Source organism: Oratosquilla oratoria, chromosome 23, assembly GCF_046742065.1.
Source record: "Oratosquilla oratoria isolate Oo_2021 chromosome 23, ASM4674206v1, whole genome shotgun sequence".
Lineage (NCBI taxonomy): Eukaryota > Metazoa > Arthropoda > Malacostraca > Stomatopoda > Squillidae > Oratosquilla > Oratosquilla oratoria.
Window position 1 is genome coordinate 20,303,410 of NC_134799.1, and position 144,179 is coordinate 20,447,588.

General features: G+C 39.4%; 5 protein-coding genes across 5 annotated transcripts in view; 2 read left to right on the forward strand and 3 right to left on the reverse strand.

The window, feature by feature from the left end:
- Positions 1–3,570, forward strand: part of LOC143038008 (uncharacterized) — a 13,555-nt gene extending 9,985 nt beyond the window's left edge. The window contains exon 3 of the mRNA XM_076206837.1: positions 2,584–3,570. Within this exon, the coding sequence (XP_076062952.1) occupies positions 2,584–3,120 (537 nt within the window). The 3' untranslated portion in view covers positions 3,121–3,570. The remainder of the gene's footprint in view (positions 1–2,583) is intronic.
- A 14,698-nt stretch (positions 3,571–18,268) lies between these two features.
- LOC143037729 (general transcription factor II-I repeat domain-containing protein 2-like) lies at positions 18,269–18,589 on the reverse strand. The gene has a single exon (XM_076206275.1). It carries the CDS (start codon positions 18,587–18,589, stop codon positions 18,269–18,271), a length of 321 nt encoding a protein of 106 aa, XP_076062390.1.
- A 6-nt stretch (positions 18,590–18,595) lies between these two features.
- Positions 18,596–19,087, reverse strand: LOC143037730 (general transcription factor II-I repeat domain-containing protein 2-like). The gene has a single exon (XM_076206276.1). It carries the CDS (start codon positions 19,085–19,087, stop codon positions 18,596–18,598), a length of 492 nt encoding a protein of 163 aa, XP_076062391.1.
- An 11,928-nt stretch (positions 19,088–31,015) lies between these two features.
- Positions 31,016–117,117, forward strand: LOC143037731 (uncharacterized). Its single transcript, XM_076206278.1, has 10 exons — positions 31,016–31,413; positions 39,084–39,138; positions 66,081–66,215; positions 72,990–73,220; positions 80,713–80,923; positions 81,943–82,091; positions 85,621–85,731; positions 97,894–98,051; positions 109,389–109,598; positions 116,626–117,117. Exons 1-10 carry the CDS (start codon positions 31,225–31,227, stop codon positions 117,115–117,117), a joined length of 1,941 nt encoding a protein of 646 aa, XP_076062393.1. The 5' UTR covers positions 31,016–31,224.
- Positions 92,481–94,071, reverse strand: LOC143037680 (uncharacterized). Its single transcript, XM_076206212.1, has 2 exons — positions 93,588–94,071; positions 92,481–93,346 (listed from the first exon to the last, which is right to left on the reverse strand). The coding sequence occupies exons 1-2, from the start codon at positions 93,989–93,991 to the stop codon at positions 93,037–93,039; spliced, it is 714 nt and encodes a 237-aa protein (XP_076062327.1). The 5' UTR covers positions 93,992–94,071; the 3' UTR covers positions 92,481–93,036.
- Positions 117,118–144,179: the final 27,062 nt, after the last annotated feature.

Here is a 144,179-nt window from a genome sequence, read left to right on the forward strand (position 1 = left end):
TTGCCAGACTTGTTTGCCACCACGACCATCCTGGCACACCATTCTGTGGCCTCTCCCGCGGGGACAGGACGGATCACGCCTCTCTGGACGTCCTCATCCAACTGTTGCTTGACCTCCGCTTCCCAATGTTTCGGGACGGGGCGGGAGTGTGGCAGGCATAAGGGACAGCGTCGGGTGATATGTGGATATGATGAGGGGGCCCCGCCATGATCAGTAGTGGGTACCTGTCGGTGTCGAAGGACGATGTCGAGAAGTGGCCGAGCAGCCATTCCTGTAGCCTCGGCACGTTTTCCTCGAGAGGAGGGAAAGGCATGGTTGCTGGTCTGGGTGGCGGACCCCGGCTGTCGCTGCTCCCCCCGCCCACGCTCGCTATGGTCGGTAGTGGCGGATGTGGAAAGCCTTCGTGTACCAGGCCCAGATCCTTGCAGGCGGCGAGGGACAGATAGACCTGCCGCACAGACCGTACGAAATACACCTGTTGGGTGGAGCGGCCAGGGATGCTAAAGTGGCAGGTTATGGTCCCCAATGTTGGCGAGGTCGCGCAGGCCAGTGCGTCCCTTAAGTTGCCTGGGCGAGAGGCCCAGAGCTTTCAACAGCTTGGGTCCCGCTACACATACCTGCGCGCCTGTATCTGCGATGGCTGTGTTGGAGTGCTGTGTGTTGCCATCCGGCCCGGAGACGATGACTTGAAGGCGTGGCTGGCTCATCACCCCGGCAGTCGCTACCACAGCACTGGCCACCGCGTCCTTCTTCGTAGGCTTCTTACCCCCTTTACACGCTTTCTGGAAGTGGCCCAGCTTTCCACAAGCAAGACACGTGGCGTTTGCTGCGGGCTGGTGTCGGTCACCGCAGTGCCAACAAGGGCGGTGGCGGACTTTCCCGGGACCAGCAGCAGCGATGACGTTGTCGTCACTCGCAGCGTCGTGCATGACGTCACCAGCGGCAGCCTCGGGATGGCGGTTTGGCGGGAAATCATGCGCGTCCCTCTGAGCCGCTTCAAATGCCACACAGTAAGATCTGAGGCTGTCGACCTCTTTGAATTGAGCGTAGCACTGTAATACCTCGCGTCTTAGGGTTGGTTCACGCAACCCAGCAATGAGCTTCCGCACTAACATATATTCACTTAAACTCGCGTCACAGCTTGGGCACTGAAAAGCACAGTCTAACACCATCTGGGAACACTTCGTGAAGTAATCGCCCACTGACTCCCCCGAGGCCTGCTTGACACTAAAGAAGTCCGACCACTGTACTGCCTGGTTCGCCGCACGCAACACTAACTTGCTGACGTTCTCCAGGGCCTCGGCAGCGGAAAGGGTGTCCCAACGAGCCTTGGGGAACCTGTCGTCGAGCGCCTTTTGCAGCCTTGGGGCACATAAAAGCCGGATGTAGCGCGCGGCTTCACCGTCGCCTACAGCGTTGAGCTCGATCCAATCATCTAAGGACCGACGCCATGACCTGAAGTCTGGTGCAGTCATGTCCAGGTCGCACTTCTCCAACCCAGCTGTGCTAAGGGCCTTGCGGCTTGGTGTCCCCATCGCCACCATGTCTCGATGCAAAGCCGCTATGGCTCCCTGCTGGGACAGTAAGAGAGTCTGAGCCTGTGCTAGGAGGCTTCCTCCTTCCCTCCGTCTACCTGATGCGGGAAGGAGCCTAGGGCGTCTTGGGGTGGTCATCGTAGATGCGTAGTAAGGATCACTACTGTGCCATGTTAGATTTTTATTTAAGCCTGCTTACAATAGGGCTCTTGGCGGGTAACTGACTACCCGTGCTTGGGGTAGTCTGTGAGTGTGACTCACAGTTTCCAGCTCTCACAATAAAAACTCCTACAGATATGAATGAACTAATATAGTTTGTTAATGACAGATGGACTTTTAAAATCAAAAGATTGCATAATCATTCCTAGAATCTTATTTGCCTTCTCTGAGGCAGAAATACACTGCTTAGATGATATGAGATACTGATAAATTTATGCTGAGATCCTTTTCATTATCCACTTTTGTTAATGAATTTTCAAATAACTTGTAATCATATTTATTGTTATTTTTACCTATGTGCATAACCTTACATTTACTTGTGTTAAATGTCATTAGCAATTTTTCAGACCATTGCTGTAGTTTATCTAAATCTTTTTGAATATATATTTTGTTTAAGTGATCATTTGCCATTCTGCAGTTTTATATCATCAACAAGTTTGGAGACAGTAGATTTCATAACCTTCTTACCATGAATACTCCATCTCTGCACACATATTCTCTCTAAATCATTCTTTTTCCTCATGTGATCCTCTCAGTTAACATTCCCATACATCTTACTGACCTCTTTCATTAGACTGAGCCCTCAAAGACTAGTACATTCATACTTGTCTCCCAACCTCTTGTATAATGGAGCTGTAGATGCACTCCTCCAATCCACCTGGATACTTCCTTCTGTTAAACACACTTTGAACTGTCTCAGAAGCCATTCTACACCATTTCTATTTTGAATATGATAATTCTTGTTTAGAAGTTATTCCTGATATATACCAAATGTCACCTTAACATGTGGATATGATTTTAATCTAAATTTTATCATTATGACATCCAGATTGGTCACTTGAAGAGATTCCAGTTAATGGGTGATTTCTACTCACTTGTAACATGGATACACAATGGAACCATTCTTGACAACTACATGATATGGAAACCTATCCTGACCATCCCTGGACCAATAAAAAATGGACGGGAGAGGCTCAAGTCTATTATGAAAGCTACACAGAAGGAGATGGAAGCCTTGTCATCTGCTCCCATCAGTGACAGTTCACCTTTAATTGCACCTACCATCCAGAAGTGCCATTGTCAGAATGGAAAGTGCTGTCATGGCACTGGTGTGTCATCTTGTGATTTAGTGGACAAAAGTAAACCTTTTAATACTATTTCAGAAGTTGAAAATCCAGTGGACATGGGTGAACTCTTTGATACCAGTTCAGAGATTGAAAATAAAGCATCTAGAGAAAATGCTTTTGATGCATCAATACCAAGGCCAAGTACTCTCCCAATATTTGGTGAAGAACCACATGTGCAGTGCACCATGAAAAATACTAATATGGATTCTAGCTTAGTTAATGCTTTTTTTGGCCTATGAGAAAGAATGTACTTTGTGCACATGGAATTATGTACAGATATGCTTGAATTCAGCACTTGATCTAAGTTAAGGACATTTTCATTGTACATTTACTTCAGCTTTATTCTATGCTCACATGTCACTAAGTTTATAGTAATAAACTGTCACCCAGTTTGTTAAGAACATAATATTTCTTATTTTTTTGTAAAGGGTAGTTATGCCTTGGTTGGGTCACTCCCTTTATAAGGGAAAAGGGCCTTTTGGTATGTGTATGTATCAAGTTTTTAGCTACTATCCAGCTCAATAAGAAGTTGCAGTCACTAGGTGTAATCCAACTTCTTTGAAAAGGTTTGTATCATCCATTTATTTTAGCAGAAAAAAATAACCATAGTTAATATTTTTCTATATTAAAGATAGAATAGAATTAATGTATACATGACAAGCTCTACAAATTTGTAAGGAAGAGAGAATTGATGTTTTATATGTATATATGTATATATATATATGTATATATATATATATATATATATATATATGCAATAAAAACACTAGGAGCGTGTGTTCACAAATGCGTAAATAACCACTAGGAAAAAGTAAACTAACGAAGCAGAGCGCTTTCGTGTAATTACATCTTCAGTGCAGATACAAAGAAGGAATTATAAGATGAAGAAACAAGGTACAGAATATATGACATAGTGAAGAGGGCATTCGGAGAGGTAGTGGAAGAAGTACACGTGACGGACGTATGGGCCGTCCTGGTAGCCAACAAGTATGGGACGTTTGGGCCGTCCTGGTAACCAACAAGTATGGGACAACTGCTCATAATTTATATTACAATTTAAACAATTTTGAAATTTCATGAGAAAACGCTGTAGTAATTATGAACAAAAATGATTATTTAAACAAAATGGATGTACTACTTAAAGATCAAGTTACTTACGTCCAACTTTTAAAGAATCCTACTGAATCAGTGAATAGCCATTTCAATAAGAAGATAAAAGAATTGTTAAGTGGAAATAGTGAACTAATCAAAAAGTTTATTTCTATCAGCCCTCCTTTGCCTTACATGTATGGTCTAATTAAGACACATAAACCAAATAACCCGGTAAGACCAATCGTTTCTTCAATAGGTTCAGCTTCATACAAACTTTCGAAATGGTTGGTAACAATTCTTAGTCCACTAGTTGGAACTATTTCCACTTCACATGTTAAGAACAGTTTGGACCTCATTAACAAACTAAGTGAGGTAAAACCAGACTATGAATTTAAATTGGTAAGTTATGATATTGTTAGTCTGTTTACGAAAGTTCCCTTGGATGACCTTTTAATCTATCTTAAAGAAGAGTTAAATAAGCACGATTTACCATTACCTTCAGGCACCTTAATTGAACTGATCAAATTGTGTGTTAAAGATTGCAAATTCCAATTTAATGATAAATTTTATTCTCAGAAATTTGGAATGAGCATGGGTAATCCTCTCTCCCCCGTATTGAGTAATCTATATATGGAGTTTTTTGAAACCAAAATTTTAAGTAAGATCATTCCCCCCAACATTACATGGATGCGGTACATTGATGACATCCTATGTCTGTGGCCCATTCAAGATAATGTAAATGATTTTTTATGTAAGCTTAATAATTTGGTCAGTTCCATTAAGTTCACGGTGGAGATAGAGAAAGAAGGCGTTTTGCCTTTCCTTGATTGTAATATCTACCGCCGTGAAAGTGAGTTGAAGTTTAGTGTATATCGCAAACCAACCAACGTTTGTTCATATATACACTATTATTCCTCACACCCTGATGGCGTGAAGGTATCTGTTTTCGCGTCGATGTATCTCAGGGCCCTACGCATTTGCAGCCCAGAGTACATCGATGATGAAATAGGATGTATTTACGACATTGGTACTAAGCTACAATACCCCACACATGTTCTTGATAAAGCTTACTATCGTGCTAAAAGGACATTTTACAACCTTAGGTCAACTCAAACTTTCAATATGAATAACTTGCTAATTTTACCGTACCAAGAGAACCTGCAAAATATTCCAAATATGTTACGTAAATTTAACATTAATGTAGTTTTCAATAACAAGAACACTGTAAGACAAATGCTCATAAATAATTCTGTCAATAGTAATAAAGGGTGTGTGTACAAAATACCTTGCAAATCATGTAATCAGTTTTATGTTGGTCAGACTGCTAAAGCACTCACAACACGAATTAATCAACATAAGAAATACGTTAGAGAGGGAAACCAATCTAGCGGTATATTCAACCACATGAACCATTTTAACCACCCAGTTGACTGGGATAACGCTAAAGTCATCACATACAACAACAACATAACAGAAAGAAATTTAATTGAATGCAGTTTGATCAAATCTAGTAAGGGGATAAATGTTAATCTTCATCAAGGTTTGTACAAATTAGATAGTTTTATTTCTCATGAAATTTCAAAATTGTTTGAATTGTAATATAAATTATGAGCAGTTGTCCCATACTTGTTGGTTACCAGGACGGCCCAAACGTCCCATACTTGTTGGCTACCAGGACGGCCCATACGTCCGTCACGTGTACTTCTTCCACTACCTCTCCGAATGCCCTCTTCACTATGTCATATATTCTGTACCTTGTTTCTTCATCTTATAATTCCTTCTTTGTATCTGCACTGAAGATGTAATTACACGAAAGCGCTCTGCTTCGTTAGTTTACTTTTTCCTAGTGGTTATTTACGCATATATATATATATATATATATATATATATATATATATATATGTATATATATATATATATATATATATAAAGACCCTCAGTAGACATTTGTATGAAATGGTTTTTCACCATAGATTTTAGAAAGGATTATTTTCCCAATGTCCATTTCTTAAGCTCATTAGCACTATCTCCTCTTTGATTTGCAGCCCCTATACAAGGCCCAAGATATCTTGGAGAAAAAAAAAAAAAAAGTAAAATCTTCACATTTTCACTAAAGATAGCCGACAACTGGCAGGTATCTACTACCTAGTGACAAAGAATCAATCCTAAATTTATGCAAGGTGTTATAATATTTTTTCATTGGACTTTTTCATACTCTGAGCTGTTTGTGTGGCTGCATGTCATACTCTGTAAACAATTGATGAAATTGTTTGACTATGTTGTCACAGTCTGTTTGGGACTGGTTGGAGTAATAGTTATGACTCTCTATGTAAGTTAATTTCTTTCCTCTACTTATTCAACCAAGATATCTGAAGAAAAAAAAATCACTTAAGATTGCTGACAACTGGCAGGTGTCTACTACCCAGTGACAAAGAATCAATCCTAAATTTATGCAAGGTGTTATAACATTTTTTCATTGGACTTTTTCATACTCTGAGCTTTTTATGTGGCTGCATGTTTTTAACAATTGACGAAACTGTCTGACTACATTGTCATAGTCTGTTTGGGACCAATTGGAGTAATAGTCATGACTCTCTATGTAAGGTAATTCCTTTCCTCTACTTATTCAACCATTGTGTAGATATTATATACTATGTCATATATTATGTTGTGTCTACCCATATGATGATTTCTGTATGTTAAGTAAATGATATGTAGAAAATATTGTATAAACTGCAGCATTTTCTGGCTTCACTTATATTCTGTTATATAAGTTACATTCTATAATGTATTTTCAGGTCTACTTGTGTTTGAGTTGAATAAAGCTTGGGAGCAGCAGCCAAGTCTCTTATTGTTATTTTAATTTATTCAACTCAATAATGGAAAAACTACTAAAGCTGGCCCATTTGGATTTGGACCCCAGCTCCCCTATTAACACGGGAGTGGAAACTATATGATTGGAGATAAAGAAGTCAAAAACATGAAATCAGAGAGAGACCTGGGAGTAATCGTCTCAAGTGACTTGACTCCTGACAAACATGTAAACAAGATATTTGGAGAGATTTACAATTTGTTAAGATCTATGAAAGTGGCCTTCGACTACATGGATGAAGAGATGGTTAAGAAACTAATTGTTGCACTAATAAGATCAAAACTAGAATATGCTGCATCATTGTGGGCACCTAGCACAAAGAAAAACATAAGAAAATTAGAAAGAATCCAGAGAGCGGTGACCAAGATGGCACCTACACTATCAAATTTAACATATGAACAAAGATTGGAGAAATTACAACTGATAACACTACAACAGAGAAGGAAGAGAGGCGATTTGTTGACCATCTTTAGGATTATGAAAGGAATGGAAGTTCTTGATAGGGATGACCTATTAAAATGGGACAAAAGAGAAACAAGAGGACATGCAAAGAACAGCTTCCCTTACAGAGTGATTGACGTCTGGAACAAATTGAACAGTGAAACAGTTAATGCCAGAAATATACACGAATTCAAAAGCAAACTAGATGTAGAGAGATACAAAAATGGGTCATAACGAGCATAGCTCCAGGCCCGTAAAATACAACTAGGTGAATACAACTAGGTAGATACTGGACTGGTCCAATTTCATACTAGAGTGTGGAGAAAATGCACCTGACAAGCTAAGAACTCTTGTGAACTGTGTTAGTCATAATGTTTATAAGTATATTGAAGAAGGCACTGAATATGATTCTGCCATTTCTGTTTTGCAAAAGTTGTATGTAAAGACACCTAATGAAATATTCACTAGGCACTTGCTCACAACTCGTCAACAGAAGTCTGGTGAATCTTTAGATGAGTTTTTGAGAGAACTATATAAGTTAGGTAAAGATTGTAACCTAAAAGCAGTTAGTGTAGTACACTACAAGGAAGAGTTAATCAGGGATGTCTTTATTAATGGTCTAACCTCACTTTTGATTTGCCAGCATCTCTAAGAAAATAAAACTTAAAATTTACAGGCACCTTATGATCAAGCATATTCTTTAGACTTAGCTCAATGCAATGCCAGCTCTTACAGTCCCATAACTCCTCAGTTTGTCCACACCGCCACTGTGGTGACCCCTGATCATGCCATCATGTGCAGACACCCTGGGATGATACTGTGAAGAATAAACCTATGCCTGAGGATTGTGTGATGACTGCTGAAGATAGGTATTTGCAGCCACTCTATCCATGAAAAGTAGATGTTTCTGTGGAGGACTATGTCTTAGGCATACTATTTGCCCAGCTCAAAATTCTACCTGTAATGAGTGTGGAAAGAAAGGCCATTTCACTCATGTGTGTATGTCAAAAGCACTGGCTTCTACAGGTAAGACCCCTACAGCTACTATGTTTGACTTCTCCCAGCTATCAGTCCATGCCACTATCTCTGGCACCACTTTCCCTTAGAGCCTCCATCTAGTGGCCACCTCAACAACAATCAACTGGCAAAAGTTAACAACACTTGTCGATTCCTGCAGTGATGACAGTTACATAGATGAGGAAGTTGCATGGGACTTGAAACTTCTAATACATCGAACTGATAAAAATGTCACTCTAGGTCAGAAATCGGTGTACACTAACTTTCATGATTATGTCGAAGTTGACTTAACACGACATCTTAATGGACAGACTTACCCATCCACTCGTCTTGCACTAATGAAGGATTTGTGCTGTGGGATACTACTTGGCCAGGACTTCCAAAAACAGCATCAATGTGTAGCCATTGAACGTGGTGGACCAAAACCTACACTCAAATTACCTGATACTAACTCGTATTGTTCTCTGGCAGCAGCCGCTGTAGATAAGCCTTCTCTTTTCCAACATTTATCGCCTAACTGTAAGCCCATAGTCATTAAGTTGAGATGTTATGGTAAAGATTACAAGGAATTCATTGAAATGGAAACAAACTGTCTGCTTGCTGATGGTATTATTGAAAATAGTTTATCCCCATGGAGGGCCCAAGTTGTAGTAGTGAAGGATCCAATGAATTGACATAAGAAGAGGATGTGTGTTGATTACTCACAAACTGTGAATCTATATACAGAGCTAGATGGTTATCCATTGCCAAGAATCAACATTATGGTGAATGAACTCTCAACATACCATGTGTTCTCAACTTTTGACTTGAAAAGTGCACATCACCAAAGTACACTGAAAGAATTGGACAAGAAATACACTGTTTTTGAGGCCAATGGACACCTATATAAATTTTGTAGGGTTCCCTTTAAAGTGACAAATGGAGTAGCAGTCTTTCAATGAACCATGGATAAGCTTGTGAAAGAAGAAAATTTACAGTGTGCATTTCCATATCTTGACAATATTACTATCACTGGCCGTACTCAAGAAGAACACAATCGTAATGGACAACACTTTCTTAAAGTCATCAATAATAGAAACTTAACCCTCAATGCTTCTAAGACTATTAAGTCTGTACACTCCATTAATATCCTTGGTTACTGTGTAGGAAATGGGGTTATAAAGCCTGATCCTGAGAGGCTTTGTCCGCTACAGGAACTCCCACCCCCATGAGTCAGGGATCTTTGAAGAGAGTCATGGGTATGTTTGCTTACTATGCTAAATGGATACACAATTTTTCAACCAAGTGCAAAGAAATTTCCTTTAGATAAAGAAGCTTTACAGGCTTTCAATCTGCTCAAGCTAGAACTTGAAAGAACAATGTCATACTTGGTGGATGAAAACTTGCCTTTTGAAGTCGAATGTGATACTTCTGAAGTAGCTATCTCAGCTGTACTTATCCAGGGTGGGAGACCAGTGGCTTTCATTTCTAGAACTTTACAAGGAAGTGAAATATATTATCACATTGAAGAAAAGGTGCCAAGATAAGAGGGAGGGTAGAGGGTGGAGGGGAGGAGAGTGTATTAGGGATGGAATGGGTGGGAATTATCTTTATGCCTTGTTTTTTTTTTTTTTTTTGGCTACCTCCCTTGTAAGGGGGAAAAAGCCTTTAGTATATGTATGTATGTAGAAAAGGAGGCCATGGCCATAATTGAAGCTGTCCATAAATGGGGTCACTTTCTTACTAGACAACATTTTGATCTTATTACGGACCAGTATTCTGTAGCCTTCATGTTTGACACCCAGAAATGCACCAAGATCAAGAATATCAAGATCCAGGAGTGGCGGATGGAACTCGCTGCCTTCAGTTATACAGTACATTATCACCCTGGTAAAGAGAATGTGGTTCCTGATGCCTTCTCTCAAGCCTTCTGTTGTTCTACTGTCTTTGTGTCATCTACTCTTACTGAAATGCATGAGGGTTTATGTAACCCAGGAGTGACTCGCCTGCTGCACTTCGCGAGATCTAAGAACCTTCCCTTTTCTACTGAGGATGTCAGGAAGGTTTGTGCTTCCTGTAAAGTTTGTGTAGAGATAAACTCGAGGTTCTATAGACCTCAAGAAGGAAAACTTATTAAGGCAACTCGACCAGTGGAGAGGCTAAGCATCGACTTCAAAGGAACTTTTCCAACCACCTCACGTAATCCCTATATACTTACTATTGTAGATAAATATTCCCATTTTCTATGTCCCAATATAAATGCAACAACTGTAATCAAATGCCTGGAACAAATATTTAGTCTAGATGTGGGATGCCTAATTTTATTCATTCTGGTCTAGGAACATCATTCATGTCTAAGGATCTCAAAACCTACCTCACACAAAAAGGGGTTGCTACGATTCAAACTACTCCATATTATCCAATTGGCAATGGACAAGTGGAATGGCTCAACATTATTATATGGAAGGCAATCCAGCTGGCCCTCAAGTTGCGGAATCTTCCAGAGCAGCATTGGGAATTAGTACTTACCGATGTATTACACTCTTATAGATCCCTTCTGTCTACATCTACAAATGTCACACCACATGAATGTTTCTTTGGTTTTCCACATCACTGTTCTTCTGGAAGCTCTCTACCCTCATGGTTCATGACACCAGGTCCAGTATTATTGAGAAGATTTGTTAGAACAAACAAAAATGAACCTCTGGTTGATCAAGTTAAACTATTGGATGTTGATCCAACTTATGCTAATATTAGACATCAGGATGTGTGGGAGTCAACAGTTTCTGTTCATGACTTGGTTCTTTATACCAAGAACCAGGTCAACTACTCCCCTGCTGGAAATCAGGAATCATCCTCTTCTATATTGTCACCAGAGGCTGTAAAGTTCAAGAGAACGATGAACCTCGCCAAGAGGCTGACATAGAGGCGAGTGCAACAACACCTCTAGTACAGAGGTCAACCCGTGTGTTGAAGGCTCAGGACAGATGTGGATGGGATCAATAACCTATGGAGTGCAGTACTTTGTTTTCTTTTTTAGGGGGAAAGAATGTTATCATATTTTGTCATTGGACTTTTTCATACTCTGAGCCGTTTGTTTGGCTGCGTGTCATACTCTGTAAACAATTGACGAAACTGTCTGGCTATGTCGTCATAGTCTGTTTGGGACCGGTTGGAGTAACAGTCATGACTCTCTATGTAAGTTAATTCCTTTCCCCTATTTATTCAATCGCTGTGTATATATTATATACTATATCTTATATATTATGTAGTGTCTACCCATATGATGAGTTCTGTGTGTTCAATAAATGATATGTAAGAAATATTGTATAAACTATAGCATTTTCTAACTTCACTTATATTCTGTTACATTATATAAGTTACATTCTGTAATGTATTTTCAGGTCTATTTGTGTTTGAGTTTATTAAAGTTTGGGAGCAGCAGCCAAGTCTCTTGTTATTTTTGGGGGTCATAGCATCATTTACCATCTATTGTTGTTGTTGTTGTTGTTGTCGTTCCCTAGACTGTCTGTCCGAGCAGTCCCGTCTCCCCAAGGAATGCTACAGCCGAAACTGGGTTTTCCCACAAAGCCTTTATAGAGTGTATGTTGTGTTGTTTTCGTGCATGATTGTGTATAATGCAGTCTTCCATTATGTGTTGTATGGTATGGGGTGAAGTGTTACATCCTGGGCAGCTGTTCACAATGCGGTCATCCAGCCTCTTCTGGTAGCTTAGAAGTGCTGGGTGGTGGCCGCACCGCAGCCTGGCCAAGTGGTTCAACAAGTGGTTCAACAATAGATGGTTACCTCCAGTAACCATCTATTGTTGAACCCTTTGGCTTCAAAGAAATTTAGGGGAACAATTAACTGATGTAGGCAAGGGGTGGGCAACCTTTTAAGTATGGGTGCCAAAATCAGCCAAATCTTTGATACCAAATTTTCTTCTGTGCCAATGGAGTAAAATTATAGACCTACATATAAATATAGGGTCCCTCCCTTCACCCCCTAGGGTCCCAGTGTGCCACCCACTTCAGCATGTGGTTACCAATGATCATACAAAAGAAGTTGGAGATTTATTAGTTATTTTTCTAAGGTGACCTATGACTTTCACAAACGAAAAAATTTGTCAGAGTGCCAGGTTTTGCACATATATCAAACTCTGCCCACTCCTGCTGTAGGATATTGCAAAAAGATCTAGACACTATTTTTGCATGGAGCCAAGAATGGGAAATATTTGGGAGCGTTGATAAAAGACAACCTGTTACCTGACAGACAAATCAGCAGAATTGTGTGAGAGACATATGGACTGCTGCAGAAGTTTTTCATTGTATAGATAAAGAGATGATGAAAAAACTTATTTAAACCCTGATCCATCTAAGACTGGAATATGTGTTAGTGATATGGTCCCCACATAGAGTGAAGGATATAAGCAAGATTGAGAGAATACAAAAGGCAGCATCCAAACTGGTCCCCAGCCTGGCAGATAAGCCATATGAGGAAAGACTAAAAAACACTGAATCTGGCAACCTTTAAAGATCATAGAGAAAGAAGTGATATGATTATAGTATTCAGGTCACTAAAGGGGATAAATTACATTGACAGAAGAAATCTCTTGATTAAGGATGGGAGGGCTTTAAGAGGTCATGGGAACAAATTAAGTTAGAGAACACTTTTAAAAGATATGAAGAAATACAGTTTTTCATATAGATGTATAAATACTTGGAATAATTTAGGAGATATAACCCAAGCTGGAACAATACATGAATTTTAAATCTACATACATACATATACCAAGGCTTTTTCCCCCTTACAAGGGAGGTAGCCAAAAAGGAAAAGGCATAAAACCATTCCCACCCATTCCATCCCTGAATACACTCCACACCCCTCCACCCTCCCTCTTATCTTAGCACCTCCTGGATGACAGGTCATCCCTGCACCTTGTCCACTGCCCTGGGTCAGAAGCAGTGTCGCAAGACACAGCACATCCACAGCAAGGCCGCTTCATTAAATTGGCGACCACCCCTCTCCATCCCCCCATGCATAAAAGGAGAAGACGGGGAGAAATCCCTTTGGGCTGCATCAAATTTTGCTCACACATACTACCTCACCCTCCATCCCCCCATCCATTCCACCTCATGCATCACATCATCCATATACAACCATTCTCCATTCACCCCTGTCTTCTGTCCTCTCCCGTCCTTCCTCAACAGACATTCCCCTCTTCCCCAAAGCCCCCTTCACCCCATCCATCCACCTCATCCTAGGACGTTCCCTCATGTTCACTCCCTCCACATCTGCCTTCCATACCTCTTTTACTAGTCTTTCTTCACTCATTCTTTCCATGTGTCCAAACCATCCCAATACTCTTTCATCAACCCTATCTCCCAACTCCCTTTCCACCCCAGTTCTCCTTCTCACCTCCTCATTTCTCACGCTATCTAGCCTAGTAACCCCCATCATACTTGTCAGACATCTCATCTCAAACACATTCAAACTCCTTAAGATGAGGGTTGGAGATGGGACCCAATGAGCATTGCTCTTTTCGTGTATACTACAATTAGGTAAATACAAGGTGTTTGGGATAAATATAACACTTTTTCAGAAAGAAAAAAAAAAACATCATATCTTGGCCAAAAACTGATGTATTCTCAAAATTCAAAGTGCATCTCTTAGGGGATCTTTTCCCAAATACAGGTCACTCAAAGAAGCCACCCTGAGCCTCCATCACGGCCTCTGGCGGGACCTGAATCTACAGCACACGACCTTCATGGTGTCCTTTGAGAGATGCCTGAACACCAGCTTGATCCTGGCAATCAGCTCATCCTTGGTGTTGCAAGCAGTATGATTGGTGTCTTTTTCAACTGCACCCCACACATAATAGTCCATGGAGTTACAATCAGGTGAATTGTGGGCTAGATGTTGGGACTGGTGAAGTCGTAGAAGTCCTCAGACAGCCACTTCTAGGTTTTCCCGGAGGTGTGACATGGAGCTGAGTCCTGCTGCCACATGTATGGTCTTCCTACAGTCATCCTCTCCACCCAGCACTTGACAACAGTGGACAGCAACTCAATATAGCCATCTCAAATGAGTCTGACTCCTTCAAAGATGTGGGGTGGCCTTTGCTGGAAACACACCCAAAGACCAATAATGTTTGCTATATATATTAAAGATATGGATAAAGGAATTGAAAGTTATATGAACTTCTTTGTGGATGATGCAAAACTGTTGAAAAAAGTGAACGCTGTAGAAGATTGTGAGTCACTGCAGAGTGATCTCAATAAAATATGGGAATGGAGTAAGAAGTGGGAGATGGAATTCAATATTAAGAAGTGTAGTATAATGGAATTTGGAAGAATAAAAAAAAGAATAGTGGGATCATATAAATTGGGAGAGGAAGAAATTAAAAAAAGTGGAAAATGAGAAGGACTTGGGAGTCATTATTATGAATATGTCCCCTGAGAAACATATAAACAAGATTTTTGGAGAAACTTACAATTTAATGAGAACAATCAAAGTGGCATTTACATACCTGGACAAAGAAATGGTAAAGAAAATACTAGTCACTTTGATAAGACCAAGATTAGAGTATGCAGCGATGACGTGGTCACCAAGTACAAAAAAATGTATAACAAAACTTGAAAGAATACAAAGAGCAATTATGAAATTGGCACCAACACTCTCAGAACTATCATATGAGGAGAGACTAGCAAAACTTGAGCTACAGACATTGGAGCAAAGAAGAGAGAGAGGAGACTTGATAACTATCTATAGAATCATGAAAGGCATAGAAACTATTGACAGAGAGGATCTAATAAAATGGGATAGTAGAGATACAAGAGGACACAGAAAGAAAATCAAGAAAGACAATTGTAGAAGAGACCTGAAAAAGGACAGTTTTCCCACAGGGTAATAGATGTTTGGAGGAAGTTAGATGAAAATGTGGTGTGTGCGAAAACAATACACAAATTTAAAAACAGTCTAGATAAAATGAGATATGAAGACGGGACACAACGAGCATAGCTCCCCTTCCTGTAAAATACAACTAGGTAAATACAATTTGAGGGAACTTGGTCTTCATGAAGCGCAGAACTTCATGCAGACTGTAGGCTAGCCACCTGCATTGTTCTATTGGTCTTGGCAGAAGTTCTCATCTGAGAAGAACCAGAGCATCCCCGGCTCGACTGGGTGTTTGAACTTGATGAGGAGTTTCTTGGGTTTTGTAAGGCAGTTCTTCTGGATCTTGGCAGTGAGTAGTTGGCCCTTTCGCCTCTTGCATGAAGAGTAGTGAAGATCCTCATTCAGCGCTTTCTTCATAGTTGCCACTCCAACGCCCATCTCTCTCACCAAGGTCCACATTGCTTTGCCTGGATCTTGCCACACCTTTTTTTTTTTTTTTGCAGCTTCTCGACAAATTTTGTTGTGCTGACAGAATCAGAATGCCTGCTATAATCCTTCCTGCTAGCCATTGCTTCCATATCTCCATCACAATTCTCCAGCTCACATCTCATGGCCTTCATGGTATTCAAGGAGCACTGAGCTGCAGCTAAGTTTTCCAACATTTTTAATCTGACGCGAATCATCATGATGTGGGTCACTCTCTTCCATTCCAGTGCTTTCCAGTCATCCATGCTCTCTAGCTCTCACACCCATCAATAGTACACAGAATCAGCTATCTGTTTCACTTTACTGCTATTAAATTCTTCTAATGGTTCTGAAATGACAGAAGATAGAAAAATTTATCAAATTTGTCTTGAACACCCTGTACATGTGTATGTTTATATATATATATATATATATATATATATCTATATATATATAAATATATATGTATATATATATATATATGTATATATATATATATATATATATATATATCCATACATATATATATTCATATATATATATATATATATATATATTATATGAACTAATAGACAGAGTGGTTGGTAAGTGTGGAGTTTCAGGAAAAGATCATAGTGGAGAGTTGATAGTGAGGTGTCTAGAGAGTTGATCATAGCAAATACAGTGTTTAGGAAGAAAGTCAAGCATAAGTACACATGGGAGAGGGTGGTGGATGGAAGGGTGATAGATAGAGCATTAATGGACTATATAGTGGTAACCAGGAGTATAGTAGGAAGAGTTAAGGATGTACATGATCTAAGGGGAGAATATCAGATCATTTTTTGGTGGAAGGTAAGTTGAGAATGGAGGATAGATGGAGAAAGAGGAAAAGGACAAAAGGTAGGGAGATGCTTAAAGTGAACTGCTTAAATGAGAAAGAAAAGAAGGAGTACAAGAAGCTAAGAGAGGAGCAGGAGGGAGTGAAGGATAGAGTAAAACTAGGAGTGGAGGAGGAATGGGGATGGTTGAAGGAGGTGAGTCACAAGGTGTGCAAAGATGGTGTATGGAACAAGAAGGATGAGAGGATATAGAAGGAAGGGTAGTGAGTGGTGGGATGAGGAAACAAAGAAGGTTGTAGAAGAGAAGAAGTGAGCTTTCACAGATTGGTTACAAAATAGGACAAGAGAATCATATGAAAGGTACAAAGAGAAGAGAAGTAAAGCATAAGATAAAGGAGGTAAAGAGGAAGGTAGATGTGAAATAGGGTAAGATTATGACAGAAAATTTTGAAAGTAATAAAAAGATGTTTTGGAAGGAAACTAAGAGAAGAAGAGAAGGCAAATCAAGTAGAGAGGAAAAGGTGGGAGGTACAGATGGAGAGATGATAATGAAAGAGACGGCAGTAAGAGAAAGATGGGCAGCGTATTTTAGGAAGTTGCTAAATGTGAAGGAGGATAGGGAGGGAAGGGTAGTTGCAGTGGGAAGTGAGAGGAAAATGAGCATGATGAGTGAGGAAATTGTAGGACAAATAAAGAAAGATGAGGTGAAGGCAGTTGTTAAGATGATAAGAGCAGATAAGGCACCTGGGTTGGATGGATGCCATGCAGAATGTCTATAAAAAGGAGGTACAGTGATGGTGGACTGGCTGGTGAGGTTATTTAATGTTTGTTTAACAGAGGGTAGAGTGTCGGAGGACTGGAGGAGTGCCTGTATAGTTCCACTATACAATGGAAAAAGGGACAAGTGTGAGTGTAGTAGTTTCAGAGGGATCAGCTTGTTAAGTGTAGTTGGGAAGGCTTATGGGAGGGTCTTGATTGAGAGGATTAGGAAAGGAACAGAGGGAGTAATTGGTGTGGAACAATGTGGGTTTAGGACTGGTAATGGTTGCATGGAACAAATTTTTGTGGTAAGACAGATATGTAAGAAAGCCTTAGGAAAAGGTAAGGATGTTTTTGGGCTTTTAAGGATCTGGAAAAGGCTTAGAACAGGGTAGACAGGAAGACATTGTGGGAGGTATTGCAGATATATGGGATACGAGGAAAGCTTTTTAGAGAAGTCAAGATTTTTTACAAGAATAGTAAAGCTTGTGTTAGAATCAGAAATGGATAGAGTGAGTAGTTTGAGGTAAAGGTGGAACTTCATCAGGAATGTGTGATATCACCTTGGCTGTTCAATTTATACATGGATGGGGTGGTGCAAGAGGTAAATGCAAGGGTAGTGGGTCAGGGATTGGAGGGATTGAGGAAGTTAGTGACAGAGTTTGGGAAGGTGCACAAAAGAAGGAAGTTGAAGATAAATGTGGATAAAAGTAAGGTGATGGTATGTACAAGGGGAGAAAGTGACAGCAGACTGGAAGTGAGCACTAAGGGAGAGAGATGGGAGGAAGTGAATAGTTTTAGATACTTGGGTTCAAATGTGGCAGGAGAGGGAGGAGTGGAGGTGGAGGTAGTATGTAGATTGAAAGAAGCGAGTAAATGCCTTAGGGCAGGGGCGGGCAACCTTTTCAGAGTGAGGGCCAGATGAGACTTTTGGAAGGAGGCCGCGGGCCGGAGTGAAAAACGAAATCCCCAGAAATACTCTATTTTGTACAATATATTGAATACAATTAACAAATTATACAAGAATTGCATTGAACACCCTACAAATCAATGAGACTGCTGGTGCTGATTGCCATGAAGAAGCATTTCCATGCCTGGCTCGATGGTTGAGGTAGACAACAGAAGAATGTCATTGAGATGGCGGTCTGAGAGTTGGGAGCGAAGGTGAGACTTCGTGTACTTCATTTTAGAGAAGAGCTGTTCGCAACAGTAGGTGCTGCCGAACATGGCCACAATGCGTTGAACATGCGCAATGTATTTTTGAAAATTGTTAGAAGGGAGGACGATGTCGCGGAAGAAGGACAACGGGGAAGAGGTGCAGAATTTCGCCTTCATTTCATCGTTGCACTGCAGCTCCACCAACTTCATCTGCAGTCAAAAGTCAAAAGGAGCAGTGAAAAGCTTGAAGTTCGCAGCCAGCACCCTGACTCCTGCAAAACGGGAAGCAAATTCCTCACGCAGAGAAGTGACGACATTAGCGCAAGTGTCCAGGTCCACGTCGTCAGGGGCACAAGCAGCAAGGCGAGGAAAATGCACAAACTGACCAGAAGCCAATTGAGCCTCCCACAAGAGCAGCTTAACCTCGAAGGCAGTGATGTGCGCGTACATATCTATCACGAGAATATCTTTGGCTTGCAGCATCATGTTGAGGGCGTTCAGGTGCGCCGTGATGTCCGTGAGCAGGGCCAGGCGAGCTAGCCACTGCGGATCAGAGAATTGATCAGCGTGGGGAAGGTTCTTCTGACATAGGAAGGTGGCAATCTCCTGCCGTAGGTCGCACAAACGAGACAGCATGGCCCCACGACTCAGCCAGCGTACCTCACAGAAGTAGAGCAGGTCGTTGTAGTGCACGTTCACCTCGTCCATCAGTACTTAGAACTGACGATGGTTAAGGCTGCGGGAGAGGATGGAGTTGACGACCTTCACGACAGACATGACATCAACGAGGTTGGCAGACTTGGCGCACATGGACTCTTGGTGGATGATGTAGTGCATCATGTTAATGGGCTGAGTGTATCCGGCGGCTTCACAGTGGTACACTAGCAGCGAAGCGGCGCCCTTCTTCTCCCCAACCATCGCCGGGGCACCGTCGGTCGTCACGCACACAAGACGGGAGAGGTCCAGGGAGTGCTGATCAACACACTGAAGCACGGCGTCGCAGATGTGGTGGTGCCAGTGGTGGTGCCGCGCAGCGGGACAAGCTGGAGGATTTCCTCACACGCATGGAGGTCAGCGGTGACGGCGCGAATGAAAACGAGGGAAAAGGCGACGAAGTTCAAGTTGCGTGTTTTGAGTGAGTCGTGCACGTTGTCCGACATATCCTCGATGCGACGACGAACGGTGCGGGACGAAAGGCTCACGCTCTCAAAGGCAGAACGCTGCTCTGGACAGACGGAGTCCACTACAGCGAGGAGGCATTCCTTGATGAAGTCCCCATCCGCGAATGGCTTCATTTGGCGAGCAAGGATGCGGGAGACTTCATAACTGGCGCGCGTCACCTTTTCGGCCTCAGCATTCTGCTTGAGGAAGAGCGAAGTTTGTTTCTGCAGGTTGCCTGATAGTCTAACGATGGTGTCCTTTCTCTCGGCGGGAGACATCGACGGAAAGTTTGACGATCGGTGCTCTGTCTCCCAGTGGCGGCGAACGTTGCACTCTTTTAGGACAGCCACACTTTTCAAGCATATGAGGCACTGGGCCTGTCCAAAGCGCTTGATGAAGAAGTACTTCTCCCACTCAGGGTTAAGGTCCGATGCTCGAGGTCCACTTTCCTCTTCTTAACACGCTGGGTCGCAGACATGATGAGCTGAAAAGGAAGAAAATGAGGTATATCAACAATGAATAAGCGAAATAATGGTGCATTGATTGTAAATGTACGTCATCTAATTTAAATATAATTAGTTGCTACATAATTTTAGTGGTCGTAATTGATTTTTTATAAGAAATTACTTTAATTAATTTGTACTGACCAAAAAGCTTACGTACCTTATATCAACGTGAAAGTCTAACGGACACTGACCGCTGGGTAGTGGTGGGCAGGTAGCAGTAAATTTACCGGTAACAACCTTAACGATACTTTACCGGTAAAAATTCTGGTACCGTTGAGGTTCCGTTAACCGATAAGCTATACCATAACACTCAGAGAGCGGTAAGAGCGACTCGGCTTGGTGGTACTGAGTGACGGACTGACGCCTGACGGCCGACAGACCCAGTATCCCGCTAACGTTACCGGTAAGAGAGTGTACCGCTATGGTCTCGGTAAGCGCGTCTCGGTTTGGTGGTACTGACTGGCCCGGAGTCCCGCTAACGTTACCGGTAAACTTTTACCATTAAGCGAGTATGTACCGCTAAGGTCTCGGGAAGCGCGTCTCGGCTTGGTGGTATTGACGGGCCCAGCGTCCCACTAATTTTACCGATAAACTTTTATCATTAAGCGAGTATGGACCGCTAAGGTCTCGGTAATTTTTTACCATTAAAACCGTTTTTTCGGCATTTTCTTTAATTTTCTTTAATTTCTAAAAAACAATAATAATAATAATTTTATGCCTGAGATCAGCATACGAAACTATATCTGTGAAAGTTTCATCGAAAAATTCCGCGTGTCACCAAACGGAAAATACCCATATACAGTATATATATATATATATATATATATATATATATATATATATATATATATATATATATATATATATATAATTTTTTTTTTTTTTTTTTTTTTTTTTTTTTTTTTTTTTTTTTTTTTTTTTTTTTTTTTTTTTTTTTTTTTTTTTTTTTTTTTTACATTTTGCCTAAAGCACCGGCAGGCATGTAGGGTAGGTTGGTGCTTCCATCGCCCGTTCGTGATGCAGGAAGGATTTTTATAGTGACGACGTCACAAAACTTGAGTTGTGACTTCACACCATAATAGGATGAAATTTCTTTAAAGATTTAAGTCATAAAGGCGACTCGAACTTGGGACGTCACTACTACCTCACAAGTCTTTTACCGGTAAAGTACCGGTACTCTCTGTAACGGCACTGTTGTTTACCGGTAATTCCGGTACTGAAATTAGCACTACCGTTGGGGTCTGGCTGCTCTGGCAGTGGCAGGATCATAAACCGTGCTGTGAGGAGCAGAGTTGCCAAGACAGTGTACAGTAGTAGTTTCAGTTCGGAACAACGGCAGGACAATGAAATTCACACGAATTATTTATTCTCTTATATTTTTGTAATTAGCCACAAGGTGCGACACTAGAAGTGTCACACGAGCAATGTATATATATATATATATATATATATATATATATATATATATATACATATATATATACATATATATGTATGTATGTATGTATTTACCTAGATGTATTTTACGGGAAGGGGAGCTATGCTCGTGGTGTCCCGTCTAAGACGAGATATGAAGACGGGCCGTCTTCATATCTCGTCTTCATATCTCATTCTATCCAGACTGTTTTTAAAATCATTAATTGTTTTTTGCACACACCACTTTCTCATCTAACTTGTTCCAAACATCTATTACCCTTCCTCATTTCCTTCAATTGAAAGAAGGGAAAGTTCCAGAAGATTGGAAAAGAGCAAATATAATACCAATAGATAAAGGGGGAAACAAGGAAGACCCTACTATCTATAGACCGGTCTCTCTTAAAGTACGATAGCTAAAATGTATGAATCATCAAAACTAGATGTGTAAGGCATCTGGAAAATAACAAAGTACTAAATCCAAGGGAATTTGGATTTAGACAAGGACGATCATGCGTCACAAACTTAATGTGTTTCTATTCAAGGCTAATACATGTAATACATGAAAGAGATGGATGGGCTGATTGTGCATTTCTAGACTTGAAAAAAACTTCTGATAAGGTGCCACATAAGAAATTACTAAAGAAATTAGAAACTGCAGGAGGAATACAGGACAAACTGCTGAAGTGGATGGAAGACTTCTTGCATGAAAGAAAAATGAGAGTGGTGGTAAGAGACAAACATTCTAATTGGGATGAAGTGATTAGTGGAGTTCCACAAGGAAAGGTTTTGGCCCCAATAATGTTTGCTATATATATTAATGATATGGATGAAGGAATTTAAAGTTATATGAGCTTCTTTGAGGACGATGCAAAATTGTTGAAAAAGGGAACAATGTAGAAGATTGTGAGTCGCTACAGAGTGATCTCAATAAAGTATGGGAATGGAGTAGTAAGTGGGAGATGGAACTCAATATTAAGAAGTGTAGTATAATGGAATTTGGAAAAAGCAAAAGAAAGAATAGTGAGATCATATAAACTGGGAGAAGAAGAAATTAAAAAAGTAGAAAATGAGAAGGACCTGGGAGTCATTATTATGAATAATATGTCCCCTGAGAAACATATAAACAAGATTTTTGGAGAAACTTATGATTTAATAAATAAAACCAGTGTTTACACTTAACCACACTGGTGACCCTGGAATGACACGAGTGCCTAGAGTGATTAATGTGACAGAGTGAGGAATGTGCTTCCAAAACGGTGCAAAACAGTTATGGGTAACGTTATACTAAATACCTTAATGCTATGGCATATAAACATATTTCGGGAGTTTATTACGTAGATCTACACGCAAGCACGGCAAGTTAGAATCTGCCCGAGGCGTTGCCTCGGGGTATGGGGGTACGCGTCTCTCACCTACTTTCCTGGTACTCTGTTGCCAGGTGGAATTTGTAGGTAGAACAATACAGACAAACATATACATGTATACAAAATGACGTAAAGAAACAAGAGGACAATTACATATAATGAGGAATATGCTTGCAAAACAGTTAAGGATAACGTTATACTAAATACCTTAATGCTATGACATATAAACTTGACAAGAGCGCTTACGCTCAGTGCGTATGCCTAGCGACATCTAAAATGACGTATATAGGCGATTATATAGTTGTACATAGGGCACTTATATAATGTAATGACTACATAGGCTTACTTATATAGAACGTTTAATATATATATATATATATATATATATATATATATATATATATATATATATATATATATATATATATATATATATACATATGTGTGTGGTCAGTGCCAAACACGCAGTACTTTTGGTAGGAGTTTATTGCGTAGGTCTACACACAAGTATGGCAGGAAGTAATCTGTCACAAGCGAATGCTAGGAGGCCTAGCCTGGGCATCAAGACGCGCTCGTGTCCTACTTCCTGATACATTGTTGCCAGGCGGGAAAAAGATTAGGTAAAACAATACATACAAACATCTCTAGGTATATATATAAGAATACACAGAAACAAGAGAACAATTACATATAATGAGGAATATGCATGCAAAATGGTTAAGGGTAACATATATTTAATACCTTAATGCTATGACGTGTACAATTGGCATAGACGCATACGCCTGTAGCGTACGCCTAATGACGTATATATAATTGGTTATATAATTGTGTATAGGGCACTTATATAATGCACTGACTACATAGGCTTACTTATACAAAACATTTACAATAAATATATGTTGATATTAAGTACTCATGTATAATAAAGAAGTGTTACTTGTACAATAAAGGAGATACATATATAATAGATATATACAATAATTAAGTAAGGAAGGGCTTGCCACAATACTCCCCTCTTGAGAGAGGCTAGGAGGGAGGGGAAGAGGTGATACGGTGGCCAAGGTCATTGGCATCAGCTGTGGGTGGTATGGAACTCGGTGGGATGACACTGGAAGTGTCAGAAGTGGATGAAGTAGGAACAAGAGGAGTGGAAGGTGTTAATGGTATGTCTGGGGTTACATGGAGACGGGTCTTCGGGCGAGGAGAAACAGGGAGGAAAGCTGATTTCAAACGATCAATGGAAACTAAGGTTTCGCCTTGAGGTAGGTTAAGGATGAAGTACTTAGGTTTACGTCGAATGACATCATAAGGACCAGAGTACGGAGCTTCCAAACTCTTACGAATTCTGTCGACTCGTAACCAAACTTTAGAGCAAGAGTGAAGGTCGTGAGGGAGATAGGGTGGAGGAGGTGTATGGCATTCACCGGATGTGAGGTCTTGGAAATTGATAGACTGCATTTTCTTGATAAGACGAAGGATGGTTGTGTCGTCCGAGGAGGGGGTGTGTTCCTGAGTAATGGCAACAGAAGGGCATAACATATGAGCGCCAGTAACGGCGGTAAATGGGGAAAATTTCGTGACGTGAGGTGTCATGCGATAGCCAAGAAGGACGATAGGTAAGGAGTAAAACCAGTACCTTGCCTAGCGCGAAGAGCTGATTTCAGAGAACGGTGGAAACGTTCAATCATGTCGTTAGCTTGGGGGTGATAACTAGTAGTACGCATATGGTGTAAACCAATAATAGATGAAAGCTTAGAGAAAAGTTCACTCTCGAACTGGGAACCTCTATTCGTGATGACATGAAGTGGAACACCGAAACGGCATATCCAACCATTCACAAAAGAAATTGCTACAGAAGTGGCAGTAGTGTCAATGAGGGGAATTGCTTCAGTCCAACGAGTAGCTCGGTCAATGCAAGTCAACAAGTATTTGTAGGGGAGAGGGTAAGGATAGTTAGGAAGATTAGCAGGGGACAACGGTCCTACAATGTCGATGTGTACTGATTGGAAGTGGTCAGTAGGAGTAGATATAGGGGAAACAGGAGAGGAAGTGTGGCGGGTAGTCTTAGACTGTTGACACCTAAGGCATTGTCTCACAAATGTCTTTACATCTCTGTCAATGTGTGGCCAGAAGTAACGTTGTTTGACCAACTTAGAGGTAGACTGAACACCAGGATGAGAAAGGTTATGCAAAGAAGAGACTACGTCATTACGTAAGGGTAATGGAACAAAAGGTCGAGGAGTCTTGGTAGAGGTATCACACCAGAGTGTCAAATCAGAGGGTAAAGTGAATTTAGAGAGTCTAGGCTTGAAAGTTTCCAGTTCGTCATATGTTGTCTGACTTTGAGCGATGCCACTTAAGTCAAAAGCGTCGAGTGTAACAGCGCACGACGTGCTAGATAAGCAATCAGCGACGACATTGTTGTCGCCGCGGATATACTCGACTGTGGAAACGTATTCTGAGAGAACAGAGAGTTGTCGTTGTTGTCTGTCAGTTTTAGCAAGAGATTTAGAGTAAAAGGCAGCTACGAGGGGTTTGTGGTCAAGAAATAGGGTAACCGTATGTCCACCAATGAGAGTCCTGAAATGCAAAACTGCGAGGTAAGCAGCTAATAACTCGCGGTCGTAGGTGGAATAGGTACATTGTGTGTCAGAGAGTTTCTTCGAATAAAAACCTAGGGGTGTTGGCTCGCCGTCTATAACTTGATAGAGAGCGGCGCCAACGGCTAGGCTTGAACTGTCAGTCACGAGTTGGTAGTTTGTCGGTATTAGGAAAGGGTAAGCTAATGTTGGACAGTCCAGTAAGGCTTGCTTTAAATTATTGAAGGAGTCCTTCGCTGCGTCAGTCCAAGTGAGACACTTTGAAGAAGGATATTGTTTAAGAAGCTCAGTAAGGGAATAGACTACGGTTGCAAAATTAGGTATCATGGGCCGAATTTTTTTTTACCATACCCATGAAACGGCGCAAAGCCTGTGAAGTCTGAGGCAAAGGGAAATCGGAAATGGCCGTGGTACGGTCTTTAGGTGGCTTAATCCCTTGTGAGCTAATCTCGTAACCGAGAAAGGTAAGGTTTGACTTGAAGAATTGACATTTGTCAAGAGAAAGTCGCATGTTATGCTGAGCCAAAATGGAAAGAACAGTTTGAACATCTGAAATATGTTCTTCAAGGGTCTCACTAGCAATCAGTACATCATCAAGGTACGTAAACGTGTTGTTTACGTTAGCTAAGAGAGTATCTATAAAGCGCTGAAATGTGGCTCCGGCATTTTTCAATCCAAAGGGCATGTACAAGAATTCAAATAAACCAAAGGGCGTGCATATCGCAGTCTTAGGAATGTCTTGTTCAGCTACAGGAATCTGCAGATATGCACGTTGTAAGTCTAACTTAGTGAATATAACCTTATTCTTAAGTGACATGGTGAGAGAGCGCAAGTGTGGTATGGGATATTTGTCATTTACAGTTACATTGTTTAGACCTCGGTAATCTCCGCAAGGTCTCCAGGAATGTGGTTCTTTCTTGGGAACCAAATGAAGTGGGGACGCCCAAGGTGAGTTGGAGCGTCGTATGATCCCTGCATTAAGCAAAAATTGAAACTCATCCTTTGCCGCTTTGAGCTTCTCACCTGTCAATGGCCTTACTTTAAAGGATATAGGGGAAGAATCACCTGTATCAATATGATGATAGGTTGTAGTTTCTACTGGTGGAGGATCAGACAGTTGTCGGGGCGCGGTAAGTACGGGGAATTTGGAAAGAAGAGCAATGGCTCTTGAATCGATATCCCCATAATGTACCGCGTGTGAAGAGATAGGGAGAAGAGAAGCCTTAAGGGGAATGGTGCATGCAGTGGAGGGATCAGAGAGGATGCGATTTCTACAATGAACTACTAGTGAGTGGGTTAAAAAGTCGGTACCGAGAATTGGGCGGACGACATCAGCAACGACGAAGGACCATGGAAAAGAACGTCTGATACGTTGAATCCCAAGTTCCACGTCGACTTCGCCGTACGTACGAATACGGGTACCGGAAGCAGTAGTAAGTTGTACTACCGTGGAACGGAGCAGTGGAGTTAAACTTGGGTCGTAGGGAATGAGAGAGACTTGAGAACCGGTATCTATAAGGAATTCATAGTTCTTGCAACCTATAGTGGCACTAATGACGAGAGGCAGTCCTGCGGTTGCAAGGGATACTTCTACAGACTGCCCATCGAGTTTCCCGACATGTTAAGCTGAGGGCCTGGGGATGAAGGACGTGAGTTAGGGCGTCAGTTGGGGCGCGAGCTAGACAACACGTTAGCACTAGTGTGGGACAATATGCACCACTTTTTGCAAGTTCTAGCACTGTTGCCGTAGAAAAGGTGGTAACGGCACACTCGTGGCCTTTGGCCGTCATTGAATGGAATTAATCCGAGTGGAAAGGTAGTGGATGCTGAAACACGTGTAGTGGGGTTACCACTACGAAACACTGGCACACTATCACTCCGCGAAGCCCTTGGCACAGGATTGTTCACCGATGACGCGCTTATCCCTTTGTTTCCGTGGCCATGGGCCATGAGAGTATCGGCGACGCGGGCCAATTCATCAAGGGAACCGGCGTGTGTCACAAGTAGTGGTCGGATGTCACTTGGCAATGCACGCAAAAACTTCAGGCGGATGAAGTCGTCGTCGACACCGAGTTGCTTCCCTATGGTGCGAAGTTCTCGTAGGAAGGTCGTCGGTTTGTCGTACATTATATTGTTCTGGTGGACCAAGGCATCGAAGAGTTCCGGCGGAGACCTGGTAAGGACGTCGATCAGCGCCTTCTTCAAGCGGTCGTAGTCACCGGAAGTAACGACATCGTCGTCGAGCTGGTTGAACACTGGGATGGTTAGGTTTGCTAGTGCGTGGTTGTACTTCGTTTGGGGGACGGTTATGTTGGCTAGTGCGAATTGCGCCTTTAGCAACGAAAACCATCTTGCTGGCGATGCTTCGTCGAATGGTGGAGGTCGAACAGCGACGGCGGCCGAAGTTGTGGAATGCGCAGAGGAAGAAGTGCTTCCTGCTGCTGCTGCTGTCGTTGAAGTGGCTACATTGGTTGTAGGCGGAGAAGGGGGATTCATGGTGTCGTTGTCGGATGTTCCCCAGTATACGTGTTGTGTGTCGTATACGTGTTGTGTGTAGATCTAAAGGCTGTTAACAATGCCGCACACTCCGATTATTTCTAGCGCACTTTGAAGTTCGTAAATGCGTAGTTCCATGCGCGTGACGAGTCACATTTTATGAATACGCATAGGCACTTAACCACGTAATTTGTATGACCCTAAATCACTTAGGTATGGAGCACTGGGTATTAGGGTCACTTGGGCACTGTCACTCCAGGCACTGTCACTATGGCCACTGTCACAGGAGGTCACCACTGTGGTAAGTGCCAAACACGCAGTACTTTTGGTAGGAGTTTATTGCGTAGGTCTACACACAAGTATGGCAGGAAGTAATCTGTCACCAGATAAGGCTAGGAGGTCTAACCTGGGCATCAAGACGCGCTCGTGTCCTACTTCCTGATGTCACAATTTTTGAAGTCGCGACACCCAGCTCGCTGTCTCCCCTTCCCATTTTCTCTCGTCTGATTTCTACCCGTTTCGGACTCCAATTCCCTATACTCGGGGGAATTACCAGAGTCCTTAAGACTTCTAGTTGCTACATCCTGTCCTTTCTCCTTCTCCTTATCCTCATCAACTGTTGTGCCATTTTGGCGATCAATTTCAGTGCCTTAACGAAGTGAGAGACTTCTAATTATCTAGAACCCCCCCCCCTTTTTGATTCGTGTTCCCATAGCCTAACCCAACGGTTTTTACGCGCCCAGGCCGTCACACCCCCTCCCCCCCCCATGCGCGCTGCCACATATTTGTTTTAAGCTAGGCAATTAGAATAATTAGGATTGTATCTAACCCGCTCGTGAACAGTGTCTACCTCAAGGAACAATTGGAACTGTGTCACCTACCACATGAACATTATTCGTAGTACCCTTCAACACTAGTGGCGGGAACGTAGAACTATTGGCACCGTCGGAAGCCGGCTAGCGGGCATTTTGACCTGACATCCCGCAGGACACAGGTCAGTCTAAACATCGAGTTCATCAAAGGAGGTCGGACCGCTCATTCTCGGAAGTCCAATCGTGTCCTTTCCTCCCTCATGTGACTGTTGGGGATTTTCATCCTTGAGAGCCAATTGAGTGTCGATTATTTGGGTACAAACCCCTCCCGCAAGAACTCTAAGAGTGCAGTGCGATTGACCGGGACTACGTCGGTGAAGTGTATTACTTGCAAGCCCATCTCAGCGCCCGCCCAGGCCGTCACCCCCCCCCCCCCCACCAAAAGCGGAGCAGCGCCGGTCGGAGCTCAGCAGGAGACCGCGCTAATTGAAGACGTCTCCACAAGCAAGACACATATTAAGTACAGATACTTTAACAATAATTTCATTAGCTAGGAAACACGCGCAGGGAATAGATAGGATGTATGGGTGAAAGCCAACTGTTAAAACCCTTATTTAATGTCAAGTAGCATATTTCTGGTGTTTAATTATTTAATTCATTAAAACTCACAATAGGAGTTCTGGGTTTCATTAGCCTAGGACGGTTCACTTAATGAGTTGTCCCATCATACACCCTCCTCTTTGATCTACTCTCACGCTTGCCTTGGAGGGAAGGCGAGTGGTCCCGAGATGTGATACAAAGCTCCTGGACTTCGGTTCCCCAACTACAGCTATCTTCCCCCTCCCTTCATCAATCACTTAAGGTACGTGTTACCCACACCACCTCATCCACCACCTTCTTCCACTGTCCAGGAATTTGCGTCACCTGATACATTGTTGCCAGGCGGGAAAAAGATTAGGTAAAACAATACATACAAACATCTCTAGGTATATACATAAGAATACACAGAAACAAGAGAACAATTACATATAATGAGGAATATGCATGCAAAATGGTTAAGGGTAACATATATTTAATACCTTAATGCTGTGACGTGTACAATTGGCATAGACGCATACGCCTGTAGCGTACACTTAATGACGTATATATAATTGGTTATATAATTGTGTATAGGGCACTTATATAATGTAATGACTGCATAGGCTTACTTATACAAAACATTTACAATAAATATATGTTGATATTAAGTACTCATGTATAATAAAGAAAAGTTACTTAAACAATAAAAGAGATACATATACAATGAGTATATACAATAATGGAAGGGGCTTGCCATATATATATATATATATATATATATATATATATATATATATATATATATATATATATATATATATATATATATATATATATATATATTGCATGTATAATCAAGGGGTATTACATATACAATAAAATAAAGGAGAGTTACGTATACAATAAACATATGCAATAACTAAGTAAAGAAAGGAATTACTACAGTCCGACGTATGTATCTGTAAATCTTTGATCTTGTACTGGTCTCTTACTCATCCCATTGCCCAAAGAGGACATTAACGGTTTGTAGTATTGCTGTGCTTTTCAATCCCCGAGCGAGACTCTTATGTTGGGTTTGACGCGTGGCAGATCTCGGCATCCTAATTTCATACCAGCAAGCCTTGAGTGCGTATTCACTTAATATACAGAAAACGGGTTACTTTCGAGTGTTTTATCCCTTTTTCTCTTCGAGTATGAACTAGTTTTAAATTCGCTTTTGATATTAGCTTGGGTTAAGTCATTTAAGGTATTCCAGGAGTAGCATTACGCAGTTGTGGGCGCATATGTGCACAAAATTTTGTAGCTATCGCCTTATGATTTTATTCAGCAATGGTACTTATAATTCCTCTGTTGAAAAGTTGAAACATTACCACGATGGACTCGTTGACTAAGGGAATAACTGTTTTATTTCTCTATTAAATAGAGAAATAAAACAGAATAAATAAATAAAAATAAATAGAAATCGAATAAAATAAATAAGTAAGTAGACTATTTACTTATTTATTTTATTCTATTTTTCAGATGTTGCTACGCGATTCTGTTCAGGCACAGTAATATCACAGAATAATGTATGTATGGCATTTTTCTGTTAAAGCTAAGTTGACAGTCTTTCACATTCTGGATTACACAATCTAGTTTCTTGATATAATAGGAAAGCCATTTCCTGCCACAACCGATCAGCTCAAGTCACGTACAACGCTCTGGCGGCGAAAAAAAAATTGAAATTGATGAGAAACACCATAATTAGAATTACCTTCCAATTGTCCCTGAGATAACAATATGAAGTGCCTTTTGTTAAGAAAAAATAATGCACTGCAAAGAGTCGGGGTTTAAAGTCGAAACAGTCGATTCGGAGATGCCAATAGCGTACGCCAGTCAGCGTATAGCTGTAAGTTCAAGTGCACGTAGGACATGCACAGGATTCCCTTGGCCATGGTGTGGATGTCGAGTCTTCTACTAATTGTGCAAACGTATGTTGCATTAACAGATGCGGTCGTCAATGATATATGCAAACCAATAATAGATGAAGAAGGATATCATACCAACGCCTCATCTCTATGCAATAGGCATGGCAAAAATAACTTCAGCTGTAATCATCAGGTGAGAAGTTTGAAATCTGTTGCTGAAGTTCAAGTTGTGCATGTTTAGAAATGCAATACAACCCACTCATATTTTTTGTTATACTTATTTTTGTTTATATACAACCATACTATGCGGATGTGTACATAAAAAATCCACATTTACTGTAGGTACAAGAGAAAACGTGTATATCCATATAATACTAACTTTATGTGGACACGAATGTGGGAGTTTGTTGCACCACAACATTAGAAGTTGAATATACACATTAATTGTTTATTTTCAGAATAACACATAAGGTTGGGTGGTGGCAGTAATTTCTGAAAGCGTAGACATAGGAATCTTAGGGATTCCGTTTTAACAACGCCCACTTCAAATGGTCGTTGTTAAAACGAAAACCCTTGTAACATGACGAAACCACGCTTGAGCCCGTATATGGTTTGAAACCAGCACCTAAGATCTATCATAGACTGTATTTACCTAGTTGTATTTTACGGGAAGGGGAGCTATGCTCGTGGTGTCCCGTCTTCATATCTCATTTTATCTAAACTATTTTTAAATTCATGTATTGTTTTTGCACACACCACTCTCTCATCTGACTTGTTCCAACTGTCTATTACTCTGTGAGGAAAGCTGTTCTTTTTCAGATCTCTTCTATAGCTGTCTCTCTTGATTTTCTCTCCGTGTCCTCTTGTATTTCTATCATCCCATTTTATCAGATTCTATCAATAATTTCTATGCCTTTCATGATTCTGTAAATAGCTATCAAATCTCTCTTCTTTGCTCTAGTGTCTGTAGTTCAAGTTTTGCTAGTCTCTCTTCATATGATAGTTTTGAGAGTGTTGGTGCCAATTTTGTAATTGCCCTTTGTATTCTTTCAAGTTTTTAAATTTTTTTATACATTTTTTTGTACTTGGTGACCACATCGTTGCTGCATATTCCAATCTTGGTCTTATGAAAGTGATTAGTATTTTCTTCACCATTTCTTCATCCAGGTATGTAAATGCCACTTTGATTGTTCTTATTAAATTATAAGTTTCACCAGAAATCTTATTTATTTGTTTCTCAGGTGACATATTATTCATATAAATGACTCCCAGGTCCTTCTCATTTTCAACTTTTTTTTATTCTTTCTTCTCCCAATTTATATGATCCTATTATTCTGTTTTTGCTTTTTCCAAATTCCATTATACTATACTTTTTAGTATTCAACTCCATCTCCCATTATCTACTCCATTCCCAGACTTTATTTAGATCACTCTGTAGTGATTCACAATCTTCTTCCATGTTCACTTTTTTTAATAGTTTTGCATCATCTGTAAAGAAGCTCATATAACTTTTAATTTCTTCATCCACGTCATTAATATATATAGCAAACATTATTGGGGCCAAAACTGTTCCTTGTGGAACACCACTTATTACTTCATCTCAATTTGAGTGTTTGTCTCTTATCACTACTCTCATGTTTCTTTCTTGCAAAAAGTCTTCCATCCATTAAAGCAGTTTGCCCTGTATTCCTCCTTCAGTTTCTAATTTCTTAAGCAACTTATGTGGTACTTTGTCAAAAGCTTTTTTTAGGTCTAGAAATGCACAATCAGCCCATCCATCACTTTCTTGTATTATAGCTATTAGCCTTGAATAGAAACATATTAAATTGGTGACGCATGATCGTCCTTGTCTGAATCCAAATTGCCTTGGATTTAGCATGGTTTTTTTTTCTAGATATTTTACCCATCTACTTTGATAATTCTTTCACAAATTTATGCTATTGTACTTGTTAGAGAGACTGGTCTATAGTTTGTAGGGTCTTCTTTATTTCCCCCTTTATATATAGGTACTATATTTGCTTTTTTCCAATCTTCTGGAACTTTTCCTTCTTTCAAGGAACTGTTTATTATGTTATGTATTTTGTCTGCCAGTTCATTCCTGCATTCTTTCAAAATCCAGTTTGCTATTTCATCTGGTCTATGCGATTTTCTGACATCAAGATTACTCAAGTGTTTCATTATTTCATTCTTTGTTACTTCTATTTCTTTCATAGGGGGGACTTTTTCTTTCCATTCAATCTCTTCAGGTTGTATGTTCTCCCTTGTAAACACGGATTTAAAATGCTTGTTCATAATTTCCGCCATTTCTATTTCCTCTGTGTATTCAACTCCTCCTTGTCTTAATTTCTCCAAATCTTGTTTGTTTTTCAGTTTGTTGTTTACAAATCTGTAAAATAATTTTGGTTGATCTTTACATTTTTCTATGACATCTTTTTCATATTTTCTCTTTTCCTCTCTGCACACTTGTACATATTCATTTCTATAACAAGCATATATTTTCCATTTTCAGGTCTTCTGTCTTTTTTCCATTTGGTCCAAGCTTTATCTCTTTTGTCTTTTAACTCCCTACAACTTTTGTTGTACCAGCACTTTACATATTCTTTTTCTTGTTTTTGTCTTGGAACATACTTTTCCACTCCTTTTTTTATAAATTTTTGTCAAAATATTCCATTTCTCTTCCACTGTTGTTTCTTCTTTGTATATTCCCTCCCATTTTTCTTTTTGAAAGAATTATTTTATCAAAGTTTGTTTTTTCATACATCATTCTTCCTTTTCTATATTGTTCATTTCTTTTCATGTATTTTTCCTCATTTATTTCCAGTTCAATCAATATTTGGTCACTTTTACTTATTGGTGTCTTATATTCAATCTTTTCCACTATTCTAGGTTCAGATGTGATTATTAGATCGAGTCTCGATGGTTCTTTTCTATACTTAGTGTTCTCCTGTATCCACTGTGTCATTGTATGGTCAATAATCATCTTGAGTAGAACATTTCCCCATGAGCCGTCTCCACCCTTTACTGTCATCTCTTCCCAGCAGACTTCTTTGCAATTAAAGTCGCCCATCATAACTATTCTTCCTCCATCTTCCCTTATCTTATTTAATGTTATCCTCGTGTCCTCTAACATACTTTTATGTTCACTCTCTTCCCACGAGGCTGTTTTTGGAGGCACATAATTGATCACAAACTTTCTGCTCTTCTTATCTCTGTCTTCCACTTTGATCATAATCATCTCTACTGTATTCTTTCGATATGTGACACACCTCACATTTATATCCTTCTTAGTCAGGAACATAACTCCACCCCCTTGTTTTGTCTCTCTGTTTCTAATCCAATAATTATATGCATCATGTCCTACACTGTTGGGTGGTAGTGGACCTTTTAATTTCGTTTCTACAATTCCCATTATGTCCGGATCTTTTTCTTTCAAATAATCATTCAGCTCATTCAATCCTGTTATTAATCCATCTATATTTGTGTAAGACACTTTTAGTTTTCTGCTACTTCCATTGCATCCTCTGTTTCCCTTTTGTTTTTCTCTAGTATGTCGTATTTCCTTACTTTCATATTCACTACTCTCCAAAAGAATTTCTCTTTTTCTGACTGTTCTATTCTCGTTTTTTTCCTTAGCTTCATGTCTGCAATTTTTTCCTCCTCTCTTTCCTCTTTATTCATTTCTCTTTTTATCCATACCTTTTTATATTGTTCACTGTCTGCTCATTTCCCTGTTTTTGCTAAGATATTCTCTGCTGTCGTTTGTGACCTGAATTTAATCTTAATTGGTCTGGTCTTATCTGTACTATACTTTCCGAATCTATACATCTCTTCAATTTGTTTCATGGTTTCAGGTTCATCTTCTTGAACTAATTCTAGTAAACTGCTTACTTTTTCTTTTTCCTCATTGATTCTTGTGGTTCTATTTAGGTTATATTTCTCTTCCATTCCTAATATAATTATACATTTCTTTTTATCTGCTAAGTCCCTTACTATATTCTCCTTCTGTCTCATCACTTTAATAACTGAGTCTTCAGTTTGTTCTTTCATTTGCTGTTTAATTATGTCAGTAAATGGATTTTTTCCAACCCTGTGCTTCTTTCGCTTTGGCCACTTTATTGTCTTTATTATTCATCTTTAATTCCTCATTCTCTTCTTTTACTTCTTTTAACTGTCTTTTTAATTCTTCTATTTCTTTCGTTAAGTTTTTGTTCACCTTCTCTAGTTCTTCCAATTTTTTCAACTTTCTGCACAATCTTTGCTATGTTACCAAGCCTACTTTCCCAATGTTCGGTCATTTTTTCAGATTTTTCTCTAGTCTTGCTAATTGGGGGAGGTTGCTATCCCCCCCCCTTCATTAAATCCCTGAAAATTATTATCTTCACCTTCCATTGTGCTACTCTTATCTATATTTCTAGTCTTTACATTTTTGTTAGTCCCTTTGTCTCCAAAATCATCCCCGGTCCTTCTCTTGTTTACAAGACGCCTGGCCTCCTGGACCAAGTCCTCCCCTTCCTCATTTCCTTCCATTTCCCTCAGTAATCCCTCCCCTTCTCCTTTTTTTATCACCTTCCCACTACACCATGAGCTTTCCCCTTCCCTATAAGTACAATAAGGTACTTCCTTGACATTGAGATCCAAATAGATTTCGCTTTTTCTTCGGAACTCCAATTCTCGCTGTCCATCTGACGAAAGTGTGTGTGCGTGTGTGTATTTACCTAGTTGTATTGTACGGGAAGGGGAGCTACGCTCGTGGTGTCCCGCCTTTGTATCTCGCAGTGGATAGTTTGCTCTTAAATTAATGAATGGTTTTGCACACACTGTGACTATTTATTTGTCCAGTTTGTTCCAAGTGTCCACCACTCTATGTGGAAAATAGTTCTTCAGATCTCTCCTACAACTATGTTTTTTGAGTTTCTTTCCATGTCCTCTTGTGTTTCTCTTGTCACAATTTAACAAGTCCTCTCTATTGAATATTTCTAAGCCCTTCGTGACCTCAGCTCAGTCCGCTCGTGACCTCAGCTCAGTCCGCTAGTGACCTCAGCTCAGTCCGCTCGTGACCTCAGCTCAGTCCACTCGTGACCTCAGCTAGAGACCTCGTTTTTCTGCACAGACACCAGCTAGCGAATACCTGTGAAATTTATATCTCCGAATAGTGTTAAGTGATTGTATTGTGTTTTTGTAATTGTATATGTATAGCGCTATAGAGTTACAGATATAAGATAAAGTGTAGTGTTCTATTTAAATTCAAAACAGTTTTCTGTTACTGTACTCCAGTGAAATATTAAAGACCTGTCTTGACGAAGATGTTCAGTGAGTGCTGAATTGACATTACTGCACTGCGTGACTCTGGCATTGTCTCGGGAGTCGAGGAATTTGGACAAAAATAACTCCTAACTCATAGTAAAGTTTGTATTGAGCATGACTTGAATTCCGTCAAAGATTTCAATTGTAGCAATATTTTTTAATCAATTCTCTCATTACTCAACAGTAGCAGGGGAGTTAAGAGTTCGATCAAAAATCCCAAAGGTGACACTTTAGGGGTCTGTTGGCACTTTACTCTTGAGGCACTCCACCTGTTCTTTTTCAGTCTCAAAAGCAAGATCGATGGGGGTGGGTACCTAGAGGGTTAAAGGGCGCAGCAACACTTTTTGCACAGAAGTTCGCATTCTCTAGAAACACCCATGGGGTTTACCCTGAAGTGGCAACTCTCTGTATTTCTCAAGTCTTCTTGGAAGTACTTTTTGTAGGAATCATTCCCTTTAGCCTTTTCAGTTCTCTTGAAAATGCCCATTAAATGTTTCACTGAAATGATATATATACTCATATTATTTCAGCTAGATAATTATTCTAATAGTAATTTCTTATTTTGATCATTATTTTCAGCCGAGGTGTAAGTCTTATGATATAGCTAAAGGGATTATCGAAATCGGTTAGAGAGATGGGCTTTTAACTTTTTCACTGGGCCCCCCTTAGCTGCATGAAATCTCTTTGTGACAACTAAAGTAAGCATAGTTGTGTAGTGCAATGAAAATGCAGTAATTGAAAAAAAAAAAATAGAGCAACGGATGAGTGAAGTACTGTAGGTTGGTTGACAGAATAGATTATCGCCATGGCAGATGATTCTGTCGACCACCCAATTTCCTGTGTCTTGGGCAAGCCAAGGCCGTGCACATCATTGCCTTCAATTGAAGCAGAACTAGGGAGGGTGCAGCAAATAGAACCTTTACAGGGTGAACTTTGTCGGTATACGAGGGGCTCACTTTATAGATATTGTTGTTGCGGACAAGGACCCAGTTAAATCTGTTCATTAGGGAATGAGGTGGGGAGGGGGGAAGAGTGTTTCTTTGATCAACTGAATCACATTTTGTTACGAGTTTACCCCCCCCCCCTCCACTTCGCGAAATAAAACCATTTTGGCCTGGCCAGAGCCATAAACAGGGAAGATGCTGCATGTGTTCACTGTGTTGAAGGTGGCAGTGTTGAATCTTAAACTTGACACCTTCACTGCCAAGGGACGGGGGAGAGGTGTTATAGAGGTAAATGAAATCGTCAGGTGACAGCCAATTGAAAAGCAGAAGTGTTATTCGATATGGAAAAAGAAGTTGAATTTCAACTACTCGATGGCGCTCTAAATCCTTACATCATCTAAGTGGTTGCATGGATGAGACTTGAACCCTTGCCAGAGCCCCAGTTGTTTCAAGTCACACATGAATTATTCCTTCAACTCCGAGTCTCTGCCAAGGATTCTGAGTCACAATGGTGCCGACAAAAGACAAGTAACCAGCCTTATCACCGAACACCAGCTGAGACACTACAGTCACCCTGCTAGCTTCCTGGACAGTGACCCTGTTTACAGGATCATCTCTAAGTGAGATGACCCGAAGTAAGCAAGGCCAACGGGGTGCCAAACTACATTTGCCTGAAGATGGAAATGGGATCAGGAGTCTTCTTGGGAGCCTGACAGTGTTGATCTACATTGGAAGAGGAGGGCAACTATGACATGTGGCTTCTCCCGTACCCCTGCCCAGTGGCGGATCCAGGATCAAAATTGGGGCAGGAGGCTAACCTGAATTTTGTAGATGTAGATGATGCTTGGGGGGGGGGGGGGTAACCTAAATTTTGTAAATGTAGATGATGCTTTTAAAGAGATGTACTTTAGCACAAATACAATGATTTTGAATATATATTAAAGTATATGCTCTCACTTTAGTTTCTCTCAAAATACTATGCAAAAGTAATAATTAATCTTGCATTTCTAAACATTTACCCTCAATAATGTGCTGAATATTCCAGTTATTCTCAGTGAAGTGTTTTATTAAATACTGGGAAAGATTCTACCACTGTATTACTGCTTCCTGCCATGTGCCAGTGTACACAACGCAGGTATCTTGATCTCTGCAATGAGGTAATGAAAGAACAAATTTGTGGGGGAAGGCTTTGACCCCACCTCTCTTGATCCGCCACTTAATTTGTCAATGAAACCTTTCACTGTGGTGGTGGACTACGTTTTATATATATATATATATATATATATTTATATATATATATATATATATACATATATATATATACAGTATATATATATATATATATATATGTATATATATATATATATATATACACATATATATATATATATATATTTTTTTTAAGGTTGGGGACACAGAGTACAATTTTTTGAAAGGAAAGCAGAACCTCTTGCCAAAGGGGTTAAGGATGCCAAGCAGTTTCATTTGTTACAATACTTTTCCCTGTATATACACAGTGTATCTGATGACATTTCCTTGTGTGGGAATTTGAAATAAGAAATTGGAGTTTGAATAGGGTTCCTTCACTAAACATTTTTCTAATTTCATTTTCAAGTTACGTGGATTGCCAGAGGCCCGATTATGCACGCTCAGGTACATTGACTCAGAGGGTGAGTATGCTTCTGTTCACATTACAACTGAACAACCCACCGCCCCCGAAAATAACTGCAAGTTTACTACAAACACATCCAGATGCTACAGTAAAATCAATAACCTTGGGAGGTTTACAACAGGAAGATAACTTTCTGTGGGTGAAATACAAATAATGACTGTTTAGTTTTCCAGTGAATAAAGGGTGTATAATGTAAATAAACATGTTTTTTTTTCTTGAATTATATCAACAAGTATGACCCTGGCATATAATTGATGTAAATGAATTAGGGAAGTCAAGTTTGATAAGAAAAGACAACTCTTGGAATTACTTTGATAATCACTGTTATGGTTTTGGGACAATTTTTTAGTAGCTTAATGTAGGGTTACACTAGTTGATGAAAAGCTTGCAGCCCAACTTGCAGCATTCATTCATCCTATAGTAAGTGGTTACCATGAGTGGGCGGTCCAATTTGGAAGTCTGATTATCCGATTAATCGGATCCTCATTTTTGAATCTGATAATCAAATTGGATTAATCCCTGGCAAATGAATCAGATACAGTAAGTCCTTGTTATATGGTACATATGCATTCCTGAAAACCTTACCACAAACTGAAATTACTGTATACCCAACCCATTATAACATGTAATAATAGAACATGGCAGATGTACCTTTTCCTTGCTCTATCCTCTTCAAAATATCTAGTGGATACCATATCTGGGAATTTTTCTTACTGCAAATAGAATCGAGGGTATTAATTACCAAATACCGTAACTGTGAATTTACCGGATAAAGAATTACTGTACAAGGAGGACTCACTATAATCCCAATTGGACTGCCGAAATTTTAAAGCAATTTGCGATTAATCCAGATCGACATCGTTTTTATTTTTACAGTAATCGCTAATTGGACTTCAATTTTTTCGACTCATACCCACCTCTGGTGGTTACACGCAAGTCCAATCTTACCGTGTAGAGAAATTCCCATCAATCACGTAAAAATAGCTACAGCAAGACCCACCCTCTACCCAAAATGAACTCTCATTGGCAGAGCCAATGCCTATGCAACTTTTTCAAATATTTTATCCAAAATAAATTTTAAACTACTTGTGATATCTCTAAAATGTATATTTGACGATCTTTGCATATCTCATACACATACACAGAGTCGGATTGACGGTGAAGATTGGAACTCCGAAAAAAATACAATTTTCATGGATTTCAGCGACAAGGGAGTACCTGTGTTGTATTAGTAGGGAAGGGGAAAGCTCATGGTGTAGTGAGCAGGTGAAGAAAAAGGAGAAAGGGAGGCATTATTGAGGAAAATGGAAGAAAATGAGGAAGGGGAGGAACGGGCCTTGGACGTCAGAAGGGGTGTAAACAAAAGGTGTGCAGATGACACAGACGAGGTCGAACAGGTGAGCAGAGGTATTAGAAGAAGGAATATAGATAAGAGCAGCTCAATGGAAAGAGAAGATAATTACTTCTATGGATTTAACAAGTGAGGAGATGACAACCTCCCCCAACTAGTAAGTCTAGAGAAGAAACTAACAAAAATGAATGATGTATTAGGGTGGCTTAAATGAAACAATGGGTTATTTGATAAAGTAAATATTTCACAACACAAAAGTAAATATTTCACTACATGAAATAGCGTGCGTACACTTAGGAGGCGAGACCATGACTACCCCACGCCAACCCTTGAGTTGGCGCGAAAAGCATACATGAATCGCATTTGCGATTACAAAAAAGAAGAAAAAAAATGCTCACAGATATATACAATAATAAATATATAGCAATAAATAAACAACATTGCAAACATGTATATACAACACACAAGAAGTATGTCACCAATACAATGCTCGGCCACCACCCTCAGTGACCCCACTGAGCAAATGAGAAAAACAATTGACCACAGCAAGACAAAATGGACAACATATACATCTGACTCCACACACACCACAGGGGAATGACAAAAGCGTGGAAAGAAATTGGCTCATCAGCACACCCTATACATAACATAACACATATACACATACATAAAGGAATACATAAACAACATATACAAACACAATCAATTATACATACACATGAAATATATATATATGAACTGGCGCCAGTAAAAAAAATACATAGGACAATTGCCGGACGTCCGGGACATGAAACATGAAACAATACAAAATACACATGAATTAGACAATAGACATAGGACAATGGGAAGAACAAAACACCATTGGCAGAAAAATAAGTTTGCAAATATAACAAAGATTACATCCCCTACCACAGGTACGCTAAACCCAAATGAGTCTGCGCCCAAGAAAATACACAATTTACAAGAGTAAGGGCTAGGGGTACAAAACTTCACAATCCAATTACATACAAATACACAAAAATACATACAAGAGGCTCACTCGACCATCAAGGCCTAGCACTTCGTGAACGTAGATGATACGAGTGGCCCACAATGGGTGATACAATGGGAACATTGAGTGTTGGGGGAGGTTGGGTGAATGCAGGTATGGGCACCTGCGTCTTTTTAAGCCTGTCAGAATGGCAAATCTCACTAAGACCCGTAGATGGGTAAAAAAACCCTGAATTTGTTGGGATGGAGCTGTTCTGTTACTAAAAAGGGACCTGTGAATTTACAATTTAGTTTGGACTGGCGGTCCGGCATGCTCCTAAAGACATGATCCCCAACAATGATGTTCACAGGCTTAGCACGACCATGTTGGTGTTTTAACATGTCAGCCTTGGAAATAACAAGTTTGTCCCTAACAGACGCATAAATATCATGCAGCACATGATCCTGAAGTTTACTATAGTCATCCACATTGTAGAGGGGACGAGCAGGACTGTCAAGCATGTCATAAGGGAGTCGTTTCTCTGATCCAAAGACAACATAGTGGGGCGTTTTTCCCGTGGAAGCGTTTATGGTGCTATTGATACAAGCACTAACATGGGGAAGCCAATCCTCCCAAGACTCATGAAAATGACTAGCAAGGTGACGTAAGATCTCCAAAATTTTCCTGTTCGTCCTCTCTACAAGACCATTGGACGCCGGATGATAAGCAGTAACAAAAGTTTGTTTAATGCCGTAACGTGCACAAATGCCTGCCAAAACCTCGTTCTTAAATTCAGCCCCATTATCACTAAGGAGCACCGAAGGAGTGGTGTATGGACACAACACATGGGAAACTAAAGCATGTGCTACAACTGGTGCAGATTTGTTACGTAAGGGAGCTAGGACCACAAAACGACTAAAATGATCCACACATACAAGGACATACACAGAGCCCTGTGTGCTACGAGGCAGTTGCAAAAGGTCTATAGCTACAGTCTGAAAAGGGGCGAGAAGGAATAGGGTACTCTAAAATGGGAGCAGTGCTCGTAGAACCTTTGTTCTGGGCACAAGAACTACACCGGGCTACATGAGAGGCAATGTCTAGTCGCATTTTAGGCCAATATATAATACTTCTTCCGTGCCATAGCCAGAGTTTTGTCACGACCTGGGTGACCAGCCTGAGGGGCATCATGAGCAAGGGACAAAACAATGGGAACTAGAGACTCAGGGATCACTAGCTGTGCCACATCCTGCTCAAACACTTCCATATTGCGAATGAGAACTTCGTCCTGCAGGGAAAATTGGTACAGAGGTACTGGTAAAGCTGGTAAGGTGGAATCATCACCAGACTCCAAAGCATAAATGACAGCAGACCAGACAGGGTCTTCACGCTGAGCTTTTACCAGATCCTGCAGGGAAAAGTTATCACGGTAACAGCAGCAACAGGGATATTCCGTGAAAGTGCATCAGCAACAGGATTAGCTCGCCCGGGCAAATGTTTTAGGGTTGGATTGAATTCCTCAATCGTGAGGAACCATCTGGCTAGGCGACCTGACAGATTCTTTCCTTGAAAAAGCTGAGTGACAGCAGTGTGGTCCGTGTAGACTGTAATAGGATATCCAAAAATGATATCACGGAAGTGCTTTAAAGCCCACACCACAGCCAGGGCCTCTAAATGAGTAACAGAGTAACGGGACTCAGGCTTGTTAAGAATGCGACTAGCATATGCAATAACATGAGGTCTACATCCTTCTACTTGTTGCATAAGTACAGCTCCAATACCTGTACCAGAAGCATCTGTACAAATAGTAAAGGGGATACTATAATCAGGGAAAGCCAATACAGGTGCTTCAGTAAGAGCAAGCTTCAAAGAATCAAAATTTGTCTGATGGACATCACGCCACTGGAAGGAAGAGTCCTTCTTGAGAAGGCGAGTGAGAGGGGAAGCAATTGAAGCAAAGTCTTTAATAAATGCACGATAGTATCCTGCAAGTCCAAGGAAGGACCGTACATTTTCAACCGACTTCGGTACAGGGAAGTCTCTGACTGCCTTGATCTTTTCACCAGTGGTATGGATACCATGTTTGTCTACAACATGACCTAGAAACTGGATACTAGCCTTGAAAAAGGAACACTTGGGTAAGTTGAGTTTCAACCCAGCTTCAGCAAACCGTTGCAAGACCATGGACAACTTAGAAAAGTGGCTCTCCACATCTTTGGAAACAAGAATCAAATCATCCAGGTAAACAAAAAGTCCATTCCCAATTAAGCCATGAAATATAGAGTTAACTAGACGCTGGCAAGTCAAAGGAGCATTCCGCAAACCCATGGGGCAACGAAGCCATTCATAGTGCCCATTGGGAGTCGAGAAGGCCGTGATCTTACGAGACTTCTCCTCCAGGGGTATCTGCCAAAAACCTGCTTTTAAATCTAAAGTGGTGAACACTGTATTACCATTGCCAATGGACTGAAGAAGCTCGCTTAAGATAGGCAGAGGATAATGACCAGGAAGAATGACCTCATTTACTTTCCTATAATCAACCACAGGACGAAAAGATCCATCCTTCTTAGGCACCAGGAGAAGAGGCGAATTCCACTCGGAGTGGGACTCCTGTACAACACCTTCACTCAACAAATCGTCAACCAAGGACTGGGCTATAAGCCGATGAGAGTGAGGCAACCTGTAAGAAGGGACGTAAAAAGGACGAGTGCCTGGCTGAAGGTCAATTCTATGAACCACACGATCTGTAACCCCTAACGGATCACCTGGTAAAGCCAAAGCCTGACGGTGGGTAACTAGCAGGTCAAGGAGACGAGGCGTCTCTTTAGGACAATCAGTTTCGCCTACAAATGTGGCAAGTTCAGAAGCTACGCGAGCAGGGTCACGTGTTGGAGGAGACTGTAGAACAGAAGCTGCTATAATAGGCGAATCCTGGAAAGCAGCAACGTGTACCACCTCAAAGGAGCCTAAGTGTCTGCCAGGAGAGAGAGAAATAGGAGCACCCGTAACATTGGTTACCATCGCTGTGGTAACGTGATCCTCAGGAATAGTGGAGAGAGTTCCTTTTAGGGCAAGCCGACGAATACGAATAGAATCAGGCAAAGAGAGAACGTCAGACCCAATTGGGGCACCTGAGACGTGCACTGGAACTCGAACCAAACTTGAAGGTTCAATAAGATGCTCTCCTACAACAACAGCAGCACAATGATCAACAGGGGCAGAGCTCTGAGAAATTGGGACAGGCACATGTGCGGACTGATCAAGCACAGAAGAATCACAAACGGAAACTGGCCTATCCGAAGCAGAGATATCAACTTTGCAGAAAGTCACTACACGGCGACTAGGAGAAATATCTATGCTATGAGCTGTAAGAGCATCAATACCCAGGAGGCAATCACACTTAAGGGTAATGCCAGAGACAACAGCAAAAGTGACATTGAATACTGTAGCATGCGAGGAAAAATGTAAAGGAAGACAAACTGATCCTAGAACAAGCAAGGGAGAGCCTTGCACAGAATGCAAATTATTACAAAAGGGAGATAGAGGGAGATTATACAATTCTCGCAAGGCAAAGTAAGCCTTTCTACTTAACAGACTACATTCTGCACCAGTATCTACAGTGACTGACAGAGGCGTATCCCTAGTAAAAAATTGAAAGGTAAGTAATTGAGAAGATTCAACAGCCACAAAAGGAATTATTTGAGACCGAACATTGCTGGTCAACTCTTGGGGTTGGGAAACATGCGCTGGGGAAAATGGGATTGATGATGCTAGTGAGAAGTCTCATCCCCAAGTTTCAAAACCTTGAAACATTGATCAGTCGAATGTTTACACTGACCATGGATATGGCAATAACTGAGTGTACTTGGAGGTTCTACTCTGGAAAGGTCATGTGATTGATTAGAAGAAACAGTAGGTACACTCCTATGAACAGGGGACAGTTTTGACTTGTTTACCTGGCGCCTACGGCGGAAACAAAAATCGCTCGAATGACCAGACCTGTTACAAAAAGTACACAACAGGGGAGGGGGTGTAACTCTAGATTGAGGGAACTAGGAGTAGAAACTGTAGACTGAGAGAGTTGAGGAGAACAAGGGACATGACCCTGTTGATGAGCATTGCTAATACACAAAGAGCTAGATGGGACTTCTCCCAGTTTACGAGAAAGTTGTGATGCAAAGGACAATAGAATGTCATCAGGCTTATACTTGAGAGAAGATGCTGCTCGATAAGGCGAAATCTATCTATGGAAATGTTACCTTTCTCTACCCAGTCCGACTGGGACAATGACTCGAAAGCTTCAACAGCAAGGATACTGGCCTGAGCTTGCGCACGGCGATAATCGAGGGTACCCAGTCGGGATACGAGAGTATCAGCTAGCTTGAAGTACCAATGGAACGCACCACCACCAAGAGTATCTGCGAACAGTTGAAGGAAGTTAGACCTAAAGGTGTCATAATCATAGTTCAGAAGTTTAGGATCTAAACACGAAGCCGAGAGGAGCTCTGCAGCAAAAGAATGTGGCACAATCTGGGACCTCACAAAGGATATCTTCTCAGGCCCCGTTGAAACGTTTGACTGTACAATAGCATCTTCACACTGACGTATGAAGATAGCCGCCCTATAATGAGGGTCTACTCCAGAAAAAGGCACCACAGTTGGATTCTGATGCAGTAATGTTACCCTGTTTCCCATTGGCTCAGATGAGCATGTCGGGCTGAGAAACGAAGGCCTCGATTTAGACATGGTGGGAGATGATAACTTTGTCCCACTTCTTAGAAGCATAAGAAAACACTATCACCAAACTAATACAACACTCTAACGCCAATATGAAATGTAAAAAAAAATAATATAGTGGATCACACAGACAATGACATATAATTTACAGAAACACAAGCATTGACACTACCAATGCCATACATAGACCACTAGGAAGAAAATTATATTACGACCGTAATGAAACACACGTCGCAGGTGACGAAGGTCGTCCGGGGTAACATTAAGGGACGCGAACGTCACCACAAAATTTTATATAATTCATACAAACATAAATTGTGTAATGCATACAAACATAAGCATTGGAAAACAGAACCAATGCAATACATAAATCAATAATGTAATAATACGTAAGTACATATACGTAAATAAACACGCGTCGCCAAGCGACGACAGTTCAACATTCAAAGTAAAGCCACGCCAATGACGTCACGGTTTCGAGCAGGGAAGCGTCACTTAACCGGTCTTCACAGATTTAACTTTGGCTTCTCCTGGAGCAAATAAACTGTCTAATTCACCATCCAGGCGCAATTTCCGCTGAGGGAACCACAGGAACACAAGGATAATCCGGGCAGGCGACGATGATTTCCAAGAACCGTAGGGAAGAAAAAATCACCTGCCGGCAAACGGCCTGCGCCGAAATGCAACTGAAGACACAGTGTCCAGAGCACTATAATGTATATTAATAAAGTCACTGAAAACACCTAGCTGGAACGAAAAAAAATGGGGAGAAAACACAGCACAAGAACACAAAATGTTAATGTGTAAGCCGGCAAATCAAAGTCACTAATTTTTCGTCTTTGTAATACTTTTGAGTCACTAAACGTTTACGCTGCCACCAAAATGTATTAGGGTGGCTTAAATGAAACAATGGGTTATATGATAAAGTAAATATTTCACAACACAAAAGTAAATATTTCACTACACGAGACCAAGACTACCCCACGCCAACCCTTGAGTTGGCGCGAAAAGCATACATGAATCGCATTTGCGATTACAAAAAAGAAGAAAAAAAAATGCTCAGATATATACAATAATAAATATATAGCAATAAATAAACAACATTGCAAACATGTATATACAACACACAAGAAGTATGTCACCAATACAATGAAGCATGGGAGGTTAGGTTGAGTCAACTCGCACTAGTTACTCAAAGAGTTGATTAACTGGAAGAACTAAAGAAGGAGAATCAAAACCTAACTAAAGAAATAGAAGAATTTAAAAGATCGTTAAGAGAAGTAAAGGAAGAGAATGAGGAATAATAAAGAGTCCATAGCAAAAGAGGCAAGTGGTTGGAAAAAAGTCCAAAAGAATAACAAAATTGAATTTAGAGATATAGTGAAACAACAGATGAACGAACAAACTAAGGACACAGTGATGAGAGAGGAGGAGAATATAGTAAGAGACTTAGCAGATAAAAAGAAATGTATAATTATATTAGGAATGGAAGAGAAGCATAATCCAAACAGGACTACAAGAGTAAAGAAGGAAAAAGTAAACAAGGTATTAAAAATAACAAGAAGATGAACAATAAGGAAAGAAATTGAAGAAATATATAGATTGGGGAAATACAATATAGACAAGACCAGACCAATTAAGGTTAAATTCAGGTCACAAACAACAGCAGAGAATATCTTATAAAAAACAGGGAAACTAGCAAAAAGTGATCAGTATAAAAAGGTATGGATAAAAAGAGAGATGAAAAAAGAGGAAGAGAAAACAAAAAGACTAGAAACGAAGAAAAAAAACGAGAACAGAACAGAGTCAAAGAGAGATTCTATTGGAGAGTAGTGGATATGAAAGTGAGGAAATGATTCATAGTAGAGAAAAACAGAAAGGAAACAGAAAACAGGATGGAGGTAACAGAAAATTAAAAGTGTCTTTCACAAATATAGATGGCTTAATAGCGGGTTTGAATGAACTGAATGATTACCTGAAGGAAAAAGAACTGCACATAATGGGAACTGTAGAGACAAAATTGAAAGGTCCATTACCACCCAACAGTGTAGGACATGGTGCATATAATTATTGGATTAGAAACAGAAGTAAAACAAGGTGATGGAGTTATGTTCCTGACTAAGAAGGATATAAATGTGAGGAATGTTACATGTGGAAAGAATAGAGATGATTATGATGGAAATAGAGGACAGGGACAAGAAGAGCAGAAAGTTTGTGGTAAATTATGTGCCTCCTAAAATATCTTCGTGGGAAGAGAGAGAACTCAAGAATATGTTAGAAGTCACAAGGATAACATTAAATAAGATAATGGAAGAATAGTTATAATGGGTGACTTTAATTGTAAAGAAATCTGCTGGGAAGAGATGACAGTGAAGGGTGGAGACCTAATGGAAATGTACTACTTGATATGATTATAGAATATACAATGACACAATAGATACAAGAGAATACTAGGTATAGAAATGAGGAAGAGCCATTGAAACTAGACCTAATGATCACATCAGAACCTGAAATAGTGGAGAAGATTGAATATAAGACCAATAAGTAAAAGTGACCACATGTTGTTTGAACTGGAACTAAATGAGGAAAAATACATGGAAAAAAAATGAAAAAATAAAGAAAGGGAAGATTGATGTATGGATTTTTTTTCATGAATAAAAAAAAAGCAGACTGGGAAAGGATACACAAAGAGGAAAGAACAGTAGAAGAGAAATGAAAAAAAGAAAATATATATATAAAGGAGTGGAAAAGTATGTTTCAAGACAAAAACAGGAAAAAGGATATGTACAGTGTTGGCTTTACAAAAGATGTAGGGAGTTAAAAGGCAAAAGGGATAAAACTTGGATAAAATGGAAGACAAAAGACCTGAAAAATTGAAAATATATACTAGTCATAGAATTCAGTATGTGCAAGTGCGCAGAGAAGAAAAGAGAAAATACGAAAAGGATGTCATAGAAAAATGTAAAGATCAACCAAAATTATTTTATAGATTTGTAAACAAACTGAAAAACAAACAAGAATTAGTGAAACTACGGCAAGGAGGAGTTGAATACATAGAGGAAATATAAATGGCAGAAATTATGAACAAGCATTTTAAATCGGTGTTTACGAGGGAGAACATACAACTTAGAGAAGTCGAGTGGGAGGAGAAAGTCCCCCCCCCTATGAAAGAGATAGAAGTAACAAAGAAAGAAATAATGAATCACTTAAGTAATCTTGATGTCAGAAAATTGCATGGACCAGATGAAATGGCAAACTGGATTTTGAAAGAATGCAGGAATGAACTAACAGACAAAATACATAGTCTAATAAACAGTTCATTCAAAGAAGGAAAAGTTCCAGAAGATTGAAAAAGAGCAAATATAGTACCAATATATAAGGGGGGAAACAAGGAAGACCCTACTATCTATAGACCAGTCTCTCTTCAAGTACAATAGCTAAGATTTGTGAAAGGATCAAAATTAGATGGGTAAGGCATTTGGAAAAAAACAATGTACTAAATCCAAGGCAATTTGGATTTAGACAAGGAAGATCATGCGTCACAAACTTGATGTGTTTCTATTCAAGACTAATGGATATAATACAAGAAAGAGATGGATGGGCTGATTGTGCATTTCTAGACTTGAAAAAAGCTTTTGATAAGGTGCCACATAAAAAATTGCTAAAGAAATTAACTGCAGGAGGAATACTGGACAAACTGCTGAAGTGGATGGAAGACTTCTTGCATGAAAGAAAAATGAGTGGTGATAAGAGATAAACATTCTAATTAGGATGAAGTGATGAGTGGAGTTCCACAAGGAACAGTTCTGGCCCCAGTAATGTTTGCAATATATATTAATGATATGGATAAAGGAATTGAAAGTTATATGAGCTTGTTTGTGGACGATGCAAAACTGTTGAATAAAGTGAACAGTATAGAAGATAGTAAGTCGCTGCAGAGTGATCTCAAAATATGGGAATGGAGTAGGAAGTGGGAGATGGAATTCAATATCAAGAAGTGTAGTATAATGGAATTTGGAAGAAGCAAAAAAAGAATAGTGGGATCATATAAATTGGGAGAGGAAGAAATAAAAAAAAAGTAGAAAATGAGAAGGACCTGGGAGTCATTATTATGAATAATATGTTCCCTGAGAAACATATAAACAAAGTGTTTGGAAAAACTCGTAATTTAATAAGAATAATCAAAGTGGCATTTACATACCTGGATGAAGAAATGGTGAAGAAAATACTAGTCACTTTGATAAGACCAAGATTGGACTATGCAGTGACGATGTGGTTACCAAGTACAAAAAAAATGTATAACAAAACTTGGAAGAATATAAAGAGCAATTACAAAATTGGCACCAACATTCTCAGAACTATCATATGAGGAGAGACTGGCAAAACTTGAGCTACAAACATTAGAGCAAAGAAGAAAGGAGACTTGATAACTATTTATAGAGTCGTGAAAGGCAAAGAAACTATTGATAGAGAGGATTAATAAAATGGGATAGTAGAGATACAAGAGGACATGGAAAGAAGACGAAGAAAGATAATCATAGAGGAGACCTGGAAAAGAACAGCTCTCCCCACAGGATAATAGATGTTTAGAACAAGTTAGATGAAAATGTGGTGTGTGCAAAAACAATACACGAATTTAAAAACAGTCTAGATACAACAAGATATGAAGACGGGACACCACGAGCAGAGCTCCCCTTCCTGTAAAATAGAACTAGGTAAATACAATTGTCAGATTGACAGTGAAGATTGGAACTCCAGGAAAAAAGGCAATTTTCGTGGATTTCAATGATGAGGGAGTACCTATGTTGTATTAGTAGGGAAGTGGAAAGCTTGTGGTGTAGTGGGCATGTGAAGAAAAAGGAGAAGGGGAGGAATTATGGAGGAAAATGGAAGGAAATGAGGAAGGGGAGGAACAGGCCCTGGATGTCAGAAGGGGTGTAAACAAAAGGTGTGCAGATGACACAGCTGAAGTCAAACAAATCAGTAAAGGGATTAAAAGTGTTGGGATGGAGGCAACATCACAGCTCGGCAGTTACCCACATGACTGAGCAGCCCTGTTCAGGACCCACTCTGCTCACCCCACATGGGGAGGGGGCTAGAAAAGGTGCCCTAAAAATAGTTTGTCTCATTTCCACCTGACTGGGGAACCGCCCCCACTAAGGTCACCCTCATTGAAGTCAAAATGCAGAAAAATCTTAAGCACAGATGACAACCTAATACTGATAGTAATATAAAACAATTGAAAGTTGTGCACATAGAAGATATTCCAATACAGTGTAACTATGATTATATATCTACTCCACTGAGTAGATTTGGAACTATAGTAGAAATTTGCTTGAAATTTCTTGACATTGTGAAAAAAATGGGAAGCTTGGGTAACATTTGATAAGCATGAAGATGCCTTTAACCAGAGCAGAAACTTCAATACCTTAGAAATTTACAATTCTCTAGTCAAAAGAGCCTTAACAGATATATAAATTTGAAACAGCAGCTGTAAATAAAGCTTACACTGAGCATATCACAATAGGACATGCTAAGTGACTCTTAGGAAGAAAAAAGAGCTATGCAAATGCTCTTATTACCCTAAGAAATCCACCTCATTCCACAAATCTCTCCACTACAAATGAGACTTCAACCTCTGGGGTAACAACCCAACATTCAAAGCCAGATAATCAACATACTATGGTGAGAACACCAAACACACAGGCAGATATTCTACCTCCAGATTACAAAAACACGTTGCATAGTAAAGAGGTGCAACCCTCAAATCCCCCTCCATCTTCCAGCGTAGTGTCTCAGGCAGAATCTGCAAACGCTCTTACCACCCTAAGAAATCCACCTTGTTCTACAAATCCCCCCACTGTAAATGAGACTTCAACCTCTAGGTTAGAAATGTAACACTCATGGCCAGGTGATCAACATACTTCGATGAGAACACTAAACACTAAGGCAGATATACTACCTCCTGATCATAAAAACATGGCTTATAGTAAAGAAGGGCAACCCTCCAATCCATATCCACCTAGCAAAATATCTCGGGTAGAATCTGCAAATGCTCTTACTACCCCAAGAAATCCACCTCATTCAACAAATCCCTCCTCTGAATGAAACCTCAACTTCTGGGGTAGCAGCCCAACATTCATGGCCAGATGACCAATATACCTCAGCAAGAACACAAAGCACTAAGGCAGATATCCTGCCCCCTGATCATAAAAATGCTTCATATAGTAAAGAGGGGCAACCCCCCAATTCTCCTCCATCTTCCAGCATAGGGTCTCAGGCAGAATCATTACTGGACTCAATGGAGATTGAAACGAAAAAACAAAATAAAAGAACAAGAACATCCTCACCCTCTCCATCAACTCCAAAGAAATGGAACCCTAGCAGATTTGTTTTACAAGAAAAAGATAAAGGAGCAAAAGCCAAAACTACCAAAATAGCTACAGAAGAAAAACCACCATCTTCACAAAAAGCTCATAAAGACAAAAAAAAAAAAAAAACACTCAAAAATGACCTTGAACAAAGGACCTCCCCCCAGAAAATAGATACATTCACATCACTAATACAGTGGAACTGTCAGGGACTTTGAGCAAAGTATGAAGAGCTTAAAGTCTTAATTTATGAATATTCTCCAGTAGGTGTATACTTACAAGAGACAATGTTAGATGGACATACACCCTGACCAAGGGAATATATATCTTTTAAAACTCCATATAATATAGAAGCGGGAAGTCATGGAGGATATTTCGTTTATATTTTCCAATTAATTTAAATACAATATTTCAAGCAGTAGCAGTTCAGATATAATTAAAAAGAAAATACACCCTATGCTCTCTTTACCTGCCCCCAAACACCATGGTTACCCGGGAGGAAATAAGTAACTTATATCAATCAGCTCCTATAGCCGTTTCCCATTATGGGTGACCTTAATGGCAGACACCCACTATGGGGAGATGTTACTACAAACCAAAAAGGGAATATTATAGTTTCAGTTATAGAATACGAAGATATAGGACTTTTGAATACTGGGGAGCGCACCCATTACCATATTCAAACAGGTACTGTCTCTTGTCTAGATCTTATAATTTCTAGCCCCAACTGCACAATTGATTTCAGATGGAGACCAAATGATGACTGGCATAGCAGTGACCATGCCCCGATAATGATTGAAACAAATGATGACCCACCAACTCAAAGATCACCAAAGTGGAGTATCAACAAAGCAGATTGGGATAAGTTTAAAGAACTAAGTGAAATCGAAGGCGATGCAAATGACTTCCCAACTCCAGAAGATGCTATTGACTCATTAAATGTAACTTTTCATACAGCAGGTATACACTCTATACCAAAAACTACTGGACTTTAAGCAGTGCCCAGTTCCGTGATGGTCTGAAGAGCTCAGAATTTTACATTGAACTACAAGAACATCACTTACCCATTACCATAGACATCGAACAATTGAAAATATGATCATCTACAAGCAATGCAAAGCTAGATTTCGTAAAGCAATGAAAGTTGCCAGAAGACAGTCATAGGCATCCTTTGTATCTACCATCAATCGTCAAACACCCATCCACAGTATTTGGAAAAAAATGAATAAGGTAGCAGGAAAATTTACACCCAGCCCTCCACCAGTACTAAGTTAACAATATCCTTGTCACAGATTCCAAAATAATAATATTTTGGCTGACCATTTTGCTCAAGTCTCACAAAAAACTGACAGTTGCCCAGGACACCATTACAGAATAAGAGAAGAACAACAACATTTAGGTTTTTCTTCAGACAAGACAGAATCATACAACATACCCTTTACAGAAAGAGAATTTGATGCTGCCCTAGATAGAAGCAAAAATACAGCCCCTGGTCCAGATATGATCCCCTATGAAATGTTTAAACATATTTCAAGGAATACAAAACTTTTTGTGATAAGTATTATAAATGGATTGTGGTGGGAGCACAGATACCCAACCATATGGGAAACAGCTTTTGTATTATCTTTTCTAAAGCCAGGAAAAGACCCATATTCAGCTTCCAGTTACTGTCTAATTGCTTTAACTTGGTGTCTAGGCAAAATAATGGAAAAAATGGTAAATACAAGACTTGTCTGGTATCTCGAGTGTAATAATATTTTATCACCATCACAATGTGGATTTAGAAAAATGCATTTTACAATGGACGTCCTGATGCAGCTGGAGACCTCCATATGTGAAGCATATGCCTCAAAGCAACATCACCCCCCCGAGGCCCAGTACTTTGATGTAGTGGGGGGGCTTCCGTGTAGTAAGGACGGATTGAGCTGTGCCAGCCAGGTGCAACCATACTGGAGAGGTCAGCCCCGAGCTACCAGACAAAAACTGAGCCAAAAGTCTTTTTGTTGATGACCCTAGCTTGGCATTGATTATGGACTGGAATACTCGTGGGATTTGTCGCCCTCATCCTGTGACAGTTGTTTTGGGATGAGGTTTTTGGGGTAGTGAATAGATAGGGGGTCCCTCACCCTTTTCCTTTGTGAATTCCCCTATCCCTATCCTTCATATTTGCTGCCCTACTCTCCTTTTCACCATCTTTCTCTAATACTTGTTAAGGAAGGTTCTGGTATCTTGGTGCCTTCCAAGCTACATGTCTGAACCCAGTCAAGTGGGGATGTATACCGCGAGGTCACTACTCCCTGCAAGGGCCGAAAGCTCACCGACTGGGGAATGCATGTTTGTGAGGTAGGTACTAGGCTGCTGACTTCCTTTCTCCCTAGCCAGTACACATGCAGAGTGATTATGCCGGACCCATCCTAAATGGGACAAAACAAAAGAGGACAAACCCCGGGTTGTCAAAGTCTCTAACTCACCTCCGAGGCCCTGTATGTGTAAATAGTCGTTTCTGGAACTTCCCGACTCTGCAGAGACTTTTCTTTTATTGCGCATGGCATCGGGCAACTGCAGTATCTTCCTTCTATGCACTGATTTTTCTTTCTTAATATATGGTGCGGCCTCATAGATATACACGATGATAGCGGCTGATGAAACAGAATGTTCTAAACCTCCACCACTACCTGATCCTCCTCCTAAACCCCCCGATCCCTCTCCTAATATTGCCAATCCTAATGTTGACAATATTGACTCAACAAAAATAAAAACCCCAGTTGACGACTCCGGCTTGAAAAAGGACTTCGGTAAAATCAATCAATCAAATGCTGCCCCTAATAGTCATAGAATCTTGCATTTACAATATGTCTCTCTTGATAAGAGTTATACAGACTTATATGAAAAGTTCCGTAAATTTGGACAAATTAAAGAGATCAGAGTTAAACTAACTGACAACTTTAAAGCTTGGCTAGTGTGGATCTCATTTCTTTCTAATCAGGATGCAGCTGCTGCCTGCTTGGATTATAATAATTGTAATGAGAATGAATCTTCAGCCCAACTTGTTGGTAGAGTGCCACCTAACTTGGATATCTTTTATCCAGAAAAGCCGGTAGAGGAAAGGAAGGAAAGTGTGCAGAGACCTCCCAACCCAGCTAAGTGGCTCATTATCACTCTTGAATCGAGTTTAGAAGATTCTTGAAGAGTCACCTTGGCTGTGGTAATTTGAATAACTCCCAGGTATCACGATTTGGAAGAAATTCCTTCTTAATTCATGTAAAATCTTATGAACAAGCTGCCATGGTGCTCAACTTGAAACAGAAATCGGACATTAAGGAAGTTAAACCCTACTACACCTTTAGTTATGCCAAAGGGGTAATTTTTAATAGAGATCTGTATGACTTTGATGAAGAAGAGATTTTAGAAATGTGCCCAACTAATGTTTGGAAGGTTGCTAAAATCCCTTGTTCTTCTATGATTATCCTAAGTTTTTGTGGTGAAGATTACCTCATTATGTAGAGATAGAAAAAGAAATTGTTTATGTGAAGCAGTTTAAGCCCCGTCCCCCTCAGTGCTTTAACTGCTATGGTTTTGGCCATCCTTCCCGCAGATGTGCAAGGGACAAAATGTGTTTGATATGTGCTCAGCCTGAACATGGGGATTGTTTCCGCCCAACAGTTTGTATAAATTGTAAAGAAGAGCATGATGCCAGAAATAAGAACTGTGTAATTTATAAGAAGGAACAGGAAATACTACTAAAAGCTCATGCAGAACATATAAGCGTAGGATATGCTAAAAGACTATTAAGTAATTCCAAAAGATACAGTGATGTTGTTAAAACAAATAGTAAAGTGGATCAGCCAACAGTAGAAGGCAATAGAAATAAAAATGTCAATATGAATGGTTCTGTTAACACTGAACCCAAGCCTCAGTGTAAAAATGTAACTATGAAACCTAATGGTCTTTCTTCTTCTCAAGTAGGAATTTCTAGTACTTCTGAAGCCTCCTGTGCGGAGGTTTCCTCACCCCTTGTTGAAGGGGTGTCCCCTGCCCCATCTGGAGGGGCACCTAAGGTTTCTATTGTAGAAACCTCACAGGCTTCTTGTAATGAAGCCCCCTCTCAGGCAATCTCTCTTCCAGACTTGGGGGATTCCCCAGTAGAGGGATTGCTGACTAGTGTGCCTCACTCGGTAGAGGTGCACAGAAGCAATGAGGATCAAGGAAATGCTGAACCCAAGCCTCAGCGTGAAAGAGTCACTACTAGACCAAATCGGTCTTCCCCACAAGTTGGAAATTGTAGTACTCGCCAACCCTACTCTGCGGAGGTTCTCCCATCCCCATTTGAGGGAATGCCTCCTGCCCCATCTAGAGGGGCACCTAAAGTTCTCATTGCTGGGACCCCACAGGGTTCTTCTAATAAAGCCTCCTCTCAATCAGTCAAACTTCCAAACTCGAGGGGCTCCCCAATAAAGGGATCACGGACTGTTGTGCCTCACTCAGTCGAGGCACACAGAAGCGAAGCTATGGAGTCTGAAGCTGTGTGCAGTAAAAGACTCCACAGTCCACCCTCATCTCCATCCTCTTCCCTAAATCGCGATAAACAATCTAAGAAACTAATAACCCGGACTCTACATCGTTGGTTGGACCATCGTCAGAGAGGAGGATGCCACCCGCGAAAGCAAAGAAATTAGAAAAGAACCCACCTTGTAAACCCTCTCTCTCCCAGACTTCTCTTACCAGACCAGTAGACCCCAAAAAGAAAAAGAAAACAGTATAATGTCCATAATTCAATGGAATATGCAAGGTTTTAATTCTCATCGAGAGCAGGTTGGGATTCTCTTTAAAGAACATGATGTGTCTGTTTTTTGTCTGCAAGAAACTATGCTTGGCAATTTATCCCCTAATGTTGGACTTAATTATAAATTTTACAGATCTCCTCCTATGATTGGGGGCCGTGCCCATGGAGGTACTGGTATCATTGTTAAGAAATGTGTAAACCACAGAAGTGTCCAGCTACATTCGGTGTTGCAGGCTTGTGCAGTACAAATCTTTACCACTAAATGGATCACTTTATGTTCTTTATATTTTGAACCTGAACTGGAAGATCGACTCGTAGACATATATAACCACCCCCGTCAGTTTGAGTTAAATGACCTACAATCTTTGGTTGACCAGCTCCCTGAGCCTTTTATTCTAATGGGTGACTTTAACGCCAAGCATCCTCTATGGGGTGAATCAAGGTGTGACCCCTGGGGCAATATAATTGAAGAATTTATTGATAGTAACGATGTCATTTTGATGAATGACTGTTCCAAAACTAGGTTTGATGTCTTTCACAACTCAAGTTCTGCTATAGACCTAACTATTTGTTCATCATCCTTAGGATTAGACTACAGTTGGTCAATAGATGAAGAATTACATGGTAGCGACCTGGCCTATCCATATCAAATATTTAAAGAACACTCCCTCCTGTTGCTTACCTAAATGAAAGACAGGAGAGGCTAATTGGGAATTATTTAGGAGATCCACAGAGATTAATTATAAGACTAGTGATTTTGGTAGTAACTGTGATGCATATGACTACCTGGTAGACATGATACTCTCTGGTGCTTTCTCTTCCATTCCTAGGACAGCTGGTAAACCTCAACGCCCAGTAGTCCCCTGGTGGAGCGATGAATGTGCTATAAGCAGAAAGATTACAAGAACTTGCTATAAGAGATATCGGAGATACCCTTGTTTAGTCAATAAGATAACGTACAGAAGAGCTCGAGCAAAGCAGAAGAAAATCTTCAAGAAAGCAAGGAGGGAATCCTTCATTAAATATATTAGCGAATTGAAATATGACTCTTCCCCTACCTTAGTATGGAATAGGATTCGAAAATTACAAGGAAAGTTTACTCCATCTCCCTTACCCATTCTGAAGATAAATGACTGTTTTATATCAAATACAAGAGAAGTAGCAGAGGCTTTTGGAAGACATTATGCTGATATTTCAAGCCCACTACATTATTCAGATGATTTCAGAAGAATTAGAGCCAAGACCACGCTTATTCCTCCTACCAATACGAACTCAGAGGCATATAATCTTCTCTTCACCTTGGATGAAATGGATCATGCTTTATCTCTATCCTCCCCAACCTCTCCTGGAGAGGATGACATTCTTTATTCCATGGTTGGTCACTTATCCATATCGTCGAAGAAATTCCTTTTAAATGTGCTGAACAAATTTTGGTCTTCTGGATCTTCTCCTAAATCTTGGAAGACTTCAATCATCATAGGAATCTTAAAGGCAAGAAAAGACCCTCATGACCCACAAAGTTACAGACCTATTGCTCTCACAAGCTGCATTTGTAAGATCTATGAAAGAATGGTTAATACGCGTTTAGTTTGGTTTTTGGAATCTAAAAATCTGCTATCTAACAGACAGTTTGGATTTAGAAGAAATAAGTGCACTCTGGACCCCTTACTTTTTATCACTCGTGAGATTGAGAATGCCTTCGCAATTGAGAACTCTAGCATTGGTGTGTTTTTTGACTTGAAAAATGCCTACGATACTACCTGGCGGGGAGGCATTCTGAAGCAAGTTGCAGAGTGGGGTATCAGGGGTAATATGTTCAATTGTTTAAAGGACTTCTTATCTGACCGTTATCTAAAAGTCCGAGTGGGCTCTTCTTTCTGTTGAGGAAGGGATTCCCCAAGGAAGTGTTATGAGTCCTACACTCTTCAGCATAGCTATTAATAGTTTATTAGAACAAGTTCCCACAGGAGTTCATGGATTGGCTTATGCTGATGACTTCGCTATTGTGTGCAGCAAATCGACAACATTAGAAACGGGCCAAAAGATTCAAGAGGTTATTAACTTAGCAACAGCATGGGCTAATTGCAGGGGCTTCAGATTCTCTGCTGAAAAAACCAAAGCCATAAGGTTTTCCAGACTAAGACGCAAGGAAGAAATACCAACACTATTCTTAGAGGGTGTCATATTACCGTATGAAGATGAAGTAAAATACTTGGGTCTGGTATTGGATAAAAGGTTGACATTCACAAATCACATAAACGAGGTTGTATACACTGTCAAACAGCGACTTAATATACTAAAAGTAGTGTCTCGTTTCAACTGGGGAGCAGATCGTGTAACTTTAATAAGGCTTTACCAAACATTGTGCCTTAGCAAAATGGATTACGGATGTCAAATTTATGGATCGGCATGTAAAAGTTCACTGAAGAAGCTTGATATAGTCCACAATATGGCTTTACGGATCTGTTCGGGAGCCTATAGAACATCTCCAGTGGATAGCTTGTATGTGGACGCAGTAATCCCTCCTCTGTATATTCGCAGGGAGGAATTAAGCCTCAGATATATATCGCGTGTCTTGACATCTAAACAGAATCCAAACTTCAAATTTGTAAAGCAGCCGGTAGATAGAGCTCCAAGGCAAAGTACTCTGCCGAAACCTTTAGAAGTGAGATGTGAAGTTGGGACAGAGAAGGTAGGACTTGTTCCTAACACAATTGCTGAGATCACGCCTCCCAAATTCCCTCCTTGGAACCGATACCCCACTGAAATATGTCCTCTTAAAAAGAAGAAAAACAGAACTGCTGTAGAGCTAAAAAGCAAATTTTTAGAACATTTATCAGTACATACTGATGCAATTTTTATTTATACAGATGGATCAAAATCCCAAGACGGTGTTGGTTGTGCTGTTGTAACTGATAGCACAGTTTTAAAGAGAAAGTTGCCTGATTTTAGCTCTGTTTTTACTGCTGAACTGCTGGCAGTCAGCAACGCCCTGAAGTTTGTTTTTAATTCTGTTCCGTGTGGTAGGAACGTTGTTATTTTTATGGATTCCATGAGTGTTCTATCCTCTGTAAATAATTTGTTGCCTCATAATTTTTTAGTGCAAGAAATACAGGAATGGCTGATTCTCATAAACAACAGAAAGAAGATAAAAGTAAACTTTTGCTGGGTGCCGTCCCATGTGGGTGTCACTGGAAATGAAAAGGCCGATGCTGCAGCCAAAGCCGCCACTAGGCTCACCCATATAGCAGACCGAAAAGTCCCACATACGGACTTGAAACAAGTGATCCATTGTTATACAATGAAGAAGTGGCAAGAGCAATGGACAAGGCTGGACGGCAGTTATAAATTAAAAGAAATTCATCCCTTAGTGAACCCTTGGAAGTGTCCTCCTTTGGACAGAAGGTCAAGCATTGTCTTGACAAGACTGAGAATTGGCCATTCCTACATTACACATAAATTTTTAATGGCAAGTGGGGCAGAAAGGCTGGTCCCCCAATGTCCCACTTGCCAAGTAGTTTTGACAATAAGACACATTTTAGTTCAGTGCCCTGCATTCTCTAATAAGCGCAGGGCAAATTTTTTAACAGGTTTATCTTTTAAAGAAATTTTAGGGGAGGAAGCTTGTGTGAAGAACGTTTTAAAGTTTTTAAAAGACAAATTTATTTTATTAAATTTAAAATTGTGTGTGTGAATGCTTGTGAGTGTATGTTGTTGAAGTGTGTTCGTGAATGTCTATTGTTTTAATTGTTTTACTTGAATTTTATTTTTATTTTATTTTTTGAACTAAAAGATAAATATGCGCTGAATGGCCTACCGGCTCCGGCGCTTGGCCTTCAAGCCAAAAACTCCATAAATCAATCAATCAAAGCAACATCATATAACTGTATTCTTTGATATAGAGAAGACATATAACACTGCATGGAGACATGGAATTCTTAAGACCATTCATGATTGTGGTCTGCAAGGAGAATTACTCCTATATATTAGGGCATTTTTATTCCATAGATATTTTAAAGTAAAAATTGATAATACTCTATCAGATAAAAGATGCCAAGAAAAAGGTGTTCCACAAGGGAGTATACTTAGTGTAACACTTTTTGCTTTAACAATAAATGGGGTAGCAAATATTATATCAGATAACATATTAAGCACATTTGTAGATGACCTCTCAATATCATTTGCTGCTACCTGTATACCTGTAGCAGAAATGAAACTACATCTTGTTATCAATAAGATTGTCAACTGGGCAGAAAAACAAGGATTTAGAATATCAACCAGCAAAACAATCATTATACACTTTTGCTGCATTAGAGGGATGCACCCAGACCCAGACCTTTATATGACAATAGAATACCTTGTGTTGAAGAGACTAGATTCCTAGGTCTTGTATTTGATAAAAAGCTTACTTGGATCCCCCATCTGAAACATATTAAAACCAAATGTCAAGAGGCTTTAAAAATTTTTAAAGTTTTATCAAGTACAAACTGGGGATCAGATCCACAGACAATTTTAAGAATACATAAATCTCTGATTATTGCCAAATTATAATATGGATGTAAAATTTATTCTTCTGCATCAACCAAACATCTAAAGATCCTAGATTCAGTACGCCACAATGGCATACGTTTGGCAACAGGTGCTTTCCAATCTTCCCCCATCCCGAGTTTACTAATTGATGCTGGAGAGATTCCACTTGAACTATACTGACAGTCATCTATCATCCGGTATTGGTTTAGTACACAGAGACTCCCTGAATCAAGAGCATTTAAACCAAAGAAATTGTTTTAATAACTTTTATGAAAATCATCCAAGATATCCTAGACCTTTTAGTTTTAGAATAAAAAAAATACTGGAGACTATAAATATCACAAAATATCAGATCTGCCCGGTTAAATTACCAGTTGCCCCAACATGGAAGTTACCCATAATTAAATTTTGTAGATATTTTAAAGAATTTAAAAAAGATGAATCAGGTGCAGAAATTAGAGGATTGTTTTTAGAACATGTTACTGAACATTTGGATTCCACATTTGTTTTTACAGATGGCTCAAAAACAGATGCAGGCATCAGATATGGAGTTTTTAGTGATAATTTTAGCTGCAGAGGAGCACTACCAATTGCAACATCAAATTTTACAGCAGAGCTATATGGAATTTTAACCGGTTTAGAACACATTATAACTCTACAGACATCCAACTTCACAATCTTTTGTGATTCAAACTGTGCATTACAAGCCCTAGAAATCTTCAATGGCGATAATCCACTAACAATGAAAATTTCACAGTGAGTGTTTCTATTACAATGTAGAGGGATCACAATATCTTTTTGGTGGGTTCCAGCACATAAATATACATGAAAATTAAAAAGCTGACCAACTAGCAGTCGGCAGCAACCAGTTTGATCCCTAGAAGGTGCGCAATACCAAATAGAGACATCTTTCCTAGCATCTCAAATATCATCCATAAGCCATGGAAACAACAGTGGAGTGAAGTGGGACTTAACAAAATGAAAGAGATCACCACAAATATACACCCCTGGAAATGTGAATTTATGCCAAGGAAATGGGAAGTAATTATATGCTGTCTCCGCATATGATATTCAAGGCTGACCCATGGGTATCTTATTAGTGGAAATCAACCTTACTGTGAAGATTGTTTAATCCCCATGACTATTAAACATTTGCTGGTTGAATGCCCTAGTCACAGAGAACTGAGAGAGCATCACTTCCCAAATAAGAAAGAGAGAGATGGTAACTATAATTTGGCCAAGATATTGGGAAAAAAAACTGCAGTATGATTATGAGGAAGTCATTAAATTTTTAAAAGAAGTTAACCTACTTGATAAAATTTAGTAACAAATACAAGTTAATGTTGAAATATAATCCCACCACTATCATTTCATTGGTTTTGCTCCTACATATATGTATATATCTATTTACTCAATCTTCTCAAATCCTTCCAGACCAACACTATAAGGGCCTGGATAGATCCTTTGGGCTGGTAGATGTGTTTGAAGAATATTTTTATAAATAGGACAAAAACTGGCCCCAGTCTTTTCCCTACTCCCTGTGACGCCTAAGGGGAAGGGCCAGGTTAAAAAACTAGAGTTCTGCTTAAAGAATGATTATTTCCTTCAAAAGAAACAAAACAAATAAGATGGAAGAATAATCAAAACCAAATAGTTTTAACTCTATTCAGATTTTAACATAATTTAACACCATATGTATATAACCTTTATACTGTACTATTTAATAACTAATACTTGATACCGAATTTAGCTTTATTAATATTTACCTTCATCTATACATAGTAAATTACTATTATTATTGTTTATACCCAAAATTGAATCTAAGAATTTAACAATTTGGCGTCTATGACCTTGGCAGTTATGACACCAGATAACTTTTAATCAATCAATCAAATCCCATTTCTGACTCCATTTCCAAACCTTGCTCAGGTCTCCCTGTAGTGATTTGCAATCTGTTTCGGTTTTTACTTTCCTAAAAAATTTAGCATCATCTGCAAAGAAGCTCATGTAACATTCCACATCATCATCCATGTCATTCACATAAATAGCAAACATTATTGGAGCCAATACAGATCCTTGCAGAACTCCACTAATCACCTTCATCCAACCTGAATATTTTTCTCTGAGTACTCCTCTCATCTTTCTATATTCAGGAAGTTCTTCATACAGTTTAGTAAGTTGCCCTTATATCCCTCCTATGTTTTCCAATCTTTTAATACTTTTTTTTTTTTTGTGGTACCTTGTCGAAAGTTTTTGTAAGCCCAAGGAAGCAGAATGAGGCCATCCATCCCTTTCTTGCATTATATCTATTAGTCTTGAGTACAGATTAAATTTGTGATGCATGATCTTCCTTTTCTGAACCCAAGTTGTCTTGGATTTACTATATTATTTTTTTCCAGGTGTTTTATCCATCTATTCATGATAATTTTCCCACGAATTTTGGCTATAGTGCTTGTTAGTGTGACCAGTCTATAATTAGTTGGTTCCTTTTTGTTTCCTCCTTTATATATTGATATAATGTTGGCATTATTCCAGGCCTTTATTATTTTTCCTTCTTTGAGTGAGCAACTTATTATGTTATATATTTTGTCCATTAGTTTTTCTTTGCATCCTTTTAGTATCCAGTTTGCATTCTGTCTGGACTGTGCAATTTCCTAACATCAAGGTTTGTTAATTACTCCATTATTTCTTTTTATGTTATTACTATTTCCCTCATGGGGTGAGATTGCACTTCGTTTCCTTCATCCCAATGCTGTACTTTTTCTCCAGTGAAAACAGACTTAAAGTGATCATTCGTGACTTCAGCCATTTCTAGATCTTCTATGTATTCTGTATTTCCTTGGTGTAGTTTCACCATTTCCTGTTTATTTTTAAGTTTACCATTCACATATCTATAGAATAGTTTGGGTTGCTTTTTTTATTTTTCTATAGTGTCTTTTTCATAGTTCCTTTTTTCCTCTCTTTGCACTTCTACATACTTATTTCTATAGTTTATATATATTTGCCATTTTCCAGTTTTCTTTTTAGCTTTTCTCCATCTTTTTAAGCTTTGTCTCTTGTATCTCTCTCCTCATTGCCCCCCCCATGGCCAAGTACTTTGATGTAGTGGGGGGAGCTTGCGTGTAGCAAGGATGGGCTGAGCTGTGCCAGCTAGGTGCAACCATAGTGGAGAGGTCAGCCCTAAACTGCCAGACAAAATCTGAGCCAATGAACTTTTGTTGACGACCCTAGCTTGTCTTTGACTATGGATTGGAATGCTCATAGGATTTGCTGCCCTTACCCTATGACAGTTGTTTTAAGATGAGGTTCTTGGGGTAGTGAATTCTCCTATCCCAGTCCTTCATATTTGCTACCCTGCTCTCCTTTTTTACCATCTTTCTCTAATACTTGTTAAGGAAGGTTCTGGTATCTTGGTGCCACCCAAGCTACATGTCTGAACCCAGTCAAGTGGGGATGCATACCGCAAGGTCACTACTCCCTGCGAGGGCCGAAAACTCACCGACTGGGGAATGCATGTTTGCGAGGTAGGTACTACGCTGCCGACTTCCTTTCTCTGTATCCAGTGCACATGCAGAGTGACTACACCGGCCCCATCCTAAATGGGACAAAACTAAAGAGGACAAACTTCCAGGTTGACAAAGTCTCTAACTCACCTGTGAGGCCCTGCATGTGTAAATAGTCGTTTCTGGAACTTCCCGACTCTGCAGAGACTTTTCTTTTATTGCTTGAGGCATCAAGCAACTGCAGTATCTTTGTATTTTTCTCTCTTGATATATGGTGTGGCCCTATAGATATATATGATCATGGCGGCTGCTCTGACTGTATATTCTAAACCTCCACCACTACCTGATCCTCCTCCTAAACCTCCCGATCCCTCTCCTAATATTGCTGATTCTAACGTTGACAATGTTGGCTTGGCAAAAGTAAAACTCCCAGTTGTTGACTCCGGCTTGAAAAAGGATTTCGGTAATGATACTGCGACTTCATTGAATCGTGGTAGTGGACCTTTTAATTTTGTCTCCACAATTCCCATTACTGTACTACATGTTTACCATTGTTATTAATAAAAGATAAATGTAGAATGTTGATAATAAAATTAGAAATTTTTGAGACATGAAATACATTTTGGTGAGTATATAGATGAATTGGATATTTGTGATAAATACTTGTGTATCTTCATGGATAAAAATTGTTTCAGAATGCCAAATGGAAAATAAAGTGAAGATGTACAACTACAGTGTTCTGCCGTTTTCCTTGACTGCATATCATTTCAGCAACTGGATGATCAACAAGACATCCTTCAACCTCAGCTTTCCAACTCCTGGATGGTCACGTAAGTTGGATGATGTTTCACTCTGTCTGCAAAGGCTGTACTTGTCTAACCTGACCCGAAAGTCAAACTGAGATTTGCTAGCTGATTTTAGCCCACCCAGCAGCTGGTTGATTATTCTGAGGCTTTCAGATGCATTTGTTTGGTTCATGGAGCAAACTTAGGTTCCATAATGGACAATCCTTCCTTCTCTGTGGACATTGAAACTACCTGTTGATAGTGGAAAACAAAAATCGCGTATTCCATTCAGCTATGCAGTTAAAACTTCTATATCCTTTTTGATTTATGCAGTTATTTCTATGTATCTATCAACTGTATTTGCTAGCATAAAAGACATACCCCCATATAAGATACACCCATATTTCATAAGGATATTTTGTGGAAAAAATAGTTTCATTGTGCAACTAATGAGAGACATTTTAAAGTGGTTTTGTAGAAAAAATGTATGATTCTGTACCTGAAATACAATATTATGACAGACGCAGGGCAGTATTTTGATACAATTAGAAATAAAAAAAATGCTTTTGATACCTCGGTAAATATGGTATATACCAGTGGTTCCCAAACTGGGGGAAATTTGAAGCTACCAGGGGGGAAATAATTACACTACCTACTAACTAAAAAGATCTCAAGATGGATTTTCTCATGTCAGAGAGAGAGAGAGATAGAGAAAATGCCTGTTGTAGATGTGCGGCGCTGTTTCTACCAGGTTTGGTTCACATTCAAACATGAGCTCTGAAGGGAGGGTGGGGGGGGTACAGGAGTACACTCATAGGCTCACACTGCATTATGAATAGTCAGTTAGCTGGGAGCATCTGACACACATACCCAGCCTATATTGATTCAGTGTCTTATGCTTGTTTTCTGTATAAGTACAAGGTATGTGAATAATATAATTTTAATAGTGAGTTTGTTAACTGGATAATATGATATCAAAATTCATGGATCTATTTTTATGCTTTGGCTGAGATTGTTAATACTCAAGAGATGTTTTATTAAAGTACTATTCTTCAAAAGTTTGTATGTTTATTAGAAGTTTATTTACTCGTTTATTTATTCATTTTATATTTGGGAGGGGGAGGAATGGATTATTTTTTTTTTTCTATACAGAATTACGATGTGCCTATGTTTATTTTTCTTCTCCCAAATTGATAGGCCTTGTTTTATGCCTAATTTCAGATGTCACAGAAAAGAAGATTGTATCAAGATAGTTATTTGGACTATGAGTTCACTTATCTTGTCAAGGATGGTGCAAACATCCCTCAGTGTGTTGTGTGTTTGAAAACCTTCTCTAATAGCATCATGAAACCTTTCCAACTGAAGCAGCATCTGGCAAATGCTCATCCACAGTTGAAAGATAAGAATCATAGATTTTTTGGGGTAAAGTTACCCAGTTTGAAGAGGATGAAGATTGATGGATCTGGGACGTATCAGCAAACCAACATCAGCATAGTGAAGGCTTCATATGTGATTGCCCTTCAGGTGGCCAAGGCAAAGAAACCCCACATGATTGGTGAAAACCTTTTGAAACCATGTATCATTGACAGTGTGAGGCTTGTGTTAGGAGAGCAGACATCACAGAAGATGAAACGGATCTCCTTGTCCAACAACACCATCAAGAACAGAATTGCCGAAATGTCTGAAAACATTAAGGAAAATGTGATGTCAAAGGTAATGTCATCGCCCTTTTTTTCCCTTCAAATTGATGAGATTACGGATGTCACCAACATTGCACAACTGCTTGCTTTTTTCCGCTACATAACTGACAAAGGAATCGAGGAGGAGTTTCTTTTTTGCCGGCCATTAGAGATGAAAACAAAGGCAGTTGATGTAATGACACTAGTTGCAGATTTCTTTGAAGAGTCGGGACTGAGTTGGAACAAACTGGAAGGGGTTTGCATAGATGGTGGCCCTAATATGCTTGGTTCACGGTCAAGATTCATTACTCTTGTGAAGCAGAAGCAGCCAGGTTTAAAAGGAATACACTGCATGATCCATAGAGAAGCTCTCGCCTCAAAGACAGTTCCAAAGAGCCTTCATGGTGCTTTGATTGTCACCATAAACATTGTTAACTATGTGAAAGGATCAGCCTTGAACACTCGCCTCTTTCGCGAACTCTACCGGGACATGGATGCTAACCACACTGCTCTTTTTCACACACAAGTGCGATGGCTTTCAAAAGGGAACATGCTGGCACGAGTCTTTGAACTGCGGGAAGAAATAAAGTTGTTTTTGAGTTACAGCAACAAGGTGGACCTGCTGTCTGCCCTCAACAATAAAGGATTTGTAGCACAAATGGCTTATCTTGCTGATATTTATTAAACTCTGAATGAACTAGATAAGAAATTACAGGTGACAAAGGAGCAACGTGATTGTGCACATGCACACCATCAATGCTTTCATGGCTAAACTACAACTTTGGAAAAAACAAATGAAAAAAGGAAATACAGCATTCTTTCAGTGTTTGAGTGACATACTTGGTGAGAAAGACATCAAGGACCCATTGAAGGAGAAAATCATCACCTTGACCATTTGGGGGATGAGTTCAAGCAGTATTTTCCTGGTATCAACACTGAAGTCATTTCAATGAGACTGACAAGGAACCCATTTATATGTCAGGTGGATTATGTCCCTGGGGACATGCAAAATGAGTTCTTGGAGCTCAAACATGACTCTTCTGCCAAGGATGAGTTTCATGCACAAGATCTTGAAGAATTCTGGATTAATATGCGTGGAGCATACCCACAACTGAGCACCAACGCATTGAAAATTCTCATTCTGTTTTCCACTATCTACCTTTGTGAGTCAGGATTTTCTACTTTACTCACAATCAAGCCCAAAGCATGAAATCGACTTGAGGTGGAATATGACATACATTGCGCGCTTGCCAAAACTAACCCTGATATTGATACACTGGTGCACAAGAAGCAGCCTCACCCTTCTCACTAATTTAATTCTAAAGTAGAAGAGCAAACAAAAGTCCTTTCATTTGTTACTAACTGCTCTCTATGACTATGTGGTTAGTTGTTACTAACTGCTCTCTATGGCTATGCAGTTAGTTGTTACTAACCACTCTCTATTGACTTCACTCTGTAACTATATGTTTATCAGTATATTTGTACATTTGAAAAATACCGTATTTGACAGCATATAGCACGCACTTTTTTCCAAAATTTTGGCTCAAAAAATCTACCTGCATCTTATACATAGTAGATAAAGCTTGAGACCTCCTGTGGGCCTACGCTAATCTTCTCTCTGACGCTTACTAACCCAGGTTACGTTCAGTACTTTTACCTATCCTAAACACTATGCATCTTTATTTTATTGCTGGTATTATTGTATTATTACCGGTGCTTTAATATGAATTCATAGAAATGAAAGCCATCTAATCTGAAATGCTGTGACTTGCGTTTATAAACATCAGGTGATCAGCACTCTGACTTACTGGTAATGCCATCTATTGGTGAGGAATAAAACTATGGTATGATCATTGCCAGCGCTGCCAGATGTGTGACCCAGTGCTGTACGACCTATGACATTTTGATTTAATTAGCAAATTTGTATGACTTTTTAGGCCATATTTACATTTTCAATGAATGATTGATTTTCTAATAATTGTGCAACATTTGGAAGCCTCATTGTACAATTGCCTGTACAGGTACTCCTCGTTTAACGACAACAATTGGGACCAGCGCGCCGTCGTTAACCGAATTGGTCGTTAAGCGAAAGTGTATACATATACGTACATGTACTGTATGTACAATGTCCAGCAATACATGTATCTTTATTTTCGTGTATTTTCCCTCTTTTATACAGTACATTAAAGCTTTATTTACTGTTTATTTACAGTGGTTAGGTTCCTAAAATTACCGTATATGACCAAATCCGCGTATGCTGACATTCCATATTGAATACCGGGGTATTTTTTTAGTTTCGACCATGGGCGCAATATAGCAATAGAAAATTAATTATTAATTTTGTAAATTAAAATGTATCAACGTAATATGCAATTTTGTGGGCGGAAATGAAAGTAAAAAATACCATGCTACAAGAAAATATGCTAATGAATGAAGTCGGTAGCATAGGCTCGGGACGCCATCTTGTCGTCTGGCAACGTCTCTTACGAGGACGAGCCGGATGACATTTAATTTGCAGGTAATGATTTATTAAACACAGGTTAGGTTAGTTTAGTTTAGGTTAGACGAATTAATTTATCATCCTTTCATTTCTTCGACATCAGCATCTATCATAACAAACATGGTGTACCATTTGTCCGACATGACTTCGTTACTTACAAAATCTGTTTTAGCATTTTTTTTTTTCATTTCCGCTCACAAAATTGCATATTGCGTTCATACATTATAATTTACAAAATTAATAATTAATTTTCTATTGTTATATTGCGCCCATGGTCGAAACTAAAAATTTACCACTACCGGTATACACTGTACCCCAGGTAGTTTTTGCAGCTTGCAGGATGGTAATGTAGACCTAAGCTTCAGAACACTTTACCTCACAGCTAATATCCACCGTACAAGTTCATTTATAACATCATACAAATTTGCCTCAGCCAACTTGATTATCGTACACGACGTCGTAACTTCGGGAGATTTACGTTAAACGATGTCATAAAGCCCGTCATTACTCCGAGTTGTCGTTAACCAAGTAGGTCGAGGAGTACCTGTACTGCCAAATTTCTTTTGTACAGCTATGTTTCTGCTTGTGTAATGTACAGCTAGACTGTTTTCAACAATATATGCTTAAATACACTAAAAACTTTTCTTCTTGAGTCTGACCTGTTGAAGTTGGGGTGCGTCTTATATGCCGTCAAATACAGTAAATTAGCAAATAGTCACAGTGTGTTTTAACTACTCTTTCCCTCATACACATGAAAGGGGAAATCTGGATGGTTGAACTGGGTGCAGGGGGGAAATGACAGAAAAAAGTTTGGGAACCACTGGTATATACCAAATGCTTCTCCCTCCTAATAAGTGAGGTAGCCAGCCAAGGCATGCACCCACCCTGACCCATCCCACTCCCATCCCTCAGCCAATTGTTTCTCTTTCATCTTAATTCCTCATGGATGAAAGGTCATCCTGTTTCCCGCATAATGTCCGGGTCAGAATTAATGCAGGAACATGGATAAAATTTATAGATTCATTGTTATTATTATTGTTGCTGTCATATTATTTTCATTATTTTGCCACCAGATGGCAGATTTACCCCAATCTGAAAGGCATCTAATTCAATTGATGTATTGATTGAAACCCATGGTTACACGAGGATATTGTTTGATATTTGCCATGAGATCTATGAAATACTCCACAGTACTGAAGGGGAGTCTAGCATTGATCTGTCCCCCCACCCTGGCCACTGCCAATATGTATACATGGATTTTTTATTATTGTCATTTGCTCATTCTTTTATTATTATATATTTTTTATTTTGTGTTGTGTTTTTATTCTTTTTATCATTTGTACTTCTTTTTGCTAAGAGGAGACTGTATGAAGGAGTGATTGTGCCAACAGCACTGTATGGGGCAGAAACATGGAACATAAGAGAGGAAGAGAGAAGGAGTTTGAATGTGTTTGAGATGAGGTGTCTGAGAAGTATGATGTGGGTTACTAGGCTGGATAGAGTGAGAAATGAGGAGGTGAGGAGGGGAACACGGGTGGAAAGGGAGTTAGGAGATAGGGTTGATGAAAGAGTATTAGGATGGTTTGGACACATGGAAAGAATGAATGAAGAAAGACTAGTAAAAGAGGTATGGAAGGCAGATGTGGAGGGAGTGAACATGAGGGGACGTCCTAGGATGAGATGGATGGATTGGGTGAAGGGGGCTTTGGGGAAGAGGGGAATGTCTGTTGAGGAAGGACGGGAGAGGACAGAAGAAAGGGGTGAATGGAGAATGGTTGTATATGGATGATGTTGTGATGCATGAGGTGGAATGGGTGGGGGGATGGGGGGTGAGGTAGTATGTGTGAGCAAAATTTGACGCAGCCCGAAAGGATTTCTCCCCGTCTTCTCCTTTTATGCATGGGGGGATGGAGAGGGGGGGTCGCCGATTTAATGATGCGGCCTTGTGGATGTGCTGTGACTTGCGACACTGTCTCTGACCCAGGGCAGTGGACAAGGTGCAGGGATGACCCGTCATCCAGGAGGTGCAAAGATAAGAGGGAGGGTGGAGGGGAGTGGAGTGTATTTAGGGATGGCATGGGTGGGAATGATTTTATGCCTTTTTCTTTTTGGCTATCTCCCTTGAAAGGGGGAAAAAGCCTTGGTATATGTATGTATGTACTGGCATTAATAACAATAACAACACCAATAATAATAATAAACTGACATAATTCATGAATTAATAGTTTGGTTTTGGGGTCTATAGAAAATCTTAAACTTTACTAGGGGGTTGATGAGCTAAAATGTTTAGGAACCCCTGATTTAGATAAACACCTAAGCAATATGATGTAATGTGTGCCATGTATCTATTTTTATTTATTTGCATTTATTTATTATTATTTATTTATAATTATTTATCTGTTTATTTTTAATCTATTTTTTATTTCTTACAGATCATTGTTATTTTTCTGTTTGTTTATTATTTATCAATACCTATTATTTTGTATATTTATTTGCCTTTTTCTGAATTCACCCTAGTTATGGACCAAAAGGTCTCCTGAGAGCATGGTCTTCCTTTGTAATATTTTGTAATGCATATATATGTATATAGTATATTTATATGTGTATTTATTAGAATTAGGTTTTTCTACTTGAATACAGACTTAAAGTTCCAGTATCACCACCAAGATCCACATGTTGCACACAATACTGTTTGCCATAATTTTGAACTGAATTTGAAGCCTACTACCTCAATATCAGACACACTCTTCTGGGACTGCGACTTTTCTGATGAAACCAACTACCACAATAATTGCTACAAGCTTGTCCTCATGGATTCTGAAGGATATGGTGGGGAATACAGGTTTCGAGTCCCCGATGTGAAGCGCATAGGTAGGCAAAAAAAAAAATAAGGTTGAATTTTTCGTGTCTTTCTGCTACTCAGAATGTTTCATTTTGGTATGTGGCAGGTATCTTCTTTACATCAGTATCCTTTGCAAAATCATTTCTTTACTCCCTCACAGTGGCAGTTCATGTATAGGTACTGCAGAACTGTAGCACCCCTATTTTCACTTGATATTATAAATAACATTCAATATAATTAGTCTTTTTTCTTTTTATTCTTTCTTTTTACTTGTACATTACATAATCCTTACACTTGATGTCAGTGGTCATCCAGTTCAAGAAAAAAAAATCCTTGTACGGAACTTCATTCTTGACAGCTTCAGCGAGGCAGTATTTGGCTGTTTTGTTTTATGTTATTTATTTTCGTGGTTTGCGGGGCTGGTGCTTTCCTGGACCTCAATCCTGTAGGTGGTCCAGCACAGTTCATACATGAACGCAGGAAACAGTGTGTACGGTATGCCACTACACAGTAGTGACACTACCTGGAGGAAACTGAGGTCACCCCAGAAGGGTCAAAGGTGAGCAGTGGTTGGGGGGCCATTACTCAGAATGGATGCCCTTGCTAACCTCTGCACCATGCCCAGGATTTGATCACAAGCCTGAAGTCTCCATGAGCTTACCGGATATACTCACTATAACAGAGCCGTGGCCAACCCCTTCTTGGTTGTCATGCGTATGTGGACATGTCACATATGTATAAGGAGTATAAGAAGCTGAGAGAGGAGTGGGAGGGAGTGAAGGATAGTAGAACTAGGAGTGGAGGAGGAACGGGGATGGCTCATGGAGGGAGTCATTAGGTGTGCAAAGATGGTGGGTGGAACAAGGTGGGCAGGAGGAAACAGAAGGAAGAGTAGTGAGTGGTGGGATGAGGAAGCAAAGAAGGGTGTAGAAGAGAAGAAGCAGGCATTCATAGATTGGCCACAAATTAGGACGAGGGAATTGTATGAGAGATACAAAGTAAAGAGAATGGAAGTTAAGCATAAGATAAAGGAAGCAAAGAGGAGAGCAGATGTGAAATTCGGTAGGAGTATGACAGAAAATGTTGAAAGTAATAAAAAGATGTTTTGGAAAGAAATTAAAAGAGGAAGAAGAAGTGAATCAAGTAGAGAAGAAAAGGTAAAAGGTGCAGATGGAGAGATGATAATGGAAGAGAAGGCAGTGAGAGGAAGGTGGGCAGAGTATTTTATGGAGTTGCTAAATGTGAAGGAGGATAGGGAGGGAAAGGTAGTTGCAATGGGAAGTGCTAAGAAAATGAGTAATGAGTGAGAAAAATGGAGGAGAAATAGGGAAAGATGAAGTGAAAGCAGCTGTTAAGATGATGAAAGCAGGTAAGGCACCTGGGTTGGATGGATGCCATGCAGAATGTCTGAAGAAAGGAGGTACAGTTATAGTGGACTGGCTGGTGAGGTTATTTAATGTTTGTTTAAGAGAGGGTAGAGTGCCGGAGGACTGGAGGAGTGCCTGTATCATTCCATTTTACAAGGGAAAGGGGGACAAGTGTGAGTGTAGTAGTTTCAGAGGGATCAGCTTGTTGAGTGTAGTTGGGAAGGCTTATGGGAGGGTCTTGATTGAGAGGATTAGGAGAGGAACAGAGGGAGTAATTGGTGAGGAAGAGTGTGGTTTTAGGACAGGTAGAGGTTGTGTAGATCAGATTTTTGTGGTAAGACAGATATGTGAGAAAGCTATAGGAAAAGGTAAGGATATTTTTTGGGCTTTTATGGATTTGGAAAAGGCTTACGACAGGGTAGACAGGAAGGCACTGTGGGAGGTATTGCAGATATATGGGATAGGAGGAAAGCTGTTAAGAGCAGTCAAGAGTTTATATGAGAGTAGTAGAGCTTGTGTTAGGATTAGAAATTGAAAAAGTGAATAGTTTTGAAAAAAGAAAAACAATATAGGCCACTAAAAGTAAAACTTAGGTCACAAATGATAGCAGAGGAAGTACTATTCAGAACAGCAAAACTAGCAAGTAGTGAACACAAAAATGTTTGGATAAAAAAGAAATGAGCGATAAAGAAAAAGAAAAGGAGCTTAGAAATGAAGCGAAAAAAAAAATGAAAAAAGAACTGAGACTGAAAAGAATTATTTTTTTTGGAAAGTGGTGGATCTGAGACAGAAAATGGTATATCAGGAAAAAGGAAACAAAACAGACAGAAAAAGACAAGAAGGAAGAAAATTAGAATTAGCCTATACCAACATAGATGGAATGATTTCAGGACTGAATGAACTAAATGACTACCTGGCATCAGAAAAACCAGACATAATGGGAACAGTAGAAACTAAACTAAAAGGTAATCTACCACCAAACACTGTGGGACAAGGTCTATACAACTGCTGGATGAAGAATAGAAAGGAAAAACAAGGAGGGGGAGTATTATTTCTGACCAGGAAAGACTTAAATGTGACAAAGATAACAGAAGGAAAAAACAATGTAAAATCAATTATGATAAAAGTAGAAAACAACCACATGAAAAGTAGAAAAATTGTAGTAGTGTATGTGCCCCCCCCAAAAACACAGTTCTGGACAGAACACGATCATGCCAAATTGTTAGAAGATACTAAGTATGAACTGACTGATATACCGAAAGAAGGAGGAAATACAGTAATTATGGGTGATTTTAACTCAAAAGAAACATGTTTGGAAGAAATGACAGTAAAGGGTGGAGAAGACATATGGGGCAGCATGCTACTTGATATGACCATTGAATACACAATGACTCAGTGGATAAAGGAAAATACCAGATACTGAAACAATGAGGAACCTTCGAGACTGGATTTAATATGTCAGAACCTGAAATAGTAGATAGAATAGATTACAAAATACCAATAGGAAAGAGTGACCATGTACAGTGAGACCTCTCATTAATAGACATTAATTAGCTGTGTTTGCGGTGTTTTTGCTGTGTTTTCGGTGTTTTTGGTGCTGTTGTTTAATGCGTGCAATCACTATGCCACCCAAAAACCACTCCAAATCAATGGATTATTCACATCAACGGACACCATTACCCCCCTTTTAATTCGTTAATGAGAGGTAGTACTGTACTAATAGAATTTTAATTAAAAGAGCAAATAAACCTAAGAAGAAATGAGAAACATAGAATAGGAAGACCAATGTACAACAAAATGAATTTTGAGGAACTTTCATAATGCAAATTGGGAATAATTCCTAAATTAAGAAACAAGGATAGAAGAGAAATGGAATATACTAAAAGAAATTTATAATGAGGGTGTGAACAAATATGTACCACAACAAAACCAAGAAAGAGCATACATAAAGAACTGGTACAACAAAAAATGTAGTGAAGCTAAGGATAAAAGCCTGGAAAAAATGGAAAAAAGACAAAAAAATGAGCAAATGGCAAACATGCATCAAACTAAGAAACAATTATGTAAAAATATGCAAAGAAGAAAAGAGAAATTATTAAAAAGGAATAATAGAAAAAAGCAAGGAACAACCTAAACTATTTTATAGATATGTGAATGGTAAGCTAAAAATCAAACAAATAGAAAAGCTGCACCAAGGAAGTCATGAATATACAGAAGAACAAGAAATGGCAGAAATTATGAGCTACCATTTCAAATCGGTATTCACAATTGAAAACACACCTAACTGTAAGGGAATAGAGAGAGAGAAATCCTCCCCCCCAATGAAGGAAATAACTAACAAAGAAGGAAATCAGTGACCAAATGAAAAACCTTGATGTCAGAAAATAGCATGGTCTGGATGGAATTGCAAATTGGATACTGAAAGAATGTGTAGAAGAGTTAACAGATAAAATATACATGATAATCAAATGCTTGCTCAAAGAAGGAAAGGTACCACAAGACTGGAAAAATGCAAACATTGTACCAATATTTAAAGGAGGAAACAAGGAAAATCTGACTAACTTTTGACCAGTCTCCCTAACAAGCACAGTAGTAAAAATATGTGAAAAAGTGATCAAGAGTAGATGGGTTAAACACCTGGAAGAAAAATCTGTACTAAACCCAAATTAATTTTGATTTAGACAAGGAAGATCATGTACAAAAAAACCTGATCTGCTTCTACTCGAGACTAATAGATATAACACGAGAGGGATGGATGGGCAGACTGTGCCTATCTAGACCTACAAAAGGCATTTGCCAAAGTACCACACAAGAAATTAATAAGAAAATTAGAATCAATAGGTGGCATCACAGGTAAATTATTAGAATGGATGGAAGACTTCCTGAGTGGGGGAAAAACGAGTGTAGTAATTAGAGACAAATACTCGAAGTGAGAAGAAATGATAATTTGTGTTCCACAGGGGTTTGCCATATATATATAAATGACATGGATGAAGGAGTTGAATGTTATATGATTTCTTCACAGATGACGCAAAAATATTAAAGAAAGTAAGAACAGAAGAGGACTGTGATTCATTACAATCAGACCTGGACAAAATCTGGAAATGGACTCAAAGATGGGAACTGAACTTCAATATCAAGAAATGTAGTATAATGGAGTTTGTAAAAAGTAAAAACAGAATTTCAAAAAACTATAAAATTGGTGAAGAAGAAATAAAAAAAATGCACTCAGAAAGGGACCTTGGAGTAATAATCATCAAAGACATGACACTGGATAAACATATAAACAAAATAGTCAGAGAAACCTTCAACCTGTTAAATCAAAGTGGCATTTGACTATTTGGATGAAGAAATGATTAAAAAAATATTAGTTACATTGATTAGACCAAAACTGGAATACACAGTGACATTATGGACAACCAGTACTAAAAAGAATATAAGGAAATTCAAAAGAATACAGAGAGCAATGACAAAGTTGGCACCAGCTCTTTCCAAATTAACATATGAACAAAGATTATCCAAATTGGAACTACCAACACTGGAGCAGAGAAGAGAAAGAGGTGATCTACTGACTATCTTTAGAATCATGAAAGGGATGGAAATCCTTGATAGGAATGATTTAATAAAACATGACAATGGAAAAACAAGAGGTCATGAAAAGAAACTCAAAAAGGATAACTATAGAAGAGATCTGGAAAAAAAATATATATATATAGCTTCCCACATAGAGAGCTGGATATCTGGAATAACTTAGGTAAAGGAATAGTGTGTGTAAATACTATTCAAAATTTTAAGAAAAAACTTGATGCTGAATGATACAATGACAGGTTACCACTAGCATAGCTCCCTTCCCATATAATACAACTAGGTAAATATAACTAAGTAAATACAATGACTAAGGAACCTAACACTTGTGTTTGGCGAGATCTGACTATACATATTGTATGTGTATATATATATATATATATGTATGTGTATATATATATATATATATATATATATATATATGTATGTGTTTATATATATATATATATATATATAATATGTATATATATGTATGTGTATATATATATATATGTATATATATATATATTATATATATATGTATGTGTATATTTATATATGTATGTGTATATATATATATATGTATATATATATATATGTGTGTGTGTATATATATACATATATATGTATGTGTATATATTTATATATATATATATATATATATATATATATATGTAGGTATATATATACATATGTATACATATATACATATGTATATACATATATGTATGTATATATATATATATATATATAAATATATATGTATATTTATATATAAATATATATGTATATACAAATATATATGTATATACATATATATGTATATATATATATATATATATATATAAATATATATATATATATATATATATATATATATATATATATATACATATATTAATGTCTAGGGAGCAGATTCTCTTGTATGTATGTGTTGTTAAAGTCGACAGCATTAAGGAGGTTGTTAATCTTCTTATGGGTATTCTCCAGCTTTCTAACCAATACTCTGCCATTTGGAGGGTGGGCATAAACCAAGTTGCCAAAATTATTCATTTATTCAATGTTTTGTCTGCAAAGAGACATCTTCAGGAAAATCTGTCACATAAATATTATCGACATACAGAAATAAAGAAAAAGGTGTTAACCTAAACAAAATTCACAATATGGAAATAGATATCAATAAATCAGCAATAATACAAATCCTATATCGATACATGGGCCGTTGGGGACCGCTACTTACAAAAATCAAAGGTCCAAAGAAATGACGAAGGAAATCGTCGGTTGGTGACTTATATATACGAACCTAGCCGGCTTGGGTGGTGGAAGGGGTAGTAGGGGAAGGGTTAAATGGGAGGGGTTGGGTTCTCATTAACCCCTTCCATACGGTGCCGCACACGTAGGCGTCATGGACTTAGATCTTGGTGGCAGCAGCCAATGCCAGCCGCACGACGTGTCGTAATAATACTCGCATCATAAAATATAGTCACCGCTTATATCGATCGTTCTCTCTTCACCCGTGAATTTTGATAACCATAGAAAATGCGATTACAAAAGAAATAGAAATAATGTCATTATGGAGGGGCGACTACAATAAATATAATCAAGACGCCGATATGGCAGCCTCGCGAATACACTCGCTCCCCATGACGCCTACGTGTGCAGCACCGTATGGAAGGGGTTAAGACGGGAAGGAGAGGGTTGGGGGGTTAGGGGATTGCGAGGTCGGTTGGGGGGAGGATGGGTGGAGTGGGTGGGAGGAGGTGGAGGGGGGGTTTGGGGCGTATTGACATAGGGTGTGGTCACGGGTGGTGGTGGCTTCACTGCATTGTTAAACAAACCAATGACGGAAATCATGTTGCTTTAGATATTTATTAACTTAAGCTTTTAGAAGCTATGTTTATAAGGGAATACAGCCCTATGATAAATATCCAAAGCAACATGATTTCCATCATTGGCTTGTTTAACAAACCAATGACGGAAATCATGTTACTTTGGATATTTATTAACTTAAGCTTTTAGAAGCTATGTTTATAAGGGAATACAGCCCTATAATAAATATCCAAAGCAACATGATTTCCATCATTGGTTTGTTTAACAATGCAGTGAAGCCACCACCACCCGTGACCACACCCTATGTCAGTACATATAAATATATATATATATATATATATATATGTATATATATATATGTATGTATATGTAAATATATATGTATGTATATATATATATGTATATATATTTATATGTATGTATATGTATTTATATATATATATATATGTATATATATATTTATATGTATATATGTATATGTATATATTTATATATATATATATATATTGTATATATTTATATATATATATTTTTATATATATATATATTTATATATTTATATACAGTATATATATATATATTTATATCTATATATATATATGTATATATACATATACTAAATGTAGTACATTCACACACATTTCTTATCGACCTAATCTTAACACTGCTCCAGGTATTAAGTGAAAAAGATGTAACACACGATTTTTTTTTTTTTTTTTTTTTTTTTTTTTTTTTTTTTTTTTTTTTTTTTTTTATACAGACAGAAGCACCAGCATTAAGGATTGGGAAGTTTTCCAGTTCTTGCACATGAGCTACATCAGTGAATATGGAAGAATACCAGTCACTATCCAGCTGGCCCCCTTTAAACAAGTGTTTTACAATGTTACACTTGTACAGTGCTCAGATCATGAAGAAGACGAATGTCGTGAAAGGAAGACCATAGCTTATCAGGTTATCAATGGGTCCTCCAGGTATTTGTTTCACAATTTCATTATTGTTATACAATATCATCACAGTTTAAGTCATATACTTAGTTTTATGGGATTAAGCCAGACCTGTAATATCAAGTCTTTCTTTTCTTCCCTGGCTCTTTCCAAATTGTTCACATTTTTTAACAAAGCCATGTTGGAGAATGACACATAAAAGTGAAGTAGTTTTTATATGTTACTGAAACATCATCAGAGTTCAGTTAACCATTCTGACAAACCATTGCCATGCAAATGGTTTGCTGAGTAATTAATTTCAATATATTAAGACAATTTCTGTTCATATTTGTAAATGTTACTGAAGAAGCACGGATCTCACTTCATCTTTGGTGTAGACCACATAATAGTAGCCTACTTTTTGAACATGGATGAAAAGGTGATTGAAAAAAAAAAAAAAAACTAATCCATCCCAGATGGGAATATGTAACAGAGTTATGGTCCTTGCATAAATTGAAAGCTATAAACAAGATTGAGGAAATACAAAGAATGACCAAAATTGTTCCCAGCCATGCAAATAAACTGTAGGTAAGGGAGACTAGAAGCACTAAACCTGCTATTATTAAAGGAAAAAAGAGATAGAGATGATTGCAGTGATCAGGCCACTGAAGGGGGTGATTTTTTTTTTTTTTTTTTTGGGGGGGGGGGGATAGGAAGGTATCACAAGGTCATGGGACAATGATGACCCGTTATCCACAAGGAGCTAAGATGAAAGGGACATTAAATAAGTGTGGGACGAGTGGAAAGTGGGTATATGCCTTCCAAAGGGTAAAAGAGCCTTTCTGTATATATATGTACAAGCATTGTTATATGGGTGAGTGCATGCCTTTGGTGGCTCCATCCTGTATAATTGGGAAGAAGTCTTTTGGTATATAGACAGAGATAGATCATTCATTATCATTATTCATGACTACTATTCATTATTATTGTTGTTGTTATCATTATTGTTATGATTTCTGCTATCATCATCATTATTATCACCATCATTATTACTATTATTATTTCAGGTTTGAGACCACTGAAATAGAAGATGGACATCGTACAGTGGTGTTTGAGCACCAAAACGAGGTAGGAAAGTTTGCAGTGGTGGTGCAGATCATAGAAGCAGATTGCCAGTGTGCTGAGGGATGTTTCAGCTCTATCTCACCTATTTTTGGTAAATCATAATTTGTGTGTGTGTATTTACCTAGTTGTATTTTACGGGAAGGGGAGCTATGCTCGTGGTGTCCCGTCTTCATATCTCATTTTATCTAAACTATTTTTAAATTTCCATGTATTGTTTTTGCACACACCACTTTCTCATCTAACTTGTTCCAACTGTATGTGTGCTTTGACTTGGTTATCCACTTTACAAAGAAGAGAGGACCATAAGGACCTATAGGTACATATAATAACTTGTTTTCATTATCATACATTTAGGTTTTTGCAAGCATATTCACATTCAATTTCCCATCTACCAAAATATTATCACACATTCCCCCAATCTATCCACTGAAAATATGAACATCCAGAACTCTTGTTATCCTTTTTGATACCAGTATGAATTCCAGTAATACTGTATCAACTACCCCTCTATCCACCACCTTTTTCCATATATATTTATGCTTGTGTTTCTTCTTAGATATTTTTTGCTATCACAAACTTCCTTTCTAAACATGTCTCCAACTTCATCTTGCCACTAAAATTCTTAACTGGCACCTCAAACTTCACTACTACTCCATCTATTAGCTCATCCCCTAGTCTAGCATGGAGATCCTCCAACACCACTACATTTATATTCTTCCCAAAACTCTAAACACTCATTTAATCTATCCAAATATCCTCCCTTTTCTCTTCTAACAGAAACCCACATCCCTTATGTCAGTTTTGCCTTCACCCACACTAACTCTTAAGGCACTTTATCTACCACCACCTTTTTCCATATATATTTATGCTTGTGTTTCTTCTTAGATATTTTTTGCTATCACAAACTTCCTCTCTAAACATGTCTCCAACTTCATCTTGCCACTAAAATTCTTACCTGGCACCTCAGACTTCTCTACTACTCCATCTATTAGCTCATCCCCTAGTCTAGCATTGAGATCCTCCAACACCACTACATTTATATTCTTCCCAAAACTCTAAACACTCATTTAATCTATCCAAATATCCTCCCTTTTCTCTTCTAACAGAAACCCACATCCCTTATGTCAGTTTTGCCTTCACCCACACTAACTCTTAAGACACTTTACTCCACCACATGCTTTCCTATCTCATCACTTACCAGCAGAGTTACTTCCTCCATTGTCCCCTCATCACTCTTGACATGCTCCTGACCACACTCCCAAACTCAAAATCACCCCTCCCTTTGAATTCAGTTTTACTTAATACAAACAAAACCATCTTTGTTCTCACAAACATACTGCCAATCTCTTCCCTTTTACTCTCATCTGTACCACAACCATTCACATTTAATGACCCAAATTTTAGGGTTCTGGTTGGAATTTTCCTCCTAGACCCCCTTATGCCTTGACATCTCATAGGATGAACAACAGAACAGGATCCCTATTCCCATCACTCCATCCCACATTATCTTCTTTTACGACTCACATGGGAATCTTGGTGACAGAATTCTTCCCCTCTGCCTCCCACTATAGAAGATAAGAAGAGTCATAGAACTGGTTAAGCACAGTTTCAAGGGAACTGCATAAAAGAGGGATAGTCATAGTACAGAAGTAGCATCATTCCTGTGGGAGTAGATTTTACTCTAACATAGATGAATTATGTGTGACTCCAGTTCATAGGAGCACCAAAAACAGTCCCTAAAGCATGCTACCATGCAATTACTACTGCATGATAACATGCAGTCAGTATATCAGTAGAGGAGAAGTGGAGGAGGAAAAGATTGGTAGGTAGAGAGGTGCTGAGAGTTAACAAAATGAATGACAAGGAAAAGGAGAAACAATATCAGAAGCTGAGAGAAGTATGGAAGGTGGTAAGGCACAGAGGGGAAGTAGGAATAGAATAAGAATGTATATGGTTTAAGGACGAAATAAGAAAGTGTGCAAAGATGGTATGTGGGATAAGGAGGATGGGAAGGAATAGAAGGAAGGGTAGTGAATGATGGGATGAAGAGATGAAGGCAGTTGTAGAAGCAAAGCAGTGACCATATGTGGATGGGTTGTAAGGTAGGACTAGGGAAGCACATGAGAGGTGTGAGAAGAAGAGGAAAAGCAAAATGTAAGGTAAAGGATGTAAAAAGGGGTAGGAGTATGACAGAAAAGTTTGAAAAGAATAAAAAGATGTTTTAGAAGGAAGTGAAGAAAGTGAGGGGGTGAGTCAGGTGAGAGGAAAAGTTAAAAAGTCCAGATGGACAGATGTTGATAGAAATGAAGGTGGTAAGGAGAAAATAGGTAGAATATTTTAGAGTTGTTAAATGTGGAGAAGGATAGAGATTGTATCAATGGGAAGTAGTAGGAAAGTGAATGTGATGGGAGAAGAGAATGATAGGGAAATTGGAAAGGATTAAGTACAAGGAGCATTGAAAATTATGGAAGTTGGTAAGTCATCTGGGTTTAGATGGGTGTCATGTGGAATGAGTGTCTGATAATGGGAGGAACACTTTCAGTGGATTGACTAGTGAGGTTGTTTGATGTATACATAATGGAGGGGAGTGTGCCAGAGGACTGAAGGAGTGCTTGTATAGTTCCACTTTACAAAGAAAAAGGAGACAAACATGAATGTAGTAGTTTTAGAGGGATCAGTTTGCTGAGCATAGTTGGTAAGGCATAAGGGAGGGTGTTAATTGAGAGGATTAGAAGAGAAACAGTGTGGGGAAAGGTAAAGGGTGTCACATGTATCAGGGAATGGAAAAGTACAGGTGGAGGTAAACTGTAGAGTGAGGGAAGCAAGTAATTGTCTTTGAGGAATGAAAAATGTCATGAGAAATAGGTATCTTGGGATGAATGCAAAGATAAGATTATATGAATAGGTGATTGTGCCTACAACTCTCTATGGGCTTGGAATTTGAGGGAAGCAGAAAGGAAAATTTAAATGTGTTTGAGAAGTATCATGGGTGTTATGGTGGATAAGGTGAGAAATGAGGAGGAGAGCTGGTGTGAAAAGGGAGCTGGCAGATAGGTTTGATGAAATAGTGCTGGGATGGTTTGAGCACATGGAAAGAATGAGTAAGGAAAGATTAGCAAAATGAGCAGAGGTGGGTTGAGTGAATATGACAGGATGGATGGGATGAAGGGGCTTTGAGTAAAAGGGTAATTTCTGTTACAAGGAGGGAGAAGGCAAAGGATAGATGTGAGTGGAGAATGGTAATGAATGTACTATAAATTGACACAGGCAAAAAGGATTTCTTGTCTTCTCTATTTTTGCATGAGGGGATGAGGAGCGAGGGACACCATGTAAATGAAGCTGCTTCCCTGCTGTGGCTGTGCTGTGTTTTCCTGTTTTGCTTCTGACCCAGGCAGTGGGCAGGAGACAGTGATGACCCTTCATCCACAAGGAGTTAAGATGAAAAGGAAACAGATGGGAGTGGTATGGGTGTGAATGGGTGCATGCTTTGGCTGGCTACCTCTTTTATAAAGGGGAAAAAGCTTTTGGTTTATAGCTAGGTAGCTAGTATATTTGTTTGATAAATAGATCCAGTTCATATAGACCATATTTTCCTAAATTGTATTTCATTGTTTTTCCAGTATTCAGTCATGATTTACAGCTGTTGGCAACTTTCATATGTGTAATTGTCTTAATGGGGATTTTCCTGATGCTAACATGGTTTGCCTGGAAATGCAGAATCAAAATAAAAGGTAAGTGTAAGAAGCCATATCATTTGGTGGTGGCATTATATTGTACAAATTTCCATTGACTTATGGATTTTTATAACCAATGGAAAAAATGTCTTTATTTTGCAAGTTGGAAGTAAGTCTTAAAGGAGAAAAGCTGGATGAGATGGATAGTTATTTGGGGTTGTAAGTGGCAGGAAAGGGAGGAATGGTGGAGGTAAATTGTAGATTGAAGGAAGCAAGTAAATGCCTTGGGGGATTAAAAAGTGTCATGAAAAATAGACATGTTAGTTTGCTTGACATTAACACATAGTAAATTTTTCTTCTGTAGGCCCCATGCCTTGTCCTTCTTAATTATTTTTCCACCATATCTTCTCTAACAAGTTAATAATGTTTCTCTATGGGGTAAGCAAACTGGTCTTAAATCTTCTTGATTTTCTTCTTCACTAATTCTCTACATCGGTTTTAGATAAGGTACACCTGGGATCCTCTTACACCCACCAAGCCAAGTCTGCTCGGAAGTCACAGTTTAATTCATCCAATAACTTTGAAAGTTACAAATAAGTGCCACCCCTTTAGGGCATGACTTTACCTCCATGCACCAATAATTTTTCTCAGCCTCCACCCTTTTCTCCAATCAGAAAGACTGTTATACTGTCTCAAGCAATACTGTTTATGCAAGCACTTGTGACACAAGCAGAACAGGCTATGTGTTCACATCCCGTCACATCAGCACCTTTGATTGCCACTCTAACCAATGTTTACAAACTCCAGGCAGTAAGCGAAATATGCAACTCTGCAACTTACAGTCGGCCATTGTTTCATAACAACCGAATATAAAATGAATATAAGATTTACATATTGTTTCACCTACCCCTCTATCTACTTAAATGTCTGCCTCTGTCTACTGGCCTCTTACAGGGCTTGGCAGCTACCCTTGGTAGTCCCGACCAATGATATCTACTACCCTCTTACAGGGCTTGCTAGTATATACTTGGAAATCATCATATATATAAGAAGCTAATCTAACCTTGCAAATGGTAAAATGGTACCAGTAAAACACATCAAACATATACATATCAAAGATATAAGCAACCCTCCAAAATGCACAATAATAATTCAGGCAGAGACATGGCTAATGGGGTTAAACGTAGACAATCTCCTGAATATAAAAATTGAAATCAGTGCAGACAACAATATTGAAGAAAAGAGGACACCAAGAATAACAATATAATTGGTAGAATAATCATATGAGGGAGATCTTGACAATGATCTTCTCTTGATTTTCAAAGGGGGAGAGTTTTCAGGATCACATTTGGCCTCACAATGGTGTGGGATACCCGTGTCTCACAGAGTCTTGACTGTAAACTTCCTTTCACTCCCCTCTGTTCCTATCTTGGCATCTTTCACATAAAGTAGCTACTCTTGGTAAACTCCTGTTTTCTCTGTCTTGTCTAAACTATTTCCATCTACACAGCAATTGCCATCTTCCTTCTTGCCTGCTACTCTCCTCTCCTTTGTCTTGTTGTCATTTTTTCTTGTCTCCAGTCTTGTATATTCCTTTTGTTTCCATTTCCCTTGGGGCAGTTTTCCATCCCATAACCAAAGGCTCTGCAGATACATCTACTCTGACTCACATCCCTCCTGTTTCTTTCTACACACATTATTTCCTGCCTAGTCTGCTTGCCTCCCATGTCCTGCCTGTACTTTTGTTCACCTAGCTTAGCAGAACAATCCTGAGTTCTCTGCCCAAATCTCCCACATCTGAGACATTGGACTGGTTTTCTCCAACTATTCCCTACTTGTGATCTTGCATATCTCTGACTCAGAATCGTATATCCTCAGTTCTCACCCTTCTGAGTTTGTTTCATGCTTTTTTTTTTTTTCCTACTTTTGCTTGTTCTTGGTGCAAAGTTTTCCCAAAACTCGCCGCCTGTAATAATGTTTCACATTTCTGCGTGGCCACATATAGCCCAGCTTCATTTCTCAGTAAGTCAAGGAATTGTTCAATTGCTATCACTTCCAATGCCATTTTTAGATTTTTCACATTTTCTGCATGCATCCATTTGTCTAGGTCATCCCTCACATCCCTGGCTAGATCCATGTATCCATGACCAATATCCTTCTTAACTTTCCTGAATGGCTTTCTAAAATACTCCAGGGAAATCTCATATGCCTTTAATATTTCGGTCTTAATCTGATCATAATCACATATGCTATCTCTATCAAACACTGTGAACACACAACATTTGGGGTTAGGCTAGATCTTATCATTGTTGATCAGAGGTCCTTTTTCCATCCTGTTTCGCTATGCCTTCGAACATAGAAAAGAATAATTCTGGATCCCTTTTGGTAAATTTGGAGATAAGATGACTCACTTTTATGATACTGTCCACTACATTTCCTTCACTACTCACCCCAGTTGACCATTGCACAGACTGTCCTGTTCCAACCCTATTTGCTTCCCTTTGAGACACTACCCCTCGTCTAGACTAAACCTCACTGCGTGATTCAACTCTAGGATCTCTACTTATTCTAATTCCATTTATATTATCCACTATGTCATAATATCTACCTTTTCCCATGGAAGACTTTCATCTTCAACTCTAACTTCTTTCATGTAATATCTCTCTCTTATCCTTGGCAATCCTTCATCTATCCTATTTTCTCTCCTGTCATCCTCCCTACTATGATGTCTGCCCCTTACCTGTGGGAATTCCTCAAAGTCTTGCAATTCTGCTCCCTGTCTTTAGTTGATTTCATTGTGTCTGTGCCGTTACGAGCAGTAACGGGGCTTTTTTATAATTCCGTGTATCTCCATGTTTACATATTTTTTGCCGTAAGGCTCGTTTCCCCTCGGAAGGGGTTTTCAATTTTGTTTTTTGTAATGCTTTAATTTTAAGTGTATTTCGAGCAGAGACCTCCTCTGTTCCAAATCCCACCTTTGTAAGTTGTCTGCAAGCTGTGTCGCAAGATAACATTGCATTATTTGTACAATGTTCACTTTAAGAATTAGAATTAAGAAGGTGTGTAAAAACCGGTTGCCGTTTGTGATGTCACGTCACGCATCTAGGCGGCAGTCTGGTTCGAAACTCGAAAGGTGTACACACCCCTCTTGTAGCCAACTCATTAAGTCGTAAAACCCTTTATATTTTAGGTTTAGAGTGTACTAGTGCATCCTTTGCAATCCTTTTATATCATGTGTAGCTTTTAGCCTTTAGTAACTACAGTCCCATTTCCAGTTTTCATCATTTCACCGTAACTATCGAAATTCCCTTGGGTCCATCCTACGTGATGGATCGGATCTGCAATAAAGTGGCATCGAAACATCCCCGTGAATCTATAACCTTTCCGTCCCAAGTCTGTCTACGTCACGGATGCTAAGATGCTGAGTGTCCATTTGATCTGCGCAGTCCCCAGTTTCGCTGCGCCATAGTGTCTCATTCCACTTTCAAATCTATTTTCCTCCATGTAATATCTCTCACCTACCCTTTACTTCTTCAAGTTCTTCGTATCATACCTGTTCCTAACCTGTGGGGATTCCTCAAAGCCACGAAATTCTGTTCCTCATCTGAGATTGACTTCATTATGTCTTATCTCTGTATTCATCATCTATTCTGATCTCACCACTACCTATTCTCACATCATAATACCTGTCACTCCCATTGTCTCTTGCATCATAATATCTCTCATTCATATAATTTCTTACATCATAATATTTCTCTTTTCTATCGTTCTTTATATCATAATATTCCCCTCTCCTATCATCTCTTATATCACTATCTCCCACCTACCTGTGAGAATTCCTCAAAGTCATGACTATTTTCGGAGTTGTTTGAACTATATGAATGAGACATTCTCTACTAGAATATTTCTTTGTCGCGGCTCGTGCCGCTTAAATTCTTCTTATCGGCTTAAGAAACCTGCACAGCGAAGCTATAGCGATAATCCCATACCACACTCCTGGTCATATGGCCATTTCCCGAAGGTTGAGTGTGGTTTGAATTTTCCGCCAAAATCATCGGAAATTTAAAATTCCCGGCTCTGTGCAGGCATGCGCATTGTCGACCCCACCTCCCCCTCCCTATTCCCTCCCTTCTTACCCGGCTAGCTCGAGCCGGACGTCGCGTCACTTCAATGAGAAATGAAGGCTTCGCCTGTGGGAGGAGGGAGGGACCCTAAATCTGTGCAGGTTTCTTAAGCCGATAAGAAGAATTTAAGCGGCACGAGCCGCGACAAAGAAATATTATCGGCTGAAAGAAACCTGCACAGCGAAGCTATGCATGAGACGAGGACAGGTGGGAGGAGAGGTGAAGCCTGAATCAAACCGTTATTACGTGTGTCTTTCCTATGGGAGACTTATTCATTTTATCACTCAGTAGAGGGGAGACAGAAACGTCAAGTACCCACGCCGAAGAATGTGACATGCACAACATTGCACTGTTCACACAATGCGTAAATTATACGAAATTTGTATCCTGTTCAACGGTTCCTGGCCCCTCCCCACTCCTCGGTCGCCCTTTGCCCCCTCCACTTTTTTGAGATGAGAGGGGTGGAGCCGTTTCCATGGCGACACATGGGACAGGGGCGACTGAGTGGTAGAGACACCGTGTCCCCAAGGGAGTCGTCGATGTCCAGTCCCTAGGTCCCGCACCCGCTCCACAGAGTGGGTGCGGAGAAACTCCAGCGACCGGCGTAGGGCCCCCGACCGAAGCCAGGGACGCAACAACCTGTGGAGTGCTGAGGGTATCGGCCCGGGCAGGTCACGCGGGAGAAGCAGTATGCTCCTGTCGACCTCCCGTACCAGCCGTCGGCGCCCCACGCGGCTCCGTGGACGGGCCGGGGTCGCGAATTTGTGCCCCCCCCCCCCCCCCGCCACCGAAGGAGGGAGGACGTGTGAGAGAAGCACGCTCTTTTGGCGCAGGGGAGCACCCGAAGGACGCTGACTGTGTCCCACTCAATCCCGAGCCAATAAAGTCTGTGTGGGAGCAAGGGCAGACCCGTCCCAGTCCACCCCGAACTCCACGTCCGCCAACACACTCAGAGCCATTGAGATGTCGGCCGATGCACCCTCCCCGGTGGGCAAATGCATCCACTAGCCGTCTAGGAACATGAGTGTGGAGACGCTTGCTTCCGTCCAACGTACGCCTACCACTCTCACTAGTTTCGTGAAGATCCTCGGGGTAAGCGAGAAACCGAAAGGGAGTATGCGAGGCCAAGTTCGTTTCCGAGCGACCTCGTCCGTGGGCGTTAGTCAAGAGGCTTCGTCCTGGGTGAAGACGTTCCCTGAGCGTCTCCCACGAAGACGGGCCTGGACCCTCGGTATGTATCCAACTCACCCCAAGTCTTCCCGCGGGAAGTTCTCGAAGCCCGTGGCGAGCGTCTTCATCCAATAGTGTGCTATGGCAATTTGTGACGTCTCGTCACCCACAAGCGGACTTCTATATGTTTAATACCTAGTGACATCATGTGATTGTACTGTGACGTCACCGGATTGATCATGGCGCCATAGGATCGTCTCGTGACGTCACAGGGACACAAATTGACGTCATAGGACTACATGGTGACGTCAATTTATCACAATGACGTCATCATACCGTGACATCACTGAGTCACAGTGAGCGTTGAAATAAATTTTGACATGGTAAAATTCTGGACCATCATGACTGTAGATTAAATTAAGTTGAATTGGAAAAGTCATGTTCATTTCGACCTAAGTCACAGTGAGCGTCGAAATTAATTTTAACATGGTAAAATTCTCGACCATCATGACTGTAGATTAAATTAAGTTGAATAGGAAAAGTCATGTTCATGTTGACCTGAGTCACAGTGGGCGTTGAATTAGTTTAACATGGTAAAATTCTTGACCATCATGACTACAGATTAGCTTAAGTTGAATAGGAAAAGTCATGGTCATTTCGACCTAAGTCACAGTGAGCGTCGAAATTAATTTTAACATGGTAAAATTCTCGACCATCATGACTAGATTAAATTAAGTTGAATAGGAAAAGTCATGTTCATGTTGACCTGAGTCACAGTGGGCGTTGAATTAGTTTAACATGGTAAAATTCTTGACCATCATGACTACAGATTAGCTTAAGTTGAATAGGAAAAGTCATGGTCATTTCGACCTAAGTCACAGTGAGCGTCGAAATTAATTTTAACATGGTAAAATTCTCGACCATCATGACTGTAGATTAAATTAAGTTGAATAGAAAAAGTCATGTTCATGTCGACCTGAGTCACAGTGGGCGTTGAATTAGTTTAACATGGTAAAATTCTTGACCATCATGACTACAGATTAGCTTAAGTTGAATAGGAAAAGTCATGGTCATTTCGACCTAAGTCACAGTGAGCGTCGAAATTAATTTTAACATGGTAAAATTCTCGACCATCATGACTGTAGATTAAATTAAGTTGAATAGGAAAAGTCATGTTCATGTCGACCTGAGTCACAGTGGGCGTTGAATTAGTTTAACATGGTAAAATTCTTGACCATCATGACTACAGATTAGCTTAAGTTGAATAGGAAAAGTCATGGTCATTTCGACCTAAGTCACAGTGAGCGTCGAAATCAATTTTAACATGGTAAAATTCTCGACCATCATGACTGTAGATTAGCTCAAGTTGAATAGGAAAAGTCATGTCCATTTCCACCTGAGTCACGGTGAGCGTCGAAATTAATTTCAACATGGTAAAATTCTCGACCATCATGACTGTAGATTAGCTCAAGTTGAATAGGAAAAGTCATGGTCATTTCGACCTGAGTCACAGTGAGCGTTGAAATTAATTTCAACATGGTAAAGTTCTTGACCATCATGACTATAGATTAGCTTAAGTTGAATAGGAGAAGTCATGTCCATTTCGACCTGTTTTTTTTTTTTTTTTTTTTTTTTTACTTATATCGATATCAATATCAATATATATATATATTCATTTATTTATTTATTTTTTATAAAAATAATATTGTACAATTCACATAGTGCATAAATTCTATGTAGAATATTGTATCTTGCTCAGCGGTTCCTGGGCCTTCCCCTACCCCTCGGTCGCCCTTTGCCCCCCCTTCTTTTGCGAAGAGGGGTGGAGCCGTTCCCATGGCGACACATGGGACAGGGGTGATCGAGTGGTAGAGATACCGTGTCCTGAAGGAAGTTGCTGATGCCCAGCCCCCGAGGTCCTGCACCCGTTCCACAGAGTGGGTGCGGAGAAACGCCAGCGATGCCGCGAGGCCTCTGATGTTGTGGGCGTGGGGGGCATGGCCCGGGTCGGCCTTCCGGTGCCCTGTTGGTGGTGTCAGCTAGCCAAGACAGGAAGTCCAGAACTGTGCTAGCGGAGATGGTCACTATCGCGTGTCTCCGAAGGAAGTCCTGGAATCTCCGGTTGGGAGGGTTGTTGGATCTGGATGACGGTCGGGACCGTAGCGAAGACGCGGTCTGTCGCTTCCTGGTCGAACAGACCACGGGAAAGGGGAGCTGCTCTCACCACGCCCCGGCGAGCTATCTCCGGGGCCGACCGCGCTGCAGACTGACGAGCTGCCAGACGAGCCGCGGTGAAGGCCCTCGCTGCTGGGGGTAGGGCTGATGACGCCATGTTGGCTGTACCCTCTGCCACGGTAGAGAGTGCCGCCAGGGTGTGTCTGCATACAGAAAACACGCGAATCAAATTAGTAGGGCGAGAAGGATCCCGATCCCCGGAGGGTGTAATAAAGTCACATCGCTCAATTGTAGAACGTATAACATATGCGAAGCCGAGGTCGTTTCCGAACGACCTCGTCCTCGGGCGCTAGTCAAGAGGCTCCGTCCTGGGTGAAGACGCTACCCGAGCGTCTCTCGCCAGGACGGGTCTGGACCCTCTATAGATTGAAATATCCCACTCACCTCAATTCTTCCCGCGGGAAGTCCTCAAAGCTCGTGGCGAGCGTCGTCAGCCAGTTCCTCATCATCGCCATTGCCGTGACGGTCGAGATGGTAGAGGCAAGGTCTTGTCTGGTCGAGGCCTCCGTCGTCAGCAACTTAGCCTCCGGTTCACTAAGTTGCTGGGGGAGGGCGGGGTCCCTGCCCGAGTGCCACAAGCAATCGCGCAGGCCCTCCGGCGCGAAGGGTGGTGGCAGGACGACGGGGAATGATGAAGGGATATGCCGTCGAGGAGGAACCGTCTTGGGTTGGTCTTGGGCCCGCTCGAGAGCAGGGATGTCTAAGGCTTTCTCCCCTTTCTCCTGCGGGAACCAGGCGTTTGGGGAGAGTGCTACCGCCGGTGAGTCCCCCGACCTGTCGACAAACATATGCCCATCAGGGTTTAAACGAGGGTTCTCCAGGAGAGCACCTAATGCGTCCAGAGTGTTAGAGGTGGAAATCCTGGAGGGCGTGGAGGCCGGGGCGGAGAGGGGTCGAATCTTATATAGAACCTTAGCCCCCTCCGCGTCGTTGGCCCACTTTAGGATAACGTCATCTCTCCTCCTCCAGCCCTCCAGTAGCGAGTAGTCGGGAGACCAGGCCACTAGCTTGTGATCTTCTCCAAACGAGTACTCCCAGGACCGGGGAAGGTCACACCATGAGAAGGGGTGAACTCAAGAGTCCGTCATGGTAGGAGGATAAGGTAAAGAAGAACTGTAGTGGTCCTCCACCCCGTCCAACCCGACGGACGTCTGATTGGGGGGTTCCTCCTGAGAGGGGCCTTCTAGTCCTATACCTGTCGCCGGCACGGAGGGGCGGAGGGAAGGACCAGGAGGGAGAGTGGGAGGGGGGGCTAGAGCCGTAGGTTCAATAGGAGGTTGCTCTGGAGAGGGGTGCGTTATGATTTGCGCGGTCTGAAAGGCCGGATAATGTGATAGGGCCGATTCAAGGACGGGGCCTATCAGGGACGGAAGGAGGGCAGCCACTTGGGCAGCCAGAGTTCCCTCTCCCCTCGTTTCGTCCCCCGGCTCCCTGCCCTTGTGGGATTTACGGCGAGGAAAAGGAGAGCGAGGAAGGGAGGGTGAGTTGGGGGGAGAGGCTGTGGAGGGTGGGGACAAGCTGAGCGTCCTGGACCTCGGTGAGGCAGACCTCTTTTTCGAGCGAGATTTCCTGCCGGGTTCACGTGAGTGAACTAGGGAGGAAGACGAGTTCGTGGGGGTGCTTGACAAAGCAAGCCGTAAGGGTTTTAAGGACCCTTGATGGTCGGATGTATGGGGCTGCCGAGAGGCCTGAGGACGCTCGGGGACACCATACTCCGTAACATCAGACTCGTCCCCTTGTACTCCGAGAGGCCCAGGTTGTCCACCAACGGAAGTCTCGGAGACATAGGGAGACGGATGGCGAGGGCGAACGAGGCCCAATTCCACGCCTAACGCCGGATCCGCCCACACCAGGGGGGGGGGGGGTCGTCAGCGGATTTCAATTTCCGAGCTCTGCGCCATGCCTCCCGAAGAAGTTCGAGGGCGGCTAGCTTGGAACGGGTTTTGGGAGGAGCAGCACGAATCTCCTCAACCCGCGCTTTGCACACAACGCAGGCTAGGGGGTTAAAGCCAGCTTGTGAGAAACAAGGGGCATGGCGGGAGCAGAGGTCGTGGTGGCCGTCTGACGAGATCCTGGCTGTGCAGCCGGATTCCACACACAAGCGTTTGGTCTGAAAATAGAATAATGATAATCATAGAAGGGGTGTCCCAAAGGTGTCTGGATACAACACCGAAGGGGAAAAACTGCAGGAGAACAGGTAGGGCTCCCTACGAGAACACACGAGCACGAGCAGGAACCAGACTTACCGGCATGGAAAGAAGGTGGGTTGTGGAGTGACCGACTCGTCTGGTTCCGCGATGCTAAGTGACGCGACGTCCGGCTCGAGCTAGCCGGGTAAGAAGGGAGGGAATAGGGAGGGGGAGGTGGGGTCGACAATGCGCATGCCTGCACAGAGCCGGGAATTTTAAATTTCCGATGATTTTGGCGGAAAATTCAAACCACACTCAACCTTCGGGAAATGGCCATATGACCAGGAGTGTGGTATGGGATTATCGCTATAGCTTCGCTGTGCAGGTTTCTTTCAGCCGATAAGGCTAATTGTACTTTGAACACAGATATGGTAGATGCGCTTATGTTTCTATGATCAATCATGATTTGAATTTACTTGGCGACCTAACTTCTCTACTTTTTCTTATGCTCTATTTCCTATTTCCTTTCAAGTATTTTGCACACACCAATTTTTTTTATCCAGTGAAGAAGGAAATTGATTCCGGACAAAAGGCCCATTTATATCACAGACTAGCCTTTGTATTTGAGTTGATATATCGAATCTTGTCCGTGATTCGAACAGTTCTTTCAATCCAATGACCGGGATGATATTTTGCCTTTTTAGGTTTTCTTAACTTCATTTGGATAGTAAAAGTGGTTGTGTGTAAAATTGATTTATTTTACATTATACAGTATAATAAAATAATATATTGACTTAAATAAAGTTGGATATGAACAGAATGCAAGCGCGGGAGTCAGAGAGAGAGCCAGTGCTCACAAATCTTAATTTATACTACAACCGCTTGACATCATTGTCAGCTCCACACAATTCTTCTACTTATTTATTTGTGTGTGAAGAAGGCTTACAAAATTTCAATCATTACCTAGCTATACAAATGGGAAAAGGTAAGTACATATACAGATTGACCTCTCATTAATGGACACCGCATTACCAGATATTGGATGCAACGGACAAAATCCGCTGGCCTGGTCAGAAATCCACTGGTCCGGTCTGACAGTCTAAATTTTACGGGTATGGTGAATGCGTCTGTTAGTTCGGCATTTGTCCACTGAGTGGCTGATGATGTGATGGCACTCAATTTGTTTTGTTTACTAGTTAACAAGATCGTGATGTTGGAGGTGCGCCAGGCTATTGACACACTCATAACTTATGTTGATCTCTCTGCTAATGGTGATGTTCAGGCTCATTATGAACACTTTAAGAGAATTATTGATTCGTGAACAGTATCAGAAAGGGAAACAGTTAAAATTGGACTCCTTTTTCAAGCGGAAAACCACTCCAAATCAATGGATTATTCACATCAACTGACACCGTTACCCCCCTTTTAGTCCGTTAATGAGAGGTCAATCTGTACAAGGATATACAAATTAACCACCGAACTGTCAACTAGAGTTTCGTAGGCTGCCGAATAAGACAAAAATTCTCAACATTACAAGGAAAGCAAAAGGCCTGAGTTGTATTGAGTAGGAGGGGAAGCACTTGTGATTGCCCAAAATTATCTCTATGCAGTGTTGAACGTGTCTATCATGAGACACAATAGGTAAAAGAAAATACCAGATATAGTAATAATGAAGAACCATCAAGACTAGATTTAATATTTACAACAGAACCTGAAATTGTGGATAAAATTGAATACAAGACACCATTTGGAAAGAGTGACCACATACTAATAGAGGTTGAACTAAAGGAGGAAATATATATAGAGAGAAATGAGAAATACAGAAAAGGAAGACTGATGTACAACAAAATGGGCTTTGGGAAGCTTAAGAAATTCTTTCAAAATGCAAATTGGGAAAACTTTTTCAAAGTGGAAGAGAAATGGATGCAATTTTATTTGTCCTGTTGAACAATGAAAGTTTAATGGATTTTTTTTTTTTTTTTTTTCTGATGGAGGTTCCTATGGTGAATAAATGTATCTGGCATTAGTCAGAAAACACTTGTTAGATTACAGCTGTCTCTAAATGTTCTTTACATGGTTAAAGAAGCCCAGTATAACTAGTATAGGTAAAGCAGAAGGAGCATGAAGTAAACAATATTTCTATGAGGATGTGAGATAACTGCATAACATGTTGAGATTGTTTGACATTAGTTTGTTGTTCTCAGACTGAGTTAGTTATATATGTATTACCTTTTATTATCATCATTTATATCATATAATGATAACAGTGATGATGGTGGTCAAATAATCATAATAGAAAATTAAATGATGAGTAATCATGAATCTTTGGACTTAATCCCTTCCTTATGGAAGAGAGGCCACAGGAATGAATAAGTAAATCTTGGTATGGAAAGTGTAAATTCTTCCAGACTCCCCAGAAATTAATAAATTTGTTCAACATTATTTACAACAGAATATGTAGAATATAATTTATTACATAATATATAGAATATCATTTAGAGTAAGGTGTGAACAGACATTTTCAAGGTTTAATAAGATCTGTCTCTATCTTTTTTTTCCAGAAATGATTCAAAAGAGGCAGCAACATAAAAAGAGTGTGTTACTTGTGTATTCAGTTACTTTTGCTGCCTACTTTGATTTCATAAAAGAGCTGGCAAACTACCTGCAGCAGAGATTTCAAATGCATATTCTGTATGTTGATAAGGACACTGCAGGACAGGTAAGATGCATCTTGTTACTATGGCATATTTTCATCAGTGTGACTTGGTGATTTTTCATCATGAGAGTTTCACATAATGAACTGCAAAAGGTAGTCTATAAATAAAATGCTCCCCCAGGCCTTGCAGTTAGCTTGGGGCATACCAGTCTGGTCTAGCACTAGTCCTTAGTCCCTGGGCCGATATACTAACAGATCTTCACACTAGTGAAGTTTCTCATGGTATGCCCACAACTGTGTGACACAAGATCAGATAGGTTCACTTAAGGAGGTTAGGTGTTGATGAATGGCCCCTGTATCTCCTTTCAATGAACTATTCATCCTTTTTCTTCCAAGAATTAACCTCCCACTCTCCTTTCTTCTATTGCAGTGCTCAGAGTTGATGGATTAGGACTTACCTGATCTTCCCAATTCATGGGTACCCTTTTCTTTCCCTCTTACTCAGGAAGTTATGGACCAAATCACCTAGACCTCTGAATTTGAAGCCTACTCAGTGGGTGATGCCCATCTGGCCACCAGTGAGGACTCAAAAGGCTCATTGGTAGATGACTGCAATGGGAGGGTGGATTGGGAGGTTTTATTCTTTTCTATCATCCTCAATGCACTCAAAGGGTAGCTGCATCAGCCCATCCTTTTTGGGACAAAAGCATAAGAGGAAAAAACTAATTGTTAAAGGCTCTACTCTCATTCAAGTCCCTTCAACAGTAAATAGTCATATGTACTTTTGAGATCTCACAATTCTGCTGGGACTATCTTCTCTACTGCCTGAGATGTCAGGTAGCTACAGTATCTTTATCCATGTACCTCCCTTATCAACATATCTGTATGATGATACCTGAACAGACTTATCACAAGTGTCACATAACATAAGTAAACAATTGATGAAGGAGCAGCAGCCCTCCACAACCCAAAGCTGCTCTGCTGCATTCCCACCCTGCTCCACAATGCCTCTCCATGAATGGAGTGAAGAGACCTTCTCTCAAACCTGGGAACAGCCTGTTATGAGAGCACAGTGACTATTGCTGACCTTCCCCTGAAGTAATTCCATTCTCTTGAAAAGGAAGAGTCCAAAAATCTTTAAGAAACCATCACATAGAAGATACACAACACTTTCTTTTGTGAAAACTATACTGTTCCTCTCCTGTCATCTATTCTGTTTCTCTTACTATTCTTTGGGGTGCTCAAAAGGCTAATACTTACATAGTTATTACGTTTGAGCTTGTTGGCTTTTCCCTTATTGTTGGCATTACGTATTCATTTTTCCAGTCCTGGGATACTCTCCTCTCCTAACATATATTACACACCTTTACCAACTATTCTCTCTCTATTTTTCTTTCTAACTGCCTTACCCTTCTTTTTAATCATCTCCATAGCCCTTACAATGCTCCATGTGTTTTTTATTCCACCTCTCCCAGGATTGACATTTCAAATTTTCCATCCTCACTTACGTGTAGCAGTTCATCTAAGTACAGGTAAACGTCGACTTACGATGGCATTAGGTTTCGATAGAGCCATCGTAAGACGATCTCATCGTAAGTCGATCCTCACTCTGTTCCGTGGTCACTGTACCTAGCCTACCTGTATATTAACCACCAGAGATACTGAATATAGCCTATTAAACATGTACAGTAGTTTATTTAATTATTTTCATCCTTTTTACCATATTCAAACACTATAATATGTATTTTCAGTACGGAACTTAAATCTCGCGGGCAGCAGCCAATGCCAGCCGTACGACGTGACGTAATAATACTCGCATCATAAAATATAGTCACCGCTTATATCGATCGTTCTCTCTTTCACCCGCGAATTTTGAAAACCACAAAGAATGAAACATTTGAGAGAATGTAAAAACACAGGGGCGACTACAATAAATATAATCAAGACGCCGATATGGCAGTGTCGCGAATCCACTTGCTCCTCATGACGCATACGTGTGCGGCACCGTATGGAAGGGGTTAAATTATCATATCGTCGTCGTCGTCGTCGTCATCGTAAAGTCGAACAATCGTAAGTCGCGGCCATCGTAAGTCGACGTTTACCTGTACTCTTTCCACCCTTTCATAACCTCTTTTTATTCTGTTACTCCTTATGAGTTCCTATCATTGATGTTACCCTCCATCTTTTCCTTTGGCATTTTTACTTTGTTCACCCCCCTTCCAAAACATTTTTTTTTTTTCTAAACCTTACAGATACCCTTTATCTCCACCTATCATCATTCTCATGTTTATATTTTTCTACTTCCTGTCCCATTTTATTCCTGGATTTATTAAGCTCCCTTTTATTTTATTCTGTTTTATTCTTCAGTGAGAGCTCATGTTCCCTTAATTTTACTTTCCACAGTTAATTTCAGTTCCTCACTCAAGTACTGGGTTCCCTTCCTTTTCTGTCCAGCCTTTCTTATACTATATGAGTTCTAAATCACCTCTTTCATAGCCACTTTTAAATATCCCACTCTTCTTCCAACTCTCCTGTTTCTATGCCTCCCCATGAATGGAATGAAGAGACCTTCTCCCAAACCTGCTATTTGTATTCCCTTGCTGCCTCATTTTTCTTCATATTCCCAACATATATATCAACTTTACTCTAAAAGAAAATAATGATGATAATATAATTACAAAGTGTGCATTTCCATATCACCTGTAGACCAGTAAGCAAGACTTAGCTGAGGTTTGTTATTGTGAAATAGAATAATATTACATGATAGAATAACATTATGGATGAGACAGACATATTAACAGATAGGAAAAATTATAAAAGAAGTGTGCATTATATAAGATTAGAATAATATAAACCTGCTATTGAGTGCCATCAGAGAAGTAAATTTTCAGCTGCAGTACATGGATTTTACAAGATAGGGTTTATTTCTGTAGTAACCAATTGTACCCCTTCCCCTGCCCCAACTTTGTCATTATTTACTTTAAGTTTTCATATCATTGATGCACACATCCTTTCTGCTGGTTTCACATCACTCTTAGACATTAATTACATTTGTAATGTTTCCCAAAGTAAATGAGAATGACTTGACAGAGATTTTAATGCTCTTTATCAAATCAGAGGGAGGAAAATCATGAATATTTAACAAAATTTTTTTTTAACCAAATCTTATGCATTAAAAAAATTTCAGTCACCTAGATAATTATTCAACACTTTCATTATGGTAAGAAAATAAGATACAATGTACACTGTTACCAAAGGCTTCTGTTTTCTGGAGAGGAGAGCACTTCAGTTGAGCATTGAGAGGGTAGGCCAAACACCAACATACAATGATGACTGGGTTTCATTTTCTGGGAGACCACTGCATGGGTGTTGAGGATCAGCAAGGGGCTGATATATAACAGTGACTAGGTTTTAGTCACTTCTAGGGAGACCACTGTTATGGGTATTGAAGATTGGTTGATATGTGACAGTGACTAGGTTTTAGTCACTTCCTGGGAGGTCACTGTATGGACATTGAGGATCAGTAAGGGGCCAATATATGATGGTGACTAGGTTTTAGTCACTTCCTGGGAGACCACTGCATGGGCATTGAGGATTGGCAAGGGGCCAATATACAATGATGACTTTATGTTTTAATCACTTCCTAGGAGACTACTGCTGGGGAGTTGAGAATTGGCAAGGTGGGCAGATATAAGATACAAAGTTTCAAATGCATTTTTAGCTGTAAGGTGGTAATTAGGGGGGTTAAGTGTTGGGCATTGAAGAGAGGGGTAGGGAAGGGGAGTTATTATGGGTAGTGAAAGGTGGATGGAGGCAAATCACACATATGTACAAGATGGCGTCCTTATGTATCCATACATCTGATCATCACTCCCAGAAATCCCAGACAAATTAAAACAAAAAATGAGTGTGAAAAATGTGGGCATGACACCTCCCTTCTATGGGGAACAAAAATTTCACATCACTGTATAAAAGATCCTTATTTTTTACTGAATGATGCTCCATAGGAGAACCTTTTCTAGATCTGAGGGGGGAAATTGATTCTTAGGTTGTGCTCTGACCATTTCTTTTGTGGATGGCACCTGTTGGGTCCACTAATATACTACATACTTTGGGTGGTCATTTCTTTATTTTTGACCTTGGTATTGATGGAGCTCCCCAATTGGTCTCAGTCCCTGGCTGGCTGACATGGTCACTACAACCAGGTTAAACCTGGACTCTCATTGTAGAGTTTACCCCAAAAAGGATCTTCCCAGACACTTCCTTTCATTCACCTTACATATTTGTTACATTCTACCTTCTGCTGCCCAGGTTCCAATTTTTGGTAAATTTTGGATTACCAGTCAGGTCCTAAAGTCGCTGTCCCCAACCAAGTATGTTGGTAGTAAGGTGAGCAGGCATGCATGACCTGTACTCAAATTAAAGAGCCCTTTTTCATGAAACACTGAATGGGGCTGCATCCATAACCTCAAACTGGATCACCCATTATACTAACAATGCTGCGGTATTCACAACATACCACCTCTGTTTAGTTCCACTCAGGTCTGGATAAGTACTCCTGCCTTCCCTTTACTCAACATTATGGATGTTCCCTCACACAATTCTGCAAAACTTTTGCAGGAAGCAATACAGTGTTCTTTTGCATAGTTTAAAAAAAGAAACTAAACATTCTCATACATACATACATATACCAAGGCTTTTTCCCCCTTCCAAGGGAGGTAGCCAAAAAGGGAAAGGCATAAAAACACTCCCACCCATTTCATCCCTAAATACACTCCACACCCCTCCCACCCTTCCTCTCATCTGAGCACCTCCTGGATGACGGGTCATCCCTGCACCCTGCCCACCGCCCTGGGTCAGAAGCAGTGTCGCAAGACACAGTACATCCACAGCAAGGCCGCTTCATTTAATCGGCGACCCCCCCTCTCCGTCCCCCTTTGCATATAAGGCGAGGACGGGGAGAAATCCCTTCGGGCTGCGTCAAAATTTACTCACACATACTACCCCACCCCCCACTTCCCCGCCCATTCCTCCTCATGCAGTCACAACATCATCCATATACAACCATTCTCCACTCACCTCTGTCTTCCGTCCTCTCCCTTCCTTCCTCAACAGACATTCCCCTCTTCCCCAAAGCCCCCTTCACCCCATCCATCCACCTCATCCTAGGACGTCCCCTCATGTTCACTCCCTCCACATCTGCCTTCCATACCTCTTTTACTAGTCTTTCTTCACTCATTCTTTCCATGTGTCCAAACCATCCTAATATTCTTTCATCAACCCTATCTCCCAAATCCTTTTTCACCCCTGTTCTCCTCCTCACCTCCTCATTTCTCACTCTATCTAGCCTAGTAACCCCCACCATACTTCTCAGACACCTCATCTCAAACACATTCAAACTCCTTCTCTCTTCTTCTCTTATGTTCCACGTTTCTGCCCCATACAGTGCTGTTGGCACAATCACTCCTTCATACAGTCTCCTCTTCGCATCCATTCCCAAATGTCTATTCCTCATTACACTCTTTAAACCACCAAGGCATTTACTCGCTTCTCTCAATCTACATTCTACCTCCACCTTCACTCCACCTTTTCCTGCTACACTTGCACCCAAGTATCTAAAACTATCCACTTCCTCCAGTCGCTCTCCCTTAATGTTCACTTCCAGTCTACTGCCACTTTCACCCCTTGTACATCTCATCACCTTACTTTTACCCACATTTATCTTTAGCTTTCTTCTATCACATACTCTCCCAAACTCTGCCACCAGCTTCCTCAATCCCTCCTCTGACCCTGCCACAAGCGCAGTGTCGTCCGCAAACAACAGCTGGCTCACCTCCCACTTTTCTCCATTTTCTTTAAACATCTCCAATCCCTGACTCACTACCCTAGCATTCACCTCTCGCACCACCCCATCCATGTATAAGTTGAACAGCCAGGGCGACATAACGCATCCTTGACGAAGTCCCACCTTTACTTCAAACCACTCACTCTCTCCATTTCTAATCCTAACACATGCTCTACTACTCTCATAAAAACTCTTGACAGCTCCCAAAAGCTTTCCTCCTATCCCATAAATCTGCATAACCTCCCACAGTGCCTTTCTGTCTACCCTATCATAAGCCTTTTCCAGATCCATGAAAGCTCAAAAAACATCCTTCCCCTTTCCTATAGCTTTCTCACATATCTGTCTTACCACAAAGATCTGATCTACACAACCTCTACCCGTCCTAAATCCACACTGTTCCTCACCAATTACTCCCTCTGTTCCTCTCCTAATCCTCTCAATTAAGATCCTCCCATAAGCCTTCCCTACTACACTCAACAGGCTAATCCCTCTGAAATTACTACATTCACACTTGTCCCCTTTTCCCTTGTAAAGAGGAACTATACAGGCACTACTCCAGTCCTCCGGTACTCTACCCTCTCTCCAGCAAACATTAAATAACCTCACCAACCAGTCCACCATCACTGCACCTCCCTTTTTCAGACATTCTGCATGACATCCATCCAGACCAGGTGCCTTACCTGCTTTCATCATCTTTACAGCTGCCTTCACCTCATCCTTCCTTATTTCTCTTCCATTCTCCTCACTCATCACTCTCATTTTCTTCGCATTTCCCACTGCAGCTATCTTTCCTTCCCTATCCTACATTGTATAATCTACATAAATTTAGCACTCGTCAATTGGCCTATGTGGTGTTCAGATCACATGGGGTGGTAACTGTTCATCTGTTGGGTCTGGCTCAAATTCACTCACTAGGGGTTCCAGTAGCCAATTCTCACTGCCATAATATGGTCTTATTTAATTGGCCACCCTTTGGGTTTTTTCCTGTGAACACATTTTCCACTATATAAACACTGTTACTGGTTAAGGCTTCAATTATCCGCTAGGGGCAGTCCCATTTTACATTCAGTTTGTGGCAGGTATCTGGTAATGTGGTCTCTTTTCTGACCCAAACTAAAGCACCAATGGACACACTTTGACTTCTGGTTTGCTACTTCCCAATATCATTGGGTCATTTTCATGGATAGATTGTCCTTTTCACCCTTGATACTGGGTAGTGCATTACCAACCAGACATGGAGGATCTTGAGAAGAATGCAAAGTAGGGTTGCTGTCTGGTTGAGGCGTGGATTGTTTGGTTCATGATGACTTGGCACAACTGTAATAGCAGCAGCCAGTGCATGGGATGGCCCTGACATAGAATGGTGAGGATGGTCTTGAGGGTCTGGTTGTAACCGTTAAATAGGTTTGTTGGTTACGTAAGGAGGACTTAATGCGGGCAAGATAAACTCCAAAACGGGAGTTTTCTTCTATTTAATAACAATTGAGGCAAATCTGGTTACAAATATGATAAGGTACAAATGGGCCCTGTGGGCAGATTACAGTATGTGCCAGGCCTTGACCTAGGGCACAACTGGCTGGCAGCCTGTTCGGTCTGCCTAGCTCTGGCGTCTGGCCGGTAGGCTCTTGACCTACCCAGCTCTGATGACTGGCCGGTAGGCTCTACGCCTACCTAGCTCTGGCCACGTGACATGGGTGTTATAGGTTATATAGGGGGGTTAGTAAAGGCGTTAGTCTCGCTATTCTATGTATTGGGGTCAGTTTTATATATGAGGGTTAGTCCTATACTTGGTGGATGTTGTTACCCCTTCCATACGGTGCCACACACGTAGGCGTCATGAGGAGCAAGTGGATTCGCGACGCTGCCATATCGGCGTCTTGATTATATTTATTGTAGTCGCCCCTGTGTTTTTACATTCTCCCAAATGCGCCCTGAATCCCATTCTCTGTGGTTTTCAAAATTCGCGGGTGAAAGAGAGAACGATCGATATAAGCGGCGACTATATTTTATGATGCGAATATTATTACGTTACGTCATACGGCTGGCATTGGCTGCTGCCCGCGAGATTTAAGTCCCGTACTGAAGTGGTTAAGTATATTATATTTATATTAGTTTATGTATAATATAATAGGGCAGTTTATAATAAAGGATTTTAATAGGTTAGTCTGGTGACATTGGGTATCTATATCTTGTATGTCTTGAAATGTGCTGCATTAGGTGTATGTTGTGGGAAATGCAAGGTAAGCAAGAGGGGGAGTCTTGCTATGTTGCAAGCATGTGGATCACGTGCATGCTGGGTGATGGTTAGTAATGGTTACACTGGTGCATCTGCTCTGTCATTCCATTTCCTTGTGGGTGATGCAGAGTGGTGTAGTGGATTATGATATTCTGCCAACTCCCTCCAAACTGGGTCCACTCACTGCTTTTGTTTATAGTTAACTGATCATGTCCTTATCTGGTAGTCTCAGGATTTTGGGTTATGATTCTGACTTGTCATGATAAGTGGTCTATTACTAAGTTATCCTTTCCCATAGCATACTGTGTCTCATAATTATATTCCCACATTTCTAGAATCCACCTATTCATCCTGGAAGACTTTGTTTTCCTCTTAAAGATACTAGTGAGAGGTTGATGGTCAGTGATCATGTTAATTTTAGTTCCCCAAAGATAATGATGGAAGTATCGGCATGTAAGAACAATCACCAGAGCCTCATTTTTGTCTGTTGTTGAACAGTGGGTTTCATATGGGTTTAATTTCTTTGAGAAATAACCAATAGGTTTATTACTGCCATCAGTCTGACTTAAGACTCCCTCTACATGGTACTGCTGGCACCAATTGTAAGGATGAATGATTGATTGACCTGGGCTTTCACAAGAACAGGAGTATTGATTAAGCACCCCTAAAATTTTTCAAATGCAATTTGGCAATTATTGCTCCAAACGAAAGCGGTGTTTGGTTGTAAGATTGGTTAGGGGAGTTGCAATTTTGGCAAAATATAGTATGTGTTTCCTGTGGAATCCACACATCCCCATGAATCTCCTTACCTCTTTCACAGTTGTGGGGTCCTTCATTTTCATTATTGTATCTATATTCTCAGGGAGGGTTTGCTACTTTCTCCTGAGATTTTATGGCTTAAGAAAGTTACTTCTTTTAACCCAAAAGTATATTTGCTAAGGTTTAACTTTAGCCCATATTTTTTTGTCAAGAGTGTGAATAATTCTTCCAACTGTTGTAGGAGTTCTGCAAAGTTGGGGGGCCTGAGTACAAGATCATCTAGATAGTTTTTCACCCAGCCCTTTTACAAAAAGGGGCTAACACTGAGGCTATATGCTGAGAGTAAATAGCAGGGGAACAGAGTCTGAAAGGTAGTCTGCAAAATCTATTCAGGAACACTCCATCATTGAGGGTGGTGAGGTACCAACTGTCTTCATCAAGTAAAATTTGGAAGTATGCCTCTTGCATGTCCTATGTTATGTGATATTTATGTCCTGCAGCTTGTTCTACTAATTCCTCAAGACAGGGAAGAGGGTACATATCAGTTGCAAGATGCTTATTGACATGCCAGTAGTCAAGACACATTTGCTTACTACCATCTGGCTTGTTTACTACAACTACATGATAGGTGACAACCAGGCCATTATGGATCATTCTATGATTTTTCTGCTCCATGTTGTGTAACATGTCAGCAATGATATCCTTTGTTCTGAATATCGGTACGTAGGCACACAACTAGGTTGCAGGTCAGTAACTTTAATATGTACTGGAGGACCTTCAATTAACCCTAGTTCTATGTCTTCTAAAATAAAAAGAGTCATGTTGGAGAATGAGTTTTCCAATCCTGCCTGTTCAGTTTTTGAGAGATAAGCTTAATTTTGTTCTAAAATATTCTGACTTCGTGACCCTTCATTTTTTATTTGATGTTGGTATGGGAGTAGTTCATTGTGAATATGCTGGGTGGTACTCTGAGTGAGGATGAGTCCTCAATCTGCACATATGACCTGATAATAGTCCCTTTTTGATAAGTTTTTGATTTCTTAGTGTGATTTATGAGAGGAAGGTGAATGTGGTTCTCTTCATTTATATTTACCAGGTAAGGATGACCATTTTGGCCAAATTTAGGTTGCAGCTATACAATGAGTGTAACTTTTGGTACCTGCTATTAGAATGGGTACAAATCTAGATTGATAAGGATCGAGCATTACCGATGTGATGAGATTAATTTGAGTAGTTCCTGGAGGTCTCATTCAGCAATACTGGACTTTAGCTTACACTACATACATTGTTACATTGTTTTGGAACATTGCACCCTAATAAGACGTCAATGGATATATAGGAGTTTTGTACTATGGGAAACCATTGTTGATTATTTTTTTTTTTTTTTTCATTCCCTATACTAATCATATACTAATCATTGTTTTTATCATCCCCAAAATCCTTAGGGTAACCTGTAACTCCCTATACTGTAGTTTAGGAGGGTTATGACTGTAGTTAATCTCACCTTTAACCCCTTCGATATGATGACGCCTATGTAGGCGTCATGAGGAGCAAGTGGGTACGCAAGGATGCCGATGTCGGCGTCTTGATTATATTTATTGTAGTTGTACCTGCGTGACCCCCATACTCTGTAAACTGGCTTCATCATATTTTCTATGGTTATCAAAATTCATGGGTGAAAGAGAGAACGAGCAATACAGCGGTGACTTTATTTTTTATAATGCGAGTATTATGACGCAACATTGCACGTCTGGCAGCTAATCCTGCCCGCGAGATTTTGGCCTGGAGTGAAGGGTTTAATCTTGCTGGTAGTCTTCTCTGAAGTGAGTGTGTAACAGCTGCCAGTGTCCATTAATGGTTCCACTAGTTTATCTCCTATCATTACATTTATTGTAGGCAAGGTATGGCCACCAGCTATAGTCACAACTTTCTTTCCTGGTTCCTTTGAGGAAGGAGGTTAGTATGGGCTGGACATTGACTGTTTCCATGTTGACAACCGGGTTGTTTACAGTCAAAGCAATGACCAGCTGAAGGTTTGCTCTAGCATTTTCACAACATGTGAGTGTTGGACTGACAGTACTCACAACACAGTTGGCAACTGGGTGGTTCACTCCAACAATGGTGCTGGCCCCTCCTCTGGTTCAGTCTGAGCTCCAAGTCCTGAATTTGTCCCCTATGTCTTCTTGATTCCCCATCCTCTGTTTGGGTCTCCCCCATGGGTTGATCATTCTTTACCATTTTTTCCTCTTGAGTTTTACATGTTACAATAAGTTGAAGTTTTGGTATGTGGGTTCAGACACATTTTTATCTATAAGGTGGTAGTTAGGGATTGAAGAGAGGGGGGTTAGAAAGAGGAGTTATTATGAACATTGAAGGGTAGACAGAGATGAAGTCTGCATATGTACAAGGTGGCATCCTTATGTGTTCATACATGTGATTATCGTTCCCAGAAATTGCAGATAAATTAGAACAAAAAAATTATAAAAAATGTGGACATTACAATGACTACTTGTATGATGTTCACCATACCAGGCTTTATACTGAAAACCTTTCCTTACAGGATCCTTCTTTGTGGATAGAGGAAACAATACACATATCGTCTAAAGTATTGTTCCTTGTGTCGGACTCATCACAAGGAGCTGTGACTCCCATCAGAAACCAGTGGGATTTTGCTTTGTCAGTCTACAATGAATTTTACTGCAAAGATGATTTATATCACAACAAATTTGCTGTTGTAACATTTCCCTTTTCTGCTTTTGTTCCAGCACAGGTGAGTTTATATATTATTATTTTTTCTTTTTTTTTATTGCTTAAATCAACTCATATTATGTAAAACCAACAAATCTTGCTTATTTTTTATTCACCTTAGCCTAGAAGTGGAGAAACTGAGTAGATTTTTTTAGATATACGTGCAAAAGTTGGGTAGAACATCTGTAGACTTTCTTTCGCTCCTCACACGGGTTGAACAAGGTTGCAATTTTTTTCAGGGATGCTTCGTTAGAATTTTAGAGAATGAAGGAATTTGACATTTATGATGTTTCGAGTCAATGTATAGTTGCCCATAATAGTCTGACACTTACGGAAAACGTGTTTATAAATATTTTTTGTGGATTTTTTGGCAAATATTTATCACTTTGTTATGTGGTAAATTGATTCTTCAGTATCTTTTTTTTTTTTATAATTTCATGGAGGATAGGTGATGTGGTGTTTCTTATTATTTTAGCAAATGTTTTAGTAAGCATCCATCACACCATTATTGCCCAGGTACATTTGGTATTACGCATTTATTACAAAAATTGGCAGTGCAAAATTACCAGTTCTATATGTCTGAATACATAGTAAATAGTACCTGCCTAACTGTCAAAGTGCAACTTCACCTCCTCATACTTCGTTTTGTACACCAGAATCACCTAAATTACGTCTTAAAGGCTGATTTTATACTCAAGTTACCCCTGAAAAATTGCTGCCTGGGTTGCCAGTTTTGTCAATAAATAAATAAAATTTAGGTGCCTTTTTTAGCCAATGGATAGGGCTACTTAGTCATTACCACAGATTTGACCCTCAACGTAATGCCTATTTTTGGCGATTTTTTTTTAAATTGCTGCATATGATGTAGGCTGCTGAAGCTCAATCTATAAAACAATTGCGGCATATGACGTATGCACTGATGTTGTACGGGTTAAGAAAGGAGAGAATTGGTGAGAAGGGGAAGACAAGACTGAAAATTAAGCCAGATGTTCACAGGGTAAGAGATTAAGATCAAAGATATTTTGAGATGTTTATATAGTCATAAGTCTTTCTGATTATGAGTAATGAGGAAAATTGAATTCCCTTCCTGAAAAATATTTAATTTGGCCCTGCACAATCAGCCACTCAGTAAATTACACTCGCATGGCATCATAGGTATTTATAATTGGATCAAAGTTTGATTAATTGAAAGAAAATGGGTTGCTATTAATGGAAAATCATCCAACTGGTGAGTGTGATATAGTGAGCAGTGTTCCCCAGGGACTTGGCTGGTTCTGTATTTGACTCATGTAAATTATATGGATAGTTGAGTGGAACATTGATAAGTATATATTTTTGCATATTGACAAATGTGAAGATTATATCATAAATGGTAACCAGCTTCAGAAATTATATAACAAAGGCTTTTTTCCAACTTATAAGGGAGGTAGCCAAAATACAAAGGCATAAAAACCACTCCCACCCATTCCATCCCTATCATACTCCACTCCCCTCCACCCTTTTCCCTCCCTCTTATCTTGGCACCTCCTGGATGATGGGTCATTCTTGCATCTTGCCCCCTGCCTGGGTCCTCATGCAGAAAATGAGAAGACAGGGAGAAATCCCTTTGGGTTGCATCAAATTAATTTTCACACATGTTCCCTCACCCCCCATCCCCCACCCATTCCACCTCATGCATCACATCATCATCTATATACAACCATTATCCATTCACCCCTGTCTTCTGTCCTCTCCTGTCCTTCCTCAACAGACATTCCCCTCTTTCCCAAAGCCCCTTTTACCCTATCCATCCATGTCATCCTATGTCGACCCCTCATTTTCACTCCTTCCACATCTGCTTTTCACACTGCTTTTACTAATCTTTCTTTATTCATTCTTTCCATGTGTCCAAACCATCCCAATACTCTTTCATCAACTCTATCTCCCAACTCCCTTTCCATCCCTGTTCTCCTCACCTCATTTCTCACTCTATCAAACCTAGTAACCCTATCATACTTCTCAGGCACCTCATCTCAAACATGTTCAAACTCCTCTCTTCCTCCCTTATGTTCCATGTTTCTGCCCCATACAGTGCTGTTGACACAATCACTCCTTCATACAATCTCCTCTTAGCATCCATTTGCAGATGTCTATTTCTCATTACGCTTTTTAATCCACCAAGGCATTTACTCTCTTCTCTCAATCTACATTCTACCTCCACCTCCACTACTCCCTTGCCTACCACATTTACACCCAAGTATCTAAAACTATGCACTTCCTCCAGTCGTTCTCCCTTAATACTCACTTCCAGTCTGCTGCCGCTTTCACCCCTTGTGCATCTCATCACCTTACTTTTACCCACATTTATCTTCAACTTCCTTCTTTCACACACATTTCCAAACTGTCACTAACTTCCTCAATCCCTCCTCTGATCCTGCTACAAGCACAGTGTTGTCCTCAAACAATAGCTAGCTTATCTCCCACTTTTCTCCATTTTCTTTAACCATCTCCAATCCCTGACCCACCACTCTTGCATTTACCCCGTGCACCACCCCATCCATGTATTAATTGAACAGCCAGGGTGACATATCAAATCCCTGACAAAGCTCCACCTTTACCTCAAACCACTCACACTCTCCATTTTTAATCCTAACACAAGCTCTACTACTATTGTAAAAACTCTTGATAGCTCCTAGAAGCTTTCCTTCTATCCCATATATCTGCAAAACCTTCCACAGTGCCTTCCTGTCTACCCAGTCATAAGCCTTTTCCAGATCCATAAAAGCCCAAAAAACATCCTCCCCCTTTCCTATAGCTTTCTCACATATCTGTCTTACCACAAAAATCTGATTTATGCAACCTCTACCTGTCCTAAACCCACACTGTTCCTCACCAATTACTCCCTCTGTTCTTCTCCTAATCCACCCAATCAAGACCCTCCCAGAAGCCTTCCCAACTACACTTAACAAGCTGATCCCTCTAAAACTACTACACTCACACTTGTCCCCCTTTCCCTTGTAAAGTGGAACTATACAGGCACTCTTTCAGTCCTCTGGCACTCTACCCTCTCTTAAACAAACATTAAATAACCTCACCAGCCAGTCCACCATCATTGTACCTCCTTTCTTTAGACATTCTGCATGACATTTATCCAGACCAGGTGCCTTACTTGCTCTTACCATCTTAACAACTGCCTTCACTTCATCCTTCCTTAATTGTCCTCCATTTTCCTCACTCATCATGGTCATTTTCTTAGTGCTTCCCACTGCAACAACCTTTCCCTCCCTATCCTCCTTCACATTTAGCAACTCATTAAAATACTCTGCCCATCTTCCTCTTACTGCCTTCTCTTGTATTATCATCTCTCCATCTGCACCTTTTACCTTTTCTTCTTTAATTGATTTGCCTCCTCTTCCACTCTTAATTTCTTTCCAAAACCACTTTTTAGTACTTTCAAAATTTTCTGTCATACTCTTACCCCATTTCACATCTGCTCTCCCCTTTGCCTCCTTTATCTTATGCTTTACTTTTCTTTTCTTTGTACCTGTCATATGATTCCTTCATCCTATTTTGTAACCAATCTGTGAAAGCTCGCTTCTCTTCTACAACCTTCTTTGTTTCCTCATCCCACCACTCACTACCCTTCCTTCTATTTCCTCCCATCCTCCTTGTTCCATACACCATCTTTGCACACCTTATGACTCTCTCTTTGAACCATCCCCATTCCTTCTCCACTCCTAGTTGTACTCTATCCTTCACTTCCTCCCATTCCTCTCTCAGCTTCTTCTTGTACTCCTCCTTTTCTTTCTCATTTAAGCAGTTCACTCTAAGCAACTCCCTACCTTTTGTCCTTTTACTCTTTCTCCATCTATCCTCCATTCTAAACTTACCTTCTTCCAAAAAATGATCCAATATTCCCCCACTCTCTCCCCTTAGAACATGTATATCCTTAACTCTTCCTATTATACTCCCATCTACCACTACATTTTCTATTAATGCTCTATCTACCACCCTTCCATCCACCACCCTCTCCCATGTGTACTTATGCTTGACTTTCTTCCTAAACACTGTATTTGCTATCATCAACTCTCTAGACATCTTCACCATTAACTCTCCACTACAATTCTTTCCCAGAACTCCACACTTCCCAACCACTCCATTTATTGGTTCGTTTCCTACCCTAGCATTAAGATCTCCCAAAACTACTACACTCTATGCACTCATTTAAATCTATCCAAAAAGCCTCCCTTTCTACACTCTTCTCACTACCAGGCCCATATGCACTTGCAAAAACCCACATCTCCTTTCCAAGTTTCACCTTCATCCACATTATCCTTGAAGAAACTTCCTTCCACTCCACTACATGTTTACCTATCTCTCCACTTATTAGTATAGCCACCCCTTCTCTCCCTCGCCCTCTCTTCACTCCTTAGAACCTCCCAACTACAATCCCAAACTCACACTCACCCCTCCCTCTCAACTTAGTTTCACTCAAAGCCAACACAAACATACTGCCTATCTCTTCCCTTTTACTCTCATCTGTACTACATCCACGCACATGAAAAGACCCAAACCTTAGGGGACTGGTTGGAAAACTCCTAGACCCTCTTATTCCTTTACTTTTTTTAGGAATGTCCCCTGTGGGGCTACAGGGAGGATACCTAGTCCCAATCCCGGTCCTGTTTTTCTCGCCTCTTACGATTCAAGGGGGAAGACTTGGTGGCAGCTTTCTGTCACCCACCACAGGGTGGGCAAAAAAAAGGAAATGAATATTCTGAGAAATGGTACAGGACAGCAACAAGAGGTTGGGGGACAGCATAATGGAGGGACAGTCGCATTATAATAAAAATGTCATAATTTCTCTGTGAACAGTCCTCTATCACAGACAAAATGATGTGTAGCTCTGGTCCATAGGGTGTCCAATATAGACCCTAAAGTATCAACTGCATGCTACTTTGCCACAATAACATGCAGCCAATACCCCAAATACAGGTAGTCGTCGACTTACGACCTATGCGACTTACGACTGATCGACTTTACGACCATGAGATAGTGTGATAATATTTAACATTTAATAGAGTAATAGAATTGCAATGTTACACCTGGCAATGCAGTACAATTACTCTGCACACCGCGAGACGCGAGTATGATAGTTTTGGCAGGCTGCCGGCAGCGTCAGCATCACAGCCAGCTAAATATTCTTTCATTTTGTTTGTTTGAAGTAAAATGTTTCCTAATTTTGCATTGCATTTTGTATTTTTATGTTTTGCAATTGATAAAATGTAACGATAAAACTTTTTTTTATGCCTAGGCTAGTTTGTTGTCGATAACAATATGTTCGGTACAGTACGTAAACTAAAAGAATGTGTTTTGAAATAAAAAAATTCCTAATTTTCCCTTGTATTTTGTATTTTTAAATGTTTTGCAATTAATGAAATGTAACAGTAAAACTCTTTTTCATGCCTAGTCTGTTATTGATAACAATATGTTTGGTACAGCATTTTGTATTTTTATGTTTTGCAATTAATAAAATGTAACACTTTGTTTATGCCTAGTCTGTTGTCGATAACAATATTTTCAGTACAGTACGTAAACAAAAAGAATGTGTTTTAAGATAAAAAAAATTCCTAATTTTGCTTTGTAATGATTTTAATGTAACCGACAAAAAGTATTTGTAGATCAAAGATGACAGGACTTTATTCAGTATGCGTAGGCCTAGGCTATGTTTCCTAACGAAAATTATAAAAAAGTTAATGAATGTTAAACAACGTAGCTCAAAGATAATAAGATTTTATTCAGTATGCATACGTTTCCTAAAGAAAGTCTGATGGTATTAAATATCATAGGTCAAAGATGATAGGATTTTATTCAGTATGCTTAGGCCTAGGCTACATTTCCCAAAGAAAATCAGATAAAATTATAAAAAGGTTGAAAAATACTATACAACATAGGTAAAAGATGCTAAGATTATTTCAGTATGCTAAATATACAATATACATATAGAGTAAAAAAAATAATATTTAAAGGGTAATATATATATATATATATATATATATATATATAAAGGGTAATATATACTGTATATATATAAAGTCCGACTTGCGTCCAGATCGGCTTACAACCTGTCTGTCGGAACCGAACTCTGTCCTAAGTCGACGACTATCTGTATAAGCCCCCCCCCCCCCAAAAAAAAAAAATACCACACCTGCTAAGAACTACACAGGCACACCTGCACTCTGGACACCATCCAGCATTGAAACAGTCTGTCTATATACCAAGAGCTTTTTCCCCCTTATAATGGAAGTAGTTAAGTCAGAGGCACTAATTACCTATTCCCACCCATTTCACTCCCCTCCACCACCCTTTCCACCCCTCCCATCTCAGCTCCTCATGGATGACATTGAAACAGTATCAACATAGAACAGGTATGGCCAAATTCAAACTACCCCATATACAACCACCACACAGAGAACACAGAAAACCTTGCACTACAATGCCCTTCATTAACAATCCCAGGACAACAATGCAATATATCCTCCCTGAGTGACTTATGGACCCACCCAGGTGCTATTGCTGGTTACCTGAAGATTATAGGTCTTTTGCAAAAGAGACCAGGGGCAAAGGATTGATTGATTGATTGATATATCTGTCCTGGATGAGAAACCACTAAATGAACTTGCTTCACATGGAATAAGAGGTAACCTGCAAAGCTGGATTAAAAATTTATTGAGCATTCATAAACTGTGAATTGTTTGGATAGTGATGCCAAAATATTGATAAACTCTTTGTCAGTTTAAAATGCATCTTCATTTGGGCATGGGACATGTCATACCATATCTGCCACAAAGTACTATAAGTATTTTAGTATTTTCTGAAAAAGAAAAGAGGAGGCTCCTCTTTTGATTTATGTGGCTTTTAATCTCAATAAAAGATACTTATGCCTTTTATATTGCAATATCTGATATGTCTTCTGTCAACTATAAATACTAAGAGCAGTTCAGTCTTTCCTAGAAAAAGTGAGAACACTAAGTTCAACATATACTAGTGAATTGCCTTCTCTGACTTTTCAGATTCACCACCTAAGAAGGTTCTATTTGATGGATGAGTTGAGTTTGCTTGTTACTTGGATACACAATGGCTCTATTTTGGAAAAATACCTACTGTTGGAACCTCTGGTTTCTATCTTAAAACCCATTAAGACAGAAAGAAATCGGCTCAAGTCCATGGTGACTATCATAACAAGGGAAGTGAAATCCATGTCAGACACCACATCTTTTACTGATATTACTACCATAACCAGTCCAGTTAACCAGAAAAATGATCAGTGTCAAGAAGTGGAATGTAATGGGAACATCAAAGCACAACTCTCTTATGATGGTTGCAATACAAGTGAGTCATCTGTTGGTTCAGAGGCCAAATTTGAACCCATAGAGGATGTATTTGATGAGGCAATACCAAGACCACAATTTCTTCCCATCTTTGGTGACGAACCTCATGTGCATTGTGCAACAAAAAGTGTTGACATAGATCCTGCCTTAAGAGATGCTTTTTTTGGTATATGATAAATTCTAGATATATACATAATATATTTATGTTCCAGATACACATTTTTTCAGTAGGCCATAAGAAAAATTTTAGTTTAATAATATCTAGTCCTTTCATGTGCATGAACAAACCAGTGCAAATTTTTTGTTTTGTAAGAGGTCATTTACATGATTTTAAGCATTTCTGTTTTGGCATAGTAATGACTTGGAATGTTGCTTTTGTGGTCACAAGGGTCATTTAGAACAAAAATTGTAGATTTAAGCAAAACAATTCATACAAACCAAATAATAGTTTGATGCAAAATAGCTCTTAAGAGTTTTAAGAATAAAAATGTAAAATCAATTTCAGAACCTGAACCAGCACATAAAAATGAGTTAGAGCACCAATGTGGTGCTTATAATGTTATTGATAAAAACATGTTGCTGAAACTTTCTTGTAATTGTATAAAATCTCTTAAACCAGAAATGTACAAGTTTGTGTTAAATGATAAATCTATACCTTTAGAGATAGATTTTGGTTTATGTGTTTCACTGTCTGGTGAAAATTGGCTAAAAGTACTAAATGTTAAAATGACTCCATCCTGCTTATGGAGGACATCAAATAAATGTAAAGGGTCAAGTTGATCTTGTAGTAAGATTTAACAAATATAGTACAAAGCATAGATTTTTTGTTACTGATTCACACTGTAGATTTTTGTGGTAGAGACCTAGTGAACAAAGTAAGCATTAAAATCACAGGTCTAGATGAAGCTTTGAAAGTGAAATCAGTAAATAGAATGAATGTTTCTGATAATTCTAAACTTTTGGTTATAAAAATGAATGAAGATTTAACTGAAACACAATGGCAAAAGCCGACAAGACTGTGAGAATCAACACCGTATGAGATCGAAACCTTTATTGGTACCAATAAAGGTTTCGATCTCACACGGTGTTGATTCTCAAGATTTAACTATTAAAGGAGTTGAAACTAAAATACGTATAAAAGATGCTACTCCTAAATCCATCAAAGCAAGGCAAGCGCCATTAGTGCATAAAGAGTTAGTTGATATTGCTGTACAAGAGCTTTTGGACAATGAAATCATAGAACCTGTAGCTTATAGTGATTGGGCTTCACCCATTGTAACAGTTTTGAAAGATTCAGGTAAAATGAGAATTTGTGCTGATTTTAAGCATTTAAATAAGGGGTGGAAAGGGAGTTGGGAGATAGGATTGATGAAAGAGTATTAGGATGGTTTGGACACATGGAAAGAATGAATGAAGAAAGACTAGTAAAAGAGGTATGGAAGGCAGATGTGGAGGGAGTGAACATGAGAGGACGTCCTAGGATATGTCCAAACCATCCCAATACTCTTTCATCCACCCTATCTCCCAACTCCCTTTCCACCTTACCACCCCCATTCTCCTCCTCACCTCCTCATTTCTCACTCTATCCAGCCCAGTAACCCCCATCATACTTCTCGGACACCTCATCTCAAACACATTCAAACTCCTCCTCTCTCCCTCTTTTATGTTCCATGTTTCTGCCCCATACAGTGCTGTTGGCACAATCACTCCTTCATACAATCTCCTCTTAGCCTCCATTCCCAAATGTCTATTTCTCATTACACTTTTTAATCCACCAAAGCATTTACTTGCTTCTCTCAATCTACATTCTACCTCCACCTCCACTCCTCCCTTTCCTGCCACATTTGCACCCAAGTATCTAAAACTATCCACTTCCTCCAGTTGCTCTCCCTTAATGCTCACTTCCAGTCAGCTGCCACATTCACCCCTTGTACATCTCATCTCCTTACTTTTACCTACATTTATCTTCAACTTTCTTCTTTCACACACTCTCCCAAACTCTATCACAAACTTCCTCAACCCTCATGTTAATAATTAAATACCCATTTGTAATGGTGTTGTTCTGTCTAAAAATAGTTATTGTTCCATCTGCCTTTAAAAGCTGAAGTGTTAGAGCTACTCCATTCCAGTCATAATGGAATTGTTGTAATGAAAGCTGAGGTTAGAGAAAACATTTGGTGGCCCAGGCTTTCTGATGATATTGAAGAGCTTGCAAAAAGTTGTAATGAATGTTGTGTTAGAAATAATCAAGCTTCTTCAAGTAAATTGATGTGGAATTTTGCTAGTAAGCCTTGGAGTAGGAATCACATTGATAATTGTGGACCAATAGAAAATAAGTATATTTTTTTTTATCTTAGTAGATTCCTATTCTAACTTTATTGATGCTCAATGTATTTCAAGCATGACTAGTGCTGATATGGAATTATTAAGGAAAAGCTTTGCTAAATTTGGTATTTCTGATGTCATTGTTTCTGATAATGCTGCGTATTTGTTTCTGCTGGTATCAGAGTTTTATGAAAGGAATGGAATAAAACTAATCAATCCAGCTCCCTTTCATCCTGCATCCAATGGATTAACTGAGAGATATTAAAAATTTGAAACGGGGGATGCTAGAATATCAAAGTGGATCAATTAACACAAGAGTTAGTAAGTTTTTGTATTATAGCAGGAGAACCATTCAATCAGGTACAAAAGGAAGCCCTGCTGAAATAATGTTTCACAGGAAAATCTCCTCTTGACATATGTAAAGCAACTAAAACAAAGGAGGAAGAGAACATGTTAGTTAAGGCAAAATGCTTTTGATTGTGTAGACAGCAGATTTGAATTTGGATAAGCAATTTTTGCAAAAAAAACTATTCTAGAGGTGAACCTTTGTAACCAGACATTATTATTGAGGTTACAGGTGCCAGAAATTATGCTGTAAAAGTGTTCACTGAAAGTGGAAATTTAATTTGGCCTAGACATTCTGATCAATTGAAAGTTAGATATAATACTATTGAAAATGCAAAATCACCTGTTTCTTTATCTTCTCTGATTTTAAGTTGAAAATTCAATTGTTAAACCAGATACCATTAATATTGGAAATGGTGAAATTGTAAATGACTGTTACCAGTGATACCATTTCACAACCTGTAGTTGCTACTGATGAAATGTTTCATAATAATGATAATTTTGACAAACCTCTTAATGAACCTGTGGTGGGGGGGGGGGGAATACTGCCACCAAGTCTTCCCACTTGAGTTGTAAAAGGCGACAAAAATGGGATGGGGATTAGGGCTAGGCATCCTTCTCCCTGTAGTCCCAAAGGGGACATTCCTAAAAAAAAGTAAAGGTATAAGAGGGTCTAGGAGTTTTCCAACCAGTACCAAAAGGTTTGGGTCTTTTAATGTGCATAGATGTGGTATAGATGAGAGTAAAAGGGAAGAGATAGGCAGTATGTTTGTGAGAAGAAAGATGGATGTGTTGGCAATGAGTGGAACTAAGTTGAGAGGGAAGGGTGAGTGTGAGTTTGGGAGTATAGTTGGGAGGTTCTCAAGAATGAAGAGAGGATGAGGGAGAGAAGGGGTGGCTATACTAGTAAGTGAAGAGATAGATAAGTATGCAGTAGAGTGGAAAGAGGTTTCTTCAAGGTTAATGTGGATGAAGATGAAACTGGGAAAGGAGATGTAGGTTTTTGTAAGTGCATTTGGGCCTGGTAGTGAGAAGAGTGTAGAGGAAAGGGAGGCTTTTTGGATAGATTAAATGAGTGCCTAGAGGGATTAGGGAGAAATACCAATGTAGTGGTATTGGGAGACCTTAATGTTAGGGTAAGAAATAAACCAATAGACTGAGTGGTTGGGAAGTGTGGAGTTCAGGAAAAAATCATAGTGGAGAATTGATGGTGATGTGTCTAGAAAGAGAATTCATCATAACAAATACAGTGTTTCAGAAGAAAGTCAAGTATAGGTACACATGGGAGAGGGTGGTGGATGGAAGGGTGGTAGATAGAGCATTAATGGACTATATAGTGGTAACCAGGAGTATAGTAGGAAGACTTAAGGATGTACAGTACATGTTCTAAGGGGAGAGAGTTGGGGAATATCAGATCATTTTTTTGGTGGAAGGTAAGTAGAAAGTGGAGGATAGATGGAGAAAGAGGAAAAGGACAAAAGGTAGGGAGTTGCTTAGTGAACTGCTTAAATGAGAAAGAGGAGGAGGAGGAGTACAAGAAGAAGTTGAGAGAGGAATGGGAGGAAGTGAAGGATAGAGTACAACTAGGAGTGGAGAAGGAATGGGGATGGTTCAAAGAGGGAGTCACAAGGTGTGCAAAGATGGTGTTTGGAACAAGGAGGATGGGCGGAAATAGAAGGAAGGGTGGTGAGTGGTGAGATGAGGAAGCAAAGGTTGTAGAAGAGCAGAAGTGAGCTGCCACAAATTGGTTACAAAACAGGATGAGGGAATCATATGAGAGGTACAAAGAAAAGAGAAAAGAAGTAAAGCATAAGATAAAGGAGGCAAAGAGGAGAGCAGATGTGGAATGGGGTAAGAGTATGACAGAAAATGTTGAAAGTAATAAGATGTTTTGTAAAGAATTTAAAAGAGGAAGAGGAGGCAAATTGAGTATAGAAGAAAAGGTAAAAGGTATAGATGGAGAGATGATAATGGAAGAGAAGGCAGTAAGAGGAAGATGGGCAGAGTATTTTATTGAGTTGCTCAATGTGAAGGAGGATAGGGAAAGATAGTTACAGTGGGAAGTGCTAAGAAAATGACCATGATGAATGAGGAAAATGTAGGATAATTAAGGAAAGATGAAGTTGAGGCAGTTTTTAAGATGATGAGATCAGGTAAGGCACTTGGGTTGGATGGATGCCATGCAGAATGTCTGAAAAAAGGAGGCACAGTGATGGTGGACTGGCTGGTGAGGTTATTCAATGTTTGTGTAAGAGAGGATAGACTGCTGGAGGACTGAAGGAGTGCCTGTATAGTTCCAATTTACAAGGGAAAAGGGGACAAGAGTGAGTGTAGTAGTTACAGAGGGATCAGCTTGTTAAGTGTAGTTGGGAAGTTTATGGGAGGGTCTTGATTGAGAGGATTAGGAGAGGAACAGGGATTGATGAGGAAGAGTGTGGGTTTAGGACAGGTAGGGGTTGCATAGATCAGACTTTTGTGATAAGACAGATATGTGAAAAAGCTATAGAAGGTAAGGATGTTTTTTGGGCTTTTATGCATCTGAAAAAAGCTTATGAAAGGATAGACAGGAAGGCATTGTGGAAGGTATTGCAAATATATGGGATAGGAGGAAAGCTGTTAAGAGCAGTCAAGAGTTTTTATGAGAGTAGTAGAGCTTGTGTTAGGATTAGAAATGGAGAGAGTGAATGGCTTGAGGTAAAGGTGGGACCTCATCAGGGATGTGTTTTGTCACCCTGGCTGTTCAGTTTATACATGGATGGGTTCGTGCGAGAGGAAGTGGGAGATAAGCCAGTTGTTGTTTGCTGATGACACTGCTTTTAGTAGGATCAGAGGAGGGATTGAGGAAGTTAGTGACAGAGTTTGGGAAGTTGTGCAAAAGAAGGAAGTTGAAGATAAATGTGGGTAAAAGTAAGGTGATGAGATGTACAAGGGGAGAAAATGGCAGCAGACTGGATGTGAGTATTAAGGGAGAGAGACTGGAGGAAGTGAATAGTTTTAGATACTTGGGTGCAAATGTGGCAGGAAAAGGATGAGTGGAGGTGGAGGTAGAATGTAGATTGAGAGAAGCAAGTAAATGCTTTGGTGGATTAAAAAGTGTAATGAGAAATAGACATTTGGGAATGGAGGCTAAGAGGAGATTGTATGAAGGAATGATTGTGTCAACAGCACTGTACGGAGCAGAAACATAGAACTTAAGGAAGAGAGGAGGAGTTTGAATGTGTTTGAGATGAGGTGTCTGAGAAGTATGATAGTGGTTACTAGGCTGGATAGAGTGAGAAATGAAGATGTGAGGAGAACGGAGGTGGAAAGGGAGTTGGGAGATAGGGTTGATGAAAGAGTATTGGGATGGTTTGGACACATGGAAAGAATGAGTAAAGAAAGACTAGTAAAAGTGGTGTGGAGAGCAAAGGTGGAAAGAGTGAACGTGAGGGGTTGACCTAGGATGAGATGAATGGATGGGGTAAAAGGGGCATTGGGAAATAGGGGAATGTTGATTGAGAAAGGATGGGAAAGGACAGAAGGCAGAGATGAATGGAGAATGGTTGTGTATGGATGATGCTGTGATGCATGAGATGGAGTGGGTAGAGGATGGGGGGTGAGGGTGTATGTGTGAGAAATAAATTGACACAGCCCAAAGGGATTTCTCCCTGTCTTCTCCTTTTCTGCATGAGGAGATGGAGAGTTGCTGATTTAATGAAGTGGTCTTGCTATGGATGTGCTGTGTCTTGGAACACTGCTTCTGACCCAGGGCAGTGGGCAAGATGCAGGGATGACCCATCATTCAGGAGGTGCCAAGATAAGAGGGATGGAAGGAGAGTATGTTAGGGATGGAATGGGTGCGAGTGGTTTTACCCCTTTGTTTTTTGGCTACCTCCCTTGTAAGGGGGAAGAAGCCTTTGGTATATGTATATATGTATTAATGAACCTTATGTTCCTACCGAGCCAGTATTGAGAAGGTCAAATAGGTCAGTGAAGCCTCTTAATAAATTGAGTCATTGTAATGTTTTTTATGTTTTGTGTAAACCCAAAAATAAGAAGGGAAGAAACTGTAGTGTATTCAGATTAAAACAATGTTTAATTATAAGCTTTATTGTTTATACCTAGATGTTTAGATTCGTGGTGCTATATGCCTTTTGCTATGATTTTTTTAATGTTTTTCTGTGCACTGGGTGCCATGATGTAATCAAATATAGTGTCATATATACAATGTTGTAGCAAGCATGTATTTGGTTCATCCTTCTTATTTTTAGGATATTAATATTGAAACTGATTAAAAAGCATGGAAAAACTAAGATATGACAATAACTGAAGTGTTATGTGAATTTAGTCATTATTGTGTATGTCTTCACACTTTTTCTCTACTATAAGTTTACAAAGGACAAATAATTTACTTTCATACAATATAGGTATTTATTTCAATACTGATAGTACTATGATAGATTTCACATTCTTGTAATGAACACGTATTATAGAGAGAATGCCATAGTTACTGATAAAAAGTAATAAAAAAGAGATAAATTGTTCAAATATGTTTCCTCATGTAAATAATTTCAAGGTCAATTTATGAAACTCCAAAAGGAGTGGATGTGGTGTGTCTTGCTGGATTGTGTTTGTCCCAGGCAGTGGACAGGAGACAGGGATGAACCTTCATCCACAAGGAGCATAGATAAATGGGAGTGAGATGGGTGGGATTGGGTGCATACCATGGCTGGCTACTTCCCTTATAAGGGAAAAACAATTATATAGAGTAGATATAATAAAAATGAAGTTTGGTAGGGGATGGTAAAAAGTTAAATGACTATATCATAGTAGAGGAAAGATTGAATAAAATTTGTGATTAACACATTTAATGGCTCTAGAAAAAGGGTCATTAATATATTTTTTTTTTATAAAAACAAATGTTTTCTTCTCTATCTTTATGTATAAAAGGGTTTCTTCCCCCTTATAAGGGAGGTAGCCAGTCAAGACATTGTAAGAGGCTCGTAGATAAAGGTAGACAAGTAAGTCATATAGAGGAGTAAGTGGCGAGAATTTCCTTTTTATTATGAGTTGGATGTTTGATAAACAAGAGTTGGTAGGCGAAAGAATTGCACAACCTCTCTCCTCGCCTAAAAGTTTACAAACAACCGATGGGGACCCGATTTCATTGCTGTATTATGCTGATGTAACAGCATGTAAACTAAGTCAGTAGTTCATCGATTTCGGGGTTGGTTGAGTAAGCGGTATTGCTTATGGGATTTGTAACAGCCTTTCTGATTGGAGAAAGGGTGGAGGAGGAGGAGAAAATTCAATTGGTTTATGGGCTTAGGGGAGGTACTTAGATGTAAAAGTAAATATCATTGGACTAAAGAAATCATGATATCAATGCGAACTGACCTAATGAACAAATTGAGGATTTCAGATGGGAGTCCCTTAGTGTAACTAAAAGAATCAAGTATATTACTATTCGGGAAGAAACGGCAGAAAACAGTTCAGTTTAATTTCCCTCTCTTATACAGAGTAATAGAACTTGACTAAGTTGGACGATTGGAAGCAAAGGGGCCTCCTACAGAAGAATATTGTGAATGACTATCATACATAAAGACAGTGGTGAAAAAAAAGTAGAAAGCAAGAGACAAAATACAAAACTATACACAAAAGAAAGGGGACCATAGAAGGGAACAGTAGACAGAGTAAACAACGGTGGTGAGAACATGCACATACTCCCACCCATTCCACTCCCATCCACCATCCATTGTTTCCCTCCTCCCTACTGCCCAAGTCAGAAGCAGTGCAGTAAGACACTACATCCACAGCAGGGCCACTTCATTTAAAAGGTGACCCACCCATTTTGTCCCATCATGCAGAAAATAGAAAAGACAGAGAGAATTTTTGGGGGGCTGCATCAAAATATCATCCAAACACAACCATTCTTCACTCACAAACTATCCCATGTCACAAACTAGACTCTGTATTTGAGTTGATGTATCAAATATTGGCCACGATCTGTACAGGCCCTACAATCCAGTATCTAGTATGACTATTTGCCTATTTTTAAAAGTTCAATTCCATTTCACAAGGATAAGGAAAAGGTGGAGTACAACTAATTGAATTTACATGATATAAAAAAAAATACAAACTTTAAACTCACAAGCAAGAATCGAGGGGTTAAGTGCAGGGGCACGGGCGGGAGTCTGCAAGCGACGCCGCGTCTTTTGCCTTTTTATACCAGAACTGCATAGTGCCAGTGTGTGCCTGCTTAAGCCTATTCTAACACTATTTGCACAGCTCCACACAATCTATCCACTTTATTTTTGTATGAAGAAGGCTTAAAAATTATCAACCACTATTTATCTAACACAATATTAAAAATAAATAACAAATGTAATTACTCTACTTTGTGTCATCATTGTTATGGTGACCTCAGCATCAGGAGGTCCTAGTTGTGTATTCCTCCACCATCTGCACAGCAATAACTCCCGTAGTTGGTTATTTATCATAAGTTACTTATGTTTATAATCCTCCATCTTATTATCTAGCTTATGATAACCTAGTAGTGGTCACATTCAACATCCATAGTCATTTACATTAAAGATGATAGGGATCCCGTGTTGGGGTTCCTCCCCGAGACCGAGGCCGAACCCAAGGGACATTTTTTCCTGGTCAGTTCAAGGGAACATGGCGACCACTGAGGACTTGCGACCTTTGGGACTTACGACCTTTCAGGACTTGTTACCTTGGAGGACTTGTTACCTTGGAGGACTTGTTACCTTGGAGGACTTATTCCTGAATGTCCCTTGCCGGTGTCCCTCGCCGGTGTCCTTCGCCGTTGTCCCTCGCCGTTGTTCCTCGCCGGTATCCCTCGCCGGTGTCCCTCGCCATTGTCCCTCGTCGATGTCCCTCGCTGGCCGCTTGTTCCGGGTCCCTCGTCGTCCCCATGCGTCGCAAGAAACGGATAAAAAAAAAAAAGCGCTGCCACAATTCTTTTATAATTTGTGGCCGAAGTACTGTATACCCGTCACGTGGCGCCATAAGAACATCTCAGATTGCGGTCCTTTGACTCGTTGACCTGCTATGGACTCGTATAAACGAATCTGTCAAGTCTTTCATAACCCTTTTATCATAGAAGTGTTTCCTCTAGAATTTCGTGCTTTTTGATGAAAAAGGATTTTATTTCTCTGAATTTCGGAGTTAGGCTAAAACGGGCTTTAAACACATTCGTGCGCGTGTGAATATATATATATATATATATAGACGTGTATGTGTGCATGTATATGAATATGGAACTGTATGTGTATTATGTACCTGTATATATATATATATATATATATATATATATATATATATATTCATATATCAAGGACTACTATTATACAGGACGTGCGCACCCAGATCCCTGGGTCCGCTAGCGGAGGCCATTGCTTTCTTTGTAACCTAACATTTTATATTGGGCAAATATATCAAAACTAGAAACCTAACATTGTATATAGGACAAATATAACAACTATTGACTTATTCAATGCAGTATAAGTTAATATAAACTTTTATAGTGAAATAAGAAAATATTTTTAAGGCACTGTTATGCTTTGAAATGCCAATTTTAGCCGGACTTAACAAGTATTATTGTATGAGGTTAGTGAACACCAGGGTTTGCGATTTTTTTATCTTTCTAAAAAATGTAAAAAAAAAAAAAAAAAAAATAAAAAAAAAAAAATTAATCAGATTTATTTAAGTAATTTTTTTTTTTTTCTATAGATTTTAAATATTGTGGGATCGCTATCTGATATGTGATCTTATTGCTAAAGGACATTTTTAGCATATCAATATAAGGAGCAGTGTTTTATAGACTTGCCACAAGTATACAAGGAACGGTATAAGCCGTATGTGAGGACGGTATGCTCAGGTTCACTCAATTCCTCCAAGAGTTTTCTCATCTTGGTGACATTTGCTGCATTGTCTGTCACAACACTTCCAATGTGACAACCAAAATCTTGTTCAGCCTTCTTGATCGAATTTTGTACAAGTTGTAGAAGATATTCAGCAATGTGAGGTTTCCTTGATGTGTCTATTGTGTCAGCTAAATAAATCTGACCAGTGGATGTTGTTAGAGTGACACATATTATGGGCTCATTATGGATGTTAGACCACCCATCAATTGAAAGACATACAGTTTCATTATTCAGGTCATCTGCACACTTTTTATATTCCTTTTCATACACGAAATCCAAGTACTTATCAGCAATATCTTTTCTGGATGGAGGAATATAACCTGGCCTCAGGTTCTGAACCATCTTGAGAAACAGATGCTGAACAAGACGAAATGGTGAATTTGTAGCAAATATAATTCTTGCAACTTCTTTGTCGAGATTTTCCTTTTGAGAGGCTGAAGTTTTTATGATAAATCTGTCCAGAGATGTTCATGACTTTCTTTTAGATGAAAATGATTTAGCAGAAGTGGCGCCTGTGGAGGAGTCTGATAGTGACCTTTTTAATGGTGGAGTCAGGTTTGCAGATAATTCAAGTGGAGCCGATGATGAAGGGATTGAAGCTGTTGATACAGATCCTGAAATGGAAACAGAAAATGTTAGCATATTGCATAATTTATAAATGAATGAATACAGTGTGATTTAGGCTACTTTGGAGCACAGTAGTTATTTTTTTTAGATAATTATCATATTCACACAATCCACTATTTAAATTTAATTTAAATTATTTGGAAATAATTAAGAGGATATGAAATAGGTGGGCTTAGAATTCAGCCCACAGGATTCAGTCCACATTTAAATTCACTAAAAATAATGGGTTGGGTTAGGTTAGGCTAAATCCCTTTGGGCTGAATCCCATGTGGGGTGAATTCCAATGGAACCTATGAAATATATTACACAATGTTGAATGAAATGAATAACAATCATCTAGGCCCCAAAGTTGAGTGGATACAGTATATTATAGTGATATTGTCATTACCCAAATTTAGAAGTAATGAAGTTGAAGTATCATCTCTTTAGGCTTTCACATTTTTATTGCACATGCTCTCCATTGTTCACCAGATTTATATAGTTGTGTATGAAAAGGGAGAAATGCACACAATATAAGTAAAATGATTTACCTGGGTCATCAATTTCTTCTTCTGTATGCTATGGCTGACCTTGGCATTTAGCTCGGTACCCTTTCCCAGAAGTTGTTGGTAGTTTTCCAAATAATTCCAGACAGGATCATTTTTCTGCCTGAAGGAACAACTCTGCCAGGTCCAGAAGACATCCTTCCTGGTTGATTTCAAAGCAGCAACTGACTCATTGAGAAACTGCTTACCTAGAACAAGTTTCAACAAGAATCTTGTTGAAACTTGTGGGCTGCACAGTGATATACTACATGTAGGCTTATACCGTTCCTTGTATGCTTGTGGCAAGTCTATATAACACTGCTCCTTATATTGATATCCTAAAAATGTCCTTTAGCAACCAGATAGCATATCAGATAGCAATCCCACAACATCTAAAATATATTTTAAAAAAAGGGTATTTAAATCAAATAAATCTGATTTGAATTTTTTTTTTATATTTTCTATAGAAAAAAAAAAAAAAAAAAAAATCGCCAACCCTGGTGTCCACTAACCTCATACAATAATACCTGTTAAGTCCAAAGATGGCCCCAACACTTTCACCTGTCATATGAGGAGAGAGTATCAAAACCAAATTTACCGACTGGAACAAAGAAGAGAAAGAGGTGACCTGTTGACCATCTACAGAATCATGAAAGGCATGGAAGTCCTTGATAGAGGACTTACTAAACTGGGATAAAAGAAATACAAGGGGGCATAAAAAAAAAAAAAAGACTCAAAAAGGACAGTTATAGAAGAAACCTGAAAAAACAGATTTCCACACAGAGCAGTGGATGTCTGGAACAAACTGGACAAAACAATAGTGTGTGCAAAAACCATACACGAATTTAAGAGCAAACTAGACTCTGTGAAGTACAAAGACAGGACACCACAAGCGAAGCTCAACCTCCTGTAAGATACAACTAGGTAAATAGAATACGACTATGGTCACGTGCCATTTAAAAACCAGCAACAACAAATTAAAGTTATTCACAGACTTGCCAAACACTGCAGTATTTCACTGGTTCTTGAAGATTTTCAAAAGTAGGAAAATATTTCACAGATGTCAGTGTACTATAGACTGTACAGAAAATTTCATAGGGCACCCCACAAACCTAAATGCAAGGGCTCAAATATGGTCTAACTATAAGCACAATAATACAATTAAATATCTGGTAGGTATCCCTACTGGTGTCATTTCATTTTTATCCCCCTGATGGGGACGCAGAGTTTCAGACAAAGAAATAACTGTGAAGTCAGGAATTTTAGAAAAATTAGAGCAGTGGGATGAAAATTTGCCAATACTGTACCATAACTCGCAAACAATGTTTCTTGAACCGTTGATGCACACCGTCCCGATGATGTCACCCCTGTTGGTAAACACCTCAAGGGGTCTATAGGATCACACACACACACACACGACTCATGGCGCAGTGGTAGAGCGCTGGACTGGGAAGTACGGTGGTGCTCGCAGAACCCAGTTCGAATCCCGCCCAGGGCCAAAATTATTTCGGTATCGCTGTGCTTCGGGTCGTTACTCTGACTCTCGTGGGCGGGGAGTTGGGGGTGTGAGTGTGTGAAAAGTCATAGCATTACCCATAGATCGGTCATACGAGCTCTGAGCTTTCTTCCGGGAGGGAAATAACTGTCGATCACGACTCCAACACGTGATCCAAAGACCATGGTGAATCATACACACACATACACACACACACACTTTCGTCGGATGGACGGCTAAGATTGGAGTTCTGAAGAGAAAGTGAAATTTTCGTGGATCTCAACGCAAAGGAAGTACCTTACTGTATTTACAGGGAAGGGGAAAGCTCGTGGTGTAGTGGAAAGTGAGGAAAAAGGAGAAGGGGAGGGATTACTGAGGGGAATGGAAGGAAATGAGGAAGGGGAGGACTTGGTGTAGGAGGCCAGGCATCTTGTAAACAAGAAAAGGACCGATGATTTTGGTGAAGGGATTAACAAAAAAATAAAGATTAGAAATATAAGAGCAGCACAATGGAGGGTGAGGATAATAATTTCCAGGGATTTAATGAAGGGGGGGCGGATACCAACCTCCCCCGATTAGCAAGACTAGAGGAAAAACTTGAAAAAATGACAGAACATTGGGAGAAGAGGTTCTGTAACATAGCAAAGATTGCACAGAGAGTTGAAAAATTGGAAGAACTAGAGAAGGTGAACAAAAACTTAATTATTGAAATAGAAGAATTAGAAAGACAGTTAAAAGAAGTAAAAGAGGAGAATGAAGAATTAAAGAGGAATAATAAAGACAATAAAGAGGCCATAGCAAAAGAAGCACAGGGTTGGAAAAAATCCAAGGAAATGGTAAAGTTGCATTTACTGACAATTAAACAGCAAATGAAAGAAACTGAAGACTCAGTTATCAAAGTGATGAGACAGAAGGAGAATATAGTAAGACACTTAGCAGATAAAAAGAAATGTATAATTATATTAGGAATGGAAGAGAAACAAAACCTAAATAGAACCACAAGAATCAATGAGGAAAAAGAAAAAGTAATCATTTTACTAGATTTAGTTCAGGAATATGAACCTGAAATCATGAAACAAATTGAAGAGATGTTTAGACTCGATAAGTATAGTACAGATAAGACCAGACCAATTAAGATTAAATTCAGGTCACAAACAACGGCAGAGAATATCTTATCAAAAACAGGGAAACTAGCAGCAAGTGAACAATATAAAAAGGTATGGATAAAAAGAGAAATGAATAAAGAGGAAAGAGAGGAGGAAAAAATGAAAAGACATGAAGCTATGGAAAAAAACGAGAACAGAACAGAGTCAGAAAAAGAGAAATTCTATTGGAAAGTAGTGAATATAAAAGTAAGGAAATATGACATACTAGAGAAAAACAAAAGGGAAACAGAGGATGCAATGGAAGTGGCAGAAAACCAAGAGTGTTTTACACAAATATAGATGGATTAATAACAGGATTGAATGAGCTGAATGATTATCTGAAGGAAAAAGAACCGGACATAATGGGAATTGTAGAAACAAAATTAAAAGGTCCACTACCACCCAACAGTGCAGGACATGATGCATATAATTATTGGATTAGAAACAGAGAGACAAAACAAGGGGGTGGAGTTATGTTCCTGACTAAGAAGGATATAAACGTGAGGTGTGTCATATATGGAAAGAATACAGTAGAGATGATTATGATCGAAGTGGAAGACAGATATAGAAGAGCAGAAAGTTTGTGATCAATTATGTGCCTCTAAAAACAGCCTCGTGGGAAGAGAGTGAACATAAAAGTATGTTAGAAGACACAAGGATAACATTAAATAAGATAATGGAAAATGGAGGAAGAATAGTTATGATGGGCGACTTTAATTGCAAAGAAGTCTGCTGGGAAGAGATGACCGTAAAGGGTGGAGACGGCTCATGGGGAAATGTTCTACTCGAGATGATTATTGGACCATACAATGACACAGTGGATACAGGAGAACACTAGGTATAGAAATGAAGAAGAACCATCGAGACTAGACCTAATTATCACATCTGAACCTAGAATAATGGAAAAGATTGAATATAAAACACCAATAAGTAAAAATGACCACATATTAATTGAACTGGAACTAAATGAGGAAAAATACATAAAAAGAAATGAACAATATAGAAAAGGAAGAATGATGTATGAAAAAACAAACTTTGATAAAATAAGAGAATTCTTTCAAAAAGAAAACTGGGAAGGAATATACAAAGAAGAAACAACAGTGGAAGAGAAATGGAATATTTTGAAAAAAAAAAAAAAAAAAAAAAAAAAAAAAGTATTGGAAAATTATTTCCCAAGACAAAAAAAAGAAAAAGAATATGTAAAGTGCTGGTACAACAAAAGTTGTAGGGAGTTAAAAGACAAAAGAGACAAAACTTGGACCACATGGAAGACAAAAGACCTGAAAAATGGAAAGTATATACTTGTTATAGAAATGAATATGTACAAGCGTGCAGAGAGGAAAAGAAAAAATATGAAAAAGATGTCATAGAAAAATGTAAAGATCAACCAAAACTATTCTACAGATTTGTAAACAACAAACTGAAAAACAAACAAGATTTGGAGAAATTAAGACAAGGAGTTTAATACACAGAGGAAATAGAAATGGCAGAAAATATGAACAAGTATTTTAAATCAGTGTTTACAAGGGAGAACATACAACCTGAAGAGATCGAATGGAAAGAGAAAGTCCCCCCATGAAAGAAATAGAAGTAACAAAGAATTAAATTATGAAACACTTGAGTAATCTTGATGTCAGAAAATCGCATGGACCAGATGAAATAGCAAACTGGATTTTGAAAGAATGCAGGAATGAACTGGCAGACAAAATACATAGCATAATAAACAGTTCCTTGAAAGAAGGAAAAGTTCCAGAAGATTGGAAAAAAACAAATATAGTACCTATATATAAAAGGGGAAATAAAGACCCTGCCAACTATAGACCAGTCTCCCTAACAAGTACAATAGCAAAAAATTGTGAAAGAACTGTCAAAAGTAGATGGGTAAAATATTTAGAAAAAACAAAACAATGTGCTAAATCCAAGACAATTTGGATTTAGACAAGGACGATCATGCGTCACCAATTTAATATGTTTCTATTCAAGGCTAATAGATATAATACAAGAAAGAGATGGATGGGCTGATTGTGCATTTCTAGACCTAAAAAGAGCTTTTGATAAAGTACCACATAAGAAGTTGCTTAAGAAATTAGAAACCGAAGGAGGAATACAGGGCAAACTCCTTAAATGGATGGAAGACTTTTTGCAAGAAAGAAAAATGAGAGTAGTGATAAGAGACAAACACTCAAAATGGGATGAAGTAATAAGTGGTGTTCCACAAGGATCAGTTTTGGCCCCAGTAATGTTTGCTATATATATTAATTATATGGATGAAGAAATTGAAAGTTATATGAGCTTCTTTGCAGATGATGCAAAACTATTAAAAAAAAGTGAACACGGAAGAAGATTGTGTATCACTACAGAGTGATCTAAATAAAGTCTGGGAATGGAGTAGGAAGTGGGAGATGGAGTTCAATACTAAAAAGTGTAGTATAATGAAATTTCGAAAAAGCAAAAACAGAATAACAGGATCATAGAAATTGGGAGAAGAAAGAATAAAAAAGTTGAAAATGAGAAGGACCTCGGAGTCATTGTTATGAATAATATGTCACCTGAGAAAACATATAAATAAGATTTTTGGTGAAACTTATAATTTAATAAGAACAAAGTGGCATTTACATACCTGGATGAAGAAATGGTGAAGAAAAATACTAATAACTATGATAAGACCAAGATTGGAATAAGTAGATGATGCAAAACTATTAAAAAAAAAGTGAACACGGAAGAAGATTGTGTATCACTACAGAGTGATCTAAATAAAGTCTGGGAATGGAGTAGGAAGTGGGAGATGGAGTTCAATACTAAAAAGTGTAGTATAATGAAATTTCGAAAAAGCAAAAACAGAATAACAGGATCATAGAAATTGGGAGAAGAAAGAATAAAAAAGTTGAAAATGAGAAGGACCTCGGAGTCATTGTTATGAATATGTCACCTGAGAAACATATAAATAAGATTTTTGGTGAAACTTATAATTTAATAAGAACAAAGTGGCATTTACATATCTGGATGAAGAAATGGTGAAGAAAATACTAATCACTCTGATAAGACCAAGATTGGAATATGCAGCAACGATGTGGTCACCAAGTGCAAAAAAGTGTATAAAAGATCTAGAAATACAAAGAGCATCTAATGACTATGAAACTTATGTATCAATACAGAGAGATTTAAAAAAGACAATAAGAAAAAGAAAACGACAATACGAAATGAACATCGCTGATAAATCCAAAGAAAATCCCAAAGAATTCTATAGTTACATTAGAGATAGAAAGGTTGTTAGGAATCACATTGGTCCACTATTATCTGCTGACGGTCAACTTGAATATTCAAATGAAGGAATGTGTAATATCTTAAACAATTATTTTAGCTCGGTATTCGTAAACGAAACACCTCAAAGTGAATTCCAAACTGAAACCTGTGAAAAGTCTGGGTTAAACTTACTCACTACGGTAGATATAACAAAAGAAAAAATTAAAAGGTGTATAGACAAACTCAAAGTTAATAAAACACCAGGGCCTGACGGTTGCCATCCAAGAATCTTAAAGGAACTGAAAAAATGAGATTGTTGTTCCATTAGAAATTATTTTCAAGAAATCCATCATATCCGGAGATGTCCCAAGAGAATGGAAGCTAGCTAACATTACTCCCATATTCAAAAAAGGTTACAAAAAGAAACCAAATAACTATAGGCCTATAAGTTTGACTTCAATCGTAGGAAAAATAATGGAAACTATCATCAGAGATGCTATCGAACATCATTTAGAAAGTAACCGTTTGATAAATGATAGCCAGCATGGTTTCAGACGGAAACGTTCTTGCGTGACTAACTTACTCGAATTCTACAACACAGTTATCTCGAATTATGACAAAAGAAACAATATAGATTAAATATATCTAGACTTTGCAAAAGCTTTTGATACCGTCCCACACGAAAGACTACTTACTAAACTAGCTTTGCATGGAATAAGTGGTAGCCTATTAGGTTGGACTAGTAATTGGTTGAATGGTCGAAAACAGAGAGTTGTTTTAAATGGAAAAACTTCTGGATGGAAAAGTGTTGCAAGTGGAGTTCCTCAGGGTTCCGTTCTTGGGCCACTTCTATTCATAGTATATATAAATGATATAGACCATGGACTAAAAATCTACTGTTTCCAAATTTGCTGATGATACAAAACTGTGCGGAGTGGCAAATGATCACTCAAACCAATTAGATATTCAAGAAGATTTAGATCAATTACAGCAATGGTCTGAAAAGTGGCTAATGAAATTTAACACAAGTAAATGCAAGGTAATGCACATAACAGTAAGTACGATTACAAGTTATTTGGAAATTCGTTAACAAAAGTGGATAGTGCAAAAGATCTCGGCGTAATTATCAGTAACGACCTCAAATCATCCAAGCAGTGTATTTCAGCCTCTGAGAAAGCAAATAAGATTCTGGGACTGATTGTGCGATCTTTTGATTTCAAAAGTCCATCACTCATTAACAAGCTATATAAATCGTTAGTTCGTCCACATTTGGAATATGCTGTTTCCGTATGGTCACCAAATCTCATTAAAGACATTGACAGACTGGAAAAAGTACAACGGCGAGCCACAAAACTGATTCCAAATATCAAAAATAAATCATACGAAAATCGACTTAAGCACATGAATCTGTTTTCCCTAAAAAAGCGTATACTCAGAGGTGACTTGATACAGGTCTTTAAGATTTTAAAGGGAATTGACAACATCAAAAGTGACAAAATTTTCACATTGAATGAGAATCAGACAAGAAACAATGGTCTCAAACTGTCCGGAAATAGATTCAATTTGGAAGTAGGTAGAAACAACTTTGCCAACCGTGTAGTTAATGAATGGATTAAACTTCCTGCACAGGTAGTACAATGTGGTTCAGTTCAAAGCTTTAAGAATCATTTAGATAAATACTTAAGAAAGATGCTGTAATGATTATAATTTATCTTGTATTATTTGTTTTTTGTTTTTTCATTTGTCTGTCTGATTTTCATTTGTCATTTGTTATATGTCAATTTATTATTTACTATTTACCTGTTTTTTTATCATTTTAACTATACCTATGCATTTATTTATGTATTTTATTTGTTATTTACATTATTATAGTTTTTATTTATTATTTTATTATTATTTTTTTTTTATTTATTTTTTTTTTTTTCCATCCGACCTAGATATGGATCAAAAGGTCTCCTGTCGGCATGCTCCGCCTTTGTAATCCTTTGTAATCCTTTGTAATTACAAAATTGGCACCAACACTCTCAAAACTATCATATGAAGAGAGACTAGCAAAACTTGAGCTACAGACACTAGAGCAAAGAAGAGAGAAGATTTGATAGCTATTTACAGAATCATGAAAGACATAGAAATTATTGATAGGATCTAATAAAATGGGATGATAGAAATACAAGAGGACACGGAAAGAAAATCAAGAAAGACAGCTATAGAAGAGATCTGAAAAAGAACAGCTTTCCTCACAGAGTGATAGACAGTTGGAATAAGTTAGATGAGAAAGTAGTGTGTCCAAAAACAATACATCAATTTAAAAATAGTTTAGATAAAATGAGATATGAAGATGGGACATCACGAGCATAGCTCCCCTTCCCGTAAAATACAACTAGGTAAATATACACACAATCATATTATGCAAAAATTCTGTCTCTATTCTAATGAGAAGACATACTAGTTTGGTGTAGACAAAATTATATGTTATGAACACCAAGAAGAAAGTGCTAAATTATTATAATTTAAAATATGTTGTGTGTAGTACAAAATGAATACCAAGAAGTGTTAAATTATTATAATTTTAGAAACATAGAGTACATAGCATAATTTTATCTTATTTTGTCCTATATTACCCTACATGTGTCATTGTCTTTTTTTTATCTATTTGAAATATTACTTTTTCTATAGAATTAATCATATATCTTTGAATTTATATGTTCGCTAATTCTTATATTCACTTGTGTTTTTATAAAGGATTACAAAGGAGACTGTTTGGTCGATAACTAGGTCAGATGCGGAAAAAATTATAATAATGATATATAAAAAAAATATATATATAATAATGATAAATAAATACAAGTTTTTTTTTAAATAATATAAATAACAATAGATGAAATAGATAAATGTATAAGCATAGTTAAACAATAAACAAACAGGTAAATAGTAAATAATAATAAATATATAACTCATGATAGATTAAAATCAAACAAATAATAATAAACAAACAAATAATAACGAACAAATGATATTTCTATATTACTTATTATTTTCTATCATATCTTTCATTTATACCTATATTTATATGTTCACTAATTCTTATATTACATTTTATTTGTTAACTATTTCCACATTTATTTTTTATTATCATTTTATTTAATTTTGTTTATTTTTCTTCATTCATTAGTTTGTATATATATACATATACATATATATTTTCATTGCTTATTGACATCTTTGCATGTTTGTGTATTATGAATTATCTTTTACTTTTTTATGAATTAATTTTCATATTCATGATTTTGATTTTGTAATGTACTGGCCACTGTGCTTGATTGTGGTATCATTATTATTATTATTTTTTTTTTATGAAATATTTTTTTTATTTATGTTTATTAACCACTTTCCATGCTTTTTTATCGTTATTATTTTTTATTAGTTTATTTATTTTACTATTATCATTATTTTGTTTTATCTTTTTGTAGTACCAAAGAGATTTTATGCTTGCAAAGGGTGTAACTGTGGACTCTATGGTACTTAACATACATGTGTTTAAGATTTAATTTTTTATCAAATATATTTTCTTTGTTTTACTTATGTTTATTAACCACTTTGCGTGCTTTCCTATCGTTACTGTTATTATTGATTTATTTTATTATTATCACTAATTTGTTTTATCTATTTGTAGTACCAAAGAGATCTTTCTGATGCACGCAAAGGGTGTAGCAGTGGTCTCTTTGGTACTAAATGTACATATGTTTAAGATATTAAAACTCACATCTCTGGTGAGCTTTAATTTACAATAATCCGACCCTCCTTTCTTCTGGTCAGCCGATAGCGAGTAGCAAATCAGTCGCCCTCTCGTACTAAACCAGAGGTCATCAGTGAGAACCACCTCGGTGTGTATTTACTAAATTAGTCGAACCCCATGTAGGAGAACGGCAAAACATGTCTTGAATGGTTCCCAAAGTGGTCCTTCTGAAAATAGAAATGGGCAGAGAGCCTTGTCGGTGGATTTGCAACTCTACAGCTAAAGTCTCCTTACAGATGTTTAAGATATTAAAGCTCATAACTATGGTGAGCTTTAATTTACAATGACCAGCCCTACTTCCTCGTGGCCAGCAGAGCCTGGTACTATTTGGCGCCGATGTCTTGGCGCTGATGTTTTGGCGCCGTTTTTGTGGCGATGTAATTTTTTTGGCGCCAAATTAAAAACAAAAGAGAATATGTGTGAGCAAAATTTTTATGCAGCCCAAGGGATTTCTCCCCGTCTTCTCTTTTTCTGCATGAGAGGACAGAGAGTGGGGGTTGCCAATTTAATGAAGCGGCCTTGCTGTGGATGTGCTGTGTCTTGCGACACTGCCTCATACCCAGGGCAGTGGACAAGATGCAGGGATGACCCGTCATCCAGGAGGTGCCAAGATAAGAGGGAGGGTAGAAGGTGGAGGGGAGTGGAGTGTCTTTAGGGATGAAATGGGTGGGAATGGTTTTTATGCCTTTTTCTTTTTGGATACCTCTCTTTTAAGGGGGAAAAAACCTTTGGTATATGTATGTATGCATTGTTATTATGCTATTATTATTATTTATTTATTAATTTATTTATTCATTTTTATTATTGTCATTATTATTTTTTGTGGGTGGGGGTCCGTCAATATAAATGATATGTCCCCATAAATCTGGTTGGCATGTAAGAAACTTTCTGCATCGTAGATTGGACTATTTTGGCATACGCACTTTAAAAGTTTGTGCAGTTTTGTGCACCCCTGGCTTAGTCCCTCAGTCAAGCAATAGTTGAAGTTAGTCAGCCAACTGCCAAGGTTGACAGCCACACTTGTGACAGCCCGAGAGGATGGAAGTAATGTTTGAGAGAAAATTAGGTGGTTACCCCACGGTAATTCAGGTAGTGAGTTCTTTTAAGGTTAGTGCAATTTTTATTTCTAACAGCAAAAATGAAGAGGTCACTGCAGGTCACAGAAAACTTGAAATAGATAGAAATAGTGACCTGGCATCTTGATTGATGCCATAGTTGTATTGCAGATTGTTGTACTGAAGCAGTGAATATTTCAAATATCAAATAAGGTAGCGGATGGACTATACACGAAGTAAAATTCTATGTGTGACCACCATTAGTATTTTCCAGTGGTCAATACATCTTCCAGGTAAAAACAAGACTTGTCAGTTGTGAAAAACTATAATATTTTGGAAATCTGAGAATTACAAAAAGTTCAACAACAATAGTGAACATATTCACACCAAGTTCAAGCATAGTACAGTATAGCCAACCTTGTCTTTGCATATACTGTACAAATATACATATGTTACAATGTCACAATTATGAATAATGCTGTATTTTTACCTTAGAGAATGCAAATAGTATACTGAGATTGGTAGCATGGTCTTTTTACTTAAAAGACATGCTGTTATGAATCAACTCTATGATAGAGCACTGCTCTGTCCACACTAGATACACCCTATTTCCACGTGGTCCCTAGATCTCATGACATTCATAGATTCGAAAAAATACAATGGTAAAAAAATCCATACCAAATATATAAGAAACAAGCATACAGAAACAGTAAAATATTTGAACCCATTCTCTCTAAAAGAGAAAAGATTAATGGGGGCCGAGTGTAATAAAAATCCTTTAAGCTTTTAAAGGGAACTGACAGAATTTAATCTGACAAATTTTTCACACTAAATGCTAACCAGATGAAAAGTAATGTAAACCTCAAGATGTCAGAACAGATTTAACCTAGAAGGAGGTAGAAATAATTTTTGCCAATTGTGTCATCAGGGAATTGAATAGATATCCAGCAGAGGTGATTGAATGTAATACAAGTCGACATCTTAGGATTCACTCAAATAAGCACTCAGTATTTATTTTTCATCTGACTCCATTATGGACCAAAATGCCTCCCTTCATTAGGCTTTATCATTGTAACATTGTAACTTATTGACACCAAAATATTTTAGCATTTTTTACACTCCTCAGGTATGAAAGCTACAATATGAATGTTGTGTATGTTTCTCTAAGACAGGATTGAAAACATTTTTAGAAAGCTCCGCCGTGGGATACGAACCCTGACCCGTGCGTCGAAAATCGGGCCAAGAACGTTAGCAACTATGCTACGGGGATGGTACAAAAGGACTGTACTAGTCCCCGACCACGCTTCACGTAACATTGAAGATCTTAATCTCAAATTTCATCTAATCCCGTATTAGGCTAGCCTTCCGGACAAAGGTTTTGGTGTATGTTTCTTAAAGACAGATTGAACATTTTTAGAAGCTCCGCCGTGGGATACGAACCCAGACCCCTGCGTAGAAAATAAAGGGGCCAAAACCTTAGCAACTATGCTACGGGGAATTGTACAAAAGGACTGTACTAGTCCCCGACCACGCTTCACGTAACATTGAAGATCTAATCTCAATTTCATCTAATCCCGTATTAGGCGAGCCCTCCGACAAGTTGTGTATGTTTCTTAAGACAGATTGAACATCTTTAGAAGCTCCGCCATGGGATACGAACCCTGACCCGTGAGCGTGGTCGGGGACTAGTACAGTCCTTTTGTACCATCACCGTAGCATAGTTGCTAACGTCTTGGCCCCGTGATTTTCGACGCACGGGTCAGGGTTCGTATCCCACGGCGGAGCTTCTAAAAATGTTCAATCTGTCTTAAGAAACATACACAACTTGTCGGAAGGCTCGCCTAATACGGGATTAGATGAAATTGAGATTAGATCTTCAATGTTACGTGAAGCGTGGTCGGGGACTAGTACAGTCCTTTTGTACCATCACCGTTTCATAGTTGCTAACGTCTTGGCCCCGTGATTTTCGACGCACGGGTCAGGGTTCGTATCCCACGGCGGAGCTTCTAAAAATGTTCAATCTGTCTTAAGAAACATACACAACTTGTCGGAAGGCTCGCCTAATACGGGATTAGATGAAATTGAGATTAGATCTTCAATGTTACGTGAAGCGTGGTCGGGGACTAGTACAGTCCTTTTGTACCATCACCGTAGCATAGTTGCTAACGTCTTGGCCCCGTGATTTTCGACGCACGGGTCAGGGTTCGTATCCCACGGCGGAGCTTCTAAAAATGTTCTATATGTATATTATAAGCAGTTATTTTTATCTTTTATGATTTCTTTGAAGTGAACAGTGACCACTGATCCACCTACAAATTATGTTTTTAATGTACACAACCCACTATAGTCTATATCACTGTCTGGCAAGTATTCAACAAGCGCAGACGACTAAAATACAATAAAATGTCAAGTTGTCTAGTTGGTCATATTTACCTTCATAGTTTTTCTGTGATATGATTATATGACATGATTCTTATGTGTTTGCACAATTGATGCTTATACTTTGATTTAGCCTTCCATGTTAAGTGAAATTCTTACTGCCTCACTGAATATCAGTCCTGCATGAAGCCCATTAACCATAAATTTCGGGAACAGTCTATGAAGTGGGCGAGTGGGGCTGGCGACACTATAGCTTTGTGGTTCTGAATGAGACATTGGCGTCCTGAAGTTCCTTCCTGCTGCTGGTCCAAGGCCTGGCCTGGTATTGCCCCCTGGTCGACAGTGCACAGCCAGGGCTCGACCCTCGACGCGTTGGTCCTAACAGGGGCTGTGACCCTCCGGGTTCGAGTCCAGGTACCCTGTTCTTTGGCATTCTCGTCTGGAAAGAGAATGGTTTTTGTTCTGAGTTGCTAACCTTGGCCTAGAAGTCGTCCAAAGAGAGCGGGAGTCAGTTTAACCTGAATGAGAGGATGACTAAAGACTTTTTTGTCACTTAGGAAAATTATGGGAGATGACTCTGAATTTGGTGAAGACTCAACATGGACTCACCATCGCCAAAAGAGGTTGGGTGGCAATTAGAATCCTGCATCCTGAGAGGGGCAAGGGATCACTGAGGACCTCCGTTAAAATGGTCGCTGGTCAACAAGGAGATATTGTTGAAGGGGGACAAGGGATGGTCGACGACCACTACACGAGTAGAACTGGTTGGAAGGGAGAGGCTTGTGACCACCAACAATTGGGCAGGCTGTGTCCTGGCCATCTGGATGATACTGGTTCAGTATATCATCCAGGGAAGATTGTGCTAACTGATCGACTCGATCGACCGTTCAGCGACCAAAGTCTCGCCTCCGCTGTCCGGTCGTGGCAGTGCTCATCGAACTCTGCACTTGGAACCCCTCAGTCAGTCAGTCAATCAGTGACAGCAACCAGGCGAGTTTCTCGTCCAAGGGATGGCTCAGGGTGTACCCACAGGCTGGAATGAGGTCTTGATAGGTCGAGATCCCAACTAACTAAAATCGCCTGGTGGTTTGCCAAGCAGCAGATCCCTTTCCGCAAGCCAACGTTTGGAAAGGGCTTGTCCCACCGAACGCTAAAACTCCATTGCCACGGTAATATCCTCTAAGCCTATTGAAATATTCTTTCAAAAACTGCTTTTGTGGGCAGTTTCAGCCAATGTATTCCTGGTTTGTTGTTTAAACAATTAGATTAAAAGGAAATCAAAAGAGGTGAAAGCCCTCTTCTTTACAAGAAACCTAATAACGGGTATCGTCCCCGTCTGTTCTCTCTTCCTGTCTTTCCTTTCAGGAATTGTTCTCCCTTAAACCTCTCTCTACCCCTTACAAGATTAAAAAATGTGCTCCATTGGTACTTACCCGTGTTGAGGAGGAGGAGATGGAAGAGTTGGAGGAGGAAGGGAAGGGGACGGTGGAAGGGAAGGGGACTGTGGTCGGGAAGTTGTAGTATCTGGACTCGATGGTGTAAGCCGGAGTCTTCTCATCATGGCGACCCCCCGTTGGCTGTGGGCAAAACAAAGAATAAGGCGGTCACAAACCTCTGCCATCTTTGGTTCTTCAGCACGGTGAGGTATAGTGCAGTGTCTTGCTTAGCTAACCCCACACATTTTCATTCAGCCAAGGTGTCGACTTTAGATGTGATGTAGGGAGCTTTCGTTTACTCCAGAAGCCGGTAATTTTGTAAATAGAATCTAATGGTGTTAGCTAAAGCTAAAGCACGTAACGTGAAATATGCCACCGTACCGAAGAGGTTTAAGGTTGTTATTACATTCATATAAGCAGGTGTATAACTAAAAATCGTTAATGGAATTAAATCGAGAACGATGATCTACTCCGGTTGGTGGGAACAGGACTCATCATTATCACCTGTCTGTCGCGTGTCGGTCGGCTTGGGAAGCAGGGGAGACGGCACAGGCCACGGGTTGGGCTGCAAGGGCAAAGAACAAATACAGTATATGCATCGTTTAAAGCTAGCATAGTACGTGCATGTGAAAACGCCCACACAAACACACACACATCTGCAAAATTAGTCAGGAATAAATTCCCAATAATGTCAACCTGTTTGAATATCTCATATATATATATATATATATATATATATATATATATATATATATATATATATATATATGTATATATATATATATGTACGTATGTATATCTATATATATATATATTATATATATATAGATAGATAGATATATCCTTCCACAAGGGCATAGATCTCCCAGCCATTTAGCCTGTTTTGTACCTAAAACTTCTGAACAGGAGGGATACATCATTCAGTAAACCATTTGGAG

Coding starts and splice junctions, on each gene's coding strand:
- LOC143037730 (XM_076206276.1), bottom strand. CDS start 19,087: ATGGACGAGGTGAACGTGCACTACAACGACCTGCTCTACTTCTGTGAG.
- LOC143037680 (XM_076206212.1), bottom strand. CDS start 93,991: ATGTTTGTCGACAGGTCGGGGGACTCACCGGCGGTAGCACTCTCCCCA. Junction 93,347..93,587: donor TTCCCGCGGGAAGAATTGAG/GTGAGTGGGATA, acceptor TTCTGTATGCAG/ACACACCCTGGCGGCACTCT.
- LOC143037731 (XM_076206278.1), top strand. CDS start 31,225: ATGCACAGGATTCCCTTGGCCATGGTGTGGATGTCGAGTCTTCTACTA. Junction 82,092..85,620: donor CTCTATCTCACCTATTTTTG/GTAAATCATAAT, acceptor TTGTTTTTCCAG/TATTCAGTCATGATTTACAG. Junction 85,732..97,893: donor ATGCAGAATCAAAATAAAAG/GTAAGTGTAAGA, acceptor TTTTTTTTCCAG/AAATGATTCAAAAGAGGCAG.
- LOC143037729 (XM_076206275.1), bottom strand. CDS start 18,589: ATGAAGTTGGTGGAGCTGCAGTGCAACGATGAAATGAAGGCGAAATTC.